Source organism: Apus apus, chromosome 1, assembly GCF_020740795.1.
Source record: "Apus apus isolate bApuApu2 chromosome 1, bApuApu2.pri.cur, whole genome shotgun sequence".
Taxonomy (NCBI): domain Eukaryota; kingdom Metazoa; phylum Chordata; class Aves; order Apodiformes; family Apodidae; genus Apus; species Apus apus.
The window spans coordinates 25,408,296-25,552,474 of NC_067282.1; the positions used below are offsets into that span (position 1 = coordinate 25,408,296).

The 144,179-nt window shown below is 39.8% G+C and overlaps 3 protein-coding genes across 18 annotated transcripts; 1 reads left to right on the forward strand and 2 right to left on the reverse strand.

Moving 5' to 3' along the window:
* Positions 1-936: 936 nt before the first annotated feature.
* Positions 937-22,652, reverse strand: ALG5 (ALG5 dolichyl-phosphate beta-glucosyltransferase). Of its 3 annotated transcripts, none has more exons than XM_051639056.1 (10): positions 22,563-22,652; positions 21,456-21,627; positions 20,193-20,239; positions 19,473-19,541; positions 18,324-18,416; positions 16,462-16,575; positions 14,695-14,754; positions 10,944-11,095; positions 3,351-3,436; positions 937-2,157 (listed from the first exon to the last, which is right to left on the reverse strand). In XM_051639056.1, exons 1-10 carry the CDS (start codon positions 22,650-22,652, stop codon positions 2,045-2,047), a joined length of 996 nt encoding a protein of 331 aa, XP_051495016.1. In that variant the 3' UTR covers positions 937-2,044. The 3 variants fall into 3 exon arrangements, with proteins under 3 accessions (XP_051495016.1, XP_051495023.1, XP_051495031.1); XM_051639063.1 differs by lacking the exon at positions 22,563-22,652 and adding an exon at positions 22,212-22,443; XM_051639071.1 differs by lacking the exon at positions 22,563-22,652 and adding an exon at positions 22,190-22,442.
* Positions 22,651-36,830, forward strand: EXOSC8 (exosome component 8). The gene is made up of 11 exons (XM_051639084.1): positions 22,651-22,829; positions 24,618-24,654; positions 25,682-25,745; positions 30,119-30,192; positions 30,718-30,763; positions 31,803-31,908; positions 31,996-32,041; positions 32,290-32,386; positions 33,508-33,628; positions 36,054-36,160; positions 36,617-36,830. The coding sequence occupies exons 1-11, from the start codon at positions 22,651-22,653 to the stop codon at positions 36,730-36,732; spliced, it is 993 nt and encodes a 330-aa protein (XP_051495044.1). The 3' UTR covers positions 36,733-36,830.
* SUPT20H (SPT20 homolog, SAGA complex component) lies at positions 36,757-71,877 on the reverse strand. 14 transcript variants are annotated; one of them, XM_051638948.1, is made up of 24 exons: positions 71,798-71,877; positions 69,986-70,083; positions 68,067-68,102; positions 66,967-67,025; positions 66,816-66,882; positions 61,889-62,018; positions 61,163-61,266; positions 60,531-60,647; positions 60,359-60,412; positions 59,640-59,779; positions 59,376-59,532; positions 59,238-59,294; positions 58,156-58,227; positions 57,083-57,240; positions 53,918-53,950; positions 51,705-51,822; positions 49,618-49,726; positions 49,225-49,386; positions 47,187-47,499; positions 45,957-46,111; positions 43,524-43,579; positions 38,783-38,888; positions 38,124-38,251; positions 36,757-37,283 (listed from the first exon to the last, which is right to left on the reverse strand). In XM_051638948.1, the coding sequence occupies exons 2-24, from the start codon at positions 69,986-69,988 to the stop codon at positions 37,146-37,148; spliced, it is 2,472 nt and encodes an 823-aa protein (XP_051494908.1). In that variant the 5' UTR covers positions 69,989-70,083; positions 71,798-71,877; the 3' UTR covers positions 36,757-37,145. The 14 variants fall into 14 exon arrangements, with proteins under 14 accessions (XP_051494908.1, XP_051494934.1, XP_051494899.1 ...); XM_051638974.1 differs by lacking the exon at positions 71,798-71,877 and adding an exon at positions 71,561-71,665 and having other exon boundaries at positions 36,757-37,280; XM_051638939.1 differs by lacking the exon at positions 71,798-71,877 and adding an exon at positions 71,561-71,665.
* Positions 71,878-144,179: the final 72,302 nt, after the last annotated feature.

The window sequence follows — 144,179 nt, forward strand, 5'->3', positions numbered from 1 at the left end:
AGATGTGTAGTGACCTTTATTCATGGCTCAAATCCACTGAAAGCATAAGAGAATTCCCTGCCAACAAGTTCCAGCATCCAACCCCACAATCTCTTAAGAGAGCAAACCTGGCCTTACCTCTGCATCCCTGAAGTGGAAGATATCAAGTATTTTGTTGGAAGGATATAGGTACAGTTGCTAAAGGAGACTTCTCATTAAGGAGAGTCACTGGAGCATTTATCTGCAATGTTTTGAAAAAACTTTGTAGAAAATGCACAAATTAATTAAAAAAATCTCATATATTTAGTGCTTACAAGCTTTGTTATTCAATTCAAAAGAATAATTTTTTTAAAGAAGATATCACCAGATGCTTACTTACCATGCAGAAAATAATGCATGACCTAAGCCTCATGATATGAAAAAGGTGACCTTTGAAAAAGGGGTAATGGTTTTGGTTTTAAACTGAGTGAGGAAAGATTTAGGTATTAGGAACAAATTCTTCACTATAAGGGTGGTGAGGAGCTGGAATGGGTTGCCCAGGGAGGTTGTTGATGCCCCATCCCTGGAGGTTTTTAAGGCCAGGTTGGACGAGGTTTTGTGCAACCTGGTCTAGTGGTAGGTTTCCCTGCTCATGGCAGGGGGGTTGGAACTTGATGATCTTTAAGGTCCCTTCCAACCTTAATGATCCTATGTTTTCACTTAAAATTTCAAATAAGCTCGACTTCAAGGTAGGACATAAAGAAAATTTTAGGAATCTGCTTTTCAGAACTGGTTGACAGCTTTAATTATAGGCAAAGCTACTGTTATCCAGGTTTAATCAAGTCAAGTCACTTTACCAAAACTGGAAAGCTGGTATTTTATTCTAGCAATGCTATCAAGGAGTCATGTGATTGATTCTGCAGAAGTGATAGAGATGTATGTGGACTAGGCAAGAGAATAAAGCCTGCAAAATCAAACTGAAGAGTTTTTGAGAATTTATTCCAACACTTCAATTTACAGAAAACTGAGGTAACTCTCATAGGAGCAAAACTCGATTCAATATTGCAGAAGGAATAAGAAAAATCACCAGTGAAATCATATATGAAAGTACAATCATACACCGTTCATTCTTTAAAGCTGTTCACATTTGTACACAATTCTGAAATAAAGACTGGCTTGTTTTTTTGGCAATCCACAACTGTTTTGGAAGCACTATTGAAACTTGGGTACTGTAACAGAGTATAACCTTACTAAGAAAGACTCAAGACTCCTCCCTCCCTCTCTGATCCCATTTGGAGCATGAGAACTTCAAACTGGCATTGCTAATGTATACTAGGTCCCATTTTAGTATGATCTGAATTAGATTTCCACACCCTTTTCAGTACAGATTTGGAGATGCCAAGGACTCGTAGCCTTAAGCACGCAGTATTAATTCGTACATATGAACAAAACATATTCATAGAAGACAACATTTTACAAAGATACAAGCTTTCTCTTGGACCTTCTACAGTCTCGAGATGATGTGCAGTTTGATCTCAGAAAAACGGTTTCAGTTTCAGACACAAACATTTGGAATGTCAAGAGTAAAACTCAGTAAAACTCATTAATGTTTCCTGTAACATTGAATCTAAATGTGCATGATTGACCATGATTGACCATTCCAAGTTGCAATATGCCATAAATTTCCAGATACTACAGAAAAAAATGGCTGTGGTCATTCACAGCAAAATACTGCACCTTGTAGAACAGAGTGGCTCTTTCTAATATCTATGAGGAATTCCAAAGGTATGATGAGACAAAAGCAGATATATTTATTTGAGTGAATTTATAAGACATATTAAAGCTACTATTTAATGAAATAAAAACCTGATTACCAGATAAGAAAATCTTTTTTGGAAATGCTCTGTCTTTTTAATACATTGTACAAATTCCCTGCTGATCATCTTATAAAACACATACATGCTGCAAAAAATGAAACATACAAGAGCAATGAAGAATTACCTCAGCTTTCATCACCACTTCACTTGATTGAAACTGTTCTCATGTTCCATTAAGTATAATAATATATTTGGAAAATGTAAATAACCTAATTACATTTTCTTGTTTCAAGCTGCCAGGCACCAGTCATATATCGCAGTCGTATAAAAAGAAGATCCCTGCCCATCTGCAACCAGCTCCAAAAGGGAACTAACTTAGAACCTGTGATTAATGAAGAAGAAAATCAAAAGGACACTGTTAGAAAAAATGAGCACTGGCAAGATGCACATTTAAGTAGTCATGAACCTCTGCGTTCTCAGCACATTCAGTTCCACAACCTAGACCTTAACATTAATAAAAATTTATATTGCAAAAGTTACTGCTTTACAGTAATTACATTATACCATAAGTGGAAGATTCTAGTTTGCAAGCAGCACAGTAATTCCATGTACTTCACAAGATGTATTGTCTTCTCTGTGACAAGACTTTTGTTCAAGTAAACAGGAACCTGAACAACAGTAATTAAGTACATGATTTCTTAGTGACATTGGAGCAGAGGACCATCTTCTGCTGTCTTGCAGCAATAATACGAATGTGCCAGTCTTAAGGCAAGGGAAGGAACCCACACTATGAAACCAAGCCATGTTGGACTGCACACTTCTAGTGAAGTTGGCTTAGGATGCTCTCCACTTGCTTGCACCCTTCATCACCACTGCAGGTCACTAAACTATCCGTTGTTTGGGGGTTGTGTTGAGAAGAAGAGATTCAGATTAAAAAAAGAAAAAAAAAACGAAAGTGAATAAAAGAGGAACTGCATTTGAGAGGAAGAAGTGAGCAGAAGCAAGCACTATCTCTTCAACCAGCTTTGCTATGAAGGAAATATGTATGGAGCTGTACTTTCCAGTAAACCAGGAGCAGAGACCTCCCTAGAGGTCTGAAAGAACAGCACATCTTAAGAAGAGAGGGTGCCCCAGAGGAGGCCTTAATCGGTGGGCTGAGAATTCTGGAAGGCAAGACACAGTGAAATGGAGCTGAATCAATAAACAATGATGGTCAGACTTCCTGCACAGTGTTTTACAATTGCAGTTTTTTAATTAACAGATTACAGCCAGAGGATGTGCCAAAGCAGTGCTCTGTCATAGCAGTATAACTACCTACTTTTGTCACCAGTGGGAGTGTAGGGTTTCTCTGCTTTGTTACCCCTTAGCCTACTGTACCATGTACCTACCTACCTTTACCTACTCTACCCTTCCTGTACCATGCCATGACAGAAGGCTGGCAAGAACATGAAAGTCAAAATTTGTACGGAAAGAAGGCTGTGTGTTATCAAAACTGTGTAGAGCATAGGAAGAACCTTGCATATTTTATTCTGGATTGACACATAAGGAGTTTTAGAATATAAACAATTTCCTTACCTTCAATTTCAGTCCAGTTTACAGCAACTTCTGCTACAGGTATTCTCAACCGTTGAGCTATATAAAGAAGTTCCACATCAAACGCCCTGAAGTAGAAGAGGAAATAGCAAACACAGTCACACATTTCCAGAAGAAAGATGGTGGCATGGTTAATTAATTCCCTAGCCAGGTTTAAGGAGGGTGGTGTTCTGTTAGGAGGTTGATACCAATGCTTTACAGGTCAGACGCACGTGAAAGGGTAATTAATATAACATAGCCAATATATAGATTATAATAATAAAATCATTTAGGCTGGAAAAGACCCTTGAGATCATTGAGTCCAGCAATTAACCTTACACTGCCAAGTCCACCACTAAACCATGTCCATAAGCACCACATCTACATGCATTTTAAATCCCTCAAGGGATAGTGATTCCACCACTTCCCTGGGCAGCCTGTTTCAGTGCCTGACAACCCTTTCAGTGAATAAATTTTTCCTAATATCCAATCTAAACTGGCCCTGGCACAACCTGAGGCCATTTCCTCTTGTTTTATTGCTGTTTACTTGGGAGAAGAGGCCAATACCCACCTCCCTACAACCTCCTTTTTCTTATAAATTCACCAAATAAATATATCTCCTTTGAAATATGGACTTTGGTATGACACATACATGTCGGTTCCCACTGAAGCACAGATCACAGCACCCTGCCATGCTGGTGAAAATCATTACCAAACATGCATCAGCCTGAACTTGAAACGTATATCTTACAAGAGAGCTACTGCTGACACTCTGGACAGCATTCAAACATATAAAGGTAGCATAAACCGAAGTTAAGGGTAATTGTTTCAAGCTAGAGAAGGGTAGATTTAGGTTGGACATTAGGAAAAAGTTTTTAATATCAGGGTGGTGGATCACTGGAACAGGTTGCCTAGAGAAGTGGTGGAGGCCCCATCCCTGGAGACATTCGAGGCCAGGCTTGATGGGGGGGGGGGTGCTCTGAGCAATCAGTTCTAGTGTGAGATGTCTCTGCTTATTGTAGGGAGGTTGGACTAGATGACCTTTAGAGGTCTCTTCCAACCCAAGACATTCTATGATTCCATGAGACCACAGTTACAGTGCACAGAGAATTTAGAACAACTTTTAAAATCTGATTTTGTTTAGGACACGGGCCTTTTAAATTCACAGAAAAAGTTACAGGAATAAATGCTGGGTTTTTTTATTACCTCTGTGAACTGAATCTGCTCCAAGCAGCCTTGTCATTCCACTGTTTTCTTTAAATAAGGGTTGAAAATTGTTTTATTAATTATGCCATGGCCTCTTCTACTGATGTATTATTTATTTTTTTGCTGACATTTTACAGTTGTAAGCCAAACACCCCATGTATTCACCTTTGAATGTTTATGAGTCATGTGTATTAAGACTAAAACTAATTTTGTAATACTTACTACTTAACTGACTAAAAATCCTAAGGAGACACAGAATAATTGTCCGATGAATAATACTGTATGAGCTGCTCTAAAAATATTGCTACATGAAGTATTAGCCTAGTGAACTAATAGTTACTTGCAACAATTCCTACAACCAATTACTGGAATTTAAGTATATACATCACAGCAAATAGCAGGGAATGATTCACACCATGTACTTCATTGGATCCTGCTGCAGAGTGAAAGTAGGCACCTCTCGGGAGGAGGGACATGCAGCTCAGGACACCTAAGTTTGGCTCCAGCCTTCAGGTTTGAGTCTAAGTACCCAAACTTAGACACCCAAAAATACATGATGCAAACACCTTCCCCATCTATTTCTAACTGTGCCTCCACAATGTGTTAATTTACACAAACATGAAGTGTAAAATACAGAAAAACTTGTCCATGTGGTTGTTTTTAAGCTAAGAAGCACTTTTGGCTAAATTGCAAATTAAAATGAGGTTGGCTACAATTCAGTTGAACACTAAGTTGGTAGGTGTTTAACTAAATCAATCCTTTTAAACTGAACCCTTAAATTGCTTTAGCATATTAAGTGTTTCAAATATCAAAATTAGGCCTTCAGTGATACGGTTTTAACTGGAATTTAGAACTTTTCTACACTCCAGGTATGTTATTCCAGCAAACTCTTAGTGGGCAGAGAAAACTTTCAATGGCCAAAGAGGTCTAAGAATGAAATAGGATGTCAAGAGGGTTAGACTGCCAGTACTGCTCTAGCTGTACTGAGGCTTTTGAAAGTCCACGTATCTCTGTCAGGAGCAGGATTTTTTACAAGACAAAACAGACAGAGTTATAATAGCAAAATATTTTTGTGTTGATTAGATGTTCATAAACAATTCCACTCGTCATGCACAAAACCAGGAAAAAACAATTCATTCTACTGCCTGTGTTGGTCTATAATGCCAAAGAAGTGGAAAAAAAAAAATCTCTGTAGCAATATGAATGCTTATTTTTCTGTAATTTTAATGTAGAGACTGGAGAACAAACTGATTTTTTACATTGAGCTTTCAGGTTTTAAATGTGAAACAGCATGGCTTGTTCAATACAGGAGGCAATTTTTATAGGCAAAAGTAGTATCAACAATATGATCTAACCAGTGATCTGCTGAGTTGCATAATATTATTATAAATTGCCACTTTACAAAATATGCCAATCAGACCAGGACTAGAATGATGTTTTGAATTTCCACTCATTTTATCAATATTCCAGGTAGAACAGGCTAGTTCTGCTAGGTAAGGAAAGACATTTGTTGGCTGGAAGAAAATTTACTGTATGGTTTTTTTTGTAGTCAGAAGAAATCAATGATCAAATTTAGAATAGGAAATTCTGCCAGTGAGACTTTCATTTTCCAGTTTTCCTCCTGTACATTAAAATATAACATAATCAGTTACATTTCTCAGGTGAAGACTGTAGAACTAAAGCTGCTTCTGGAGTCTCAAAGCAAGTAATTTCAACTGTCTCTATTATGTTTTTAAAATATCCTTTTTAATTTTCTTTTAATTTTAAAAATGTGCTCCATCCATTTCTGAAAAATAACTTAATGGTGTAATCAGATTCAGAACCTAAAATGCAAAGCATATGCTCTCTGTTCAAAAGGTTGCTCTCATTTCAAACTAATGTAAAAACTTTGCTATTTAGAAAGTAAATTTCTAGAACATTTGGTTTGTATTGGTATATACAGAGCCAGGTCCCCAAAGGACAGTTAAACAAAAAAGTCAAGGAGAACACTCACAAAAAAAAACCCTAGTGTAGTATGTAAGTATCATTACTAAGTACCAAATATATAAACAGTTTCCAGGATCTGAAAAATTTCAAATGTTTTCTAAACTCTAAGGATAGATGAACAAAACACTCTAGGAGTATCTTGGTCTCTCTTTAAAATGTGTTACATGATCCTTATCACAAAAATGCTAAACCAGTATTTTCCTTGTATTATTTCTGTTTGCTTTTAAGATTTCCTAAATATAAGTATCTATAAGTCAAATTCAGCACAGCAAGAAGAAAGCTGTCGTCTCAGTTTCCTGGTATTTTTAACATTAAAGAGGTGATATTCAAGTCAAAGTCAACTGGAATAGAAAGAGCATGAAGAAAGTGGAAAAAATAAAGGTCTAAGCAATTTGTTTTCCTCCTTAATGAAGCTGATAATTGGTCATTTCCTTATGATTAAACTAATATTGAAACTGTCACAGGTGCTCGTAAGATCAAATGAAGGAAGATTTCAGTGTTCTCTCCTTCTTTTCCATGTCAAAGTTGAAAATCAAACACAAGACTGCATTACTGGTGGTGCTGGTGAAACACTGAAAACACCATATGCATTTATTTTTGGCATCTCTGATAACTACTGGAGTACAGAAACCTAGAAATCCTTCAGCCTGCCCAATGTAGCAGCAGAACAGCAACGGTGTTCACACTGACGTCTCTGTTACCAAAGTGTAAGATGTTCAGCTTCCAAGAAAGAAACTGTGCTCCTAATATCTGCTCTGTAAGTGAGATATGTTACCAGTCTGCTGAGAGACACAGAAATAAAACCTGTACTATTTCCTGAATACATATTCCTCTGTCTTTTGGAGAAGTATGGGCAATACCCAGCACTTCAGGGCAGGCTCCTACTGCTCAGTGCTAATTAAGCACTGGTACTGTCTTGTATGCAAAGACACTACTGGATTCCTTTACCCAAAGAGAAGAGTTCTTGGTGTTTTTTGTCTACAGAAACAACAGGCACAGTCTACACAGCCCAAAAAGCGAGCTGCCTTGGATATGAAATTGCTTCAGTAGTTTTTCTTCTAACCCACTATTTTCAGAATTTACTGAACAGTTTATCCTTTTGAATTAGCTGAGGCACCAGCAACCTGACACTTTTTTTCCCTACATATTACTACAAGTAGAATTTACTCTGCTGAACTTCAGTCACCTACAGTAGAGAGTGCTCCTTCTGTGCAAATATCTAGAGTCCCTTTATAGTCAAGGGCAGGAAACAGGTATTTGTCAGCTGCACTTCACCTTGAGTTTTAGAGGCCTGTATTAGGATTAAATTAATTAAACCTTAAAATTGTTGCTTCTCCTATTGTGTAAGAAGAGAGGCTAGATGACAACTTAGAAGCCCTCTAGATGCAATGAAGGAAATACCATCCATTGTGGGTGTGAATTTATATTCTAAATGAGCTTGATAGTTCAGGGCAGGAAGAGATCGCCAATTTTATAGCTTTTTTTAAAATTAGCATCATGAACAAATGTTATGTAATAATGTTTAGTCTAAATATTTATTATGTCCTCACATAAGAATTCACTTAACACTGTAGTACCTCAAAAAATCTAAGCCTGACAAAACTTGAGCAGATAAGACAGATGAGGCTTCTGCAAAAACAGAGTCACGTTCATTCTCCTCAACAGCTCACCACACACTCCAGATCAGCAGCAGGGCAGCCCTTGACAGACTCAATGACTAGGGTGCTGGCTCTCAGATGGCTTTTATCCTATTAAATGCTGCTTGTTTGTTGAATACTTCCAAGCACTCTCCTCCATTATTGCCAGAATATCTGAGCACTGACCATACTGAACCTAACCGCATTCTTCTTTCAATACCTAACAGAGCTGTGCTTCACTAATGAGATTTTAAGATTCAAAAAGAATCAAGTAATTTTTTCAAATGTCAAATAGCCCAAATGCAGTGATGCAGAGGCAGTAATAAACCCAGATTTCAGAGCCTCTTGTCCAATATCAAGATAGTGGTTTTTCTGCAACTCCTTGCTGACAGTCTCAGTACAAAGGAGTTCTCCTGTGACCCAGTTAAGGACTTCCCATTGTTATAGGTCAGCAGAAATACAATACTGACTACTATTTCCTCCTCTTACATCTTCATAATCATGATATGTACACAACCTCCAGCATATTACATCCAACCCATTTTTATTTCCCTTTTTACACACATGCTATGCACTGGAAAGATATTAAGGGCCAGATTTGTTTAAAATAAGAAGTTTCTATTACTAGGCTATTTCAGTTTCTTATATTATTGCACACAAAGGAATTCAATGTAAGGCTCTATGGGATGAATGTTTGATGTCCCTACACAATTTCTAACTGCAATTATCCCAACTGCCTGTACAACACAAACATTTCACATATGACTACTGTTTCCTTTCATATAACCACATTCCCCACATGCTTATACCTCCCCATCTCCCAGTTTATTTTCAGATCTTACTAACTGGGAAAGGGGTAGTACTCTGTTTTGTGCACTGACATGTTATCTTCAAGTTATGTGGGCTAAATGGCCATCTGTGAGGCTGACAAGTAAATTTTGAGGCTTTATTGTAGCTTTTTCTTCAGCAGAGGCAATAACCTGAGTTTTTCTCCTCTACAGGGTTTTAATTTCCACAAAACTTACCAAAGTCCTTGATCTTGAAACCTCTACTGTTCTGCTAGATTTGGTTTAAATTAGCCAATAAGTATGAAAATGAAGGCAAGGAAGCACACACGCTGCTGAAGGACAGATGTGTTTAAAAACAGACAATTTATTGCCTGTTTTGGCGATTAAAAAAAGAGCCTAATTAAAACAATCCTGCTGCTGTTTCAGGCAAATTTGTGACTTGGAAGTATCTGAAGAGCTGTTTATTGCAAGAATTTGAGTTATTATTTTCTTGACAAAAAAACCAAGCCACACCTCTGGCTCAGCTATCATTTTATTTAGGGCAATAAGGAAACCACTCAGCTAGGAAAGTGACATTTCAAATACTGACTGCTCACAATTCCAGATTCAGTTCCACAGAAGCTCTACATTCTGCACCAGATTTGTGTGCCCGAACACTACCCTTGCAACCCCATTCTGGAGGAGCAATATACCCTAGCTGTCACTGCCAAAGCCCAACATAAAACTAGATGTACTGGAATTGACTAGGACTATAGAATTGTACACATTTTTTGTATATGGGAAAAAACATTGTTCAGTAATTCTGTTCCCTGCAGCAAGCACTAGCCCATGAGAGATTTTCTCAGATGAAGACCACAGTTAGAAAAGATTTGATTATACTTAACTAAGCTATTCTTCTGAGCAACAGTTGTGGTGTAGGAAATTTACAGAAATGACGGTATTTGTGCGGAAAGAGTGTTTCAGTCCCGTAACAGCAGTAGTCTGAGGGTACCATTCTCATAAGGGAACTGTTCTAGCTAAATTATAATGAAAGAGTGCTCTTAAGTAATTCAAAGACTATGCATAATTGTCTGCTTTCTTAATCTAATGAGATCTATCTCTCATGAAATATTCTAGTAAGAAAACAAGCAGAGTAGGCATTTCCTTACACTCTGAGCCTTCAGCAATTACAAACACCTTATCAGATATGGATTTTAGGTAAAATGTTTTGGTTAAGTAGCACCAAGTTGTGAAGTTGTAATGCATAAATATAGACTGCTACAAGTTTTGAATAGGATTAATAACTCTCAACTCTCTGTATCATATTAAGAGCTTCTCTCCAGTTCTTACTATGCTTGCATGGCTCATATCTGTAAAAGCAGAGAGGACTCAGAAATTGGAAGCGGATTACAACACAGTAAAAAATTGTTTGGAATTTCTTTTACAGGTGAAGAGAGAAGAGTTACTGCGATTTTCTTTCTGTTTGCTCCGCTCTTCTACTCAATTACCAGTTGCTCTTGCTCTGACAAGGAAAAACCAAAATGTCTTACTTAGTATTACATAACTCTTTCTATGCCAAACGCCAAAGTAAAATGGACTTGCAAGGAGTAAATTGTTGCCACCTAAAGTCTCAGAAAGGTTAAATTCTTGTTGCAGTTTATGTTGCTTGCTATTTTAAAACCAAAACACAGTAAGCCCATCTGTTCCCATTCTCCTTGTCATCATGAGAAGAAAGAAAAGCATCAAATACCCAACTACTTCCTAAAATGTATCTTAATAATAGAATTGAATTCCTAGCAATTACCTGGATACTTTAGCATAAAAATAAATCTAAATTGCCATGCCTTTAGTACTGTGGTTGGTACTGAGCAGCTAGGGTTTATACACACATATCACATGCTTCATAGTAGTTGCAATACTGAAATCACTTTCTCAAAACCATGTTCAATTAGAAAACAAACAAACAAACAACAAAACACAACAACAACAAAAAAATTTACCAGCGTTCTATATGAAGAGTTGAGAAAGTCCTCAAGGCAGCTTCTCTGGTTAACAGTTTAAATCCGCACTGTGTGTCCCGGATCTCTTTGACGCAGAGAAACCACACGAGGAAGTGGAACCCATACATGAGAAGAGTTCGGAAGTAAGAGCGCTGTGGATAAGAAGGCAAGAAGTTAGATGGTGTCACTGAAGTGCTGAGTGAACTGTTTGAACAGAGCTGGCTTACAGGACTATTAGTCCTCTTCTGTGACAGCTTTCAAGGTTTGTGAACTGCTTCTGTTTTGCACTGGAATGAAACCAGAACTTTTCAATTGTTAAAATAAAACAAAGTTACAGCTGTAAAGACTTTCCAGTAAAGCACATGGTTACAACACTGGCCTAGGATATGAGAAGCCAAGTTCTTTCTTCTGCTTTCTCTAATTCAGAGCAGCTTTTCATTCTGGATAATGCCTTATCAAATGGAGCAGGAATCTGCACCTGGGTTTCAATTCATGAGCGAGACAGACATAGCACCGCCTGCACAATTCTCTGGGAATTCCCCTGGAAAAAGAGTGAAGGAGGAGGGGGACGGCGTGCTACATGGTCTGCTCCACTGGCGCCTACAAGCTACCTACAAGGTAGAGAGGAACCTCGGGGTGCTGGCTGACAGCTGACTTAACATGAGCCAGCAGTGTGCCCAGGTGGCCAAGAAGGACAACAGCATCCTGGCCTGCATCAGGAATAGTGTGGCCAGCAGGAGTAGAGAGGTGATTGTGCCCCTGTACTCAGCACTGGTGAGGCCACACCTCAAGTGATGTGTGCAGTTCTGGGCCCCTCACTACCAGAAGGATATCAAGTCATTGGAGCATGTCTAGGGAAGAGCTATCAACCTGGTGAAAGGTCTGGAGAATAAGCCCCATAAGGAGAGGCTGAGGGAACTGGGATTGTTTAGTTTGAAGAAGAGGAGGCTGAGGGGAGACCTCATTGTGCTCTACAACTACCTGGAAGGAGGTTGTAGGGAGGTGGGAGCTGGCCTCTTCTCTCAAGTGAATAATGACAGGATGATAGGAAATGGCCTGAAGCTGCACCATGGGAGGTTTAGATTGGATATTAGAAAGAATTTTTTTACCAAAAGAGTTGTTGGACAGTGGAACAGGTTGCCCAGGGACGTGGTGGAGTCACCACCCCTGGAAGTATTTAAAAGAAATGTGGATATACTGCTTAGCAACATGATTTAAGCACTGATTGGGTAGATTAGGTTATGGTAGGGGCATTTAGGTTATGGTTGGACTTGATGACCTTCAAGGTCTCTTCCAACTAGGATGATTCTATAATTCTATGAAGCTCTTTCCAGTCCTCTTGCTTTCCTAAAAATTGGTTGAACTGGTCAAGCAAATTCAAAGTTACCAGGACAAACAACCAGGAGAGAATAAGCAAGCAGGACTGATTAGACTGATATTCTTAAGCACACACACTAAAACCTAAACACATTCCATCTGCTACTCTGACACACACAAAAAAGCTCTATATTGTAAAAAGGAACAAAATGGGAGCATCTCTTGTTGTTTGCCACCCACTTCTTCCATTCTAGACTGAATGATATCCAGAGCTTGCACACACCATGTTAAGGCACTTAAGGGAATGCAATTAAGAAAATGCAATTTTTTTGCAGTATATGATGGACCAAGCAAAACCAGGACAAAGTACCAGCTAGTGTGCAAGACCGTATTTTGTTTTGCACTTCCAGCAATCTTACACAGTCACCTCTTTTGTTCTTTTGATTTCACAAATGTATTTTATGTTCCTGTAAGTGTTCTCCCAGCCAGTTACACTTTTGGTCCCAAAAGTTACACTTTTGCTCTTGACATAAAATACATACAGGTAAGTTTGTTTGCAGAATATAGAGGCTGGACTCTGGGTTTGCAGAGGTCCCTCCTTGCCTTTTATCCGAGACAGCTCCTGAACAACTAGAACTCTGATCCTCAAACTGCTTCTGAACTCCCTGCAGGTCTTATGCTCAATTTAGGTGATTGTATCTGAGACTGCAAGCCAAATACCATGCAAAACCTTTGGGAGCCAACAATTTAACTGGTAAGCATCTCTGGGTGATAAGAAATGCCTTCAAAGCTAATAATTTCAAACCTCACTTGAAAAATGAGAAGATGCTCAGCTTATTATGTAATAGCCTTTGGCTTAAGGAAATTAAAATAAATCACTTGTGCCTCTTAGAAAAATGCTCTTTAAGGGTGAAATTCGAGTCTTAGTAATAAATCCCAATTGACTGCTTATCACAGTTTGATTCTGCTGTTTAGATGCAATTACACCCAGAGAGACACCCCAACTTCTCAGACTGTTTTGCATTTTTTATACCTACTGCACTACACAACTGTCTCTTCCCATTGTGCTAAAGGTCCTTCCTTTCCAGTCTAGGGACAGCTGGGTTATGAAATGGGCTACCTATTTCAAACAGAGAAGTCCTACCTAACCAGTTGGTGAATCCCTTATCACAAAGTCAGAAATAAGGAGATAAACAGGAAGCAAAGGATGGACACATCCCAAAAATTGTACTTTTGCATTGAAAGATAAAAGTCCTGTTCCAGTTCCTTTCCCTCATGTAGTAAGACCTTCAAAGACAAAAAGAAACATGAATGCACTGAAAAAATGTTTATATTCAGTACCTGACCATGCAATGAAGCATTTTTTTCTGGGCTCAAATTTATCAGCTACATGGTCTCCATGTAGTACCAGCATCCCCAGGATACACTGGCTTCACAGCCAACAAATAACTACAAAGGGCATATTCTGTGCTACAGGTCTGCAAGTACCATGTCAAAGATTTATCCTAATTTCTGATAATGATGATTGGATTTTTTTTTGTGAGGATGCTAATGCATTTGCAGAAGTAATTGCAAGAATTCTTTCCAGTGAACCACTCCAACACTACCTAATAAACCAGAAGAAATAATCAAAGATCTACCAAGGGCTGAACTTTACCAGTGTAACTTCTTTTAAACTTTTGTAACTATTTCAGTAGTTGAGTACATATTTTAGAATAATTTCAAGTATTAAGACCTCAGTATAAACAAAGCTTACTCTTGAGAACATTCAACATGATGAGTAAATGATGCTGAAAAAATTAGTCCAGCAATGTGTCTGCTGCAATATCAGTTCCATCCACGCCTGTGCTTTGTCAACTACTGTCTGCCAAGACATCAGAAAACCAGATGGAAGATAAGACTGTGAGCCTATACATCACTGTTTATTCCACAAAAGCCACACACAGAACAGCACTGTCTTTGTGTTCAAAATTCAAAAATTTTAATATGGATAATACAGAAAAATTATAGCACTTTCCCACAAATTGAGATTCTCTTTAGTTTGCTGCTAATAATGCCTAACTCATTTCAAACAGGTTTCAAGATCTGCAGATCAAGCTCTTGCACTGGAAGAGAATCAATACAAATGAACTCATCTGTTGCCTTCCAGTCCCACCCCAGTACTAGGTACAAGCCACCAATTCTGTAAGGGGTCAGAAGCTCTATTTGTAGGATGATCTCAATGAGGAAAATTAAACCCGTAATTTGGAACACTAAGTGAAACCAGTTAAAATAAGAGAAATCTAGAACACGTCCGTTGCGTATGATGGAGCATATGCTAAACTTATGACAAGCTTTTCCTATTTTTTAGCTTCCATTTTTTTATAAAAATTGTTTATTTACTTGTAAACTGTGTAAAGCAGAATCAAAAAATGGAGTGAAAAGGGAAACAAACCTTTGCTATTGAGTCCTTCTCCAGATGAGCTCTTGAACCACAGGAAATAGCCATCTGGTTCTGCACAGGAATACAAATTGAAGAGTTATTATTTAGACTAACATATTCTGGATCAGTGGAATTTTCTGTTGAAAACTGTAAAATTACAACTTCAAAACAGCATACTTTTCTATTTCCTGTAGCTGCACTCTTTCTACTGCTAGATTCTAAAGGTAAAAATCAAGTCTTTTCTACAATTAACAGATCATCTAAAATAGAGTACATTTTGCATATGGTGCACACTAAGTGCTGCGAATTATTCAGGTCTGGTTTAGCTTACACTGTTCTTCTGAGGTATGCATACAGTAAATGTGTTAAACATCACAGATGCACATTCACTGTTCCTAGGCACTTAATCTATGTTTTCTCTAAATATTGCACTGTGGGAGGGATAAACAGAATAATGTACTTGTTTCACTGATGTACCTTTAAAAAAAAAAAAAGCCATGATATCCAGCCAAAAATATAATCTCAAATCAAGAGAGCTGTTCAAACCAGAGGAGTTAAAATTATTCTCTACTACCACTCACATGAAACCCCTCAAATGTGCTACACTTGAGACTGCAGACAAGTGACGGACTCAGCAACAGGCTGAGGGAATTGGGGTTGTTCAGCCTGAAGGAGAGAAGACTGTGGGGGGACCTTATAGTGACCTTCCGATACCAAAAAGGGGCCTATGAGAAGGCTGGGGAAGACCTGTTCACTGGGGCATGTAAGGACAGGACAAGGCATAATGGTTTCAAGCTAGAGACGGGTAGATTTAGGTTGGACATTGAGAAAAAGTTTTTAATATCAGGGTGGTGGATGACTGGCACAGGTTGCCTAGAGAGGTGGTTGGGGCCCCATTCCTGGAGAAATTCCAGGTCAGGCTTGATGGGGCTCTGAGCAATCAGTTCTAGTTTGAGATGTCTCTGCTTATTGTAGGCGGGTTGGACTAGATAACCTTTAGAGGTCTCTTCCAACCCAAGACATTCTATGATTCTATGACTTGATCCAGGACTGATGCTGGAGACCCAGCAACTGCTGCTACCTTGGTATCAGAGAGTGTCAAGGGAACACAACAGCTCTGGCACTCGCAGGGGTGCATCCCTCACAGTTCCTGCTGGAGCACATTGCTCTGGCTGGTTGGGAAACTAGCTGAAGTACCTCACTGTTCTGTATTTAAACACTAGGTTAATGAAAAGAAACCTCAGCTCTTTCAAGTCAAGAACCCAAAAAAGAATGACTATGCAGGGAGGAGGCCTTGTTCCACGGGTTTTTGAATTTTTATTTACAATGAAAGTTCTTCCAAATACTGTCATTAAACTAAGAACTCTGAGAAAAGAAAACTTCTATAAAATATGGTGAAATTATGATGCCTCCTTAAAGGCACATAGGATGACATCAGATAAAAAGAAAATACAAAACATTTAATGAAGAAAGAATTGGTTTTTAACTGAGGAGGCAACACCTGGTATTTATACTGAGTAGAACAGCTTCAAAGGAAAAATGGTAAATAAAACATTATTATGTGCTGCATTGAAACAGGGACACTGAATGCAAAGGAGGTAAGTACTCTGTGGAAGCCACCTCCTAACAGCCCCTTCTAGCTGCTTCTAGGCTTACACCTAGGTCTTCATACTTACATCTAGATCTTCAACTGACCTTGAAGAACTCAAGTTCAAGAGAATTACAAAAATCAATCTGTATGTATGTGCATTAAACTAAACCATGAAAATTTATACTCACAGGCCATGGCTGAAGTTTTTTTAGACCGTCTTCTACTTTTTCAATATCTTCAAATTTTGTAGCTCCATCTGCATCTGCCATAAGAATTTTTTTCCCCCGAGAACTAAAGACACCCTGCAATCAAAATAGTCAATACAAATCAACACTTTTGAAATCAGTATTTATCATAAGCTAGCTGCAAGACACTGCAAAAACCTAATGCAGAAACTAGAACAGTGTTATCTCAAAGATCCAACACAACAGGTGAGTCTTAATGTTCCGCTACTAAAACCAGTTTATGAATATGAATTATAAACAAGAAGGATTGTGGACCTGTTGGAGTGTGTGCAGAGGAGGGCATGCAAATTATCAGAAGGCTGCAGGACCCCTCTCATGAAGACAGGCTGAGGGAGTTGGGGTTGATGGGACTCTGAGCAATCAGTTCTAGTTTGACATGTCCCTGCTTATGGTAGTGGGGTTGGACTAGATGACCTGTAGAGGTCTCTTCCAACCCAAGACATTCTATGATTCTATGATTTATATTGTAATAACACCTAGAGACTTCACACACTAAGTAATGTCCCACAGTGACAGACAACATATGAACACAAAAGGTTAACAATCTTGCAAACTAAAAGCTTTACGAACCAAAAAGATGAGAGACAACAAGTTGCTACAGGGGAGCACAAAGAAGCAAGGATTAGCAGCTGCCACTGCACTGGATAGCTTTTCTTTGTCATTTCAGTTATGGAAAGGAGGATGCAGTGCCATTTTTTTCCTAAAAGCAGTTTCCAGAGAATTCGAGAGATAATCTTAAATCAGTTTTGAGAAGTAAGTTTCAAGTCACAGTATCACTGCAAAACGTTTGTGATGCACCAGGTGTCACAGCTTGTTTTGCCATGTTCTTGTTCAGAGATATTTGTCATTTTTTGAAGGGGTCCAGACAGGAAAACAATAGGCAGTAGGTTTGCCAAACATACTGTCATAACCAAGCATGTGTGACTTTGGAAAAACCTGTCAAGGAAGTAGTAGAATACACCTGTATGTTCTGCAGTGCAAAACTGTATCACACAGAGAATAATTCTCCTTCTCATGGAATAACTTAAAAATTGTATCTCTCCACACTTCCTAATTTCTTGTTCTCTCCGTTTGTCAGTTATTCATGTATCATCCAAAAATTAAGTTGATGTATTAAAGATAGAGCTTCAAATACAGATACAGTCATTGCTAACACACAAATGGTACTGCTATATTGCATTAAAGGTGTCATTCAACTTAGGAAAAAAATGTTCCTTCTAAATGTGCAACAGCTATTTTATTTTTAGAGCAGGATGATTTTATCTATGTGCAAATTAATGTGTGAAAGCATAAATTGCACTGGTTCTACTATTGAATGTGAGTGAGAGACGTGGGCTTTAGTAAACACAGACTTTACTGAATGAGAACATTTGTTCATGAACCATTTTTAAAACCACAGCTACGTCCTGGAAAGCAACATTTGCAAATTTAGCTGTATTTTCTCTACAAAAGCTTTACTTTAATCTTTAAAGGTTTTTTTTCTGGTTGGTCGTTCTTTTTAAATGCAAGCCTATTTCTATCTGGAACTAACAAACACATGAAATTCAAGTTTAACTTTTTTTCTTTTCAGTTCTCATATATTGAGAATTCTCTTTATTACTGATCTTCTTGCCAAGTAAATACTGTTTCTAAGATCTACAAGAAGATTATTTTTAAAAGTTTTTGCCTTATAGAACCTGTACTCCATTTTCTGATAATAATTTTGTTAATGTATTGAATTCAAAATGTCAATCAGCACCACTCTATCTTCTGCATATTTGGGCACAGGTAGTTCAGTCAGAGAAGGAGATGAAAGTATCAATTACCATCCTGACTGCTCCTCCTTTCCCTCGATTTTTTACCAAAGAAAGCACTCGCACTTTGTCGCTTCCATATTTCTTGCAGTACTTCATTGCAACCTGATAGACACACAAAAAACCAGCATAAAACAAAAGCAGGAATCAAAGTAGAGGTTTACATTTGCTCACCCTTTTAAAAAAAAAAAAAAAAAATCACAGCACAGAGCAATAACCACTTCAGTTGGCATAAATATATTGCCAGTGTTTGCTGGAGTCTGTTTGGGAAAATAAAAGTCAGTGCACAGTCAACACAAGAAGATTGAAGACGTTAGTCATGTTTAATAAGAACACGAGATTCCCCAAAGCAATTCTAAATGCCATTCACCCAACTGCAAAACACTCAAGACTGATGTAATTTATATCGTACTATTACAGACGTACTATTACAACACCAATAGTTAATCAAAGAAAAATTATTCTCTACTACTGCTACGTATTCTTCACTTCTCTTGATGCTATCTGTAGCTTTTCACAAAGACTCACTGTGTTCTAAAACCTCATTCACATTGCAGGGATGGGCACATTTTGTTCCATGTTACAGAGAAGAGAAAGCATGAGTTCTCTAATTTTTTCTAAAGGTTGTGCCAAGTCCTTATAAGGCCAGAGGCACATGGCCATACTGTGCCATGTTAGAAATGACAACAGAAGGGATGCAAAGCAGTCAAAAAAATACATATGAGCAATACTTAACAGAAAAAGTTTAAGGGAATAAATGAAAAAGCTTCATTTGTTTTAGCAGCTAATTTGAACATCTTCCAAGCAGTGGTAAAAAATCCCACAAGGTGACATTTTAGCTTCCTCAAGTTCTACTATGCAGATATAGAGTATTTCATAAGAAATTAGTTGAAGATTAGAATTTTTAGAATCTCAGCAGCAGGAAAATGGCTGTCACAGCTGCCAGTCATGAATACCAGTATTTACAAAGGAACCACATGTATATATGCATGTGTGCACACGACATCCCCAATGTCTACAGGCTAAAGACATAAAGTATGTGAAAATATTAATTTTAATTGTCAACTACTTCAAACTGTAAAGGCAAAATATTGTTATATTTCAGAAATGCAGTACAAAAATCCATAGCTCCAATTACTTGGTAAGACGTGTTTTTCTTACCTTTGTGGTTTGATCTTTGCTACCATCATCAACTACTATTACTTCGTAAGTGAAGGAAGGATCTCGTTTCTTGAAAACAGAAATAGAAATAATATATTTCAGCCCATTTCTTAAGTAGGTAGTAGGTCTTTCAAACACCAGCATTCTTTTCTCTGTAGCAGTTTTTCACTCATTCATTTTAGCCCAATATAATGTAGTAAATTTTTTAAGATGGCAATTATAATTAAATAATTTTGCCATATTTGATGCCTGTTCCATTACACTGGTTTGTCATAGGTTTCCTCAGCTATCATCTAGAGCTGAAAAATCTATCTAGCTGTACAAGATGAAAGCTTAGAACAACATCACTGTTAAGAAAACTCAAACAAAACAAAACCCACAAACTTTCACAGTGGGCTTTTTACCCAGAGGATAAATCTTAATGAAGAAAAGATGCTTACAAAACTTGTTGGAACAAACCAGGATTTAGTTTAGAAAGATAAATGTGTGGTTAATCCTTAATCTCTGTCTTGCAGAGATATTATGCATACAAAGATTTTTCATCACATAGTAGTAAATTAAATTTTTACTTCATTTAAAATACCTCCCAGCATTAGCTCTAAAAATAACTGATATAAGACAGAAGTGTCACTTCCAAGTGGCTAAGTAATACTGTTTTAATACAGATCAAAATAACACATAATACACAGATAATTAATTTTGAACACAAGATGAAAATACCTGTCTTTTTTCTAGATAATCCAAAGCTTCATCCATCATAAGAGGTACTAGAGAAAAAGTGGAGGTCAGGTTAGTAGATTATAACAGGCAAAGCACCAAAAAGCACCCTGTACAAACTGAACATGACCACAATGCGAAACTGAGCAAATTGCCTCATTCATACAACACTAGATTCAATAAACAAGTTCAACACCTGCAACTCTAAGTCCTGTCCTTTCTGAGTGCAAAAAGGACAAGGAAAAATATCACACATATATATCCCACAGGATAAAAGCATTTATTTTAAAGATCCAACAGTTCATTTTGAAATATGCATTTCTCTACCCAATATTAAATGAAAAACAAAATCGTTCTCGATGACTGACCCTGCAAACCAGCACTGACTTTATCTATTTAAGCAAGCTGACAGAGACATTCCTAATACTAGTCAGTAACATGCCTTCTTTTCCTAAGGCTCCTGGCCATGATGATTCCTTCAGGCAACTAACAGGCACAAATTTTGTAACCAATTTATGTGAAGGTTGGAAAGGCATTTCAGTCTTATGGCTGTCTTTACAGCATACGCGCATTCCCAACTACATCTCGTGTGATTATTCTATCTCCAAAGAGAGACAACTGAATGAAAATCACACGAAACATATTAAGACCTTGCTCACTGAAAACAGGTACATGAGAACCAGGACAGAAGAATGCACTGGACCCGAGAAAGGGCCAGACCTACCTTGTGTCAATCCACTTGATCAACATCTCTCTTAATGGAATCCCAAACAGCTCAGTAATTTTCACTCACCAACACAAGCAATGACACATGCTACCCCATCATTTCCAGGTACAGCTTTACAGCTTGACTATTTCTATCACATCTGAAAGCCTTCATCTTTTAGTATCAGGCACTTGTGTAGATAGATAGATAGATAGATAGATAGATAGATAAATAGAGCTCCAAAATGCCTTTCAAAAGTCTCATTCTACTTCTTGGGCTTCAACATTTACAGGAGCAATGAGCAGCCACTCTGCTCGACTTCGTTACAATAAAGAGGATTCCTACAAGTATCCTATGCTATTTTTAGCAGCAGAAATCAAGTTACACAGTGTCTTAATTTTGAAATTTAATGTACTTGGACTGTTTTCTGGAAACTGTGTCCAAAATCAGATACATAATCAGGGCTGCCAGAATCTACTGCTAACATCAACTGACCTCTGCATCATTAGAGTAACAACAGATAGATTTTCTTCTTTTTCTCAAAATAAGAAAAATCTTACACCGGTCTTCCTCATTGTATGAAGGCACAACAACAGAGAGTTCCTTTGTAGGGGGATCATGTATACTTGGTACAGCTTCTTTCCTTCCTTCAGCATTTACAAAGAATTTCTCCTCTTCGTGTCGGTAAAGGGTTGGCATTTTTATGGCAGTTACATGAGCAATCACACAAATCTGTGATGAAAAAGACATGGAAAAAATCTTTTGACTATTCTGTTAAAGGTTTATCTAGCTGATCTTCCTGCAAGGGGCACCCACATCTTTTCTTTGCAACGAGTTGGGTCAGCAGTGCAGTACTTCACCCACTGACCAAATCACCCAGGACCAAAACCTTCTTATGCCATTTGACGATTCCATTTCACCAACTCTGACCCTGTCTGCGTCACTGGCTTGTTGCTGTTGTTTTCAACGAGTTGTGGCTGTTTTCAAGTAGATGCCTACAAAGCCGTGATCCAAGCCCCCCTGTCCCTTCACCGAGTCACTTCTACCCCAGAAGCTGGCGCTGCCTCCCACCCACTGAAACCCGCGGCATTCCCAGGCAGCCACGTGTAGCTGCGGCTCTGATCACTTTTATGCCCGGCTAAAGCAGTTTGACTTGGGAACGCCGTGTACGTGGTACTGCCGACGGGCAGCAGAATTTCACTTTTCAGCTGTCAAACTTCTTAAGCTCGCACTATCTTTCAGCCTCTCAGGAATACCCAGGAGTGGCAGGCGGCTACCGGGAAAAGCACCTCACCAGGGTATTTTACAAGACGCACTGAAAGGACAAAACACTCCATGGTAACCTCGTCCGCAGACGGCTCACCCCACGCCCTGTGAAAACGTTCCCCCCACCAAGCCCCGCACCGGCACAGCCCCGCACCGGCACAGCCCCGCCAGCTGCTGCACAAACGCAGCCGGGTGGAGCTGCCGCTGCCGCTCAGGACGGGCCAGCTCTGCCGGCCGCGGTGGGCCCCAGGGCCCGCTGCGGGCCGCACAGACCCCCCCCCAGCCGGCCCGCGGCCACCGAGCACCCCTGCCCCCGCAGCAGGGGCGGAGACAGGGCGGCCCCCGCCCCGCCCCCGCCTCGGAGTGCCCCGGGCCCGCGCTGCCCGCGGCGCGGCTCTCACCAGAGCAAGGAGTAGGGCGGCCAGGGCGGCCAGCGCCGCCGCGGCTGCGGGCAAGGCCAGGGGCAGCGGCAGGGCCAGGGGCTCGGGCATGGCCCGCGGCGGGCGGGGCCCTATCGAGCGGCGACAGCGACGCGGAAGCGCGTCCCGCCGCCACGGGCCGCCCCTGCCGGGCGGGGCCCGCAGCGACACGTCCCGTCCGCCAGCGGCGGCTTCCGGGCGCGGGGGGCGGCCCATCCGGCGCGGCAGCGCCATGGCGACGGCTTTCAAGTGAGTGGCGGCCCTGCCGGCCCTGGTCCCCCGCCTGCTGGGCGCGGCGCTGTCCCGGCCGCTCCTCGTCCCCGGGGACGGGTGGGCGCCCCTCCGCCCGCTCCCCCGCTCCCGAGGGCGGAGGCAGCGCCGCTGTGGGGCCCTTGGGGCCTTTCCCGCGTTACCGCCGCGGCCCTGCGCGTTCCCGGCGGCGGCGGGTGTCGGGTCTCCCCGGGGAGGTTCCTGCCGGGCAGCGCCGCGCGGGCCGCCGCACGGCCATGGCGCTGGGCAGCGGGGCCGCCGGGCCGCTTGGGAGCGTCGCGGTGCAGGAAGGATGGGCAGGCGACGGCAGGGCCAGCGGGGGCTGGCAGGGAGCCCCGGCCTGTGCGGAGAGGGCTGGGCGAGCTGGGCTCGTTGGGTCTCAAAAGGCCTGTCTAAACTCGGGGATCGGTGAGGCCTTGAGCCGCTTACTAGGGTGGGCTGTGGAAGACAGAAGAGGAACACCCTGGGTACAGGTTGAAGTAGGATGCTGAATAAATATTGGGCGGGAAAGTCATAGCGAAGGGTGGCCAAGCAGGGAGGCTCTGGCTCCATCCTCGGAGGCGGTGCGGCTGGACGAGGCCTGGAGTGATGTATCTGCTGCGTATGGAGCCGGTTGGGGCGAGGGGTTGGACCCGGCACCCTCCCAACACCTGCCAGCCTGAGCTGTCCCGTGGTTCCTGGGGCGTCAGAAGTAGAGCAGGAGCAGTTAGCACAGTAGGGAATTCCTGCTCCTTTTAGAACTGTAGAATGGTTTGGGCTGGAAGGGACCTTAAAAGGTCATCAAGATCCGGCCCCCCTGCCACATTCAGGGACACCTTTTGCTCGATCAGGTTGCTCAAAGCCCTGTCCAGCATGGCCTTGCAAACTTCCATAACTTCTCTGGTCATCCTGTTCCTGTGTCCTCGCTTCTTCCAGATTTGTGTTTTAAATGTGTGAAAGTAGTTTTAGCAAGTGCTCTTACATGAATTGGAAGACAACAGGCCATGTGTTATGGTTAAAAAGCAGTAGTACAGATGCAACATATGGGAAACAAACCAGGGTTACTTGATGCTTGACATCCTGAGTTGTGATACCTCTATTTGTTAATTTCCATGTGAAAAACTTACCTTTTCCAGCTATCTTTTTTTGTGTGCTTATTTTGACAAAACTAAAAAGCCTGTGTTCAAATATTGGTGATGCTTTTACAAATATTTCTGTGTTCTGTGCATAAAATACTAATGCACAAACACTGTAAGTAGTATATAATTAATAATTAGTATTAATTATTTCTAAACTGAAGCACTACATGAAGCATATTTCTTAATTTATATTTTCTAAAGATTAAAAAAAATCAAACAAACACTTTTAGACTGTCTGTTTTAAACCATTTTGTATGTCTGAATACAGTCCTTGAATTAACAAATATTTCAAACACTAGTGAAATTACTCATTCTGCATTTCTTAATGAAACATTCTACACCATTGTATCAATAAACATTTCTTCTGAATTAAAACTAACAGTCAAGATTGTTGAGGTGAAAGCTAGTAGTTTGTGTTAGGTGTATGTGCAGGCAGGTTTCCTTGTAAGGAAGAAGCATTTTGGAAGTGAATGTAGGAAAACATCTTAGATCAGTTTAGAGTTTGCTCATCTTTCTGAAACCATATTGCTAAGCAGCCTTGCTGGTCATCTTGATTATCCGATTTTTATTGTTGGAAGTTAGTGCTTGCTTATCTTTTTTGCTTCCTCTTACTTGGGAGCTTGCATGTGAACTTCTGTATTTGTTTTAGAACGGTGGAACCATTGGAATATTACAGAAGATTTCTGGTGAGTAAAATACAACATCCATGTATAAAATGCTGATAATACATTTTTTTCTGCTTTTCTTATTCATCTGTAATCTTATTCATCTGAAATAAGGGAAAAATGAAAACCTCATTGGGCAGGAGAAGAATGGTCATACCCTTCAGAACATCTGTCTGTGGCTTGATGCTGCAGCAGGTTGTTTCCCTGTCCAACATGATAATACTTCTCCTGACCTTGAAAGGAGCATCAGTTAAAATTAACCAAGATGCTGATGCAGGTTTGTTTTCTGTACAAAATTATGTCAGACCAGGGTTTACTACAAAGAAACGCTAGAGAATATTGCTGCTAACCATGTGATGGAAAAACACTGACCTTTTTGTATATTAATTTGGTCTACCCATAACTAAGGTAGTATTGACTTAGAAATGGGTCCTTTTTGGTTCTTGTAATTGAGCCGAAAGTCTCCGCTTTTGAGAAGCTTGAAATTGTGATGAATAGTAATTTAGATCTATCATGGTGGTGATTGGTGTAATTTCTAACTGAAGGTTCAGGTATTTTACAGCTTCTGACTGGCAGTATTTGAATGTTGCAGTGTTTTGGGGGAAGTGCTTTGTGTATTGTTTTGTTGTTTTTTTTTTCTTTAGTTCACTCTAATTTTAAGAGCTCCACTACATGGAGAGTAATTGCCTACAGAATATAAACAATAGAGACAGTAGAAACTCTCATTTTAAGGTATCAGTAAGTATTAATTCTTGGATGATACTCTGAATCTAGTCTGTAGCACTTACTCTTGAGACAATCACTCAATTGTTATATTTATTTTCTAAATAAATTATAATAAAAAAGGAGGTTCTTTGTGGGATAGCGATCACAAGCTATGTATCAGTTGATTAAAAGCTCTCTACAGTGTGATCGAGTTTTCCCAGGCACTGTGTATTTCTACTAAAAATAAGAGAATGCTACTTGATATGAACTCATATAGCATAAATATTGGTGTTTTCTTTAATAAAATAAGTTTCCTAATTCACACTTTGTAATTTTTGTTTAGAAAGAGAACTGTCGACCTGATGGAAGGGAGCTGGGTGAATTCCGGGCAACTACTGTCAACATAGGCAAGTGCTTATTTGGAAGAATATTATTAATCACAGAATGGTTTGCGTTGGAAGGGACCTTAAAAATCACCTAATTCCCACCCCTCTGCCTGGGTACAAACATCTCCCACTAGACCAGGTTGCTCAAAGCCCATCCAGCTTGGCCTTGAACACTTCCAGGAAGGAAGTATCCACATCCACAGCTTCCCTGGGCAACCTGTTCCAGTGTTTCACCACCCTCACAGGAGAAGTTTTCTTCCTAATGTTCAAGCTAAATCTCCCTTCTTCAAGTTTTAATCCATTACCTCTTGTCCTCTCACTACACTTGCAGAATATCCCTCCCCGGCTTTCCTGTAGGCCCCTTCAGATACTGGAAAGCTGCTGTGAGGTTTTCCCAGAGCCTCCTCTTCTCCAGGCTGAGCAGTCCCAACTCTTGCATTTTGAAGCAGAAAGAGGAAGGATTTTTATTTATAGTTTCAACAAGCATTCAAGAGAATGCATGGTACAATAATATATTTGAACATTGTTATTCTGGGCTACTCCTGGGCTGATATGCACAGCACAGTTTAAGTGGTCGTGGAAGCTTGTCTCAGGTTTCTAAGATCAACAGCAAATGTTATCGATCCTGAAGACAGTGTGTAGGCATATAGTGAGCATGCCCTGGCATCTTGGACACACTGACTCCAGGCTTCTGCTTTCTTCTAAGCTTCTAAGCTTGATGAGTCTCAGACAGAGGCAAGATATCTCTTACGCAGTGAGCAGCAGCATCTTACCTGCCTTTCTTACACCTAGTAATTTCTAAAAGTAAAATATGGGTTAGCATACCACTGTGGAGCAGTTGCTGATTTTTGCTCAGACTTGACACTGCAGGTCACTTCCATTGTACAACACAGACTTCTATTAGGTCTTGCTGTAAGTCAGCCAGAAGTTGGGCTTACAGTAATCATCTAGGATTTCTGGTTTTAAAAAGTACACCAGGGATCACTGTTGAGTCCAGTCCCATTCAACATCATCATTAATGATCTGGATGATGAGGCAAAGGGTACCCTCAGCAGGTTTGCAGATGACACCAAACTGGGAGAAGCAGCAGATATACCAGAGGGTTTTGCTGCCATCCAGAGGGTCCTCAACAGGCTGGAGAAGGGCTGACAGGAACCTCACAACAAGGAGAAGCACAAAGTCCTGCATCTGGGAAGTGACAACCACAGGCACCAGTAGGTGCTGGGGGCCACTCCACTGGAAGGCAGCTTGACAGAAATGGTCTAGGGAGACCTGGTGGACACAAGATTGAGCATGAGTCAGCAATGTGCCCTTGCTGCAAAGAAGGTTATTGTTATCTTGGGCTGCATTAGGCAAAGTATTGCCTTCTCCTTTATTCAACTCTGGTGAGGCCACACCTGGAGTCCTTTGTCCAGTTCTGGGCTCCTCAGTACAAGAGAGACATGGATGTACTGGAGACAGTCAAACAAAGGGCCACGAAGGTGATGAAGGGGCTGGAGCATCTCTCCTGTGAGGAATGGCTGACAGAGCTGGGACTGTGCAGCCTGGAGAAGAGAAGACTGAGGCAGAATCTGTCAATGTAAATAAACACCTCTAGGGAGGGGGTAAAGAAGACTGAGCCTTACTCTTCATTGGTGCCCAGTGACAGCACCATGGGCAATGAGCACAGACTGAAACACAGGAGGTTGCCTGTGAACATGAGCTATGCTGGATCCTGTCCTCACCAACAAGGAAGGGCTGGTGAGGGATGTTAAGCTCAAGGGCAGCTGAGGTTGTAGCGACCACAAAATGGTGGAGTTCAAGATCCTTAGGGCAGCAAGGAGGGCTCACAGCAAGCTTACCAACCTTGACTTCAGAAGGGCAGATTTCAGCCTCTTCAGGGATCTGCTCAAGTGAGTGTCTTGGTATAATATCCTGGAGGGTAGAGGGGCCCATGAAAGCTGGATGATATTTAAGGATCACCTCCTCTAGGCCCAAGAGCATTGCATCTCAACTAAGAGGAAGTCAAGTAGAAACTCCCAAGAGCCCAGTGTGGATGAGTAAGCAGCTCCTAGAAAAGCTCAAACTGAAGAGGAAAGCATACAGGGGGTGGAAGCTAGGGCAGGTATCCCGGGAGGATTACAGGGAGGTTGTCCAAATAGCTAGGGATCAGGTTAGGAGAGACAAATTCCTGCTAGAATTAAATCTTGCCTGGGATGTTAAGAACAATAAGAAAAGCTTCTTTAGGTATGGTGGGGAGAAAAGGACAACCAAGGAGAGTGTAAGCCCTCTCCTGAAGGAAACGGGAGAGGTGGCAACAGAGGATATTGAGAAGGCTGAGGTCCTCAATGACTTCTTTGCTTCAGTCTTCTCTGGCAGGCGCTCCAGCCTCAACACAAAGGCCACAAAAGGTGAAAGCAGGGACTGGGAGGGTGAATTACCCCCCACCGTAGGTGTAGAGCAGATCCTGACCATCTAAAGAATCTGAAGGTGCATAAATCTGTGGGACCCGATGGGATTCACCCACGGGTCCTGCGGGAGCTGGTGGATGCGATTGCTGCGGCTCTGTCCATCATATTTGAGAGGTCATGGCAGCCTGGTGAGGTTCCTGCTGATTGGAAAAAAGGGAACATAGCCCCTATTTTTAAAAAGGGGGAAAAGGAAGACCCAGGGAAATACAGGCCGGTCAGTCTCACCTCTGTGCCTGGCAAGGTCATGGAACAGATCTTCCTGGAAAGTCTGCTAAGACACATGGAAAATAAAGAGGTGATTGGTGACAGCCAACATGGCTTCACTAAGGGCAAGTCATGCCTGACCAACCTGGTGGCCTTCTACAACAAGGCTACAGAGATGGTGGATGGTGGCAGAGCAACTGATGTCATTTACCTGGATTTGTGCAAGGTGTTTGACACTGTCCCACATGACATCCTGGTCTCCAATCTGACAAGGCATGGATTTGACAGATGGACCACTTGGTGGATAAGAGATTGGCTGGATGGCCACACCCAGAGAGTTGTGGTCAATGGCTCAATGTCCGAATGGAGGCAGGTGATGAGTGGTGTCTCCCTCAGGGGTCAGTATTGGGTCCAGTGCTGTTTAACATCTTTGTTGGAGACATGGACAGTAGGATTGAGTGTAACCTCAGCAAGTCTGCTGAGGATACCAAGCTGTGTGGTGTGGTTGACACCCAAGAGGGAAGGGATGCCATCCAGAGGGACCTTGACAGTCTGGAGAGGTGGGCTAGTGCCAACCTGATGAAGTTCAACAAGGTCAAGTGCAAGGTCCTGCACCTGGGTCAGCACAACCCCAGGCACAAATACAGGCTGGGGAGGGAATGGCTAGAGAGCAGCCCTGAGGAGAAGGACTTGGGGGTGGTAGTTGATGAGAAGCTCAACATGAGCCGCCAGTGTGTGCTGGAGCCCAGAGAGCAACTGCATCCTGGGCTGCATCAAAAAAGTGTGGCCAGCAGGGCCAGGGAGGTGATTCTGCCCCTCTGCTCTGCTCTGCTCTGGTGAGACCCCACCTGTAGTGCTGTGTACAGTTCTGGTGCCCTTAGCACAAGAAAGATCCAGACATGTTGGAGAGGGTCCAGAGAAGGGCCACCAAGATGGTCCAAGGCCTGGAGCACCTCTGCTATGAAGACAGGCTGAGAGAGCTGGGGCTGTTCAGCCTAGAGAGGAGAAGGCTCCGGGGAGACCTTATAGCACCTTCCAGTACTTGAAGGGGGCCTACAGGAAAGCTGGGGAGGGGCTTTTCATCAGAGAAGGTAGTGATAGGACAAGGGGTAATGGTTTTAAACAGAGAGAGGGGAGATGTAGGTTAGATATTAGGAAGAAATTCTTCATTATAAGGGTGGTGAGGAACTGGAATGGGCTGCCCAGGGAGGCTGTTGCTGTCCCATCCCTGGAGGTTTTTAAGGCCAGGTTGGATGAGGTTTTGTGCAACCTGATCTAGTGGTAGGGTTCCCTGCTCATGGCAGAGGGGTTGGAACTTGATGATCTTTAAGGTCCCTTCCAACCTTAATGATTTTATGAGGTAACACTTTTTTTTTGTGAGGGTGACCAAACAGTGAACGGTTGCCCAGAGACACTGTAGAGTCCCCATCCTTGGAAGAGATTCAAAAGCCATCTAGATATGGTTCTGGGCAACTGCTGGCTCTAGTTGGCCCTGCTTGAGCAGGGGGTTTGGAGCAGGTGACCTCCAGGAGTCCCTTCCAGCCTCAAACATTCTCTGTGTTTCTGTGTGATTGACTATTTAATAGAGAGATTATATTCCCATTCATTGAGACTTTGCTTAGCCTGTTCATAGTATGAAATGATGGAAAGTAAATATTTTGTGAAAGTGGATGGGAATGAAGCCTCTTTGAATGGGGAAAAAAAAAAAAAGATTTTATTGAGCAGCACTTCTCTCTTCAGGTTCAATTACAACTGCAGATGGTTCTGCCCTGGTGAAGTTGGGAAATACTACGGTGATTTGTGGAGTTAAAGCGGTATGGCTGGTTTTTATTTTAACTTAGCTGTTGTCTTAACTTAGGCATTTGTGTTTAGGATGAAACCCCTGCAGAGCTACAATACGATGCCAGACACAATTGCAGGCTTTTGCCTGCATTACTTTCAGGTGTGAAAGTTAATATGTGATTTAATTGTCTAATCCTGCCTGTGTAGTCTGAGAACATGTATTTTTATTGTGTATATTGTTTATGGGGAAAGATAAATACAAAAATAAAGTCTTTTTTATTTTTAGATAAAAGCTATATAATTGAAGAATTACTGAATTTTGGTCAATAAGTGCATGGTAATTAGTTTGTTGGACTATTGAGTGCCTTGTAGCCTCAGCTTTGCTGCTGGCCTGCCATGAACTGTAGGAAAGACACAGACAGGGACTGATTTAAAATTGCTCCAGCAAATCTCGTTGTAATGATAACTAGCAAAAAAATTACCAGTTGCATATAGAATTGTTGGGAAATCTTTTTGTACCAAAACTTCAGCCCTTCATTTTGTCTTCTTTTCCTCAGGAACTTGCTGCACCCTCAGTAGATTCTGCTAATAAGGGATATATTGGTAAGCTTTTCAGTATGGATCTTGCTCACATCTTGTATTGCTTCAGCTAAAGGGCTGTAATGATGGGACAGATTGAGTGTATTGTGAAGTCTTCTTGAAATTATGAATTTGGGTAAAATGGTATTATTTTCCTTAAAATCAGTTTCCAAATTGACACATAGGAGGTGGTATTTCAGAATTCCCTCTGCTCTGCTTGTGAGTTTTCTATGTAAAACTACCTTCTTGTTTCTGATTCCAGACCATGCTGAAAACTAACCTGCAGCAGAGGGAAGCATGTATGTTAAGAGGGGGAAGGTAGATTGTCTATAAAACATTGTGGCATGCAAGATTGTGCAAAGACACATTGACTTTTGTCTTGAAATCCCAGTAGGCAAAAAATATAAACCTTAACCTGTTTATTTCTTGGAGAACTGTAGAGTTTCCAGGGGTACCTCGTCACTCCTGTTTGGAGTTTCTTTTGAAATAAAATAATTCTGTGCAACTGAGAGCTTAGACTAAGTCCCATTTTATAAAGCATCTCTAAAGTATGTTGTTTCCAGGGAACTTGATTATGCTTAGGTTTGGTTTGGTTTAGTTTTTTTCACAAATGTTTATGCATATTTTTGCCTCAAGTCTAAAGTCTCAGGTTTTAATGGTTGATGAAAAGCAGACAGCATACCAGTAAAGTAAGGCTGAAAGTCAGGATTAAAATGCTGTTGTTTTGTGATCTACTTAGGAATGCTTAACACTTAAAAAGGAGTTTGTGTGCGTTTATGATATTCATAGCAGGATTACAAACAGAAAATGTTATTTAGGAGTATGTGCTTCTCCACAGAATACATAGTTTCTGGGCACAGAGTGCTACGAGTTCTGTGATGCAGAACACGTATAACTTTATTGTTGAGGGAGAAGTAGGAAGGCCTGATAAAATAAATTCTTGGTCTTGCCTTTAATTTTCAGTATGTAGAATTATATTAAGAATGTGTATTTTTTTATTCCTACTTCTCATATCCTATTGCCTGCTTTCTTAAGTTTATGACTAATGACCCTTGCTACCTAGTTCCAAATGTAGAACTGCCATCCCTCTGTTCAACGAGGTTTCGCTCTGGACCACCTGGTGAAGAGGCTCAAGCAGCAAGCCAGTTCATTGCAGATGTGATTGAAAAGTAAGAATCATCTTAATGCATTTAAAATACAAAAAACTCTGCAAGCCAAATTACTATTTCCTGATTTACATTCTCATTTTATTTTAGTTCACAGATAATAGCGAAAGAAGATCTGTGTATTGCAAATGGCAAGGTAAGTTGTATCTCAAAATGAAGATGGACATACCAGCAAGAGCAGTGTTGAGATGTTAAAGAAGGTATTTGGGATGATAGGTTGTTTTGTTGTTGTTTTTAGTCTTCATAGATTGATTTACATCTGAAGTATAAAAAAATAATATGATAGAAATAAGTATCTTTGTTCGCGTGCTCAGGATTTTCTTAGATATTGCACCATTTTCTTAGCTGCTGTAATATCTCATCTGTGCAAACCTTTTTTCATAGCTTGCTTGGGTGCTATACTGTGATATCATATGTCTGGATTATGATGGAAATGTTTTGGATGCCAGTGCCTTTGCTTTGTTAGCAGCATTAAAAAATGGTAAGTCCTCTCTAGAGTAAGAGACGTGCTCTGATTAGTGGTGATTGGAGAAATAGATTAGTTTTGAGTCATGCTTAATAGTAACTGGTTCACAGTTCTTTAAGTCTGCTTTTTTCCTGACATTTGAATGCTAAATTATGAAAATACAAATACACAGTGGGAATCAGAATCACAGAAAGGTTAGGGTTGGAAGGCACCTTAAAGATCATCTAGATCCAATGCCCTTGCATGGACAGGGACATCTCCCACTGCATCAGGTTGGATGGTATGGATGCTGTAGATATGGTAACACCTGGGGAATAGAATCTTTTTGTATGTGTATTATTGCTCTCTTGTAAGACTAATAGCTTTTCTGCCTTTTGTTCTTCTCTGTCAGAGATCTGAATCTTTCAACAGTGGTTATAAACAACTTTTAATGTCTAGATCAGGGTCTTACCTTGTTAATGTATTTTGTGTAAGCAGAGTAAGTTGTTGGAGGTTTTGCTTATTTATCACAACAGAATATTTCTAGCTTAAACTTTGTAGCTTGAATTTCTAGCTTAATGCATTGTAGCTTGAAAAAATCCTGATTTCATGCATGAAACATATGGATTGGTTATTCACAGGTATGTGGGTTATAAATGCACATAGGAGGCAGTAAAAAGGGAAACTTACAACAAGGCCTTCTTTCCTAACTGAATTTCTTGCCTTTGAATTCCTATAGCTACTTTGCTCTTGATTTCCTCTGTGGGTTTTCAGAGCAAGAGTTATCTGAAGATCAGATTGCACTGATTTTTATATGTCCAGTAGGTTTCTTGGGGAAAAGTACTTTTTGTCAAGTATGACTCTAGAGGTAATTAATCACATGGCATTTTGGAAGCAGACAATGCTTCTTGTGTAGGGAAGAACGTCAGCTTGAGGAAAACGCTTTCTCAAATAGGTAGTTCTAAGCTACATACTTCCTTGAATTCATGACATTTTTTGTCAGAACACCAGTAATGTAGCTGAAACTCTGGTCTGTTTTCAGTGGCTTACCAATATGGTAAAAGAACAGCTTAAATATGTCAGTAGTCTTGGATGTCTCTCGGCCTACTAAAGCCAGCAATGTCTAATATTAGGTCATTGTTTTTTCCTCTCTTCAGTACATTTGCCAACAGTTACTATAAATGAAGAAACTGGTTCATCAGACGTTAATTTCAAACAGAAGAATCCTTTGGTTATCAGAAACCATCCAGTTGCCACATCATTTGCTATATTTGATGAGTAAGTTCAGAACTGTTTTGTTCTAAAAAAAACAACGGTATGTAAAAGAACTGAAAGACAGAGGATGCTACCAGGGGTGTTCTGCTCTTCTCACCCACTTCTGCTAGTGAGGAATTTGCAGTCCCAGGCAGTGCTGTTTCACTTGGTCTTAACTTCACAGCCTGTCTTGTTGTACTGACCCATAGTTCTGTGATACAAATGAGTATGTAGAACAAAACAGTCTGTCCAACTTCCTCCTGTGACTTAAAGCAGAGCTGGCTCCCAACCTGAAAGATATGCTTAGAAGTACGGGACTAGGTATTGATTTACATTTTTGCAGTATCTTTGAGATGGGAGAATGTTACCAATACAATTGATGTATGACTGATATAACTGGATAACTGAAAACATAATTACCCAAGATGAAGTATGACCAGCACTCATAAGTCATTATTCATGTAGGTAAAGAATCTGATTATAACAACTCAGTCACATTTGATCACTTGATTCCTCACCTGAAATTGCTTTCTGGCTCTTCATTATTCCAAGTATGTTAAGTATGTGTTCTGCTTTTAAGAAATGCAGTTAATTATGGTGGTATCCATTTGAAAAGTAGAAAATGACAAATGAGATGATGTTCACTGTGCTGTGAATCTGATCTAAGATTTTGGTCTATTCAGAGACATAAGGGGTGTATGGCACATTAATCTGTATTCACAGAAATTATTAGTAGGCCCTTTCATTCAAATATGAGATGGGGAGGGGGGAGCACTAAACTCAACTGTTGACCAAGTGATTACTGAAATGGATCAAAGCAGAAAGTCATCAGTACCATAGAGTGCTTCTGTTAATTGCTTTAATACCAGTTCTTGTGGGTTTGAAGTTTGACATAGACTGGAAGCGAGACAATTTGCATGAGAGGCAAACAGTTGTCAGTAGCATATGACTGCACACAAATCACACATACTACCAATAGACAAAAAAGTTGCCTTTGGAAGAAGGCTTTGAGTGACAGTCTGTTGGGCTTTGTTCTCTTCACTGAAACAGACTGTTGCATCAAACAAGTCACTTTAGTCTCTGTTTAGTTCCTAACAACTAAACATTGTGGTGAGTGTGCCTGTGTATGCCTGGATTGTGTGCTTTGGCTTTTGTTTTGTTTTAAAATCAGGTTTAATTGCATACCTTGGCTTCCAGAGACATTTTTCTTGTGTGTCAAACCCTTCATAACTAGAACTTGTGGGTTGCTGGATAGTGTGGCCATGGGTGAGGAGTGCAGGTGCAGAGCACTGTGCAGCTCCATAGCTGTGGAGTCAACCTGCACACAGACAGAAGTATGATGCACCAAACTCTTTGTGTGTGCTGGGACCTTGTCATGGAAAGGGCCGATGCTGCACAATGCATGAAGGTAGAATTAATAAAGCAGTAATTTTGAGTAGCATAGCTAAGGACTGATGTTTTCATTACATGATTGCTATTAAATGGCAATCTGAAACTGTTGGTGAAGTTTTACATTACCCAGAAAACCTTCAGTTATGCATATGAGTTCAAATTGAAAAATTCTGTTACTGGTCCATCTATTTTGTGTAGTCAGCTCCTGCAGCCCTGCTGCTGACTTCCCCCCCCACACTGTAAACATCCCTGAGCACAGGGGTGCTCCAGCTGCTGAACTGAGTTTGATTACAGCAGTACTACATTTAACAGTGTAAACTGAGGCTTCATGAAAACGTCAGCTAACCTTACCTGTCATGATACCTGCACTTTGGCCAAATGTTGGCAACTGTAGTGCATTTTTTATTATTATTTTAAAGACACTTAAGGCTGAACAGTGGTTGTTGGGCTTTTTAAGTTTTTCTTTTTGTGGAAAGTTGGCTTCTAGTTTAGATCCCTTTTTTTTTTTTTTTTTTTCCTACTAGCTTGCTCTATTTTCAACTTATTAAATGGTTCAGATATAACAACATGGAATCTCTTTTCATGATCTGCATCACATAATGTACAGCAGCTTATTTTGGCTGCCTTAAGGAACCCAGTAAGTCCACTTTTGAACTCTTCCCAGCCTGACTGGTGCCAGAGCTTTGGTGGGAGTTCTGCCTCATGGTCTCCTACACCTACACTACACCAGTGCCATTTTCTTTGTGTAACTATGAAATAAGTGACTGTATATTTCAAATAGTGGTTTAATGGCATTTTCTTGCAATACATGGATGTCATAAATAGATTAAACTTGGGCAGGAAGCTGTATTTTCAAAAGCTAGTATTGTTACAGACATATGCACTTGTATAGGTGGTGTCTGCCACTTAATTTATTTTTTCTTTATTTTAAATTGTGCATTTTGGTAAGAAAACCTGCCTATAAATATTTTCTAAGACTACAGTAAAATTAATGTTTATGTTGCAATGTTAGTGGTGCAATATACACTAAGGTGTCTGCATGTTTGTCTTTCACAAGCACATTACTCATTGTTGATCCAACTGCCGAAGAAGAAGATTTAGCAACTGGAACAGTAACTGTTGTAACTGATGATGAAGGCAGACTATGTTCTGTCCATAAACCAGGTACTTCCAAGTTTATTGCACAGGAACCTATGGAGATTGTAATCTTTTCTTGATGTTGCATAGCTGCTTTTCTCTGTGACATTCACGTGCTTTAAGATAAGAGCCTGTACTGCTTGTGTATTTATGAAATGACTTGCTCTTGAAATTAATTTTGAAAAAGGTGGCATGACTGAAGTTGTAGGTCCCTATGATCATTGTCTCCAGTTGATATAGTCTATTCTAAGTTAGAAAAAAAAGTCACAGCTTGACCTACATAAAGCAAAGGACAGATTCTGGGCCTGTCTCCTTTATACCTCTAGTTTGTTTCTGTTTTCTTTGCCTGAGGCTAGTACAGGCCAGGTGAAAGTCACTGGTCATGAGAATTACTGTTTTATGTAATAGTCTCATTTGGAAGACACTTAAACATACTTAACTGAAGTGTAAGTAGGAAGTCAAAATGTTCCCTTTGATTTGTAGGTGGAAGTCCTCTTACAGGGGCCAAGCTTCAGGACTGTATCGCCAGAGCAATTACAAGGCACAAAGAAGTAAAGAAGCTGATAGACAAAGTAATAAAAAGTATAAAGCCCAACTGAACAAACAAGAGATCTTTTCAAAAATGGATTTATAAAAATTGTATTTGTTACAGCGTTCACAAACCTTTTATACTAAATAAACAAATACCAATACTACATTTACAAAGTCCATTTTTTTCTAAAATGTTTTTCACCCTTATACTATGTACAGTGCTGCTGAGTGGTAAAAAATAAAAGATAAAGTTCTGTTAAAAAAGTGACTTAAGGGAACCAGACCCTAGCTGCTTTAATAGATGAAATCTAGATTCTGGAGGGCTGGCTTCCAAAAACAGTTCATATATTTCAGTGTCAAGTCAATTTCGTTTTCCCACCGGTCATGTAAAACACTGATTTGAAGCTTTCTCCTTTTAAATCTGAAAAAAAATCCCCTTTGAATCAGTTTTTTAGTTGGGTAGCTGGGGGGAAAACAAGTCTCAGGATTTTGGAGGGGCTGGTGTGCCTCTTTTCCTTTTACTTTTTGAGTGGCTGCCTGAACGCTGTTGATGATGCAGGTGAGCTGCTTGTGCTGCTGCTGCTGCCATAGCCATTTGATGCTGCAAGAATCGCAACTGCTGCCGTGAAGAAGGGGGAGAGAAAGCTTGTTAGTGTTGATGATAAAGTTCTGTTTCATATCAGGAAGAACGAGGGGAAGGCGAAGGAAAAAAAAGAAAAGAAAAAAATAAATGCAGAAGCACCAGGTCGACAAAAGGAATACACCATGTACTGGGGCACTGAGTTACAGTCAAGCAGCACCAGTGGCACAGAAGCCTGCTGAGGGCATGTCTGACATTGTACACGTGTATTTGGGACATCTTTGGTTCTTTGCCCTTTCTCTCCATTGCAGTAACTGCAGTAACTCAGCAACTTCAGTGAATGTTTGGGTTATGGGGTACATTTTGAACAATACCTTTTCAGTGTGTGCACTTGTGTGTATTTTCCTTATGTATCAGAGAGGAGACTGTGTGCTAAAAGCATCTGAATGACAGAAAGCTAAAGGAATGCTTTGCCAGAGCTGTTGCTGCCATGTACTAACTGTAGCAGTGCTATATTTGAACTTACAGATGCTTACATTTACGCTGTTTTGAAATCTACTGGCACCTGGCAGAGCTTACTTAGTTATGTGCCACAAGCACTCCTTGAATGTTAGCAAATCAGGAAGGTGGATGGCTTAAATGAGTAAAAATAAATTCAGTGCTCCAAGCTGAGAAAACCACAGATTCCAAATGTTTCATGATATAGTTTGCCAAAATTAAAGGCTTTTTTTTTATTATTTGTGAGACCGTAAAGATGTTATTTTAAAAAAACCAAAAAGTCAAAGGGGCAAGATTTTTGGTTTTGGAGCTGAGAATTCTACTTTTAAATTTTTAAATTTTTATTTTTTAAACACAGTCAGAGTGAAGTTGCTGGATTACTTGTATCTGTTGCTGCTGCTGCTGCAAGGCTTGTTGCTGTTGCTGTTGTAAGGCAGAAGAGAGCTGGAGTCTCTGCTGAGGAAGGCTTTGCCCAGGTCTGTTCACAGCAGAGCCAAGCTGAGACAACACTAAGAGAGGAGAAGGGGAAAGCAGGCAGGTCAAAGAGGTCAGGTTGAGTTTGTCAGGGTTGGGGAAGGAAGGCAAAGGAACAGAGTAACAGAAAAGGGGGATCGACAGAATTAGTTTCAAATTGGAAACAGTGCAGAGTAAAGTCTACATGATATACATACTTTGTTAGTTAGAACATAATTAGATTATGAAGTGCTTGTGGAGACACAAAGAGGTTTCTCATACTAGATGTTTAGCACACAGTTAAAGAAACATTCCTTAATGAAGTTTGGCATGGAAATTCCCTGTATTTTCTTTTTGCATCGAGTGTAACTCATTTTCATGTGGTTGTACCAATTTACTACACTTAACTGCCAAGCAAAGCAGAAAAAGTGCATGCTTTGAAAGTCCAGGATTTCTTGTGTAATTCATGTGCTGATAACAGCAAATTATTCTGATCTAACATAAAGATTCTTCAAGACCAAACTTCATTTCAGCGTGAATTTAACAAGGTACACTTCACTACAAAAGGAGACTCAGCAAGCACATACCTGTTGCTTGAGGTTGCATAAAATTCCCTACTCCAGTCAGGTTAATTACAGCAGCTTGCTGGGCAGATAATGCCTGATCTTGATTGGATGGACCTTGGTCAGACCCCTAGCAAAAATGAAAAGCTTGATCCTTATTACCAAACTTTGGTATCAATGAATAAGTAAATAAAGCCAGTGTGAAGGCAAACTTCTTAAGTGCCATTTAAAAACATTTAATTCTGTATCTTCCAGTGCATGTAGACACAGGCTATAAGGGAGTCACTGGTAAGGAGAACAATGTTGATGGTGCATGCCCCAGAACAGCTCTGTTTTGGCAGAAAGGGTATTATGCTTGTTACCCAGCAGGAGTCCTATGTTGTTGTCAACTTCCCTGCAGTCACCAGTGTCTACATCTTATGGTTGTTATCTTAGGACATTTCCTGTCCCCCTCCCAACCCCAAAGTCTTCAGATGACACGTGAAACCATCCATGTGCAAAGGTCCTAATCAATCCAAATGTGAAAAGTCCAAAGCTTACATTCACATGTTCATATTGTGCCACACACTTCTCAACTGCATAAAAAATACAAACCCTCCTTTAAAAATTTTATTTTCAGAACAGAGTAGATCTCACATTAGTAACTCAAATGGAATTAGTGGAGTCTGAAGTCAGAGAGTACTGAATTTATTACCTTTTCTAGAACTTAAATTATGCATTGATTCATAAAGTGGGGAGTAAATAAAATAAAATATAAGTAATATAGTAAAATAAAAGTAAATATAGTAAAAAAAAAAAGTAAATAAAAATAAAAGTATTATATATGCAATTCAAGCACGCTGCATGGCTTATCAGTCAGGGAAAAAAAAAAACCCTTTTGAGCTGGTGCCACTTCCAGAAGTTGTAGTGCTTCTTTAGAATAACCATATGGAATAGTGCCACCAAGATCCAAGTAACTTGACCAAAAGAGCACACATTAGGATGACATCATGATCTTGCTGAAGACAGACTCACAAAGTCATAGAACCAACATGTGGGGATAAACCCTAAGTATGAGATGAGCACATATATATTCTGCTGGCAGCACATAAAATGGTTGGTCTTTTTTTGGGGGGGATAGTTTTTTCCCACTAAGCACTTGGTTTACAACACTGCAAACACATACATTCTTGTCCTCAGTGAAAGGTAAGGAATTGGGTATTCAGAATAGCTCCTTTTAGCTAATGACCTTAGTCTTACTCTGTAACGTGTGGTAAGAGAGAAGTTCCTTAGGGCAAGTTAGGCAAGGCAGAGAGATTTACTTCCTCCAGAAGAACCTTTTGCCCCAACAAAGACTAGGCTTAAATCAGCCATTTTGTAAATGCCCTTAAAGTTCAATGTCTAGAAAATAAAACCCAATAGAACAAGTTTGCTTGCTGATTTTTTTTTTCAGTAATTCAACTAGGAACTGACATTTGGATTCTGAGAATAAATCTGAAAGTCTCCCATTAAACTGTCCTACATTCCAGAACAAGGCCTGTGACACAGGAGATTGTACACCATAAAAACATTCTCCAGTAGCACAAGCAAAAATTATTATGACAAACTGAGTATCCAGCAGAGACTATTTGGTAAACAGAAGCCTTGCATGTCTGGGAAGATAAAGAACACAAAAGCTGGGCAGCTAGTTTTCTGACATTGCTGCGTCAGTGCTTGTTAAGATTTTTAGGCATAGGAAAAACAAACCACTCAAAATCTGTCATTTTGAGGACAGGCAGATTGGTATATAAAGACTTTAGACTTCTTCAGTGATTAAAGCCTTGAACACAATTCCAGGCAGCAGAAGAGCAAGTGTCTTAAGACTACAACTTTAAAGAAAACTGATACTTTTTTTGGTGCAAGGTGAACAATTCTGTTGAACTACAGGAATGATAATCATATGCCAGGTCTCAGCAGTCTAAGTAGGAAGTTTCTGTTACTCTCGTAATCCTCATGTGATTTATCTGCTAGTTATGATAACCGGGACAACACTAAGCTGATGTTACACCACTCGGTCAGTGGGCTGGCTCTCTTCGTGCTAGAGTAAGACAATGCTTAGCCAGTTGTTTTGTTACAGCTCTTCTCTACAGGATGTAAATAAAGAAGTATCACCCAGCTCCAGCCACAGCAGCCAAGCCACTGCAGTCTTTGCAGTTTGAGAAGGTTTGGAGGAAGACTTTCCCCCAGCTCCACTTCAGATCTATTGTGTAAAAGGCTCATCTGCTTGTGGAGATGGGGAGAACAGGAGGAACTGTTTCATCCATGCACCCAGACTGAGGGCTGTTAGCACACACCTGTTCTCCCTGTTGCTGAGGACTACAGGTTGTAGGCTGCTGGGACTGTTGCTGTGGAGAAAACTGTAATAGCTTCTGCTGCTGTTGTTGCTGGAGTGGGTTAAAAATAAGTGAACCACCTTGAAGCTGTTGAAGATTGAAAACACAAGGCATAATTCAATTGAACTGCTGAGTTTCCTGCTGTCCTAGGATGAACATCATATTGGTAATGACTCACTCCTTGGAAGTTTGCTTTTGGTTTAGTTTGTTTTTTAAAATCCTTTAAAATTAGTCAGTTTACAATTGCTGTTTGTGAAAAAGCCTTATGCTCAGAAAACAAATCTGCATTAAATTATAGTGAGATATTTCCACAGGAAAAATACATTTTTATTATTCTAATTAAAATAGTAGAGATTGTACTGATACTGGGAATGTAAAGGCTGGTCTTCAAAAGAACTGTTTAATATTTCCAACTTTCAGAATATTCTGAATTTTAATAGATGCTTCCAGTCAACAAGCTGCTAGGTCCAACGCAAAAAAATGTTAAAGTGAAATTGTCTTGACTCCTCAACTTTATCCCAGCTTTAACTGCACCAATTTCAGCCAAATTATTCTTGGCTTATACAAGTGGCAGAGGCAGCTTGAAAGGATGTATTTCAGCATGAAATCATACAAACAGAAGCACTGAATTTTATAGAAGAGCTCCACTCTAGCATTAACTGTCTCCTGTGCCTGCTCTTTTCCATGTTTCTGGAGTGTGTACAGCAGTGTGAGAAGGAAGTAGCAGAGCTACAGCTCATCTTTTACTGGTATTAACTCTTTGAAGCATGTGCAACATTTTTAGTATCTGTTTTGACATCTGTTTTACATATTGTTGAGGACATAGAGAGTGGAATTGAGTGCAAGTTTGCTGACGACACCAAGCTGTCTGGTGCAGTCAACACACTGGAGGGCAGGGAAGCCACTCAGAGGGACTGTGACAGGCTTGAGAGGTGGGCCCATGCCAGCCTCATCAAGTTCAGTAAGGCCATGTGCAAGGTCCTGCACATGGGTCAGGGCAATCCTAAGTACAATTACAGGCTGGGTAGAAAATGGATTGAGAAGAGCCCTGACAAAAAGGATTTGGGCGTGCTGGTTGATGAGAAGCTCAACAGGAGGCAGCAATGTGCACTCGTAGCCCAGAAAACCAAATGTGTCCTGGGCTGCATCAAAAGCATGACCAACAGGTCAAGGGAGGTGATTTTGCCTCTCTACTCCACTTTTGTGAGACCCCACCTGGAGTACTGTGTCCGGGTCTGGAGCCCTCAACACAGCAAGGACACAGAACTCCTGGAGTGAGTCCTGTGGAGGGCCACTAAGTTGTTAAGAGGGCTGGAGCACTTCTCCTATGAAGACAGGCTGAAAGAGTTAGGGTTGTTTAGCCTGGAGAAGAGAAGGCTCTGGAGAGATCTTACAGCAGCCTTCCAGTACCTGAAGAGGGCCTACAGGAAAGCTGGGGAGAGAATTTTTACAAGGGCATGTAGTGACAGGACAAGGTAGAATGGTTTAAAACTGGAAGAGGGTAGATTTAGGTTGGATATTAGGAAGAAATTCTTTAGTGTGAGGGTGGTGAAACACTAGCAGAAGTTGCCCAGGGAACCTGCGGATGCCCCATCCCTGGAAGTGTTTGAGGTCAGGCTGGATGGGGCTCTGAGCAACCTGGCGTAGTGGGAGATGTCCCTGCCCATGCAGAGGGGTTGGAACTAGATGATCTTTAAGGTCCCTTCCAACCCAAACCATTCTATGATTCCACGACCACTGAAGCCACACTTCTGGCCTTGTAACTTCAGCTGACTTCAAGATCCAGGAACTACACTTGGTTCTACAAACAATTCCTCTTCTACTTTTAACTGGAGCCCTGACATAACATGCACCTTTGCTCATGTTTGTAGTTGTATGTATCCTTAGTGGAAAGAAGACATTGATAGGCCTTTTAAACTCCCTATCTTAAATGAACTTCTACTTCCATTACCAGGAGCTCTGTAAAGCTACTACTGGACCTACCTGTGCATGTTCAGCTCAGCTTTTTGGTCTTATGTATGTAACCCCTGAGTGATTCTAATGTACTGATTTGTATTTTTAAAATAATAACTTCAGTTTAAAGAATGATTTGCAATAAAAGCTTAGACAAATCCTATAAATAGAAGATTGCATTTTCAGACTAATCTCTTGAATTCAAATGTCAGCATTTTTAGATTGTTACTGAGAACAAGCTGCTGTGTTGTGAGTTAAGAACGTAATTTCTACCTGGATTCTTTATGGAAGTAGCTTCTTTTCTCTTCTTCTAAGTGTTTTAAACAAGCAATTACAATTTGCAGTAAATGGTTTTATAAACTGGCTTCAAAGATCTGTGGGGGGCAATGCAGTAAGCAGCACTAAACATGTCGCTAAAGAAAAGTATTATCATTATTATTGTGTCCAAGAATATTATTTACCTGCAGAAGATTTAAGGGCCGAAGATTTGATGCATTTTTCAAACCAAAGGTGCTGCCTGTTAAAGAAAACATCTTTTTATTAGTAGGAAATCTTTACTTAACTATATATGTGTATTGCAATCGATGCATCTTTCCACTGGGATATTTTCTAAACTTTTGGAAGCTGGAAAACTGGCAAATTTCAATTTTGTACTTAATAGAATGCTGCATTTTCCCCTAATCTTGACAAGTTCACAGTTATAGTTAAAGAGAGCTGACTAATAGGGAAGAAAACTTATAGCTGCTGAACACCATACCCCATGACCTAGAACCTGCTAATGCACTTACACAAAGGTGAATGTGGAGAATACCACAGCAGTTACTCTTCAGTTATTCTTCTGGCTATAAAAAGTGTTACTGTTTGTACAGTAAATCCAGAAATGTCCAAGGGCTAAATGAAGTAACAGGCTGTCAGTTTCTCAATCATTACCAGAAAACAGTCCCACCCATAATCTTAGCAACTGCTCACAGCAGCTCAAGTGCTTCTGGCAAGATCTAACTGACTTGCAGAGCTTTTGGCATTACTCTACATGGCACTCTCCAAAGCTATACTAATATAAAGATGTATATGTAGTATGCTATGAGTTAGATATAGAACCAAAACAAAACTCCAGTAGAACAGCAACTGTCAGACAGAATCCCCCAGAGGTCTGCCTGGCTCCACTCACTACTCCCATCAGTTACGTGGGCAACAGAGTAGCATGTAAAATCTGTGACACCAAACTGGTAAAGTTTGATTGTGCTTGAAAGGACAGATTTAGAATTAGAAGTGATCCTAAGGAACTGAAGAAAGGGTCCAAAAATCGATAACATTGAATTAAAAAAAGACAAATGAACAAGTACAAAATTTTAACTAGCTTTGTGTCTACACAGCAAGGAAGGACGTGCGAAGTTACAGCAAGTCACAAACATCAAAATCATCCAAATCACAAACTATAGAACACACAAAAGAAAATAACCTCTTCACACAGTTTACATTTATAAAACTCACTGTCACAAGATGCCGTAGATGCCAAAAATATAAATGGGTTCAAAAACCAATTAGATAAATCCACAGACTAGAAGTCTAGCACAGGATATTAAGCACAGATCCACGTGGATAGTCTTCAGCTGAGAAAGTCTCAAAGCTGTAGAATGCCAGAAGAGGTACAGTTGTATACAACAGATGTTTCACTTCACACTTTTGCCTCATCTGAAACTCTCTCCTAAGTATCCTCTAATGGCAACTGTCAGAGACAGAATATAAATCGGATGGATTTTTGGCCTAAACAAATAAAGCCATTCTTATGTTAATGTAATGCTGTTGTGAAAAATACAAATAAAAAATAGGCAGACCTCATTTGGGGAAATGTTAACGGGAATGTTGTGAAAGAGATGAGATGCATTTATTCTGCTGTGCTCCATTGTGGTAAATCAGCCAAGCTCAGGCTTGTGTCCAGTTTTGGTTATCACATTTTAAGAAGGATGTAAGCAAATTGGACAGTCTAGAAGAGAGTGACAGGATTATGAAAGATTTGAAAAAAACGACCTATCAGAAAGAGAAGACAAATGTGGGACATGACAGCATGTTTGATACTTAGAAGGCAAAGAGAAAGGGTGAACAACTATTTTTCATGTCTGCAAGGAACAGGAGAAAAAAAAATTAATAGCAATTAAGAAGATGCAATGCAATTAGAAGGAAACATTTTGTATGGTTAATGAACCACTCTAAACAGCTTATCAAGGGAGACTGGAATCTTCTTTGGTGAAGGTATTTAAAATCAGTTTAGATAAGCATTGGTTCAGTATGTTTAGACAGATTGGACTCTGCCTCAGAGTAAGGGATGGGAATCTTGAAGTTTCTTCTATACTTCTGATTCCATAATCATACATTAGGGTTTTTTTGGTATTTGTTATTTTTTCTGAAAAAATAAACAAAGAATTTAAGTGCTGTGAACATTGAGGCATAGAGATTTACAGTCATATTTGAAGGTGAGAAGGAACTAATTAATTGTCTTACTAGACTGAAGCAGTACCAGTAATACAATAAAATGACCCACACGTTTAAAAAGCAACACCTCTTTCTAAGTTCAGTCATGCTTTTTTTTTTTTTTTTCTTTCCCTGGCAGTCCCTATTAGCAACACTGCATCTGAATTTGGAGTTTCACTCAAACTTCCAACTAAGCATGCCAAACAATCCACATTTAGAGAATGTTTCCCTGATCTAGCTCCCCAAAATAAATTTCAAACCATCACAAACATAGCATACTCTTTCAATGCAAAAATATGTTCCTGAGCTCCAGCCATCAAATACACAACCTATTCATACAATGGCCACTTTTGTCCACTGTTCTCACGGTATGTTTTCACACTGTCCCTATCAGCAGGGTGGCTTTTCAACTTGTTCACACTAACCTGCTTGAGAGGCAGACTGCATTGCAGCGGGCAGCGCCCCTGATACCAGACCTCCTGATGGTAAAATGCCACTCAGATTTATACCTGCAGGGGCTATGGCACCAGCGTTGCACCCCAGCATTGGGTTTGAACCACTCATCAGTGTCTGTGCTCCACTGTAGAAGAGGAAAGACAACAAATCAAACCCAAGTGGTACACGCAAATCTGAGTAACTAAATTTTTGCCCTCTGTCTTATGACAAGTAAATAAATTCTTTGTTATAAATGGGATTATGGATAAAGCATCAAGGCAGCTTAAAAAATCGTTATGCCTAGGGCATAACAAATACATAACAAATATATTCATGTTCTTGGCATATGCCATTTTTTTTCTTTGGTATAATCTACAGAAAGAAAACACAACCTACAAGTGGTTCTTTTATTTCAGAAATGCTGAAAGATCAACTAACTTGAAAATGGTTGTGCTTTCACAAAAAAACAGGTTTGTGTTTTCTTTTTGCACTATAAAAAGATGTCTCTAATCAACTGTGATCAACTATTCAACACCTTGGATTAGTAATGCAAGTGTCTGATACTGGCATTGAAGCACACTGTGTGTCTTACTGCTCATATATTGTTACAGAATTTAATTTAGTCTAAAAAGCAGTGCATGTTACACCGTACAATCTATTACTGACAGCAGTATTTTTTTTAACCACAAAATGAGTTTCAAGGATCAAAGAATGTTTAACCTCAATGTTTCATTACAGTGTTAGAGAGCAGATTTGCTGTTTTCTTGTATTTTACATACAGCCTTTCAATCACAGGCACTTTAATATCAAATCTATTTCCATTTTTCATTTAGAGTGGTCTGCGTATGATATTATATCAGAGATGAGGTGGAATAAGTTTTCAAACTTACAGAGCAAAACCTGAGAAACCACTTAAATTGAGGTTAAGCCATAGGATATTCTACTATATGCATCCAAAACACTGAAAACACAATTTTCTTAAGAGACCTTTTCAATATTCTGATAGTGGGTGCCTTAGAGATGAGAAATACAAGAAGTTTCTAGTGGCCTTTCACTTCATAATTACAAAGTAAATGATGTTTTTGTATTGCAGATCCTGAAAAATATCTATCCTGAATGATGCTGCAAAGCCCTGTACCATTCCCACCTTCCCCACCCTACTGCCCCAACAACCAACCCACCCAGGGCAAATTAAGAAACCATCATAACAAAAAACTTACCACACAGAGCCCACTACATTGATGAAGTTAAGTCCTGCAGGGTTTGCCATGACCTGGGTGGTGGTTGTTCCTGTAGTAATGGATGTTACCATGGTGGAAAGAGGAATGGTCATTACAGGCAGTGCCTGGCTCAGAGACATTTGCTGCTGAGCAAACGGGGTTAACAAAGTGGGCTGAGGGGTGAAGCCTGAATCTTGGGGAGTAGGGGTGGCAGAGGGGGTAATAGGAGTTGAGCTCTGAGCATCAGGAGGGTGTGGGGTCGATGAAGGGGTGTTGGTTGGAGTAGGAGTAGATGGTTTAGGAGTTCCAGACCCTGCTCATTGAGAAAAATAAAAAGTGCCAGTTTGTTATAAAAGGCCAGTCCTTTTTGTATAATAAGGTTAATGGAATCTTATTTAGCAGTGACAATTTGTTCCATTTTTAGACTGCAAGTGTTAATTTCTACATGACACGAGTGTTGCAGCACGCACTCATTGTTAAGGATGCAGTATAATCACACAGAAATCCTATTCTCCTTCCTTAATTTCTTAAAACTGTACACTATTTTGTATTCTCCATTAAGTTCTTCCATAATTTATCACACATTAAGTCATAACTCCATTCAGAAATACTTATATAAAAACAAAATTATTTCTTACTGACTGTTTTAACCTAATGAATGTTTTTGTCCTAAAATGTTATCCATAGAGTCTATATGCACTCCCTGCACAACAGCATCGTGTTAAAAACATATGGAAAATAACAGATTCAAAGAACATACACTATTTTAATACTCATGGGGTTGCTATACATTTCATTAGATAGCTAAGCTCCCATTTGCCAATTTCTGATCAAATAAAAATCTTTAAGAATGAGAGGATAATACTGCATCTTCAAAAGTGTAATTCTTTCTGCTTAAATGTACCATGTATATTTGTTGTGGATCCAGTAAGCACAGTTTATCAACAAAAAAAACCCAACAAAACAAAAAACCCAAAACGATTGAGTGTGGGAGTTTTTTTGTTTTTGGGGTTTTGTTTTGTTTTGTTTTTTAGCTTTCATGTCCTGCAGAAAGAAATAAAAATGAACGTCCTGTTGCTGGGACCAGACCTTCAAAGTAACAACCGGGAGCAGCAGATTAACACATTAACAGCCCTAACATAAAAACAAAGTAAATTTATTTCATAAGTTTTCTTTTTTTCTTTGTGCAAAACAAGAAGGCAAAAAATTTAAACCTTTTGAGCTATCCAGATTTTAATCTATTTAATGCAAAAATAATATTATAATACTGTGCAGGATACTGGAATGCAGTATACAATTACTCATAAAAACCTGAAAAACTGCAGCTACCAATTCTTTTTGTATAAATCTGTTCATGAAATGCCTCAAGACGCATGTTTATGATCTATAGCTATGATTAAAATGATCTTGTCAGTGTAAATGAAAATACTTAACCTAGGATGTAACGTACTGAAATTTACATTTTAACACCTGAGAATACGGTGCTAGCAGCAGCAGCATCACCACCACACTTGCAATCAGCAATGATTTGTAAAACAGTGCAGGAGTGTTTTAAAAAATCATCTTATCGTTTATTGTATCACCACCTTGGGACTGATCAGATTATATACATACATAGAGATACAACTGCACCAGCTCCTATAACATTTAAAAAAAACCAGATGCTTAAATTATGTAAAGGCAGACTGATCTAACATACTGTTTTTACACTGGAGGAAAAAAAAAAATCTACACTTTGGAATTTTATCTCATCACATCATCTACCAGCCTTTCATAAATGCGATCATACTAATTGCATAAAATGTATTAAAAACGTATACACAAAGGGTGCATACATATATACAGAAAAAACAAACACAGTTACAATAAACATAAAATACATACAGTGAACAAGAGACCTGCCTAAAGCTGCACAACTTATACAATTTAGGGTACACTGTACACTTAAGGTTCATCATTCCACAGGTTAAGAAGTTTATCTCAGGAAGCATTTATGCAAAAGCCTAAGATTTAATGGAGAATTTAGGTCGTGACTCACTTTGTGAAGAGCTCGCAGGAGACATGGCAGCTGAAGAGAGCATGCTAACTTGATTAAGATCCATAGATTGTTTCCGAGAAAGACCAGGAGGCTTAGAAGGAGGAGGAGGTGGAGTTGGGGATTTTAGATGGCCACTTGACTGTTGTGGACTAAAAATATTACCTGAAAAAGCATAATTAAAGTACATTATTGTTCTCTGAGTAGATGTTAGCTGTGATATTTGCTAGGATACAACTCTGTGAACACTATCACCAGAAATTAACAAAATTACGCTCTTTTCACAGATAAGACACCACATTTTTTTTATTATTAAATCTTTACTAAAAGGATATAATGGTATTTTACAATAAACAGAACACAGAAAATGAGATGCCCAAGTCAACAAATAATTACCTGAAGAGCTACTTCCTGAACTTGAAGGTAATTTGATGGGAGGAGGTCGGTGTTTTACACCTTTCCCCAATACAGAAGACTGAACAGAGCCTGATATACTTTCTGGCTGCTAGGAGGAAAGAGAAATTAACACTACACCACAGCAATCATGTGAGCTTCCACATATTTCACAGAAAAGACAATGGAATTACTTTTCTCAAAACCATTACAAAATTCCTTTCAAACATTTCAGATTTACATCTATTTTAAAAATATAACCTTTGACTGACTCTCAAGTTAAAATGCTTACCATCAAGAAGTAGCTTGAAAGTGTCAGTAAAATTTAAACCAAGCAAAAAAAATTCAGGAGCTTCACTTTTCTCTACAATTCTGAAATCCTTCTTAGTATTTTTTGGAAATTCAAGAGTGACAGATGCATTTTAAATAAAAGGACAATTTGGTCTTACTGGAAAAATTATAAATTTAATTTATTCACCATCTGTATATATCTGCCATTTCCAAAATGGATTTTGGAGAACTCAGATTTCCTGATCCTGTGAATAGGAATTTAAATACATGCAAGAAAATCCGGAATGTGCAGAATTCAATACACATTTTCCTACTGACTTCAGAGGGATCAGAACTTCATATTTTTGAAGGAAAGGTGCTCCCTTTTTGCTTGTTTTTATAGCCTACTTATTGGGTTGTCTTTAAAGTTAACTTGAGTTAATCAAGTAGTTCTCAGTCACTCACAACTGACCCTAAATGCGTATTTGCAACAACTGACACTGTCAAAAGACTCCACAGTGAAACATGTTTACAGTTACAGTCTATATATTTTTACCTATAAAGCAGGTGACGGATAAATGAAAGCAAACATACAGTTCAAAACCTACTGAAACTAGAAAATGAGGCTCTCAATATACTGCATGGAATATTTCTGTGCTGGAGACTAAATTACATGTGAATGAGCTAACAACTGTGCAGAATCAACTTTTTTGATAGCTTCCTCAACATGTTTCTAATTGCTTGCTTATAAGAAAGAATTTTTTGAGGAAAATTCTGAGGATTATCTTTTTCTTCTACTATTAAAAACTGCTTTCTTCATTCTGAAAATAAAGACTAATGATCCATTCAAGAGGAATAGATCACTAAGCAGAGTAAATCAACTAGCTTTGCCAGCTTTCAGTGCAGACTTGGACAGCTGAACAAGCTGACTTCCAGAAGCATCCTCTCACCCTAAGTTATTCTATAATTTTAATACATATACACACATACAGGTGTCTGCATATGTCTGTGTGCATATACACACATACAGATACACTCATACTCCTTTCTGCAACTGCTGGTCTCTGCTGCTTCTGGCTGCCATCAAGAAATACCTTTCAGAGCAACGTTACTGAAGTTTGAAAGTAGGTACTTAGGGGAAGGATGTAGCAAAGGAAATAGCCCAACAGACACAAAATTCATTTACTAGCAGGAGCCTAAATACAGCTCACCACTTGAGTACTGAATCTGACAAAGAGAGCAAGATGCAGCAAGTAAAGCATGGCAACGCCAACGGGCATGAACATTTGGGAATGGAGGAAATTCTACTGGATGTGTGCATACAAACATATGCACTTGAAAGGGTTTGCTGTTGGTTTTTGTTTTTTAAGTTTTCATCTTCAAACTAAAGATAAAATATTTTTAATAATTTCTAAAGGTAAAAGAAAAGTAGTTCAGCTACTACATCTCTTTCTGTGTTTACTGACCTGTTCAACAAAATGCATAGCTGCATTTTACTATAGTGTGAAGGGTTCATCTGAACAGGGGAAAATGATACAACAAAACCTTGGAGCTAACTATAGCATACATGGCTTAAAGAAAAAAAAAACAACAACACATGCCTAAAAGACACAACATTTGAACACAGTGAGAACAGAAGAGCTCTCCTCTAGCTTTTCAAATATACTTAGTCTGAATAATTAGCACAAAAAAAAGCATTAAAAATTTATTCAGAATGAAATTTTTAGGTTATTTTACTTTTAAATGTGGATAGCAAAAATTATACTAATAATTCAATAATCAAATGCAAATAAAAGAAAGGTATAGATTGATAAACTCACTTCCATTTCCTTCCCTGGAGAAAGATGACTAAGATTGACTGATCCACCTGAATTATGAAACATTTTCACAGGACATTTAGCTTCATTTTGTACTAACTCCTGATACTGGTTCACCACTCTGAAACAAACAGTAAGGGCATAAAAAGATTAACAACTTTGAACTTCCAAAGTAGATACATATATATAAACACATAATGGTATATATTTTACCTAGTCATATATTACTTGTTTTATAGCTAAGTATATATTGGGTAAGTATGTATCTATATAAAATAGATATGTACATATATAAAATGTATCTGTATCTCTATATAACTTTCTACTTTGTGGTCCTGGGCTCTTTACTTCAATTTTTAATTTTTTTAACTTTCTTTTGATAACTTTTTATTTCGCTAATGCAAAATATAGTCTGTTTAAGAAACAAGTTTAAGAAAAACTCTTTTGGAGAAATATGCAAAGCTAGATTAACAGTTGCCTTCCCCAAAGCAACTGCAACTCTTTGGTATGTCAGTCAATGGGGATCCCATCCCCTTCACATGGGTACAGAATATTTTATAAAGCTGTGTCCTCTGCTTATGCTCCCTGTGGAACAGGCAGTCCTCCTTTAACTTGAGGTCTATGTCAGATGAGGACTCTGAAAGCAAGGCTGTACTAAGAGGTCCATACTGTCACCCAGGTACCACATCAAAAGTGATCACTTTGAGCACCAGGATAGCCAGGTCTTACTCTATGAGACTAACAAGCAGTGACATACCCAGGAACTTAAAGCATCCACAACATCAGGCAAACAAGTTTAAAATACTGTTCCACCAAATCAAATACTACATCTCTACTAATTTGAGATAATTAAGTTGAGGGAATACTGTTTCACAAACATGAGCAGAATATACAAAGTGACTTGAAAATCAAGCTGAAGACCTGTTGTTGCTTAATAGTCTGGTATACTGAAACCCAGTGAAAAACTGCTGGAATGTTTCTATTAGCTTATACCTAAATGCAATGTAGTACACTTCATTTTGGCATACCACTGATCCAATATGCTGCTACATAACTAATGCAGACACAAGCAAGGGCCCCAAGACACAGGGCAGAGAAAAGCGTGCAGTGTAATTTTTTCAGCAATTAGGTTTTAGACTGCCTTAAAATTACAGTTGAATTGGAGTAATAAAATGCCATGTACTCAAAACGGTGGTCCTACCCTTCCTCCTCCTCTACTGCTTCTTCTAGTCCTTGCCCCCAAAACCCAGCTGCTTATTCTGACTGAAGGGTTTGTGCAATCCTGTGGCAAATATTATCAGGAACACAATCCCAGTTAAATCTGAACTCTTGTAGTATTGTTGTTTTAGTTTTCAGCCAACCAATCCCCCAATTCGGCTGACAGCATAACATCAGAAGTCTCTAACAGCACAAACAAGAGAATTTAAGCAAAGAGGTTTTTAAATCAAAACTACCTATTAAACCAAAGAACATTATTGATTTTTGACCAACTCAAGCACTCTTCTCCCCTGCCAACCATGTAAGAAGAGAGTGGGGGCTGAAAGAGCTCTGGGATGTACAGCACCTTGAGCTCTTCTATAAAGACAAAACCACAACTGGCTTTGACAGAGACAAAAGGCTCTGTGCTCATATGCTCAAGCAGGTATCTAACATGATGCACACTGACAAACACTTGAAGAAATACTTATTTTGCTGCCTCAGTTATCCTAGAATTGTACTCATAATCATTCTACAACTAACATATACTGTAAAACTGCCTTGTTACTTGCTTCTCTAAGAAAGTCTCTGAAGCAAGCAATGCACGACACACAAAAATAAGTTGTATACATACAAGTCCTAGATTACACGTAAGAGTTCAAATTGACAGCTTCCATGATCGCTAATTTACCATACAAAATGTTTAGATGAAATACCTCTTAAGTGCTCTCAGAACAGTATTATTACCTGTGTAATCAAGAATAAATGCGCCAGTAACTAACAATATGCTTGAAAATTAGGTAGTGGAACAAGCTGTATTCACATATTTGCTTTCCTTTATTCCTCTTTGCTTATTAAATACAGAAATAGCCCACTACACTACACTTCTTGCTATGACTATTTTCCTCAGCTGATATGCATCTCTTTCCATAACCACATTAGCAGTCCTAATGGCTAAAAGGAACAAAATTAATTATTTTAAATCAAGCCAAATGGTTGCAAACACTCTATTAATTTACCTTTCAGCATCAGTCTTCGAGCCAATAAGGAACCTGAAATGTAAAATATATAATACGTTTTTAGTCATGGATTGGACTAAAATAACGTTTTTGTAATCACAAAACTTTGAACAAAAGTCAGTGCTGCTGTTTTTTCAGACCTGCTGAAAATAAAAGACACTGCATCCATTTAATGGACTGAGTACTCGAAATAAAAACTTGGCTTCATACCTATATATAAAATATACACACATGGTCTAATATGGTCTCCTTTAAGAGTAAATTCCCTGCAAAGCAAAAAGCAGAATACAGAAGCTTTGTATTTGATACTTTCAAAAAATGGAAGTAGCTGCTACAGAATTACAACTGTAAAAAGTCTAAGGGAAAAGTTACCTACAAATCAACACATAAATCAATGCTCACACTGAAACATAAACATAAGCGCCCTGTGGGAATGTCAAGAACAGCCCCACCTGTAATATTTTAACAAATAAAATTTAGTTTCCATTGTTTGATTTCACTTATACAAATTCTGACTCCTCACTATTTTCAAAAACTCCTAAATAAGCATTTATCTTTTGCCTAATACTTATGTCTTGCAAACTTGCTACTTCAGTGATTTTTTTTAAACACTACAAACCTTTTCTGTTTCTCTATCTCAAAAAAACATTGCTTTCCTTTCAGCAGAACAAAAATGTCTTCTGCACCTGTTACGTCATATGATGCAGTTTTCTAATGAGGAAGTATCCAAGTTTTTATGAAATTCAACTGGTAGCATCTTAAAAACAATGGACTAGAGCAGTGATTTAAAAAAAAAAACCCAGGACTCAGCCCAGCCTTGTTACTGTAATGTAGCAGTGCAGTTCAAGGAAGATCAGTACTAAACCACAGAATCACAGAATGTTTGGGGTTGGAAGTGACTTCCAAAGATCATCGAGTTCAACACCCCTGCCAGAGCAGGACCAAAAAAACTAGGGCAGATTACTCAGAAAGGCATCCAGTCAGGTCTTGAAAGTCTCCAGAGAAGGAGACCTATCACAGGGCACATGTGAAAAGATGTTGTCCCTGCCTTCTTGATGCCCAGACCTCATGGATTTATAGACATTACTTAGATCCCCTCTCAGTCTTCTCCTCTCTAGACTGAAAAGCCCCAGGTGTCTTAAGGCAGGTGTTCCAATCTCTAAATTATCCTTGTAGCCTCCGTTGGACTCTCTCAAGCAGATCCCAGTCCCTCTTGAACTGGGGAGCCCAGAACTGGACACAATACTCCAAGTGAGGTCTCACCAGGGCTGAGTGGAGGGGGAGGAGAACCTCCCTCAATCTGCTGGACACACTCCTAATGCACCCCACGATATCATTTGCCTTCTTGGCCACAAGGGCACATTGTTGTCCCTTGGATAACTTGTTGTCTACCAGGACTCCAAGGTCCTTCTCCAGAGAGCTGCTCTCCAGCAGGTCACCTCCTAGCCTGTACTGGTGCAATTTTTTGTTCCTTCCCAGGTGCAGGACTCTGTACTTGCTCTAGTTGCATTTCATCAGGTTCCTCTTTGCCCAGCTCTCCAGCCTGTCCAACTCTGGCTGGACAGCCTTCAGGTGAATCAGCCAATCCTCCCAGCTTTGTGTCATCAGCAAACTTGCTGAGAAGACACTCTGTCCTGACATCAAGGTCATTGATAAAGATGTCAAACACGACTGGACCCAGCACTAATCCCTGAGGGACTCCACTAGTTAGAGGTCTGCAGCTGGACTCTGCACCATTGACCACCACTCTTTGAGCTCTATTGTGCAGCCAGTTCTTAATCCACCTCACTATCCATACTTTTATCCCACATATCCTGAGCTTACTATGGTTTTGACAGTTTTTGCTGGTTTTGACTGGGATAGAGATAAGTTTCTTCACAGTAGCTAGTATGGGGCTGCATTTTGCATTTGTGATAAAAACAGTGTTAATAATAAAAAGAGATGGTTTTGTTATTGCTGAGCAGTGCTTACACAGTGTCAAGGTCTTTTCTGCTTCTCATCCCACCCCACCACTGCGTAGGCTGTGGGTACACAAGTTGGGAGGGGACACTACCAGGACAGCTGACCTCAACTGACCAAATGGATATTCCATATCATATAACAACATGCTCAGCAATAAAAGCTGGAGGAAGAACAAGGAAAGGAGGAGGGGGAAAACAAGACATTCAGAATTATGGCATTTGTCTTTCCCAGTAACTGTTAATGTGATGGAGCCCTGTTTTCAGGGAGATGGTTGAGCACCTGCCTGCCAATGGGAAGTACTGAATGAATTCCTTGTTTTGCTTCAATTTTGTGCACAGCTTTTGGTTTATTTATGACACTGTCTTCATATCAATCCATGAGTTTTCTCACTTTTACCCTTCTGATTCTTTCCTTCATCCCACTGGGAGAAAGTGAGTGAGCAGCTGTGTGGTGCTTAGCTGCCAGCTGGGGTTAAACCAGAAGATTTTAATAAAAAATAAGAATTAGATACTAGACAATAAAAATAACTTTCATGAACAGAACCGAAGTTTGCTCAGGCTCACTGCTCCAATGAGCTCCTTGCTCACTGAAATTTATAGGGTTTATTCTGCTGCAAAAGTTCCTTCCTAAAAAGAATTGAGTACACACAACAAAAAAAGCAAAGAATAGAGAACCTTTGCAGAACCACAGTCAACAACAGCAGATTCCAAGTAATTAAAAATAACTCAAAATGATGGAGCTCCTTAGGAGCTCATGTTTTTCTTTGTAATTTATTTAGCCTAAATTTCTTTGCGTAGGATAAACAAAATAAAATCTCGTTTTCACAGTATCATGCACATTTTAACAACAATCAAAATTATGAGTAACACTGAAAAAGTCTGCTCACAAAATCTCATGGCATCGCTACAATTGCTTTTGGGTTTTTGTGCTTTTTAAAAAAAAACAAAACAACAAACACAATGTATCTTTAATGTAAAAAAATGCATATTTAACATAGAAGTACATTTAAGATAGGATGGTTGTTTGGTCACATTTTGGTTTGGGTTTTTTGTTAAGCACATTTTCGGTTCATTAGCTGAATTTTTCAAACAAAACTCTCAAAACAGATTTCTAGTTTTAAAGTATTCTCATAACTGAAAATAAGTAGTTCATCTTCCTTCATCTAGCAGATCACAACACAATTTAAAAGAGCATGTAACTTACTGTGATGGAGTAACTAGGTTGTCACTGTCCTCATCACCTTTGAGTGTCTGAATTTTACCATAGTACAAGGGATTGCCAAGGGACTGAAAAATAGTCAGTTTTGTTTTTTGAAGTTGATTACCAACTTCACATTCAAACACATAATCATCTTTTATTTCCTAAAAAGAGAGAAGAAGAAAACCAAATTAGTTTTAAACAAGTAGTAACACAAATAGCTAGTAAAATATGCCAGTTCTGTACATCACAGTAAGAAACACAGCAAGAAACACTGTAAGAAGGGGTGCATTAACTAAAATGAAAGTAATTTAAGAAGTTATCTAAAGAGTTGTATCTTAAAAATACAAAAATATTGCAAACCCTGAACAATCATGCTGGATATGGAAAGGCAGATTGGGTAACATCAAAAGTTTAATGTAATTATGACAATGCAAAAACCCATTTCACGTAAAACACTGGAGATGAAGATTAAGTTAATGGGAAAGCATTACTTTTTGCTAATATGAAACTACAAAGACATGGTAGATGCTCTTAATAAAGATTAATTCTTGGTAACTTTGGAGGCAAGTTTATGGATTTACTTATGGCCAATTATAATAAATTACTACTACTTATCAAATAATGTAATTTGTGCCAAAAACCTTAAGGTTCAGCTTAAACATTGCAGAAAAAGGTATTTCATATAACTTAAGCTCTTTCCAAATATTTTAACAAAAGCTCTGCTCCATCAATCTTTGAGTAGTTGAATAAAGAAAGCAATTTGTTGAGCAGGGTACTGCTGCCTGTAAATTATTATGCTTTCTTTACTACACAGCAATGGCACGTTACTTGGGAGACTGAAGTTGCTTTTCCTGGTACTGCTGGAAAAACTGAGGAAATTACAAGACTGACCACATGGCATACTGCACTGTATGGAACTACAGGTATCTAAGGCAATCTTTTGTGTCTAAATAACACATAGGGGATTCATTAAATTGGGGAAGGAACATTATTCTCACATTACTTTGATTTTATTCAAATAAGACACATTTTTAACTAGAGACAGAGAAGTTTGGTCAAAGGTCTAAACTACTCACATGTGCCGGCCAGACAGTTGGTTGAGAGTCATCAGGCTTGATAGACTTTTCCACTTTGGCGTATTTTTCCACCTTAAAGAAAATGAAGGTATCAGGAAAGAAAGAACAATAGTCATATTGGGCCAGAGTTTTAAAGTCAACCTAGCACAGTTTCTTGTTTTTAACAGTGGCTGATGTGTTAATCTTCAAAAGTGAGTGCAAGAAACAGACAAGGATAGCTTGATACTTTGTATGGCTTCCCCCCTTTGTGCTATGCATTCAGAAAAGGTGAGTTGGAGAACGTTCTGAACTTCACATTTATTCTATTACACCACATTTCTTATGTTAAAATTGTGAAACACAGCTTAAGACTACAGATTGAAATCACTGCCTGCAATGTGGAAGGGTTAAGAAATTTCACACCAGTAGCTCCTAAAGACTCCTATTGGGTCAGGTATAACACCTTTGAAGTGCAAAGGGGGAGGAGGTTTATACAAACTTGCACCATCATTTCATGTGTAACATGCACTCTTTTCAGCACTATCAAGTGTCAAGCTACCATCTTGTATGGTCTACTCAGTTCCTTATGTATCCTAGCAGTATGTGGTTTGGCAGTGCCAGAAACAGGGAAGGTACATGTCCCTGAGAGAAGAATGCACACTGAGAAATCAGAAGAATGCCCAACTAGAATTCTCATATAAAAAACTATAAACTATTGAAAATATTATGTCCCACAGTATCATAACATGTCAAAACTGAGGAACCTCTAGCAAGCTGAGAGGTGACTAATTTTAACATAATTTCCTTTTTCTATTTTTTCTGTTACCAGACAACTTCAAATAAACATGCTCACTGAACGCACTGATGAACAATACTAAAGGTCTGTTTGTACTATTTATCTCATCCAAATTATCATGTTACAATTGCAATGTACTCCAAAGTGGTTTAGTTGTGTTTATAGCTTACATTATAGAAAAACAATTTAAATTATTCAGGTCACTCCCACTTTTTAAAAGTCATTCTTTGATACTGGATACTCTATAATCACTTCTCCATACAATAGAATGTGCAATACAATTGCTAATGGTAACAACTGGACTTACATCCACTTCAGAAGGTGCAGTCAAGTAGCAAGGGTTCTGTTTCCACATATCTACACACTGAAGGATGAAAAAGGAGTATTAAAAATTAAATGTTTTAAATAGTTGGAAGTATACCCATCTATGTCTCAGAACACTTACATTCCCAGCTTTAGAAATTTTTAGGTCATACTGCTGGGCTCCTTTCCTCTCCTTTCTCTTCTGTAAGTAGTCAAGTAGTCTGAGCTGAGGTGGAGTTGAATAGTGAGCTACTTCCTGCTGTCTGTTCAGAGACGACCTCGAGTACCTTTTGAAACACCTATTGGAAAATGGCAGATAAGCTTGTGAAACTATCAAAGTCAAATTCCCCACTGCAACAAAACAATTTAAGCATTTTGTATACAGTGAATTCACACTGAAAGCTACCGTTTCATGGGGCGAGTATTCATCTTCTGCTTGTTGTACAGGAGTCTGTTCGTCGTACAGGTCACGGCTATTGAAGGATCAAGACACAAGGGCTCTGCTGTAGCCAAAATAAGTTGGCTCTCAAGTAGGAGTTTGTCCTCCTGTAATACACGCAGCTATTAATAAATGTAAAAAGATGAAGACTTTTACACTAATTAAGTTGATAAATATCTATGCATATGTGCACATTATCTTAAAGAAAACTGAAAAAAAATTGTGTGTGGATAGTCAACAAAAGACAATATTCAACAGCTAAGTATCACTAACCATTAGTATGAGTTAGAGCTTTGGCTGGAGTTTCATAGGAAAAGAAATCCTTCTGAAAAGTAGGGCGCATGTTCTGCTTTTTGTTTGTTTTAAGCACAGTAACTAGTGGCAATGAAGTCCATTTTCTGCCAGTGACTTATACTGATGGACTGGCAATCAGTGCCATAAAGATGATCTACCTGGGACTTCAGGTGGTAACTTGAAATGGATTTGAGCATGACTGTGGCTCTGAAATTCACATGAGCACGCTGAGTACACCGTGCTATTCAGCATGTAACTAACTATAACACTACAACTGTAGTTACGTAGGACTCTACTGCAACAGGATAAATCACTAAATTTTTTTAATATTTTAAAAAAGTATTATGTAGTTACCACATAACTGTTAAGTTTTAAAATAACTGCTAACCCACCTGTGTCCATTTGTGGTTGTCACTTGTTATAGAGTGCACATCACAAATTAAAGTCTGAGGAAGAAGACATAGTGGTAATCAGCTTTCAACTAAATAATGTATGTACAGTAATAGCTCTTATCCAGTCTAGGAAGTACTGCAACACTGAGCAATGACTTAAAACAATTTTTACCTGCATTGTAGGACGCAAAAGGATGTGCTTGCTTTGGTATGTTGGAGATTTCATGTTACCAGACTGCCTGTAGTCACGTATTTCTGCTATGACACATCCACAATGAAAAATATTAACCTAGTTGAAACAAAGGCAACAACTTGTAAATAAACAAGTATTTAACAATCTGCCTCTGCCCCTGCCTCCAAAAGAAGTTTTTTGTGTATCACATAATAAAACTAATAAAACTAATCACTAATTTTTTCAGACCAGTGGTCTGACATACCTAGCTATACCTAAAAAAAATACAAGCTTCAAATGTAGTGTTTTCACATATTAGCAATTTAGTTTTACGAAATTCCTATGTCAAATATTTAATAATGATAAAGAACACAAGATACTTTGCTACAGCACTGAGCTGAAGTTGTTTGGCAGCCTTAAATATAGCAATATTTCTTCTACCCCTTTCCCCAAGAATTCTTTTTTCCCATATACCAATAAAATATTTGAGACATTAAATAATACAGTTACAAATGCACAACTATATTATATCTTGCAATCAGAGTCCCCTATATGAAGCACTGAAAAACAAACACCAAAGTCTATTGTAAGGTGCAAAATATAAGTTCTTTTTGAAAACAAAACTTTCAAACCTGAGATTTTTCTAAAAGGTCAACCAAAATAGGTGGTAGCTCCTCTGCATCCAGATATTCAAGCAGCTCTCCTTCCTCATAAGGTAGCCGAATGGTCTCAGAATCTGAATTTAAATGAAACATATTGCTTTTCTTTTGCCTTTTAAGTTGAAATTTTAACAATGTGAAATCTAAAACAAGCCTGCCAAAGCTATCCAAATAGGCCTTTTTTTTTTAATATAAGAGTATTAATTTTTTACATTCATTTCTGTTCCCAGAGCTCGACTTTGCTCTTATTTTGCCAAAAGGCAATATGCCTTTATAGCTCAATGGGACAAAGTGGTTGCTCCCAGCTGATACACTGCATGCTCTTATTCTAAGTCACAGTACCAGCGGCATGAAGATGCAGCCCAACTGGATCACAGATCCTGTTTAGTCAGACCTGGATTTAGGAAGCAATGAAAACAATTTGACAGCAGGAACCTGAAGCAAGAGAAACTCAGGAAGCTTCAGGAGGAAATAAAAGAACGGAAGGCTATTAAAAAGACTCTTATCTACTAATTTACGTTGCATCATTAGAGACCATATCTGATCATTTCACAGCTTTAAGTAAATTTTTAGCTCAAGAACAGTTGTTTTTCTTTTTCACAAGGGATTATTTTAGAAGTGAAATAGTTAAATGTAAGCAACAACACATTCTAAGTATTCATAGAGCATTCTGAGTATTTTAAATAAATAAAGTATTACCTGAACCATTTTTTCCCCTGAGCATAAGTGAATAACCCTCATTTCCCGGATAGAGGTTCACTACCAGACATGACAACGTCTCCTGCATAACCAGCTTCTCAAGTAAATTCACATTTCGCCTCAGCTTCTGCTTTAAAAGTAAACATTGCTTATAAACATAATACTATCAAGTATTTAGTAACAATAAAAAGTTGCTAGAATACGAGTACTATTTAGATTAATGTTGAAGTATATAGCTAAACAAGCCCAGCTAAATTTAACTGGACTGCTGTCAGCAGGGTATATTAATTATTTCTATTTACTTATATTTAAAAAAAACCCTTCATTAAATAAAAAGAACCAACCTCAAAGTGTAAGTCCTCAGACAACACAGTTAAGAATGATCCTATGCTACAACGTTGCTTGATAACACCAAGAAAATAGTTAGTACATTCAAATATTTCTAACAGAAGCAGATATTCCTTTCCAGGATTAAAACATGGAATTACAGCATTTGGAAGCTTTCTTAATTACACTGCCTTGTCTGAATTTGCTGAAATCTGATCCAGCAGCTTCAGAGACTATTCAGTTTTTTTAATTGTAAGAATGATCTTTTCCACATATAACAGATTTTTAAAATTAATTAGTATGTTTCAAAGACCCCATGCACATCCTACACATTTAAACATTTTAAAAGCCCCCTGAGAACTTAAAATAATTAATTCTAAACCTCAGGCAATTTTACACCTTCTATTTGGAGGGTAGATTTCATAGCCTGAATACCAGGTCTGGGTGGAGCCAGAACTAGACACGGCACATGCACTGCCTCCATTTTCAGACATGGTGCTGAGTAAGGGATGTCACCATTGGGCTTTCACTTAGACACACTAGGAAGTAACCTGGAGTACAGGAATTGCCACTGGAGAGCAAATATCACACTCAACTACACTGACATCATTTCTCTTAAGAACTGAGGTATTATCATCTTTTGATGGAAAAGTTATTTTTCAGTGTTGGACAGGTTAATACTTTAATATTTAGTTATGTGATGGTATCAAAGGAATATGAGAATTCTGTAAGAATTGATTTTAAGAAAGATCATCAGGTTATGTAAAATAATTTAAGAAGTTTATTTATACTAAAGATATATTTAAAAATAAAAATGCAATCAAAAAAGTAAAGTAATTCCATTCCTCTATCAGAGGACTGCTTCTAGAAGTTGTTACTTAGTGATATTAACATATCTTATTTAACTTTATTATTTTCATGAGCTGAAGAAAAAGAATCAGTCAATTAAGGGCATTATGCCAACCAAAATGGAGGCACTGAATAATTTATACTAACTAGTAACCACTCACAGAATTTCTAAATAAACAATTAAACATTTTTTCCCCAGAAATTTGTCAATACATGTAAGACATAGCCATGAGATTTATTTTTATGGAAGGCTTCTGCTGCTTAAACACCTCATAAATAAATGTAATTCAATAGTATATATAATTAAACTGAGTTAATCACATCACTGTAATTTAAATTTATGCAGTGAATTATGTGTTAAGTTTAATTTTTTAATTTTTACAACTTGGCCAGTTGTGGCTTGGTTGTTTTTCTTTTTTTTGCTTGTTTCATTCCTCGGGGGAATGAAATAATTCCTTGGGGGGTTAGAATGTTGAAGGGGGGAAAACAGGTAAAGAAAGAGGAGAGGACTATAGCACAGGCTTAAAAACACTTTTGACAATGCATTCATATGACCTGAATTTCTTAAAACATCTTCTAAGCACATTTTAAAATATAAAGCCTCTCTAAGACATTGGAGTAAATTAGAACTTCAAGAAACATTTCAACAAGAATGAACATTTTTGATGACTATAACAATCAGTTTTCTCCTCTGAGCTGGCTATGAGATACTAACTTGGAGCTGATATTAACCATTGGCTCAGGATTTGCAAAGATTTTAAAGATGAAGGAGTGGCCTGAGCTCCACTACATTTCGTAAGCATTCATTGCAGTATATTGCAACAGTTCAAGCAACCAGTCCAGTTATAATGCTCTGTTACATCGGCTAAACTTCAACCCCCTCTGACTTCTCCCACAGAAAAGCAGCACTTCTCCCTCCTGAACACACACCTCAATGACTGCATGATGGCTGGGAAGCACTGAGAAAGCACACGTACTTCCTTTAGCTCCCAGTGACTTCTGATGACTACTACTGAATATAGAATACTGAATACTCCAGCCCAACAAGACTAAAGTAGCAATTTTATGGTTCTTCCTCTTCCCCACATAAGTCTAAGCCAAATGCCTCTTAAGCCAGCAAAGGCCTTCTGCTGATTATACCCAGCTAGAGGACCAAAACCAGACCTGCTGCTCAAGGACAAAATCAAAACAACAGGTGTGATACAAGGCAGGAAGGCTGGGCAAGAAGTTATGCATTGCCCCTACTAGTTACTGCCCTAACTTGGGGCTCATGGATGCCAGTTGGCTCTGGACAGTGACACCGACTGGACAGGAGGGTCACTGGGGTATAAAAGGCAGAGAGTTCAGCAGGTGAAACAAGAGCGGCCTGCTTGGACGCTTCTTGCGTGGGACACCCCCCTGCTGCTCCTCGGACGTGCCCTGATATGGAGCCTGGTGCCGGGACTCTGCCTGCCCGGGGATCAAGCCTGAGCCGTAACGCTGAGCGTGCTGGGGCTCTGAGCCCTGCGGGCCGGCTCCCTCCCGCAGCCCTCGGGGTTGGGTCACCCCCGTTTTGCTGCCGGTTGCCGAGGAAACCAAACCACTGCTGCCGCTGCCGAGCCGCGAGGGGCTGCGCCCTGAAACCACGGGCTTTGGGACCTGCTGTAGCTGCCAGCCCAGGAGAGGAGCCGCTGCTGCCTGTTGGGAGGGGCTCCCGCTATCACCTCTGCCTCTGCCATGGAGAGCCTGTTCCAGTGCTCAACCACCCTCTGGGTAAAAAACCTAAACCTCCCCTGATTCAGCCTCTTGTCATTTCCCTGAGTCCTGTCATTGGTCACAAGGGTGAAGAGATCAGTACTTGCCCCATCTCTTCCCCTTGTGAGGAAGCCACAGACTGCAATGAGGTCACCCCTCAGCCTCCTCTTCTCCAACCTGAATAAACCAAGTGACCTTAGCTGCTCCTCGTAAGTCATCCCTTCCAGGCCCTTCACCATCATCATAGATTTTTTTCATAAGAAATACCTAATACTAACTGGAAATAAGTTTTTGCAGATCAATTAATTAGTCCTTTGTGAATTACTGTGGAAAATCTGGTCTTCCCTATCAACACCAAGAACAAGGATATAAATTACCAAGTAGATAGAAGCAGAATAGAAAACAGAACATGGGAGAGATGCAATATTACAAATGTGAAGATAAAGGGATAAAGTTAAGACTGAATAACATTGTGTCAATTTAAAAATTGCTTCTGAGTAGACAATGGAATTAGAACTTGCACCATCAAAATGCTACAATATTGAAATAGAAGCTTTTGACAGTTCTGTACATTAAAACCTTTAAGCTATGTTCAAGTCATTGGCCGAACTCTAGTCAGAACACTAGTTCCACCTTAATTGTTCAAATTAAAGAGTCTAGTAAGCAGTCCTGCAGTCATGGATGAAGTTTCACAATAGCATTATTTTCTAACCTTTGCACCTTGATCTTTGAGCTTCTCATTTTCAGTAATTACAATCCATAACATAATACACATCTTAGTTCAGTGAATAAGGCCTCTAAATACAAACTTTTCTATCATAGTAAGCTTCCAAATCTTCAATAAAAAAGTATTTATTTTTTTACTCAAATCTGGATCAGCAATAGTCCAGTTCATCTACTGTGATGCTACAACCCTCTTCGCTATTTTTATTATAGTTGGGTAAGTTTGCAGAGTCCCTTCTAATTCATCAACAACTATCACATTGAAATCATACTTATTTTCCAGATTCCAGTCTAACAAGCCTGATCTTCTCCCTGCTGCTCAGTATCTTGTTGCTTATTCACTACTGATGTTTTAATTTTTTCAAGTCTACAATTTGCTTAACACCTGACTCACATTTACGATTTGAATCAACATCATGGGGCAAAGGAAACCAACTACATCAGAATCACCAAAAAGAATTACAAGTAACTATTATCTCATTCCCATTTGTCTTCTCATAGATTTTTACTACCTTAGGAAGCTGCCATACAGCAGATTCCACACTTGTTCTCATTCCATTTGATAGTCATGGATTGCAAAGTAGCTGGTGCCTTTTGCAACTATTGTTGCTAAAGCCTCTTGGAGATTCTTTGTTAACATTGTAACAAAATTGCACAAAATGACTTAGCAGTTCATAGGTTATCTAAGAAATAAATCTGATTTTGCAACAAAGCACAGATTCTGAAAAAATCTCCATGTTTGTTAGCATGGCAATCATGCTAAGCTATCGATTCTGAAACAGTGATAACTGACAATAATGCATGTGGCACTGACATCAGCCCTGAACTTTACCACAACTGACTGCAGTGACACAGGACAAAGTCAGAATGAACAGGTCACTCAAGCCAGTCTCAGCCTCATTATTCATATTCTGTCACTCTACTATTTTAATAGTACTGTTACCTAATAAACTTGTATACACCTCTACTTTCTAGACCCTTCTCTTGAAATGCTCTCTTTACATACATAGAAAAGCATCTCAAGAGCACAATCTTTACAAACCTCTGCCAGCAGCTGATTACCTTTAAAAATAGATTCAGGGTCACCAGGTTGCCACTGGCCCTCCCATTACTTTTTTTATTTCAAAAAGAACTAAAATGATGCTATTGAATTACATAGTCCATAAAATTAATGTTATGAATTTCTCCTATAGTGTTAGCCTTAGATAACTACTACTTAACTGGAATTAAAAAGTATTTTCTGAACACACATGTTCAGACAGCAAAGAAAACATTCTTGGCAATTTCCACTTACCTTTATCTCAGGCTCTTTTTCACATTCTTCTATATATAAATCATAGAGTTTTTGAAATACAGATTTTCTGAAATTAAAAAAGCTTACAATGTAACCAAAATTAAATTTAAAAAAATTATATTTAAAAGCTAAATACAGAAACCTTTCCTACCTTCCACTGGGTAAGTATTTTCTTTTGGGAGGTCTCTGACGGGCGCTTTCAATGATATACTGGAAGAGAAAAAGTAAGCAAAAAAAACACGTATTTTACAAAGCATTTAATTATAGCTACCTTTCAACTTTAGATCATTACCAGACAGCGATCTACGGATACAGAGGGAAATCAACAATTATGGTACATGACTGCTTCAAAAGTGTACTAAAGATCATCTGGTCTATGTTGCAGTAATCAAAAGGGATGCATCTCAACTTTGCTGTGAAACACAGCATTTCATAGCTATGGCACGAGTTGCATGCAAAGTTCTGATTTTACATTCTTGTTTTGTAATTACAGTAGTAAATTACACTAATGTAATAGTTAACACTACTGTACTTAGTTGACTACTGTAATAAGTAGTTAATGCTACTGAAGTTAACATGGTAAAATACTGAAGTATTCTGTAGAGCTGTGTATTACAAATACAATTCATGGACATTAAATATTTGAATCATAAAGAAGAATAAAGATATCATTCTACATTAAATGTACCTTATATTCTCACAAGGTTTTTCCAGATGTCTATTGTTTGTCTCAAGTTTTTGATTAACAACTTACTTCAAAATGTCAATTAAGAAACTTTCTCCCACAGAAAAATCTATTGCCCATAATATGCTTCAAGGTGAACATTATGTCAGATGTCAGCATGAAAGAACATGTACATGAAGGCACTTGCCTCTGCATTCTAACGGGGCTACCCTTAAAAACACAACGGGATTTTGCCATGTTTCTGCCAGTGGCCTCTGGATCACCACTGTACAGTTCTGCTTACTTCACAGCAGATTTACTAGTTTAAAAAGTAAAAACTTAAATCCTGCACATTCTATTACCATTTCATCTGATGATGTTCTCAGTACAATGGGTAAGAAACAAACATGAAACATAGCGATTTTTTACAAAATGAGTGGTGCATGTATGGGTGATTATTTATACAGACATACACAGACATAAACATGCTCTTCCACTGCTTTTAAGAAGAAATGTAAAAATAGAATAGCTATTTTTTAACAGTGAAACCAATACATTAAGTGCAAACAAAAACAGCTACTACTTACCTCTGCACGATCCAATGCCAGTTCTAAAGCTTGTTGCTGCAACAATTACAAAGGGTTTTTTAGGAAGTACATAAACTGTTTAAATGTCCTTATACATAAAACCCACTCTCTTACTACTGCTATGATTTTATAGTCAGAAGATGGGTTCAAACATTCTTTGGCACATACTAAACTTAGCAGCTAACACCTCATGTAACTGCATCAACAGTAATTAATGTCACTACCAAGTGTCTACATTTGCAAGGTTTTGTGTATATGACGAAGTCTTACTTCAATGAAAGTCAACTAGAATTAAAAGTAGAGACAGAAATTACACCTAATAAAAATAATAACAAATATTAACCAAAACAATTAGAGATGACAAGCAGTAAATCCAAGCTATGCTACTGAAAAAAACAGAAGTGCTTTGGAGAATTTTCTGTTCTTCATTCAAGTGTAGAAACACTCATAATAGGTCCTCCTTTCCACGTACGTATTTGTGTTGTTCCCTCAGTTTAAATGATCCCTCTCACCTGTTCATAATACCTTTAATCAAGGAACAGAAGGCATACGAACTACATCCAACATATGGAAGTACTAGTTATAATACATTAGAATAAAATTCAGAGGAAAGCATACTACAGTAACAACAAAGAAATATACAGAAAAAAACTTGGGCTTTTTACCATTCACCTACAGTGTCTCCAACACAAAGTTTCTTACCTGTTCTTGTGTTCTGGTTTGAGCCAGGATGAAGCCAATTTTCCTTTTACTGATTTTTTTTTCCTTCAGTGAGCTTTCTTTTAACTAACACCAGAGTGTTCCAACTAAGACTGATAACAGCTGGAATGTTCTTCTAACTGCTGGGTCTTCAAGGTCACATCCCTGCCCTGCCGGCTCAGACACTACGGGGAGATCTATGACCCCCCCCATAGGAGGCTGAGTTAGACAGACAGCAAAGTTGGCCAGAGATGTTCCATTCCATATATCTATGTAAGCTCAGAGGAAGGTCAGAGATCACAGAAGACAACTTCCTTCCTGCTTCTCCTTCCCTTCTCTTCCATCCACGGCCGGAGTCCAGGGAGGACTCCGTCCATCCAGCACCATCAACCCCCAGGCTCGAGCTCTCCTGACCCTCATCACTCTCTGCTTTCTCCAGGAGCTCCAGAATTTCTCAGGACTGTTCCCAGCTCAGGAGAGAGCTGTGGGAGTTGCTGGAGGTGGGGGGAAGCAAGAGGCTTTTGCACACACCTTAACATACTTGTAAATAATTGCATATATTTTCTTATATCATTAGTGTTTAACTAAAGCTGTGTAGTTTAGTTTTCAATCCAGCCAAGTCTCTCTCTTTTTCTCTCTCTCCTTCCCTACCTGGGTGGGAGGGGGACGGGATCGAGAGCATTGTTGTCGGAACCGAGTCAAACGGTGACATCTTGAAAAAAATGCACTTCACATGTTATTACTCATTAAAACCTGCCATTGCAGAACATTAAAACTTTAAAATGTTTAGGTGTTTATATGGAAATGTCAAATAGTCATGCTTGCTATATAGGTCTACTGCACGATTCCTGACAATCAATTCACTGACTGCTTGACAACAAGTAAAAATCCACAGCAATATTGTCACCTGTGAACAGAATGATACTATGTGGAAGTGGGATTCATACTTAACTGTCTAACACCAGTCATGACTGAAAACATACCTCTAGCTTTACATGAGAATTCTTATGATGCACTGGACAGTGAGTAAGTGTTTAGAAGTATTTACAAGCAACAAAGGAAGACATCTCTGACAAAATAAATGTCAGATGTCTGGAGTCACAAGCAATACAATATTTTTAAGAAAATGAGAAACAGAAACAGCGTCCTCCTCACTGGCCAGATGACTAGCATACTAGAGTGAAAAGATCTGAAAATATATTAACTGAATCATAACTTACCATTGTAGTTGAAGCCAGGTGACCAAATGGCAAAAGAAGCACTTAAGAAGTTTGGTGCAGTATGCAAAGCATCATATTTTATGGTCACACTTGGGGTACTGAAAAAAAAAAAATCAAGAGGAAAAAATAACACTAAGAAATGAAATAAGCATTTTATTTAAATACAACCCTTTCAGTAGTTAATTGTACTTGAATTTCATTTCCATAGTATTCTCTCCTGCAAAAGCAGAAACAAAAAAGTTTCATTTAGTGTAAGTGCAGAGGTTGCTATTCTAATCACTACTAGTACTTGGCTCGCTCATTTCACATTAGTCATATTAAATAGTAAAGTAACAATAAGCATATATTTGAAATTATATAGCCAACTCCTCTTTATTGCAGCAGTCTGCCTAGACACCACAAACACATCCACAAATGCACAGAAGACTAGACAAACAGCCAGAACATTTAGTATACTCTATAGTTTGCTTTGCTTTTATGAAGGTAGTATTCTGCAGACAACAATTCCACTAGCAGTGCCTTCCAGCACTATTTTGAGATGTTAGTTTAATACTGACTCACAGTAGGTTGTCAGCTACATAGTGAATATAAATTTAGAATCATCATCATCAAGGCTGGAGAAGAGCTTCAAGATCATCAAGTCCAACCATCCACCCTAAGACCCCTGACAAATGAACCATCTCCTGAAACACCATGTCCACCTGTTTTATTGAACACCTCGAGGGACAGTGCCTCCATCACCTCCCTGGGCAGGCTGTTCCAATGTCTTGCAAATTTGCAAAGCACTAGCATGTTCCTTACATGTCCTTGCCCTCAGATACTATGGCCCTACAACAATTAATTTTTAAACTCAGCTATATAATTGCATGAAAAAAAACCAACAAGCCTAGCTCAAAATCCCCACGCTTTAAATTATGTTCTTAGTTTCATTTCTAGTGAGGTGATGTGAAAATTCAAGTAAATTTCGCTTTCCCATCTGAACACTACAGTGTCTTACTATACTTAAAACGTTCACTTATAAGAAACTCCACCACACATAATTGTAATTTGTGGAAGTACTTATGTTGCAGCTATATTCCTTATCAGCCATGGCTTTGGCAAACACCCTCCCGGATCTCAGGTGACACATGCCTGCTATTTCACACCGCCCTAAACCTTACTCAGCTGTTTCAGCATAGAAACAATTTCAGTAGGAAAAAAAACCAACCCACAGATAATGAGTCAGAGCTCCCCACAAGCTGCTGGCTTCTGACAGACGGCGAGGTGATGGGCCAAAAGGAGCCTGCACAGGATCGCCCAGGGGAGCGCCCACCCGCGCCATCCGACGGGCCAGCTGCCCTCCGAACGGCCTCTCCGCCCTCGCCCGACTCAGGCTGAGCCGGGTCTTAGAAGCGAGCGATCGAGAGAGCACCCACGGCGAGTGAGGCGCAGGTGCAAGCCCGGCAAGGGGCACGGAGCCGGATCCGTTTAGGCCCTGCTGCAGCCGCCCCGCCGAGCAGCGCCAGCCGCGCGGCCGGGCCAATCGCACCTCCGCGAGCGGCGGGGCTGCCGCCCTCTCCGCGGACATGGGCCTACCTGAGAGGGCGGAGAGCGACCGGACGGAGCCCCCGACCGCAGCCGCCAGCCGGAAAGGGCCGGGCCGGGCCAAGCCGGAAGGCCGCACGGCGGCCGGGCCGAAGGGCGCAGGCCAAGCCCCCAGCTCCTGCGGCCCACCCGGCCCAGCCCGCCAGGACGCAGGGGGGCGCCGCCGCCCGACCAACCGCCCCCTCCTCGGCACGGGCGGGGGAGACCCGTGACGCCGAGCGCCGTTACCTGCCGGCCTCCCGCGGGGCCCTGCCCCCCGCACCGCGGCCTCCGCCGCCCGCTCATCCGCCCCCGCCTCAGCCCACCGCGGCGCCCCCCGCCGCTTCCGCCCCGCAGCTGCCAATCGCTCCCGGAAGGGGCGGGGCTAGTCGCCACGGCGACGGGGTTGAGGGCGGGAAGCGACTCGCGCCGTCGCCATAGAGACGGGAGGGCGGGGTGCGCGGGGCGGGGCTCGCGCGGGCAGCGGCCGTTGGGCGCGGGGGGGCCCCCTGGGGGCGCCCGCACCGCTCTGGTGTCCGCGACGCGTTCCTCGTGGGGGTCCCGCACCGCTCCCGCACCGCTCCCTCGCAGCGCAGCCGGGATGCTGGAGGCCACGGGGGCCAGTGGTCCGTAGGCGCCCTCAGAGCTTCTCAGTAGACGCAGTAAGAACTTCTCCTGGTGTCAGTGTTCTTCAGGTGTGGGGATAAACAAGATGGACGTCTAATTTCAGCATGCGAAAAGCACATTTAGTGGTTTGTCAGGAGCCTGCGTTGTTCCTGAACACCAGAGGAGAGATCACCAGGTTCCCATCCGGGTCCAGGAGCAGGTGGTTGTTCTTCCTGGACTCATCCTGGCACCTAATAGGTGCATGGTTCAGTGATTCTACTACTGCCATTGATCCAGCTTCGAAGGTAGCCTGCCTTTAAGCAGGCAGCTGGACTACCTTTCCACCTACATTTTTCAATAGTTCTGTGCTGTATGCCATCTGCTTCATATTACCCAGTAGCTATAAAAGTTACCAGAACTTTTGTAATTGTTATTAGGAAAGTTTCGGTCACTTTTTTTCTGTGACCTGAAGAACCCTGGGGCTGTGGGAGTGCTAAATTGTTAGGCTTTTTTAAAAAAAAGGTTTGCTGATGTTTTGTTTATTTTTTTGTTGGGATTTTTGTAAATTTCTGCTTGTCTGTAACTTTCGCTATTTTAATACTGTTAGAGTTGAACATGGCAAAATACAGGCATAGTCTCATGTCAGCTTAATCTTCTGCCTAGAGCAATACTGTGAGCATTAGCTTGCCACCAGTGGGGATATGAATAAAGTTCCTGTGTTTTTGAGGTCTGTTATATTTTAGTTGGGATAATCAGGCAGCCTCCTGCCCAGCCACATAACCATCCCCTTTGAGGGACCCCGACACTAACATGTTCTTCTTGGTGACTACAATGCCAGCCTTTAGCTGACTGAACATTCTGTCACTGCTCAGTGCCCATCTGAGCAAGTCTTTGGTGGGCTTGTGCGGTGCTACCTTTGAGAGCAGCTCTGTGCCAATGTGTCCCATGGGGACTCACAGTGGAGAAATGGTGATCTGGATAGTTGCAGGAGAGCTACACTTTTTGTAAGACCTCCTGTCCAAAGGCTTAGTTAATATAGTCAACGATACATTTTTCTTTCCCTTCTTATAAAAAAGGTTATCATGTGAAAAAGATTCTTGCTGTACTCTCACCTACTCACTGTCAAAGCGCAATTTGCTTTATTGCATAAAGGGCTCTGCAGCAAAGACCTATCACTTAGATTGACTTTAGCTGAATCTGGAAAAATAATCTGGTTTTGTTGATTTCTCATATTTAAACAGACTTCCTCTTAAAGTCCATCCCTTTCAGTTGTGGTGTGCTGCGTTGGGTCTGCAAAATTGTTTTTGTTCTGTTCATACAATAAAAAGGCAAACCAGAAATGGCAGATCAAAGTGGTGTGATCAGACTGTGTTTTTGGGGTTTTTTTAAGCTTTAAACATTTCTTTGTAGGTAAGAAGTCAGTCTCAATGTTAATCTATCAAAATTAGATTGTTCTGTAACAATAATTTCATAACACTTATCTATCTATAAACAGATTAGTCTGATTAGTGTGTTTAACAGATTCATGGGCACAGAGTACCAGAGGTCTGTAGCCAGTACAAAATTGCAAAGCTGTTTTTAATTTTCCTGTGCAGTTTCAAAGTGAAATAGCATGCAGGAATATGAATCTGAGTCAGATTTGTGTGCACAGGCTGAGACAGTGATTCAAGTATGGTCCCTCTCAGTTGAGTGTAGATGAAAAAAAATAAATAAGAGCATGCAATGAGTAGGAAGTTCTTTGTTAGACAGATTGTGGGCATGTGAATGAAACTTAGGGCAAAGGGCCATGAACTCCTGAATTCTAACTCAGTTATGTCATTGACTTTCTGTGTGGGCAGTTATAAACCCTGTGGCTAACATTTCCTACCCTGAGTATGTACATCCATTTTTAGGATTTAAATGATTTGCAGACATGCTGAAGCCTCACAGCTTCTCTGTTTTTTTCTTTTTAAAGTTGATTCACCTTGTGAAGTACAACCTTTGCAGGCAGATATTTCTTAATTGACTGTTTAAATACATTTTTACATGTGGTAAAAAGAGATAAACAACCTTCTTACTCAATTGATGTTCAATTTGTTGTCTGAACATTTATTTCATGAAAGCACACACAGAAAGTTACAGAGAAACCCCTTCATTTATTTTTAGGCAGTAAAGAAAAAGCCTAGAAGTTAATTCAGCTCACTCTAAAGCAGCTGTCTTGGGTCAGCTTCACTTGCTTGAAGATAAGTATCTGATCCTTTTTATGATGCCCCAGGAGTATCTTGTACACTTTTTCGGGACTGGCAAATATGACACAGAGCTTGAGGGAGATCTGTATTCTTCAGCTGGAGAGGTTACCTAGTGGAGTCTAATATTACACCCCTGTCTTTAGTCAGCCTGTGCCTTATCAGCCAAGTCACTCTCTTGGACTTCCTGGCTGCGCTGATGAGCTCTGACTGTGGGAGCATTAACACCTGTAGAAACCTAAAATTAAGTGTCTCCATCTTAAATGGAGACTTTCTGTAAGAGCTCTCATGCCTCAGTTTCAGTATGCTCAGCCAGAGACACCTTAAAAACAGCCATTTTCAGAATGTCCTGGCTTACACTCAGTGATTTAGGCATCTTCATTGAGTTTCTGGTTTGATGGCTAAATAAGTTGATTTATCATTTCAAATTATTTATGATTTTCTCAGAAAAATATGAACTACTCAGTTCCAGCCACATGGGTTATTTTCTCTTCTGATGGTAGTTGCAGTGAGGCTACCTAAAGGTGGATGACTTTGCCAACATTGTGGGACATTATGGAGCCTTAGAAGGATGAACAGGGCATTCACACTTGCAGATATACTGGACACCTGGAGGAAACCTCTGTTCCATAGACCATTTCAACCTCTTCAACGTCTCTGTCCTGCTCTATCCTGAACTTACTTTCATCCCTTAACACTTTACTTCCTAGTTCTACATAAAAGACTGTCTCACTCTTAGCTGCGTCTCACAGACATGTAGGTGCAGGATTGGCAACCTGGCCCGGAATGCCTAATTTCCATCCTTCTTCATTGCTTCCCACTTGCTTGAACTTCACAGCTTCCACTGGGCACAGCACAAGCTGCTCAATGGGAGATGAAGTGGGTAAAGACTTGTTGGGATATCTGTACACAAAAATGTGGAAACTGGAGACAGAATTTAGGAGTTAACATCCTCCTCAGGATAGCAGGTATTTGAAAGAGACAGCTCTCATTCATTCCCATCACTTTATGGTCTGTCTTTGGCCTTCTGGATGAAGACAGCTAAATTTAATGTTATGTCTTGGATACTATCTGCAGTCTTCATATGGAAGCCTCCCGTATTTCATTGCAGCAATCTTTTCAGAACTCTGGATTTAATTTTCACTGTGGGACAAAAATAACAGGAAGTCTTAATACCCTTAATCTTTGAAGTCTCAAGCATGTCATGGAAGTATTAAGTTTTCACTAAATGTAATAGGGGTTTATAAGTCTTTGCAGCAATCAGGTATTCTTAGATTTAGAAAAATGGTAATGTACTTACCCTTAGCCTGACTTAGAAGTTTTTTCTTAATCCATTGATAGATAACTCTTGGAAAAAAGGTAAGTTAAGCAAAAAAAAAAAAAAGATAAGTAAAAAAACCTGTGCAGATGGCTAAGAGACTAATTGTGGTGTTTGCTTAACACAGAGCTCCCAACAGGAATGAGAATTAATCCGCTTAGTGTCATAAACACCCCATCAATCAGATGGATGTTGGCATAAGATGAACACAGGGCTGGTGTTGGCCTGTAATTAATTTTCATTTGTTTAACAAAATAGCTAGTCCTTGGATGATTGTATAGCTTTTCGGGAACGTCTACTTTTTCCAGCTTTAAATGAAATAATATACGAAACCAAATTAGCATGTTGTCCTGCCTGCGATGACTGTTTCATTCAGACCACTAGAGGTCAGGGCTGTACTGCTAACGTAGACGGTTAAAAATAGCTAGGGAGAAGTCCTTTAAGATGTTGAGAGTGAAAATTTTGTCGGAGGCTTCTAAATTTTAGAGATTTAAAAGATGCTATATGTATTATTCAGTTAATATTAAATAATCAATTGGATTTAATACTGGTGAAGTAGGCCCGTTTGGAAGATCCATGGTTATTGTAAAACCATTTAGTTTTAGTCTGATTTAGTAATTACAAAAAATTAACTAATAATTTTTAAAAATCCATATATTTCTAAAATTGTATTTAATCACTGTTGAAAATTTTTTTCAGCTTTATGATTGCGTTTTATAAACTCATTATTTGTCTACTTTAAGAAAATCAGAGACAGGTACAAGGCACATTTCTTAGTTCTGTAGAACAAGGGTTACTTCCAGTCATGTAATCTTCTCAGCTGCATTTTGAAGGAATGGATTGCAATAGTAATGGTTGTAATCTAAATGATGGGCAAGGTCTTCGACATAACATTTCATTGCTTGACACCCAGTCCAGGAACTTTTGCTCTTTACTTGCTGGTCATAAGAACTTTTCCCTCTTGTTATGAATGAATAAAACATAGGATGTGATCAGTACTTTGTTAATGCTAGTTTATTCTGCTCTTTACTACTGTCCTTTTTGTAAAATAGGCAGCCATAAGGCTCATGGCAAATCTATACAAATGGTTAATTACTCTGACTGCGTAACTGTGAGTGAGCATCTGTACATATCAAAGCCAAGGGAAGGCAGACAGAGGAGCTTGTTCTGCTTCTGGTGTAAGAAAAGAGTATTTCTTTTTCCTGCTATATTGACTATAAACCTAAGATAGCTATCTCCACCATGTGACAAGGAAACCTGAACAGATGAGAAATTGACATGTATCCTGAGACTGGTAGTGACACTCATTCCTTTGAGTTTGGCTATGAGATCACTGTCGTAAGTATCTAAAACATAAAACTTCAGACACACAGGATTAATTTGTCAGATTGATATCTGCTTGTATGATGTATATGTGCCTGCAAGCTGGGGTGGGTGACAGCAGCACTAGCTCCTTGCTGGGCATGTAGTATCACGGGAGGGATGACACCTGCATCTGGAGTAGGTGCGCTCTATGGTATGTGTGCTAGAGCTGCTGCAGGGGAGGGCTGGTAATGCAGACTGGCGGCTTTAGAGGGCCATGCAGTTGGGTCCTGCTCCTGTCTTTTCTGGGCCATGTAGTGGGATCATGCTTGTGGCTTTGCTGCCATTCCAGCAGCCCAGGAACCATTTTTCTGGACCAGTAGTCAGCAAATTTTAGATCAGGGGGGCATCTGACGTGTGGGGCTTTAGAGTAGTGAAGCTGCAAAAACACAAACTGAAGGGACCATGTTAGAGCCAGAAGATTGCGTCTTAAATTGAGTATGAGAGGTTTAACAGGTCTGCTAGTATTTAATATTTTTCATAGGGTAAACTTTGGGTGCAAACAGTCAGCCAGTTCCTCTTCCAATGGGTGGTCCATCCATCAAAACCATAATGTTCTAGTTTTGAGACCATAATGTTGTGCAGGACAGTGTTGAACGCTTTGCATAGGTCCAGGTAGATGACGTCTGTTCCTCTGCCTTTGTCCACCGAGGCCGTGATGCCATCGTAAAAGGCCACCAAATTAGTCAGGCAGGACTTGCCCTTAGTGAAGCCGTGTTGGCTGTCACCAATCACCCCTTGGTTATCTGCTTGCCTTAGCAGAGCCTCCAGGAGGATGTGCTCCACAGTCTTGCCATGTACAGAGGTGAGACTGACTGGCCTGTAGTTCCCTGTGTCTTCTTATTTTCCCTTTTTGAAAATGGGGGTTATGTTTCCCCTTTTCCAGTCAGCAGAAACTTCTCCAGACTGCCTTATATACTATACTTACACTACGTATGTAATATATATATGGTGTATATCCACATATATATATATGCCTTATACTATACTTATATATGGATATAAGTAACAAAAACTCAAAGCTTTGGAAATACAAGCATCCAGAGGCAGCACATTACAAGAAAGACTGCTCAATAGCTGTACATGTGAGAGCATCTCTGAGCCTAAAGTCATCCACTGAGTGGGGTAGATGAGGGTGTGTGTGGCCTATAGGAAATGCTAGAGGGGTGTGTGGGTAACTTGAATTTTCTGAGTACATTCTGTGTCCATGTCTGTGCTTTACTAGCATCTGGTACAAGGTCACTCTGTTTTGGAAGGTGGTGAATTTACAAGCCTGGATGCACACCATGGTATGCTAACTTGCTGGAGGGCCAGAGTGAGTGCTTTGGCATATTCTTTTTACTAGTGGAAACATGCTGTGATGTCCACACTAAGCAGAGCCAAGTATCTATGGTTGTTTCATGAATGCCAACATGAAGATTGGGAAATCATATATGCTACATTGTTGAAAATGTTGAAAACAGCAATGTTGTTAACTGTAACTTTTCCCAACATTGTCTGCAGCAGAATTACTGCCCAGAAATTCCTTTTCAAGTAGAGCCCTTGTACACAAAACTGAGATCAGACCTTTCTCTCAAAAGGCAATCTGAGATTAGATCCACATTTTATCAGTCCTTTCTCTGGAGTTTTTTCTCACTTTCTTCCATGGTCTTTTCTCCTATTTGGTTTGAAGAGCATTTTCTTATCCGTGGATGTCACGATCCAGTATTCGGATATGTGGCAATTTTTTACTATCTTGCCAGGACAAAGTGAAGATAACATTGGGAGCACAAAGAGGCACCGGGGCTGGCGTGCGGTCTTATGAGAGATGGGGCAGAAACCCCTTGCTTTCTAACACTCCTCACCACAGTGGGAGGCTGGTGAGGCTGGATTCTGCCTTCCCTCTCCTGGCATAAGCTGCATGGCAGCTGCACCCTTTGTTGCCCGGCAGGACCTGAGAAGAAGTTTAAAGGTGATCCCAAATGGTGAAATTAACACGCAAATGAGGTCAGATGTCACGCGCACAACAAACTTTTATTAGAGTAACACAACAAAGTCCCTAGAGCGGATAGGACAGGGAGGAAAATAGAGAAGAAAGGAGAAAGTAGAGATACAGAGGACAGCAAGCGAGAGAATAGTTACCACCAGAGTCCAGTGACGTCGTCGGTGGGGAAGTGGTTCCAGGTGGGGAAGTGCTTCACTGCACCCACAGTGTCCCAGATTTTTACACAGTTCTTGCCCACTGCACCCCCACTTTCTCCCTGAATAAGTGAGAAAGTTCTTCTATCTTCTCCATGCTCCTCCAAGATAGGAGGGGGGTAGGTGTGGTGCCAGGGCTATGCCCTGCAGATAGTCTTTGTTTGGCTAATTACTAAGATCAGCCATTGCAAAAGAGGAGGTTGAGACAACTGGCACCATAGGCTTAGTTTATTGCAGTGGAGGTTTGGTCCTAGGAAGTGGCTTGAGACTGGCACTCTTTGTCTTGTCCTGCTAAGTCGGTGGTTTTCATGAGATATCAGGGCCCTGTTATCACCGGATATTCTGTTCCCAGTGCCAGCTGTAGAACTCCTTTGTCTCCAAGCTTAGCATGTCCCACACTAAACTCCCCAGTTCTCAAGTACACATTGCAGGAGGAGAAGCAAAATGGTTGGGTGGGTTGCTGAGACATCAATGAATGTTGTTTAACTTTCAGATGCCACAAGACAGGCAACAGATATCCTGAGTGCCTAAGTCCATCACTTATCTCTTGGATTGTTCCAGACAAGCACTATGCATCCTGAATGCCACATCACCCCATGGCTCGACAATCCAATGCTACTTCCTGCGTGGCTCAACGTTGTGTTTTTTCCTAGGTGGTGGTTTTGAAAGACAGATGAGGAAAATAGGAAATTTTAGCACCCTTATTGCCTGCCTAGGTGGCAGTTTGTTTGACAGCTGCAGGCCAGCACACGTGCAGAAACAGGAGAAGGATAGAAAAGTAGGAAGAGAGCATCACCTAAAACCAACAATAACAAACAACTATATAAAAATTCCAAGAACAATTACAAAGATAACAACCACCCTCAACCCAAAGTCCCCAAAAGTCCAAGTAGTTTTTTCTCTGCTACCACTCTCCTCGGGTCAATGACGTCTCCACATCTATCCAGCATTCTGGTATAAGTCCCAAGGAAAACTTAGTCCTTTGGCCAACTCCAACCGGTGTTTTCCATCCATGGTGGTAGCAGAAAGGAACTGTAAAACTCAACAATTATCAACAATTATCAATTACAACAACTAACAATCAACAATTTCTTAACATTATTTTTACAAAACTGGGAGATCGCAGGCCAGGACCAAGGTCTATGGCTGGGAAGGGTCAGAGGTGGAAGGCAGGGGGTTGGTAGAGGGGGTAGGTTCAGTATTTTCAGGGGATGAGCGTGACCATCTACACAAAGCACTACATACTTCACGCAAGCAATTGCAAGGCCAAACCAAATAAAAAGCAAAACCGACAAAAATAATAACGATGACAGCAAACATGATAAAGTAAGCATGTATGGCACCTTCCATGATTACATTCTGTTTTTGCAAGGCGCCTAGGATGTCCTTTTTCAATGCCTTCACATCACTTCTTAAAATCTCTAAGTTGCTCATGCTGGGTCTGTTGCGCCGAAGTCTGCGATGCTGCCCGTCCGAGGTGCTGGGGTGCGGCGCACCGGCTCTGCCTGCGCTGGTCCAGCCCGAGCTGGTCTGGCCACGCGGAAGGAAAAAGGGTGTCCACGCCCTCGTCCCACCAAGGCGCCTGCGCAGCTCAATTGTTTGTTTGTTTTCTGCCTCGTAGACAGTTATAGTTTTTAAACTAGCTATGCAAAAACAAACTATAAAACACATGGTAGGGAATCTGTAAAATAGTGTTTGCTCACAGAATCCTTGCCACTGATGGTTTTGGTTGGTAAACTGCACGAATGTGTTTAACACCTTCTGGGGATAAAGTGGTTACAAACTGTGTCTTGGCTACTACATGTTGGCTAAGTTGGATAGAACATGGAAAGGCAAAACCATTAATGTTGCTAAACCACATAAAACAAAAAAGAGGATACGTTTGATGGTTGGGCCACCCCGTCAGGGGGTGGGGTCCCCAACAATACTGATTTAAGTACCTTAAATGGGCCTCTAAGTACCAGTAGTTGTTGCCGAATTGTTCTTTCGGCTTCACGCAGTGCTGTGCTTACCACAAACAAACCCTTCTCCCAAGGGGTATACCTCTTCTCAGCATCTTTAAAGCTGCGAGAGTAAAAACCAATCGGCCGAACTGGCCCGTGTCGCTTTTTGCCACAAGTGCACAGACATGCCGCTTGATGCAAAGCCCCACTCAGTGTGAACTGGGTCAGAAGGGTGAATTGGGCCCAGGGCTTGGTGTGCCGTAGCTTCAAAAATTAACAATTTTAGAGCTTCATCATGTACTTCAGTCCATTGCCACTGTGCCCCCTTCCGCAGTAAATCATATAGGGACTTGCTATGATAGAAACATCGGGGATGTGCTTTCGCCAAAACAGCAGTAACCCCAAAACATGTTGTAGCTCCTTTTTCGATTCTGGTTTTGTGACCTGTTCCAGAGTAGTCAGGGTTTCTGGGGGAATACAAGTTTTACCTCCTCTCCACCGGATTTACTTCCTGAGAGGGCAGCTGTACTTTTTCTGGCGGAATTTGCAAACCTGTATTTTCCAAGTTAGAGATTATGCGCTCCTGGGTGGTTTGCACCGCTTCCACTTAATTCCCAGCAATTAGCACATCATCAATATATTGATATACTTTCACCCCGCCCTCTCTGGGAATCTGCTCGAGTTCCTGTGCTAGAGCATGATGTGCTGAAGTGGGAGAGTGTTTGTACCCTTGGGGAAGGCGTGTGAAGGTATATTGTTTTTCATCCCATATAAAAGCAAACTGATCTCTATCTTGTACCTGCAATGGGACCATGAAAAACATATCTTTGACATCGATAGTAGCCATGATAGGGTGTGCCTGCTCTTGTATCAGAGCAATGAGTTCAGCAATGTTTGGCACGGCAGCAGTTAAAGGAGCGGTGTTGGCACTTAACCTGCGATAGTCTATTGTGAGCCTCCGTTTCTCGTTTGGTTTCTTTACTGGCCAGGCCGGGGAGTTAAAAGGGGAATGGCTGGGGACGGCCACCCCTTTTTGCTTTAGATCTTCGATCACCGGAGGGATTCCTGCTCTGGCCCGCAGGGGCAATGCATATGGCTTAACGTTAGTTATTTTGGCGCGGTTTGTAACAGGCGAACCTGCATGTTAGAGATACCAAACGCCCACTGTTTCCGCTGGTCCACTCTTCCCTCATACTGTCTTAAGCGGCAAACACACGTTATTCTGAACATCCTAAAGCTGGGAGGGAGTTTCCCTGGGAAAGCAGGAATGGTATCTTTAATCACCCAAGCAAGGGATGGACTTATATGCCCACCACCTGCATGTTTGTTAATTGCACTAACTATGGGATGACCCCTAATGACAGAAAGAGGGACATTTCATTCTTTACAAAGAGATTGATCCACTGCATATGCTCTGAACATGCCTCATTAACTGGGATCTTCAGGTAACAGTAACTGGAGTTTATGCATGGAATAGATGCTGAGCTTCTCAGAGCTGTCAGGTCTACATTTCTTCTGAGAATTCCCAGGTGCAGCATTCACTTGAACTCTGGTATCTGAAGCTTGACCAGCTGCACATTTTCTGTCCCTCTGGGTTGAAGAGATAGCAAATGGTGATTTTGCTGGGCTAACCTTTCAATTAACACCAGCAGCTGGGACTCATCCACAGGGAGACTCAGGCACTTTATGGAAATCTGGATGAAGTGATTTAATAATAATTTAATAATAATTTTAACAGTACTAAAATTAATAACTGATCAATGAAATAGCTGACCCTTAATATTTTTTTCTCAAGCCCAGAAAGAATGCTATAACATTTCTTTTTGCTTCCATCAAAGTTTAAAAAAATTCAACATGCCACTGGTTTAAGTCAATTTAACATGTTATTCAGTATAAATAATTTTATTTTTATGAAGAAGTACTCCTGAAAAGAGGTCAGATTAAATGTTGCTAAACTGACAAAGCATGAAAAAAATCACCTGGTGAGAAGGCCAAGTATCCTTTTGATGTAACTTTGTCTTATATATCATGTCATAATTTTGTTTGAGAATATATGTTTCTTTCCAGGTATTGGGAATCTCTGCTTTTCAGCTTTGTAAGCCTCAAATGTGTGTATTAAGAAGAACATTGACTCAAAGCAATTTTATTTTTGTTGCTTTCCAGATAGAACAGAGTCACTGCATCTTATTTTTGTATAGAGAATCCAGAAAGCTTTCCTATGGGATTTTACTTCCTTTTAATTTTGGCTTTTATTTTTCTTTCTTTCATGTATTATTATTGTTATACAGTATGCTTTAAATTATAAATAAATCTAAAACCTTGGATTGATACTGAAATCAAGACTATTTGGCCTTTTCTTACATGAATGAAGCCAATTTGTTCCATTATGGTCATGAAAAGTTGGTTTGTAATTTCTGTTTATGTGCTAAAATAAATTTCTTATCACTTCTCACACATAGTACTCCTCATGATTCGAAGGACTTTTTCCTGTGGAGTCCATTTTAGTCCTGGCAGTGTCTGTAGCCAGGTAGGCTAACTGAAGGCCCAAGGCCTGTGGCCCTAAAAGGAGCCTGGTGTGTCTTTCACCTGGGTTCCTCCACAATCTGAGATGTCTTTTCTTTTGTCTCCCTTTTGTTTTGCCAAAAATGGTAATTACTCTGTCCAGGGCAAACTGCTGCCTGGGAATAGCACATGTTTTTGACTTTGCAGATCATACATGTTTGCATATTCTCAACTCAATTGTATTTTTAATTATTGTCTAAGCCTTTGATATGTCATAAAGCATATTCTATATTTTATGCTTCTGGTGCATTGTATTAATACTATCATATTTTATATGGAAAATAAAAAGTGTGTCATGGCTTCTGGTGTGTGTAAGGGCTAGAAATGGATGTTTCTTTCTTGGAACTTGTCACTCTACAGCTATGGGAAAGTGGACTTGATACCTGAGGATATCCTGTCCATTCCTATGTTTCTGTACATTTGCAATCTCTATGTAACTCCAGACAGGGTATGTTATTTCTATTTTAAAATCTTACACACATTTGCATATATCATTCAAGTATTTGTAGCTTCAAAAACCCAAGATGGGAGTCATGTCCAGGCTATAGATACCAAAGCTTCTGTGTCTCTGTAGACATTTCCACATACATGTGAGGTTTCTCAGATTGTGATACAGTAATGAGAGATCAATAGAGGGAATAGGGTGAGATTCAGCTGCCTGAATCCAGTGCAAGCATCTTAGAGGATTATTCAGCTGATCACTTGTAGGTGTCTCTTTTAAGATCATAGAATCATAGAATGGCTAGGGTTGGAAGAGACCTTAAAGGTCATCTAGTTCCAACCGCCCTGAAAGGGCAGGGACACCTCCTGCTAGATCAGGTTGCTCAGGGTCCTTGAAGACCTCCAGGGAGGGGGCATCCACAACCTCCGTGGGCAACCTGATTCAGCATCTCACCACCCTCACAGGAAAGAACTTTTTCCTAATGTCCAACCTGAATCTCCCCTCTTTAAGCTTAAAACCATTGTTCTCTCAATATGCACCTGTGTAAAAAGCTCTACCCCAGCTTTCTTGTAGGCCCCCTTCAGATACTGGAAAGTTGCTAGCAGGTCATCATGGAGCCTCCTCTTCTCTAGGCTGAACAACCCCAACGTTCTCAGCCTGTCATCATAGGGGAGGTTCTCCAGCCCTTTGATCATCTTTGTGGCTCTCCTCTGGACACACTCGAGGTGTCATTCTTATGTTGGGGACTCCAGAATTGGACACAGTACTCCAGGTGGGGTCTCACCAGAGCAGAGTAGAGGGGGAGATGAGCAGGATCACTCTAAGCTCAATTGACTATATGGGCTAGGGGAAGCTTCCCAGGCTTCAGCTACTGTTCCACACTTTCCTTGCAAGTCCTGTGACATAGCTGCTAACTCTGTGCAGATGTTTTGGCCTTTCTTTAGGCCACTGACCGGCTAGTCCTGCTAAGGGAGTATCAAAATGTAGCCTTCAAAATCTGATACTTGTTTCAGCCTTTGTCCTTCATTGTCCCTCTAATTTCTGTCAATCTAGCTCAGACTTCTCTGTCATGCCCAAAGAGCTGGGCACTGGTCCAGCATGGATTTTTTAAACTTTAATTTATGTAATGTAAACAATCCTGTTTTATATTAGTGATACTACTCAGACAGTTAAGCAAACTGATAAAGTTTTTAGTTAGAATTTTGAATCAGAGATTGTATAACTGTATGTTCTCCTTTACAAAATGCCTTATTAATAGTATATTTTTCCCAGTATAACTCTGTGCTGTATTTCAGTTTTTTGAAGTGCTTCTTAATTGCATTTTTGGGATCTTTCTGAATTAGTGTCATCAGTGTCATTGTTATTTAATTACAGGTTTTACCACCAATGCAATTTATCTAATGATGTAAGTTATAAATACTGGATGTCCCTTCTCTTGACTCCATAACCTCATCTTCTAAGCAACTCCAGAATTATTCTGATGTAGATGGCAACTATCCAGTTCTGCAGATGCTATGAACAGGCTTAATTATAAAACCTTACTCTTCTCCTCGGCAAAGAATACTCTGAATTGCTAGACAAAAAAATCAGTTTTTGAAGTTGGTCCAGCTGTAGTCTAGAGAAGTCTCTGGCACTGCTTTTTGCTATTTCTGTCTGAAAGTGGTGCCTTCAACAAACTCTATATAATTTCAGACAGCTAATTCTTTCAAATGCACTGTTCACTATATAATATATGAAAATTAAACAACATTTAATGACAGTAAGTAAGTGAGAATGCAGCATGAGGAACAAATAAAAAAGCCTCAGCTGGAGTTTATCCAGGTACTACGGTAGCCTCCCTGGACTTCAGAGATTTACAATGGATTAACCTGTATCAGATAACACTCAAATATATCTCTCAGTGCTATATCACTCACAGTCCAAGGTGTTATAGGAAGACTCCCAAAAGTGCAATGAGGAAGACTAAAGAGACACCAGTCTTAGAGAAAAAGCTATCTTGTGCCTGAGTCACAAAAAGTAAAGGTTTACTTTTAGCTGTGGGACAGATTTTACATGCAATAAACCAATAATCTTCCAATGCTTTCCTGTCCTACTTCGGAAATTAATTAGGTTTATTTGCAGGAGCGTGCAGGACCCCTAAATTGTTATTGAAACAGGAATGTTTCTCTTAGTAAATATTTGCAAAAGGGAAGTTAGTTTTATTCATTATATGTATGACTGCAGCCCTAGAATCATAGAATCATAGAATCCTAGGGGTTGGAAGGGACCTCGAAAGATCATCTAATCCAACCCCCCTGCCAGAGCAGGGAATACATCACACAGGAAGGGGTCAAGGCAGGTTTTGAATGTCTCCAGTGAAGGAGACTCCACAACCTCTCTGGGCAGCCTGTTCCAGTGCTCTGTTACTCTCACAGTAAAAAAAATTTTTCTGATATTCACCTTAAACCTCCTATGCTCCAATTTGTATCCATTACTCCTTGTCCTATCCCTGGTCATCACTGAAAAAAGCTTAACTCCATCTTCTTGACACTCACCCTTTACGTATTTGTAAACATTGATGAGGTCACCCCTCAGTCTCCTTTTCTCCAAGCTAAAGAGACCCAGCTCCCTCAGCCTTTCCTCATAAGGGAGATGTTCCACTCCCTTAATCATCTTTGTGGCTCTGCGCTGGACTCTTTCAAGCACTTCCCTGTCCTTCTTGAACTGAGGGGCCCAGAACTGGACACAGTACTCCAGATGTGGCCTCACCAATGCACAATAGAGGGGGAGGAGAACCTCTCTTGACCTACTAATCACACTCCTTCTAATACATCCCAGGATGCCACTGGCCTTCTTGGCCACAAGGGCACATTGCTGGCTCATGGTCATCCTCCTGTCCACCAGGGCCCCCAGGTCCCTCTCTCCTACACTGCTCTTCAATAGGTCAGCCCCCAACCTGTACTGGTACATGGCATTTTTCTTCCCCAAATGCAAAACTCTACACTTGCCCTTGTTGAACTTCATCAGGTTTTGCCCCACCCAAGTCTCCAGAGAGCCCCCTGTTTCTGTCATGGCTGTGCTGTGTCACTAGAAAAATAATTTTCTGGTGGCCAATAAATGGTCAACAAATGGCTGCTCAGTCCGAGAACGTATGAATATTTGTAGAAGTGGTAAGGACTCACAGCTGGATGGAAGTAATGGGAGATGTCCTCTGAAGCATCACGTGATGCTTAATACACTCAGGAGACAGGTACGATTTCAGTTACCATAAGTAACCATGAAAAATTACCCAGAACCATACAGCATGTTGAGTAGCCTACAATGAATAATGCATGAGAGTGAACACAGAGTTAAAACTTTAAACCTTTGGTCATTGGCACCTTGGTGGTCTGTGTGTGGACTGAGTGACAAAGGATTTGCTAGAAAATGGTTACATGATCTAGTAATCAGAAATTGTGTTGTGGCTGAGGTCACTGCCACGCTGACTGTAGGTTTTATCTCAGTGTTGCTCCTGCAACATGGTGGTTCTGCCTGAGGAAAGTCTGTTTTCCAGATGTCAGCAAGCCAGCGTCACACAGGCGCCAGGTTTCTCTTGTTTTTCCAATGCACTTTTTCACACATGTTATTCCATCAAAGTTTTTTGAAAGTCACTTACAATATTGTTTGGTGAATATTATGTGTTTAATTTCCTTACGCTTTCATTAATTTGGTACTTTATTAATTTTACCAGTATTAATTATTGCAGTCAGGAAAAGTTGCCTATGTGACTATCTGAGAAAAAGTTCTTTAGCTAACATTAATACTTTTTTTTTCCTATTTGGGGCTCCTTGGGCTAATTTTCCCCTCTGCCCCTTTTGACCTGTGTCATGTTTTGTTTGTCACATATGTTGTCTGCCTAGTCCTGACTTAGCTAGTCCTATGTAACAGGAGTGTTGCATAGAGAAGAGCTTTTTTTATTACCTTAAGTTATTTTATTATTACAGCTGAGTGCTACTGAAATTACTTCACTGAAATACAAAGTAAAAGCAAGACTACTGCAACAGATGAAGGGCACATAAAGCGCATCATTAAATTAAATGGACCAGTATATTTTACATCTCAATTTTGTTGCTTCAGAGTTGTTCTAATTATGCAAAGAAAAAGCAGTTTAAAATGTACCCAGTAAGGAATAATTGTTTCATATTTCTTGTAGTTATTTTAGAAAAAAACCCCACAATTTCCAAACAGTCCCTCTTTAAGAATAGAAACGACTTCTGTAACCAGGGAGAAAGTTAGCCAAGCACTTGAATGGAAAGCTCAAAATTGCATGAAAGAATGGGAGAGGTTTCAATAAAAAAACCAGATTATATTGTTCCCTCATTATATGTCTGATTTCCTGCAGATAGATTTTCCTTTCCTGTCGTCCCCCCATCCCCTCCCCAAAATAGCACAGTGCAAATAGCATGTGGTTGGCTTAGGAGGTATAGTAAATATAATTTGGACAGTAAATGATAAAACCACATAGCTTGGAATATAGTCTAGCTAGGGTTTGCAACTCTAATTATCCTGCAAACCCAGCAAGAACTGGACTAAAAGGTTTAGGGTTCTTTTTTTCACCACTGCTTTTTCCTTTGCTGCTTTTTGTCTTGGAATGAAATAGAATAACATTTAAGATTTCTGCTATTTCCTTTGGTTGTTTTGTTTTGTTTTCCCCCCTTCTAATCCTCTCTGCATTTTAGAACCTCTTCACTGGAAAAATGAGAAAATGGCAAAAAAAGAAAATAAAGAAAGAGAAAATAGGTCCATATGTGGAGGGAAATATCTAAACTTTACTAACTCATTTGTATTGAGTGATGAAAGGAGGAAAAGGATTTTCTAGTAATGAATTTTCATGCTTATTGAATACCTTTTGGTGGAGAGGTTGAGCAAGATAATGACTTTGCACAATTTCTCATCACACGAAAAGAGCATTTCTAATTAGTCAAACAAATTATTTGGTAATAGTTTTAAACTGAAAGAGGGTAGATATAGGTTAGACACCAGGAAGAAATTCTTCACCATGACGATAGTAAGGTGCTGGAATAGGTTGCCTAGGGAGGTTGTGGAAGCCCCCTCCCTGGAAGTGTTTAAGGCCAGGTTGGATGAGGTTTGTGCAGCCTGGCCTAGTGTGAGGTGTCCCTGTTACAGCAGGGAGGTTGGATCCTGATAATCTTTAAGGTCTCTTTCTACCTTAACCATTCTATGATTCTATGATTCTATGACTCTGTGACTCTATGGCTCTATGAAATGAGGTCTGCATAACCGTTAGAAATGGTCTAGATACAAACTCTGGCTGAGCATGTTCCTGGACTGATGATTGTGGGCAATTAACTAAATATTATTAAAATAAGAGCCCTCTATACTTACATTTTCCGCTCTTTTCCTTAAATCAAGTGCTACTGGCCACTGCTGGAATTAAAGGAACCTGTTTTTGTAGCTGCTTACATTCTTGGATTCCCACAAAATCCTAATTTTTAGAGTATTTTATATGTTAATATCTACTTTAACATTATACTTTTCAAATCCATGCTGATTGCCTTATGAATGAAACATCATTCTTCATTTTAGATTTCGAGTTTGAGAGTAGTTTGAGAGTAGGATGTTTCAGAGCCCACTATTGGGCATCTCTCTCAGAGGGATGTGTAGCAGTCAATACTGTCAATAAAACCTCTGTATTTCTGACTCACATTCATCTGTGTCTTGCATGTTTCCTGTTGAGTCACTGTATGGCTTTTTCACTGACTTGTTTTAGTCTTTTCATGTTTGAATGGGAAATTATTTTGGATGCAGGCCATACTTTTCTTTATGCCTATGTATTATGTATGATGGAGGAACGTGACGTGGGAAACTGGCAAAAAACAGCCACTGGATGATCACAATAAAGTATTTTTTTAACTCAAACAAGCCATAAAAATAAAGGTAAAATTGTAAACTATTCTTCTTGCCATTGACAAAGCATTTGTTGTTGTAGCAGCTGGAAGCGAGTGGCCGTGGAAGTAAATCTGCAGGTTGTCAGTTGGACAGAGGAGATCCCCATTTACAGGGAACAAACTGAGCTGTTAAGTCTGTACTTGTAACTCGCCAAGTTATCTCCAAGACTGCCTGCAACAGTTCTGCCAACTAAAAACCCGGATGATGAGCTAGGTATTGTTGAGATGAAGAACTTTATATAGAAAATATGGATTGTACTCAGAAAAAAAAGTGTCTTTTCATGGTTTTCCTCTGCTTCCACCTACTTCACATGTGCACATCTAAAGTGGTCTGCTGGCATAATTCAGCTAAATTAAATGGAGAAATGAAATCAGTCCATATAAACTTATAAAGACAGATATTTTTATTTTCATGCAATGAAGTGTACTTGGCCTCTTGTTGTGAGGGAAATGTTACAGGGTTACAGGCATCATTCCCTTTTCCTTCTACTTCTAGGCTTTCCACTTCAGTACTTGAGTTCTTTTTCTTCTTTTTTCCATTCTGGCAGAAGCTTTAGCAAATGAAAGGGCTTTGTATTCTTAGCAAAGCGTTTGAAAATTTGGGCTTGTATCAATATGTGGTAGTCTCTGTCCTGTGGTCTACCTGCAGGCATGTTTCTGTTTGCAGTGTTTCTGCAGATTATCTAGGTAGCTGTTAACTGAGTCTATCACGTCCTAGCATGCTAAGGGCTTTAAATTAATGTTACTACTTTGGCTTTGAGGCAGAAGCAAACAGAAAGATAGGAAGCTGCCTGCATGAGGTGGTGGATCAATGCTTAAGTTTGCTGTTAAGCTGACTCTAGCCACTTGAATGGCCTGTTGATGCAGTAGCCACACATGACTGTAGGTTCAATGACTCAAAGCATTATAACATAAAGGCAGAGGGTGAAGGATGTGTCACCATGTCACAGATTTCCTGTACATAGCTGAGTTCCTCTGATGAGCCACAGAAGCAAAATACATTCCTTGTTGCTCTATAGATTTTGTAGTAGTAAAGAATATGAAGGAGTTGTGAGTTTTCTGCTGTCTTTCTTATGGGAAATTACAGTCCCTGATTGAGGTAGAGACTGGTGTGGCCACAGGGTACTGGAAGTAATTATTTTTATGTATCACCGTCAGACATCTTTTTCCTAGTTTATATTCAAAGCAGCTTGTTTCCATCTGTTATTTTGTCCAGGAACTGAGACACAAGGAAAACAGATGAACCTGTATCAGTTAAGCAAGAGACATATGTTAGAATATAATTTTGATGTTCTGACCCTTTGGCATCTCACAGACAATCAGCCTCAGATTCTTGTGTGAAGGGAAGAGCACACACTGAGCCTGCTGGGCCTGCCTGTGGAAACTGTGGTGAGCTGGAGTTTCTGCTAGGCATGCATTTCTGGGTCTGAGAGGTTTTAGAGAAATGTGATACCACCCCTAGGACTGATATGCAGGACAGTGGAGCTAATGCTTTCTAAGCATTATGGATTGCTTGACAGTGCTGTGTATGGCTTACGGTGCAACAGAGTTAAAAAAAAAGTCTCAAGAAACTACTCTTCTCAACCTAGTAAAATGTGGTTCTTTTCTCTAATTGCTTAAATAAAGGAATTTGATATTCCTGTTTATCTCCTCTTTACATTTAGAGGAAAACCCTTAAGAGACAGACCTGCTCACCTTTAATATAGGTAGTGGGATAATTTACTTTTTAATCTGATTTAATATATAATTATGAAAAGATGTTCTCACACTGGGCTGCTATGACCTCAGGAGGAATGATGAAGGTAAGAAAAGATGTGACTTTCATTCCATGGCCTTCCATTTTCCCTATCTTAGATGTCCATATCAAGATAGGATCATCCTTTGAAGATTCTTGTCTTTCCCCAGTGACTGTTGAAGCTGCCGTGCTGTTCAGTTCAGATTTATGCATTTTTGAGTAGCCAGAAGACAATGAGATAAATCTCTGCTCAATGGTATGAAACAATCGTCTCTAAAAGGGTTCAAGTGATTAATCTCATCTTGGAGTATTTATCAAAGACAGAGCAGACAAACCATTCCATCTGCTTTTTAACCATAATGATAATGTTTCTGTATAGAGGTCTAAAGTTAGGTGAGATGGATACCATGTATAGCCTCTCTTTCTGATGTTCATATTTGTTACAAAAGCCATATTAAATAAGGAAAGCTAAAGTAATCTGGTGACACCAAAGTCCATAGTGTCTTACAGAGGTTGAGAACATGGCCAAATACTGTAATGAATCAATTATTTCAGTATTCAAAACAGTACTGCATAGCTCTTGCAGCTTTTTTTACTTGTGCAACTGCAGATGTTTAGATTTCTGGCAGGTAACTGTTAACAATTCTTACAGGATTGTTTTAAGCTCATTTTTTGCCTGCTGTTTGAACAGGAATGAACTTTGGATAAAAAGTTTTAGAAACCTGGAGATGCTTAATAGTTTTCTATGTCCCCTGCATTAGACTTACTCTATAATAATTTGCATATGTGCAGCTGGTACTTCTCTAGGATTCTGCACATACAACAGTCAGTGGGTCATTGCTTGGAGCAGTAGGATGGCAGGGTGTTGCTGTGTAACACTGAAAGCAAAGACTGAGAACCATCCTGAATATTCACAGTCTGTTTCTCCTTTGAGTCATAGCCCCAGAGGTTCCAACATCAGCTACATCGTTTTAATCCGGTCTGGGGAACTATGCAGCTGTTTTTTATGACTGATTGCTAGTAATTCTTTTACAGTATTCAATTTTTTTGTACAAGGATGATTCAGTTATGGAAGAAGCTTAACAATATTAATTGGCACCATCATCCGTTTTCTGTGTCTACTAGAATGAAGTAATTGACATATGGAAACATTTATACAATTGTGTGAGTCAACCTAGAGTGAAAGCAGCAGACAGATGTCTAATGAGTTAAATATTAAAATATTTAATATAAATGTAATTGTAAATGATTTAACAATTATATTATTGAACAGATTAAAAATTACCATATTAAAAATAACTGGATTCTCATATCATTCCTTCTGGGAGAATTTTTGTGAATCACATTATTATCACAAAGACAGCGCTTTTCTCTTTACTATGATTCTTGATAATTAGCATATTATTTGTTGTTATCATGCTATGCAAGGATGTATTTTTCTGTGTCTAAATGGAACTTTTAGGTACTTTCTGAAGATTAATCATCCACATTCACTTTTATTTGTATATACCACTAGATAGATGCCGGTAGCAGAGTTTTGATGCATACTTTCAATAAGTTTAAAATATTAACAATTGACCTAAAGGTGTCTGATCAAAGTAACAAATACAAAATTCTACCTTTATTTTGTACATATATTTTCATCACTGGGAACTGTGTGCAGATACACAAGGCTTGATTTTGAACGACTGAAGGTTGTAGGGCTTTGCTACTGTCTGGGGAACAGCTGACTTGATCAGATTTAGTATGAAATGCATTTGATTACAGCAGAAGAGATTAATATCTGCCTAGCAGACAGTCTCAAGCTGTTTTTTAAAACTTCTTCTACAGCCAGTGGAGAGAAGTAGCCTGAGGTCATGGTCAGAGGCCCACTTTAAGCTACCATGCCTTTGGCCTGCTGCTGAAGGAGGTGTCCCCTTATGCCTCATTTGTCCCATTACTCCCTCTGTGTCCCTTTCAGCAGCTGCTGGAATGAGTACGGTCAGGGTCCAGAAAACTACCTGTCTCCATGGAGAGATGAAGGAGCATGGGGGATGTGGAAACATCCCTTTTGGTGGAAGTTCAGATTTCTGTTGCATAAAAGTGCCCATTTGAACCACAATTAACAATGAGTGGAATGAACTGAATTGCGTGTAGCAGGAACCGAGACAACTGATTTACTTAGTTACCTAGGGAAATAGAGTTAAGTAAGATGAATCCTGATCTTAGTGTGCTAAAGGCTGATGGTCAACAAAAAAGAAAGTTTCAAGTATCTACATGACAGGCAATGTGATAGTGTGATGTGATAAATTTCCTCTGCATTTCATTCTTTACAGCTATTTGATGAAATATGAAATAACAGAAGATTAAATGTTACATATGAGCATGTACTTCCAAATTTTTATAAAATTGCTTATTTTCACAGAAGCACAGAATGGCTGAGGTTGGAAGGGACCTCTGGAAGTCTTCTGGTCTAACTCTTCTAGTTAAGCAGGGCCACCTAGAGCCAGTTGCTCATGACTGTGCCCAGATGGGTTTTGAATATCTCTGAGGATGGGAGCTTCACAACCTCCCTGGGCAAGCCATGCCAGTGCTCAGTTACCCTCACAATAAAAATAAGTGTTTTCTGATGTTCAGAGGGAACTAACTTCTGTGTTTCAATTTGTGCCCATTGTGTCATGTCCAATGAAAAGGGCCTGGCTTTGTCCTCTTTAAACCCTGCCTTCAGATGTTTATACACATGGACAGGATCCCTCTGAGCCTTTTAATCTGAAAGCTGAATAGTCCTGGCTCTCCTAGCCTCTCTTGATAAGAGAGATGTTCCAGTCCCTTCATCATCCTTGTGGCCCTTTGTTGGACTCTGCAGTATGTCCATGTCTCTGTTGTACTGAGGAACCCAGAACTGGACACAACACTCCAAGTGTGGCCTCATCAGTGTAAAATAGAGAAAAAGAATCACCTCCCTCAACCTGCTGGAAATAATTTGTCTAATACAGCTCGAGATAACATTGGCCTTCTCTGCAGCAAGGGCACATTGCTAGTTCATGTTCAACTTGGTGTCCTCCAGGTCACACAGTTCATTTTCTGCCAGGCAACTTTTCACCTGTGTGGCGTCCAGCATATACTTGTGTCTGGGATTGCTCTCCCCCTGATATTTTGTACTCCGATCAGAACTTTGTACTTCTTGTTGAATAAAAAAAATAAAATTAACATGTTTTCAACATTAAAAAAGGTAATCCTAAACTATTGTAACCACAATGATATTCCTTCCTGAGACACAAGACTTTCTGTACACAATCGAGTTTTCTCCTACTACTCTTGTTTAGTTTATTAGATTTCTGAGGAAAAAGCAGCGTAAGATTGAGCTGAAGAGTTAGTTCCGGTGATGTGTGGTTCACACAGGTAGGCATCTTGGTCCCACACAGCCATTCACTCACTCCTCCCCAAGTGAGATTGCAGAAAGAATGGAAAGGGTAAAAGCAAGAAAACTCATGGGTTGAGATAAAGACAGTTTAATAGGTAAAGCAAAAGCTGTGCATGCAAGCAAAACAAAATGAGGAATTTATTCAGTACTTTCCATCAGCAATCAGGTGTCCAGCCATCCTCAGGAAAACAGGGCTCCACCACATTTAACAGTTACTTGGGAAGACAAACTCCAAATGGCCTTCCTTCCTTCTTTCCTCAGCTTTAAAAGCTGAGCATGACATCATATAGTATGGAATATCCCTTTGGTCAGTTGGGGTCAGCTGTCTTGGCTGTGTCCACTCCCAACTTCTTGTGCACCCTCAGCCTGCTGACCTGGTGGGGTAGTGTGAGAAGCAGAAAAGGCCTTGACGCTGTGCAAGAATTGCTCAGCAGTAGTTAAAACACCCTGATGTTACCAACATTGTTTTCATCACAAAGCCAAAACACAGCTCCATAGAAGCTACTATGAATAAAATTAAGTCTATCCAGCCAAAATCAGTACAAGTATACAGTAATTTGAAACAATGCACATTGCTTCCCCATATTATTTATAATTCAAGCCAGAGAAGAACTTAAGATTGCTATCAACCAATTTATGAGGAGACCATATGCTCTAGGAGGATTCTCTGCTACAAACCTGAGATGTTACTCTAAAAATCTGGGTTTAATATTCAATCTCTAATCATTGTGAGTCTGCAGGAAAACCACTTTCCCTCCCAGGTCTTGCCAGCCTATTCAGCTTTGAGCCTCAGTTCCTGATGAATGGAGAGGAAAGTGAGATGGCTAATGAGATTGCCTTCCTTCCTCCCCCCCCCCTCACGTGAGGACAGCTGAACTTGCTATCTATCAGCTGATGCACTGGCATAATAGAAGTGTCATAACTTGAAGTAATGTGTCACTAATTTTTATCTGCCTTAAATACCACAGTCTTCACTGGAGCAGTAGAGAAAATGATTTGTATGTGGTTTAGCATAGTTTTTTTCCCTCCACGGGAGACGAGGTTGACTTCTTTGATGGAAATTTCATCAACAAACCTGTTTTGCAATGTCTTCATTCAGGAATCAGAGCATTTAAATCCTAATTTAACTCTTGAGAGCAGGGGTTTGAACTCATAGTGCATTTTAGCATGTCATCTACCGTAAGAGGCCCTTCTTGTTGCCTGGGACTTCCAATCACTATGATAATACAAATCATAACAAGCTAGTGAACATCTGCATGCTATTATGAAAAGACAATATGTAGCTGGGTAGTTAAGAGATTTCATTAGCCTATTTTCAGAACAAGCAGAAGTGCAGGGTTTGGGAGTGTCCCTGCTCTGCAAAGTTGACTCATATGTGAACACTTTCACTGTCAAAAACTGAGCTGGGTTTATGCCCTAACAGCAGGATACCTTCCAAATGCTCATCTTCCAGTTGTGGACACAGTGGAATGGGTGTGTGGAATTGGATATGGCCCATTGTAGTCAGACACCCTGTTTTGGTCATACCCAGAAGACCCATTGGGAGGTGCTAACACACTTCAGTGGGAAAAGTTAAAGAGTGAGAGAAACAGCTGCGTGTATGTGTACCATGCAGTGGGAGCTACATACCAAGCATAGGCATTGGTATGAACAGGAGCTTTAATTTCTGTACTTGCTTTTCCAGTTTGCTTTCCTCAGGTGAGCAAAGGCTGTATATATCCTGTGATATGCTTTTTCTGACAGTCTACCAGTCTGTGCTTCTGTTTGAAGGATTTTTGTTTATTGTCCTAACAGAGAAGAAAATGTTAATTTCATATAAATGTAAAGGAAATTTGCAGCAAGTAATTGTTCTAAAATTCTGAGTAATACCTGGTTAAATATGTTGCAATTAAGAAAAAAATCTGGCTCAGAAATATGTATTTTAACTTTACTATGACAGACAAATATGAAGATCACAAAATATTTTCCAGTAGGGAATAGTATGGTTTCATGTCTTTTTAGAGCTTTCCAAATTAATGTGAATCATCATTAGAATGTATTTATTTTCTCGCATGGTTTCTTTTGTGTTCTAGTATCTTGAAAGTAATCCCAGCACACATCTGTATTCTTAAAATATTTATCTGCCTAGGTAAATTCTAAGGGAAAGAAACAAAGGAAACATAATAATTGCCTATAATTTTCAAATGTTTTTGTGGGGTTTTTTTACTGCTAAAAAGCTTTGTTTACTTGTGGTAGTAAGGCACTAGTCTAAATGTGTGACTAATACAGGCAACAGAGAAAGCAGTGAGCTGGGGAAGGAAGGTGGGAGTGAAGTACTTACATGAGAATTGGTCATTGTTAGTTGGATGTCAAAATCAATCCAGATTCCAGTTCTCGTGAACTCAAAAATCACATTTTCCAGTAAAACATGAAGTTCTGACTGAGAAGTTTTATTCCTAATTATGAAGTTATTGTCTGTCTCCTTTGGTATTACATAAACTACCTTGGGGCTTAGCCAGTCAATAGCAGTGAATCCAAAAGCAGTTAACCTTTTACTAAGGCATCTGGGCTACTAGTCTGCTTAAGACATTTAAAATGCTATTAGAACAGTCCAGTATAAAGCCTTAGAAGGTATACAGAGGGAATTTGTAATAATAAAACTTGATACACTTCACTTAAAATAAAACTTTGGGTTTTTATTAACGAACTCATGCAAGTACAATGTTAACATTTTATTATGTGAGGAAATGAAATAAGGGGAAACAAAGAGCCTAAAGAAATCTTTAAATTAATAGCCACTTTTCAGCTGCCTTGAAAATGAAGGCATGTATGTAAGTCCTTGTATATTGATTTAAGTATCTTGTCTTGAGATCAAAGAAAGTCAGAAGCAGAAGCCTTGATGTCCTGTCCCTCATTTCAGGCATAGGAATTTCTCTCCTTTATCCCTACTATCTTCTGTGTACTTCTACATAAAATTTTAGCTTTGTTATAAAGGATCTATTTCTCAGGTTTTTTTACTCTGCCATATGCATTGTGTGTTCATGTGAAGGAAAGAGCCTGTATTGCTGTATTCACCCCATGTCACTGTGACATCTATTTCCAACTCTGTGTAGTCTATCTCATTTAAACATAACATTCTTTCTGGGTAATTATTTCATAGTTTATCTCTTCAATCCAGAGAAGTTACTATACATAAATTCTGCCAATAGTCAGTTTTACAAAACCAAATTTAAGCAAAATTCCAGTCATTTCAGATGTCCAGGAGCTGTATATTATCCAGTAAGTCTAACCTGAAAAAAACATAGTCTGTATCTTCTTAAATTATAACTTGTTCAGAACTAAGGCAAGAATTAATGGAGAAAGTTCTCAGTTTCCACAGGCGTAAAGAATTCCTAAAGTGAGAAGCAGAATAAAAAGCAGAAAAATAATAAAAGTTAAATAAAAATGCTAAAAATATTAGCAAACCTGATGTCTATCTACAGCTATTGGCTTAAAATGATAGCAAGTGGTGCCAGGGACAAATATAAAACAAGTTCATTGCTTGCATATGAATCTTTAAAGACCATGTGTTAAGTTAATGTGCTGCCGATAACTTATCACATTTTCTGTCTAGACATCCAAGCTAATCTGAATATTTTCATGTGATGTTTTCCCTCTGTTTTGTTTGTTTGTTTGTTTTTTGTTTGTTTTATTTTGTTTTGTTTGTTTTTTAACAGAAACTTGCTGTCAGAAAAGACCGACTCTTCTTCCCCTCCTTAACTTTTCATGATGTTCTGTGGATTATGGAGCTTTGGGCATTGAGGTGCTATATTTCAATTTGAGAGTAGTCCTTTTTTCCTTGCATATGAACTGCATATATTCAGACTGATTCTTGAAGGGCTTAGAATATTTAGGTCTTGTTTTGCATCTGCAATATTCCATCTGGATTATAGATGGGTTACCAGAAATAAAAGACAGTCCTCCTGGACTTACATTGGGTTTTTATACTATGGTGGAACTATACACTTGGATAAAGTTCCATATCAGGAATTTATGATGATTTAGCTACTCTGGAAAGAGGTTTTCCTCTAACTTTGTATAAAAACTCCTTCAAAATCTCTTGTGTTAGTAAGGTTACCATGCTAAAAGCTTACTGGGATTTGTCTAAAAATGCTACGGAAGCATATACAAGTTCTAGCCATCCGACAACCCTTATAACAACTCTTGTTCTTCAGTAGATTTATAGAGTAGCTGGCAAATTCTATTTACATGTATCTTCTGAGTAGTGAAAGAGGTCTGCAGCTTCAACCTTTGAGAGTACACTTGTGGTGTTCCCTGTGAATCGGTTATCTTTTCCCTTTCAACATTTGCATGCCTGACAGGTAGCAATGGTCATGAGCTTGCTTACTCTGCAAGGGAAGGTGAGCCTGGAGCGAATGGCAGAGACCCTCAGACAAGATCTCAATCCCATGGTACCCAAACAAGAGGAGCAGAGCAGGTCTGGCGTGTAACCAGGGCAGCCAATGGCCTCAACTGACACACAGGTCTGTGAACGTAGCACAAGGCCAGGCACAGGCATCCCTGCAATGCAGCTCACGCAGGGACCGCGGGATGAGATCGAGCCCAGAATCAGCTTCCAAGCTGGGGGAAGGCCCCTAGTGAGTCTTTTCCTGGCTCTTTTTCAAATGGCTCTTTCCCAGCAGCTGCTCCCAAGGTTACAGCTGGTCTTGAGCATCAAGAGCCAAAGCTAGAGGAGGTAAGAGGCTGCAGAACTGGCTGGTGTACTCAGTAGGTTGAATGTGAGAAAAAACAAATCAGGGATGAATGGAAGGCCACTGAAAGAATCACAGTGGCTGTTTTTATGTGTCTGAAGATATATAGCCTCAGATGGTCAATTTAGTCTGTCGTTTAAAAATAGCCATAGTTTCTTCTGTCATGTTAAGGTAGGTCATCCTATCAACTGTCACATGTAAAAGTACAGAGAAGAATGAATGAAATTGCACTCATTCAAAGATAGAACTCCTAATATTGAAAAGATGTAACTATAGGAATTTGAAAGCAATCTGTAGACTGTTAAAGAGAACATTAATAATGAGTTATTATTAGCAACTTCTCACAATTTCATTAATGAGTTAGGTTTTTTATTTTTAAGAGGTAGTTGCTAACAAGCTGGATATAAGATAAAGAAAAGGAAACACCTTTTACCTAATACACAACTAAATAATGAAACTCTTGTGGCAGTGGAAGCCTAAGGCAGAAGTAATCAAAAACAGTTCAACTACTTGGTGGAGGATAAGCCCACAGGTGAGAGGTAAACTTTATGTTGAGATGTGACTTCTGGTTGAAGGAGACCCTAAACGATTGATTGACAGTGACTGGAAAGATGTGCCAGTGAAAAGCATCTCTGCACCAGACATATATGTTACATAGTGTAATAATGTTAAGATAGTTGAATGTTAAGGCAGTTACTCATGACTTCATTAGATTTTATATTCATTACTGTAATGTAACTTAGCTGGGCCTGAGTCTTAGATCTTATGAGGTGCCAACATCTTCAGACAAACTCTGGCTTCCTGTGGGGCTTTTAATCAGTTTCAAGAGCTCATCAAAATATTCAATGCCTAAGGCCAGGGATATCTAAAAGTTGCCCTAAATCACTATTTTGATGATTTTTTTTCCCTGTACAATGCAATACTCATGAAGTTTTCCTGGCACAGTCTGAGGATTTGGAAAGAAGTCACTGAGGAACTAAGGATCATTACAAAGTTCAGCATATTTTGTTCTTTCAAACAGGTTTTTTTCTAAGATAAATACATGTCACTTCGTATTTTAAAGCATACAGTGTGAAAAAACCCAACCCCCTCAGAAAATTCAAATGTCAAACCAAATAAAACCTGAATTGCAATGGGACAAAGCTGTCCTGTTTTGGGCTTTTTGCTCTTTTCTGCTCCTGGAGAACTGATAAGAAAAATACAGAATAGTGCATAGTTTTATGCTTCCCTTTCTGTCCAAATGGAAGTAGCTCAGATTATACTGCAATTATCACATCAGAGAACAAATATATAACAGGATGGATGTCGCAGTTTATGCCAAAATAAGTCATATTACACCATGTTCAGTCAGTGAAACAGAGCAATAACTTTCATCCTTTCTAAGCAAGAGTAAGTAGAGAGACTTGGAAGTCCACTGTAGACCCAAGACGCAAATGCAGTAGTTCTTTATGCCATTTAACTTTTATTTATAATATCTCATGAGCTGTCTTTATATGCTTACAATGTTGCTCATGAATATATACCTCAAGATAGTAAGAATGGTCTTTATGTTATCTAGCCAGATAGTGAAGCAAAATGACTTGATATGATTTCAGATAACTTTAACCTAAGGATATAGTCTATTGCTGGAACATGAAAAGAAAACCATCAGTCTGCATCATATCAGTTACTTCTGAGGATATAGTTTCCTTAGATTTGACTCCTTCTAGCACTAAATGCCTGGTGTCTCTTGGAGAGAGAACTAAAGCCTGGAGAAGCTCACGAACTATCTGCAGAATTCTTAAGGTCCTTCTACCCTCACAATTTCTAGCCATGCTACATGAAGCTGAATTAATGCAGCTTGGCTAACACTTGCACAGTTGTTTGCCTTTGTGATAGGAAAAAAAAACCTTACATAAGTTTGGTATGCAGACAGTGTGCTTGGCTCAATAGGCAGGAACCATGTGATGCTATTTTACAATAATTTTCACAGAGGATAGTCCAATTTTTAGAAGAGTAAATTATCCACAAGGCAGTAGGCGATAAGGTGAAAAATGAGCTCAGGTTGACAGTTTTCAAGGGAAAGAGTTTATGCTAGAACACAATAGCAGTAGCTCTGTACCTTCTTCATTGCCATCTCTCAAATGAAGTCCTGTGATCCTTACAGTGACTTTTGCCATGTATGTTCCTATGATGGAGATCTCACCTCAAAACAGTGAACAAAACTCTAAATTAATTAAAAGTGTTGTAAAGAGGTGTGAGTCTACCACAGATGTAAGATGTCTTTTGTCCCTGTTTGAATCTTCTCCAGCTCCCATGCTGCTCTCTTGGCAACTCACAGTCTCCGAACAGCTGTGTGCCATCATAGTGTCTCACCTGCTCCCTCCACACTAAAAAGAAATAATGAGTCTTTGAAATGGATGGAAAATGTTCAGTTGTCTCTAGCATTCAGCCTGTGCTCACAGCCATAATATAAAACTCAGTGTGGGAAAGCAAATAGGAGCTTATGTGTGGCCTGATGTGGGGATGTGAGATGTGGGCATTCACATCACATCTCTTCACTGCTTAATGGGACTAATGTAATAAAGTAAGTGATTTTAGCTTCCAGATGCTTTGTTATGAATATGCTGAGGCTGGGGGCCCAATTTTGAATTGGGTCTAACATCAACCATTCTTGCCATGAGGTATTTGGACTTGGATTTAACCTTATGCTTTATATTGATAGCTAGATCACATTCCATTGATACTGTTTACTCCTTGGCTTTAATTTTCTCATCTTTAAGCAGTCAATAAAAATTTCAAGGTTGTGTGTCAATGAGATGTCATTTTGAGAGACTGATTTTACCTGGAAAATTCTGCTGCTTACTTCTCTGCATATATTTCAAGTAGAAAACATTTCTAATAAAGAATTTGCATTAATAAGATAAAGCAAACACTATGTATTTTTTAATTTTTTAAACTCCTATTTTATGTTGGAAAAAGTTGAGACACAGTTAATTAAACTAAAATAAACATCACCCTGCTCTAAATATCTGTAGTGCAACCTCAAGTTGGGATTAAATAATTTCAAATTTTGATTAAAAATATATCTGTTTTATGAAGGCATTATATACTCCCCAAGGCATAAATGATCAATAGTAATGGTGGATTAGAAGGAGTCACGCTCTCACAGTGTGGAAGAAGAGTAGATGCTTGGCTCAGGCAAGAGATGCTTTACATGTAGCTTGTATTTAAGGTTGGCGTTAATGCTTAGTCATTTGACTGGAACTTAGTACATATGATGCTGGCTGCTTTGCTCTTTGTGTAAAGCTGGATAGAAAGAACTGGTGTGCCTTAACTTTGCTAGTTACAGAGTCACTGAAAGAATAGAAATGAGTGGACTGTTTCAGTTGGAAGTGACCTAAAATGATCACATAGTCTAACTGCCTGACCATTTCAGGGCTCACCAAAAGTTAAAGCATGTCATTAAGGGCATTGTCTACGTGACTCTTAAATACTGACAGGCCTGGGGCATCAACTGCCTGTCTAGGAAGACTGTTCCAGTGTTTGACCACTTTCTTGCTAAAGAAATGCTTCCTGATGTCCAGTCTAAATCTGGTGCAGATTTGAACCATTCCCATGTGTCCTATCACTGCATCCCAGGGAGAAGAACTCAGCACCTCTCTCTCCACTTCCCCTCCTCAGGAAGCTGTGGAGGGCAATGAAGTTGCCTCTCAGCCTCCTTTTCTCCAAACTAGACAAGTCCAAAGTCCTCAGCTGCTCCTCACAGGACATGCCTTCCAGGACCTTCACCAGCTTTGTTGACCTTCTTTGGACTGATTCAAATAGTTTCACACCTATCTTAAAATATGAGGACCAGAACTGCACACAGCACTCACAGTGGGGCAGCACCAACAGTGAATACATTGGTATAATCACCTCTTTTGACTACCTGGTTATGCTGTGTTTGATTCCCCCCCAGGATGTTTGTTTGCCCTCCCAGCTGCCAGGGCACACAGCTGACTTGTACTGAGCCTGCTGCTGACCAGCTCCCCTGGATCCCTTTCCTCAGAGCTGCTCTCTGCCACTCTTCTCCCAGTTTATACTTGTGCATGGCATTACATGGTCCAAGGTGCCAGGATACAACATACGGGCTTGTTAAATGTCATCCCATTAATCACTGCCCAGTGCTCCAATATGTAGATCCCTCTGCAAGGCCTCAAGAGAGTGAACAGCACCTCATAGTTTGGTATCGTCAGCAAACTTGCTAATGGTGCATTCAGATGCATTTTGCCTCTTGATCTCCATTAGGAGATTCCTGTTCAGCTAAGCTGGTCTTTTGCCCTGCTTGCTGGATTTATGACAGGAATTGCCTGTTCCTGGGCTCCTAACAGGTGGTTCTTAAAGACTTGACTCACACTTGTGGACTTCTAAGCCCTCAAAAGCAGAATTCCAGGGTACTCTGCAAAATAGCTCCCTGAATAGCTTAAAACTTGCTCTCCTGAAGTTCAGAGTAGGAATTCAGCTGTCCTTCTTTCTCATTACACTGAAAATTTTAAACTCTATCATTTCATGCTCACTGTGGCCAAGGTAGCCACCACCTACCATCACATCCCCCACAGGTCCTTCTCTATGTCACCCTCAGGCAATGTCATGACAACCCTTGGCTTACCTACTGCAATCCTGGGGGTATTCCCTTCCCCCATTGATTCTAGTTTTAAAGCTCTGTTAATCAGTCTCACCACCTTACACCCAAAGACATCACCAGAACAGGTGGATTCCATCAGGCCCCAGCACACCTTTTGTCTCAATGGCACTTCCATGGTTTAAAAACCTAAAGTTTTGGTGGAGATGGACCTACTGCATAGAAAAAAAATAATGAATTGTATGTGTTGCACATCAGGCCCACATTCATGATAATAAAGTATGGGAGAAAAAATTTACTGATGAGTTTGAGGTACATTTGGTGAAGGAGCCAAGAATACACTATGAAGGTCAACTCAGGCTAGAGGAAATAAACACTAGAACTGCCTTCTCCACTTGCTGTCCCTTTTGCATTTTCACTAGTCTTCAATGGAAAAAGAAGTGTGGCATTTCAGCTTCCTCCATCTACAATATGACTCTGAGAGACTTAGCTGAGGTGTCTAGTAATATGTCAGAGGCCTAATCCATTCTGCTTGGGCTTCAGCTGCCTTTCCTTAGAAGCCATCCATAGCTGCTTGTCATACCCGCCAGCCTTGTGTCTTGAATACTTTAAGTAATTGCAAATGATACTAGGTGCCAGGGTTCAGACAACTGAATCAGCTTGGCTTGCTTTTTTTCTGCATCTCATGAATCTGATTTGGTAACTTTGACCTGGACGGCATCAGCTCTCCACAGAGTCCTGGCCTCTCAGTCAGGCATCTTCAGCATCTGGTGGAGGTTGCATGGTGCCTGTCCAGATCAGGCACATGAGTTTCCTCTTCAAGGAAAACAGGGCACATGGGAGGGTGAGGAATGTAGGGGCACACCCACCCAGATGAAAAGCTGGAATATGAACATCTGGATCTGAGAACTGGGATATGTACCTATCTGTGGGGACTGGGCATGGTCTAGACTCTGTCTAGACATGATCTAACAAAAAGTACTAGGTTTTTGGCTAGGGAAACTTGAAATCTGCCCAGGTGGAGCAGGAGAGATGCTGAGTCAATAGCCCTCATGCAGCTGCCTCAGGATAAGTTAATAACGGAAAATTCTCCAGCATGGTAGTTTTCACAACTCTGATGGTGATCTGGCAGCCATTGCTGCTGCTGTGGGTAGGTGGCTTTGAACTGGATTTGTGAACATGAAATGAACTTTCATTATTAATCACAGAACATATAATTGCTGAATTTGGGATGAAAACTATAGTTCTGACAATTTTATAGAAAAAATGGTGGTTTATACATCTAGCAGAAGAACATGTTCATACATATGTAAGAACTTTTCTATTCATAAAAACATTTTTCAAACCAAAAATAAACTGATCCTTCCCATACTCCCCAAACTACCAGTTCTGGGTTACATTCAAGCTTCAGACCATGTAACTCAATTTCTTTACAAACAATTGCTGCCTCTGAAAAAGAGACAACTGTTTCAGTTCAACTTACCACACAGAAGTGAACCACTGCAATAAACCTCATAATTCAAAACTGAGCTGAAACCTTATAATGGAGCAATATACACTTCATACTTTTGGTTTTCCTTTTGTGAATCTTCAGAGAAGTTTGAGCTAAAGAACACAGGAAGCAATTTAATAATGACTATTCCTCAATAATTATTTTGTATTGCTATTTTTCCTTAATTGCCTAAGGTCCAATTTTAGGATCTATCTTCCATTGTCTTAGTCATCATGCAAACACACAAGAAGGATAATTGCTGGCACAAAGAGCCTGTGTATTAATTAAGCAGTTAACTTTTCCAAATCAGATGTACTTGGTTTGGAACCTTGCAGTGGCCTGGCACTGATTTCTAAGGGCATAATGCATTTAAGAAATGCAGGAGGAACAAAATCAAACTGGTAGTGATTCTCTTCATCTTTCCAGTCCATTCCAGACTCTTTAATATAATGAAGCTGAATGTTCTGGTTTTGCTTTAAAAAGATTCCTGAACAATACTCCATGAGTATTGTTACATTTTCACATGTATGTTTTGTCGCAGTCAAGTCACAGGAGTTCAACAAGTAAAGTGCCATTTGTTCCATCTCTTCATGTTGTTCATGTCTTCATGCTTCATGTTGGCTTACCCAATCAGACAGTGTTTTGCTTCCATGCAGGCTGCAGGGACACCCATGTGAATGCTACTGAATTTGAGTTGCTTTTAGTTTGATCATGGTGAAGGTGTTATTTCATTTTCTTTTGCCCTCTATTCTTTGAAGAGATGCTGTATTCTTTCATGACAAGGGCTGAATTTATTAGGATACAGGCAGTTATCAGAAGTCACACACTGTCTTCATCAGTTCTCATTATAACACTCATTTTAGATATGTAGAGGGAAAATGCAACTTCTCTTAGGGGAATATTTAATTATGCTTTTCCTCCTTACAGAAACCTCTTCCAGTCCCAGGAGTGAATTTTCTCTCTGAGGCAGACTGTGGTGCAAAATTCCTGCAGACTTGCTGCAGCAAACATGGTGTAAAATATTTCTTTTTGCTGCAGTTCGTAACTGCTCAGATGCTTTGGAAAGGTTACACATGAAAAGCATTAGAAAATCCAAGCTCTGAGTGTCAGTTGAGTCTTGGACGGCACTGAAATGGATTCTTCCTGTTCTTTCTAGGGGATAGAAGGGTTTTTGGCTGGCTGATAAATTTTTCTTTATGAAATCTCACCTGTTCTCATAGCTTCTAATCCAAGAACCAAAGAAAGCAGTTGGAAAAAGTTACTGTGGTTTTGTCAGGCTTCAGACTGGGCCTTTTGCCCTCAGCTGGGAATAGCTAAACATGGTGTTGTTAATGGGGTTCAGTGCTATAGTACATGCAAAAAAGGGTTGTGGAGATGAAATCTAATCCCAAATCTGGATCCAAACACCCCGTGCCACATAATTTTGTGCAAGGGATAAAGCAAATGACCCCCTTTGGAGGAGGGAGAGATAGTAGTGCTTTCCAACTCCAAAGAGGTGCTCTGAGGATGAACAGGTGTATGGCTGTGAGCTATGTCTATCTGTGAGCAGGGCTGTGAGCATCACTGGTAACACCTGGGAGGGCTGGGGTAGAGGAGGGTACTCTATAATCCCATGGGCAACTGGGGATCAGCTGCAGCCCTGATTAATTAACCCTGTGTGTGCACACTCGAAAACCAGATTTTTTCCTCCCACATTTTTCCAAAAGTAGGTAATTTCAATGAGCTCAGGTGATTGTCTAAACAGCTAATATTTATAATTTTACTAGTTGCAACTCTTACAGAAGATTTGTGCTTGGGACAGCTTTGCAAGACTATCTGTATTGTAGTGAATATAATTATCTGTTTGCTTTGTTAATATGTAAACATTTATCATAGCTTTTTTTTCTCTCTCTCTCTTTTTTTTTTTTTTTTTTAATTCCTCTTATTCTCAATCAACACTCTTAAATGCACTCCTCCATATGTAGGTTTAGTGGTTTTTTGTTTGTTTGGCATAATTTTAAAATGCTATATAATAGTGAAAGGTATATTCTGACAATCTCTGCTTTTAATGATTATGCTTCAAAATTGCTGGTGTGAAAACACAATCTAACACACCCAGCCCAAATCCCAAAGTATTTTACCCGGTATCTTAAGCGTTTGTTTGCTGAGACAACTTGTTTTTTTCCCTTGACTGTTCTCATGCAAGGAGTAAATCAACACAAGGTGGTGCTAAATAGCACACCATGAATCTTTCTGCTGTATACGTCCGTGAAGGGAGCTTTTAGAAAAGGCAAACAGTATATAATCTCCACAACAAAATAGATTTTAAAATTGATTTATTTATTTATCTAGTGGCTGGAAGACTTTCCCTCATAACGTCTACCCAGCATGGCTATCAAAGATGTCTCATCTGAGAAGCGTTTCTTTGGATTAATGCAATAACTTTATGCTAGGATTTCCTTACAGGAAACTGTAGCCATTGTCTAATTACTTCTTTCTAAGTGTATACTGAAATTTTTCACCTCTGTTCCACAGCTTTTTGGAGTCTGTGAGTTGTTTCTGAGAAAATCTGTACGGCAGGCTCTAGAACAATTCTCTGCTGCCAACTATCCATGGGACAACTCTTCGCTGCGAGCGCTCTGCTGGGACATGTCTCTGCTGAGACATCACTCTGCTGGGACATCTTTGCTCTGGGATATCTCTCCACAGATCAGCAGATTACACAGGGCTGTGCTGGTGTCTCAGTGTAGATATGTCCCAATGTAGAGATGTCCCAGCAGATAGATGTTCCGGTGGAGAGTTGGTGGTGGATAGTTGTCCCTTCCCAGTACAGCATGTGTGCTGTGGGCTCAAATTACATGTTCTATAGTACCTTTGGATGAATTGCTAGGGAGAAGTTGAAAATGCAAAGTGGGTGAAGACTAATCAGAGATGGTGAGACTTGAATGTCCAACCAAGTTCAGGACTGGAAGCTCCAGAGAGAATGGGTGCCTCTTCACCCTCTTAACCTCTTCTCTGAAAGTGCTTCTGGGATGCAAAATGAAAGGGACTGACATCTTAATTTTATTTATTTATTTATTTATTTATTTTTAATGGAAAGACAAAACTAGTCCATCTAAAAAAGCCCCGTGCTTTTGCTACAAAACACAAAGTAGATCAGCTGGATTCAACTAGACAGAGAACTGTAGTTGCTGACTCTTGTGTCTCTCAATGAACCTTACCGCACAGACATCTGGCAGCATTTTGACATTATATTTGCAACTCAGAGAATTTCTTTGGCATTTTCTGCCCTTTAAAAGCTTGTTTTATGGATAGAAGACATCTCTAGGAAAGCCTGGAGTGTTATTTCCTTTTGCAAAACAATGGAAGGTCGGCATGGGTCCTATTCCTTTCCCAACGTGCAAATCCCAGGCTTGGAGAGAGCTTCCTAGGGTACCTTAGAGAAATGGTCATTCTTCTACATAGGCAGCTGAATTTATGAGCCTATCTGTTCACTAATGACCAATGGACTAATGTGTGAGAGGCAATTAGCTCTATTATCTTTTATATATTTATTAGTTAATATACACATTAATACATAGCAATATACTAATCTTGCCAAAACTGCAGGTTTTGAAATCCAAGCTGAGTATCTCTCTAGTTCTTATTATGTAATTTTCCACCAGTGACACCAGATCTCTGAAACACATTTGTAACTGTAGTAACCGGTTTTCCCTTGGAAACAAAGTGTAGATCCATATTTGTTCTTTCTGCACTCCTCTGACACTCAGTTTCACTAGGAAACTTTTATTTGACTAAGTTTAATGCTTTATCTATTGACTCTACCAGGCTTACCAATGTTGTTCTTTTAAATTAACATGCTAACTCATGTTCTGGAACTTATTATACAGACTTTTTCATCAGCTGATGAGCCTGGACAACCCATCAGGATCTGAAACATCGAAATTCATGGAGAAGTTCTTACTTTAGGTGATTGTTCTATGAGTTGTTGGAACAAAATTTGGCAAACATCAAGAGATTAAGCATGTTTATGTAGTGGGAACATAGAATTAGTTTTGGATAAGAATCTGGACTTCAGCATACAATTCAACAACCGTCTGTCTGAAGTGAGAAAGACTTTCATCCTCTGGATAGGTTATCCCCTGTGTTTCTACTGGGTAGGTGGATCAGCAGTCTGTTCCGTTATGGCAATCCCTTTATTTTAATGTTTTAAGCATCAAGTGCAAAACAGACCTGGAAGCACAAGGTGGCATTTCCAAGGGTGAGCTCTTATACTCTCCACCCATGTTTTCAGTTTCAGCTAGTAATCTGAATAGCAGCCCAGACAGCCAAGGCTGGCTTTTCCACTACCAAAGAATCTGATTATAAAATGAAGTGATTTATTAAGTTTTTAACATGAAACGCATGAATTCATATGCTCTTATTTTTTCTTGCAGTCCATCCAGTTTTTCAGACTTGGCTCTGTGGGTTCTGCACCTTTGCAAATCGTGGGCTGGTGACTTTTCCTTGTCCTTTATCCCTCAGCTCTGTTTATCTGTTACCCATTTTGACCATGGGCAATGAATTGTTTTCTTCTTTACCCAAGTCTTAGGTAGGCAAGAAGACCAACTTCAAGTGCGTTCAGCCCAAAATATTTGACGTGGTGTGGATAGTAGGTACATCTCTATTCAGGAGGGCAAGAGAGAATTCCTGAAGGAGCAACAGAGTTCCCATGGTTAGGGTGTGTGTTTCTAGAGTATTTTCATAATGCAGCTTTGCAGAGTTACTGAATTGGCACTGAAAGCAATTAAGAAAAAAATTTAAAATATATACAAACCCTCCCACATTAACAGCCTTTATAGTTAAGGACCCCTCAGCTCTTATGGGAGACTCAATAGAGAAAAAGCAGACAGGTGAGGTAGAAATCACAGTATTTGCTGATCTCATTGCTCCTGTGAATACGTTTGCAATTCTAATTGCGTGTGCCAGTAGGAGGGAGAAATTTGTCTTGCTGAACACCACAGCAGGGTGGAAAACTTCAGAAGTGCTTTATATAGATTGAGAATGATTTTACTTTGTTCCTTAATCTGATTCTTCAAAATAACTAGTGAGAGGTTTTGCTCAATGTTGTAACTATTTGCATTCATCATATCAAAGTTGCTAGTGTCTTTCTTCTGCTTTATTTCTTGTAACTATAAGCCTGCATGCAAAGGTGTGAAGTTCTGGCATCTACATACCAAGTGAATGGAGTGCTGAAAGGGGAGACATTTCTTGTAATAACACTGCTTTCGATGAATTCTATAAATCACTTGGTCACTATGCTCATTTTCCTTTGGCCTTCTGGTGTTGTCCCTCCTGCCATCTGGAACATTGCTATGAAGCACAGTTTGTTTCTGGGAAAGTCTTGTTGGCACTTCCAGCTGGAGTTCCTCTGGAGGATATGGCCATGTCGCTATACATGTACAGCGAGGCCTAATGCTTCCCTTGCTGGAAAACTCTGTACTCTTTGGGGTTGTAGGAGCTTAAGTTACAAGTGACTGCATCTTTCAGGCTTCTAGTCTCTTATTCCTCTAGGAAATAAATACTTAGCATTTTGATTATTTGCTTAATAATAGCATTGTCTTACTTATTGGTTGTTCTCATATTTTCAAAAAAAGAAAGAGAAAAAATACATACTGTGGAAACTAGAGATCTCAGTGATATAGAAACATTGCTTTCCATCCAACACCATGATGCTGAACAACTGAAATTAGAAGCTCCCTAAGGTATTATTGACCTTCAAGCTGTGATACAGAAAGCACAATATGACTAAATATGAAACGTAAAACCAGGCTACAATATTTGGTTCAATCCCAATTTGGATCACTTCCACTAATAAAGGTGCTAACAGCTGAGACTTGGGCTCTCTCTGGGGTAAAGGGGTGGGTCGTTATTAATGAAAGCTTAGTTTTCCACAACTGTCAGGCTGCAAATGTTTTGGGCCCATTTCCTTGACATGGACATGGCCCTTTGCAGATGACTGTATTCTAGCAGACTGCCACTATGCAGTGTGCTCTGGTGTCCATTGGATCTTGGGAAGCTGCTCTGAGGGGCTGCACAGCTCAGTTCTGTCCATTCTGGGCAGGGCTGCAGACACTGATCTGCCTAGTGCTTCCCTCTCAGTCCTCAGGGGGAAATGGGCTAAGCTCTTGCAGACTGAGTTCATAACAACTGGTGCAGCTCTGTGTTGTGGATGCCTTACATGAGTCTCCAGGGTCAGCTTCCAGCCGGAAAATCCCTTGGAGGCATGACGTCTTCAGGAGCCACAGGGGATGGCGAGGTGCAGCATAAGTAATGGTATGTAACGTATGTGCAAGGGGCCTTTGGAAAATGCCTGATAACACCAGAGATAAGAGCAGAAACTCATTTATTTGCGAGCTAAGAAGAATTTCTCATTTAATTCAGTATCCTGTCCTAGGCAGAGCCAGCATGTGAGAAGACAGATAGCTAGGGCAAAACCTTAATTTCAGAAGGTTCTTCCTCCTTCCAGCTGTTTCATAAGTTTGTGAGCTAAGGTATGAGTAATATATATCTTTAAAATTTACCTTTTCAAAAAGATCCTTGGATGTTCTCAGATATATATATATATATATATATATATATATATGAATGCCCAATTCTACTCTTATTGCTGGCCAGTTCTTGAGTATGTGTCATAGCAATGACCTACACAGCTTAATGATATGTTATGTAAAAGGCACTTTTGTAAAATGTATTGCTTTTCAGTTTCACTACTTGTGCCTGTCCTGCTTGTGTAGAAGAGTTCTTTGCATTAGACTTCTTACAAAACTTACCTCTTATAAGGATTAAATTTCACACAAAGGTCCTGTTTATTGTTCTACAAACATGCAATGTGGGAGCACTGACCTTACATAACAAATGGTATGTGGTCTACAGAAATGTGCATTTTGTATTTCTGTTACAGCTACAAAGAGAAGAAAGAGAATACAAAGTGCACCAATAGACCCTTTTAACTAATGGATACTCTATTGATTTGCAAAGATCTTTGCTTCTATTTCCATTCTGTTTGCTTTTGTATTTGTTTACCTGAATTACTTAGGCAAAGAGAAGTTGTTTTAATTTTTTAATATAGACAAAGCTCTTCCAGGCTTTGAGCCTGTCAGAGTTTTTTAAAATAGTTGAGGAGCTGACACTCCTTTACTGTAACTACTGGGCATTGCTCCTGTGCTTAGGCTCTCAGTACTGTTGGTCTTGCCTCCCTCCTCTTGGGCTCCATAGTGAGTTTGTTTCTGTTAGCACAACCAGGAAAACTCACAAGAAGTGTCACAAAAGTACCTGCTCAATTTAACAAGAGGATGTTTCCTCTTTCTTATCACAGGAGTGGCTTTTCTCTGTTTTCTCACACAAAATGTTTTCCTCATTCTTTGAGGAAGATTTTCTCAAGAGTCCCTTGAAACAACCCTTCTTCTGCCTGGGAGGAGCCATCTTCACAGGAGCTCTCAGTAGTTAGTAAAGTGGCTGGTAAACAGAGGAGCCTGCTCAAGTTTCCAGAACTCAACAAAAAGGTTCTTAATTGACTGCAGCAGATTCTGGAGGTGTTTTGCATAGACTGACAGGCTTTTCAGAATGGTAGAAAAATCCATTAAGTTTTTTCAGGAGCTTGTTGAGCTTGTTAAAACTTTCTATTAAGACTATTTTAATCAGTAGCACAGTGCTATCAGAAAGTGAAGATTTCTCTGAGATGAGGACACAAAAGGGATCACAAATCTAAACACCAGATTGGAGTAATACAGTATGCTGTATGGATAGAGTTTCTAGCAGATTAAATGCCTTGGAAAGTTGGGAAAGAGCTTCTAAAATTTTATGTGCTATTTTGAACTTGTATCTTTAATATATTCTAAAATTAATATTCTTCAGTGAAACTCTTCTGATTCAGACCAGCTGGAGATGTGGTCCACCATATGTTGTTGGGGAAAAACAGGAATTCGTTTGAGGGAATCTGGCAAAAGTTTTCAAGTTATTCTTGTTGGAAGTGTAAGTGAATGTCTGTGCCTGAAGAATGTGAGCAAGCTACCTTCATCCATGACACGTATACATTTAATGCTTGAGGTACACCACGTACAGACCCAAAACATTGTGAAAGATTTCTGTTGAACCTAAAGGTAATCAGCAGTTTTTTCTCCTTACAATTCCTCTGAAGCATTTTGAACTGTACTTTGTCTGTAGAAGAGCAATTGGCTAAAGGATATGAATACTGTGAAAAAAAGGGGGGAAAGTCACATCAATAGTGTCAAAACTCAGAAGTAGCAGTTGAATGAGTGTTAAATTAGTTCACTGAGTTTAAGCTAAAGCCCTGGCAGTGTTTTCTGCTGACAGTTAGAGAGACTGGAAATATGGTGCATTTCCACCTCATACTTCACTAATGGGAACCATAATTATTTCATGTCACACCATAGTATAAGCCATGTGATTTCAAATAATTCTAATACTTACATTGTGTCTTCATGAAATATATTGCCGATTATTTCTTCTATCAGCATTACACTATATAGGAGTAATAATACTTGCTCCAATACTGTGAAAATACAGTCAGGTCCCAGTATGTAGTGGGCTATTTCTTTTCCATCCTCTAACAGCCTTCTTTCCATGCCTCAGGAGCTCTACCTTTGCAATTTTTCTTTAATACCCTTCCAGCTCTTCCAATTAGCATCTATTCCCATCACTATATCCTCCCAAATTCTTCCCCTTTGTGGTATGCTCTTCAATGCTGAATGCCACTACTGCATCTCAGCCATTCAGTGAGCTGCTTTAACAGGTGAAAAGATGGAGGAGTTGCAAGCAAAGGGATTGTTTTTTGCTATAATCTGTGTAGAGGCCTGCAATAGATGTTGACTCAGCCAGGGCCAAAGAACATCCTTTCTGCATTACACAAACCCACACTTTTAGTGCGCCATGGCAAACTTGAAACTGCAGTATGAAAACCCAAGAGGCATAAAAATGGCTTCAATTGATCACAGGAACACAACAGTCAAAGTAATTTCCCTTGCAAAAGCAAAGAAATAAGTATAAATTACAGAATTTATAAGCAATTTAATTTAAGTTGTGAATGAATGAGTTGCCCAAGAATTGTTATATGTCAAAATAAATAATTTTTAGAGAAACAAAATGCTTTATTTATAAATCCTTGTTACTTTGCTCACTTAAAATAATAATGCTAACACTCCTGCTAGCAGTTCAAGAATTCTTTAAATAATTTAACTCTGCTGCATGAAATGAAATGCTGTTTATAATTCATTCTTGTGGCTGCCTGCTATAGACATCCTTGGCTAAATTCTGTAGAGTTGAAGGTGGTGGATACTGGCCTAAGGCCATGGAGCCTTAGTTAACATAGCAAAGAAGAAATGCAAGAGTTATAGTAAGTCCTGAAGATCTTGCAGAAAAAGGAAAGAAGTGTAGAGAAAAGCTGCCTTAGCCACTAGAAAAACTCAGTAAGCCTAATGTGAAATTAATGTGTGGATTGACCTGACTAACAATGGGAAAGGGAGCTATGTGTATCTGGTCACACACACAGTCATGAGTATGCCAGTGTCGTTGAAAGTATTGTGAGGAACAGTTTGAGTTACTGAGTTGAAACTGATTGTGTAAGTCCTGGCACAGCTCAACTGCTCAGCCACTAAAATGCCAGGGAAAGATCTCCTTATTCTCCGTAATTGCACATCTATTATTGGTAATTCAAGACTAATTGATAATAGAGGGCCCTCATACTTACTGTCTGTCCCTGCTATTTTCAGGAATGTCCCTCACTCCTGTTAAACTTCAGCTCTTTTCAAAATCACTACCAGCTCTTTTCTTCCACCACAGGAAGAAACACAGTTCCACCACCTATATCCCCTGGAATTACTGAAAACAGGCTGTCTCTGAAAACATCTGGCTGTGTTTTAGCATGCTGTTTATCAAACTTGCATACTATTAGGCAAATGCAGGACTATGACTGAGACAAAAGAAAAAAGAAAAGAAAAAAAAAAGGAGAAATAAGCATGCACATAGAACAAAAAAGAAAAAAATGAATGGAATGTCATCACATTTCCTTCAAAAGTCATTATGAACAAGTAAGTTTGTTTTTATATGCATGAGCTTGTCCTCAGTATAGGTTTGATCTAGGGAAAGAAATGAGGCAGAACAGACAACATAGGCCCTCTTTCACCTCTGCTAGTCTGATGATCTCAGCTTCAGTAATTCACTAACTCCTGATTTTTACAGACATCTGAGCAGATGTAGGCTCTAGGGGTTTTCTTAAAGTTCAAACAGCAATGTTTTGAAACTATCTCTGCGATACATTATATCCTAAAGGAAAGAACAATTTCAAGGTCCCTAGGGGTTTGGTGGTCAGTTCTCTTTTATTCTGGATGAACTCTGGTGTGGGCAGGCAAAAAAGGAAAGCGTCAGTACTTGATCCTACTCTTATTTAAAGAAGTGATTTCCAAGGGATCTAAATTTCTTTTCATGCTCTATTGTAAACTAATTAAAGAATAATCCTCCTCCATTTTTGGCTCTGCCTGTGATTATGGACACAATTTACTCATATTACAAACGCTGCTGTCACGTGTTCACTGTCTTCAATTAACTGTACATTGCATTAACTAGGTACATCATGTCTCCAGGTTGCTGTGGAGCTGTCAGACAACGTGAGATACATACAGTGGTCAGACTTTCTATTATTTTTATCATGAGTTCACTAGTTCTTCACTAGTTGCTCTGAACTTCTCTTGAAAGTAGTTGAAGGTAAAGTCATAGATTGATTTAGGCCATTTTTGAGGTGACTTAGCTTTTAATTGTCTTTTCATCTTTACATGGCAGATTTCATTACATGAATGTATGCTGAATGCACAAATTATAAAGTAGTTAGGAGCTAAAGGTCTATCCAGCATTCACGTCCATTTTTTTATTGTTTGTTTTTTTTCTTTTTTTCTTTTTTTCCTTTTTTTTCTTTCCTGTCAGCTATACTCACGTCCATTATGTTAAAGAATATTGCTGCTCCCTATAAAAACATGTCAGTCTTGTAAAGTGTGCTCTTTGCAGCTTCCCTTCACTGTCACCAAACCTAGAGCTAAGAGTTAAGTTCTACTTTTCTCCACCGTGTTTCCAGTTAGGGTATAAGCAGCACACATCACTGCTGGAGACTATAAGCAGAGACGTACATAGCATAGTTCACACCCACACTCATCTGTTGGAAGACCTTGCAGCTCTTATTGGGGGAATGTATCCAAGTTTCTTATCAGCACAAGGAGAGCTAGAGGGAGAACAGGAAGAGAAGCATCTGTTTCTCTCCTGTTATGGGAGAGCTTGGGAGAGCTTAGTAGTACTTCCAAATGTTTAAGGTTGCTGTATTACAGTGAATGGATCAGGCATGCCACATTTTTTGCTGCTTATGGGAGAAGAAGACAGGCTTGAATAAGTCCTCTGGGAAAATGGGTTCCAGCTGAAGAGTGTAAAGAATTACCTAGAGAAAAGTGTTAACTTTCTTCTGAGGACTCAGGCACTTGTTATCCCAATTAATATGTCATCAGACTGCTAGCTCTACTACTGCCCTAGTAATGTTCAAAATGAAAATTAATTGTTTTCCTGGGTCATGGATCCATTTACTGATCATGGTCAAAGGCCTGTTAGCATAGGCCTCCTCAGCTTTATTCAAACAGTATCTCTATCTTTGCTGTTTCCTTGAATCCCAGAAGGTTGAAAATGCAAATATGGACAAATATCCAAAATAATTATGTGAGGCATATGCAATAAGAAATAAACTGCAGAACTTGAGAACTAAATACCAGGTAACTAACCAGTACAAAAAATAATAGTCAAGACTGGGATCATACATACTCTAATAAGAAATCAATCATCTTTTATGGTTTCAAAACATTTATAAAAAGTAATTAACAGCTGTAGATATTATCCATAGAAATCTTTAGCAATTAGAGTGGCTGCAAAAATTAACTGTCAGAGGATTATGGCTCCGTACATTCTTAGATGTTGGTTTTATATCCATCTATTGGAGGTTGAAGAGAATGAAGTTTTTATCTAAAGTTGTATAATGACATTTACATAAAATCAGGGCAACAAAGATGATTGGGACATTGGAGCATCTCCCTTATGAGAAAAGGCTGAGAGAGCTGAGACTTTAGCCTGGAGAAGAGAAAGCTAAGGGGAGATCTTAATGCCTACAAGTATCTAAAGGGTGGGTGCGAGGAGGATGAAGCCAGACTCTTTTCAGTAGTTCCCAGTGACAGGACGAGGGGCAACAGGTACAAGCTGGAACACAGGAAGTTCCATTTAAATATGAGGAAAATCTTCTTTACTGTGAGAGTGACAGAGCACTGGAACAGGATGTCCAGGGAGGTTGTGACAGAGTTTCCAACTCTGACAGTTCTGTGATTCTGTGATCTATTTTATTACTATTTTTATAACAGAAATCCCTTAATGTTTCAGCAAAATGGGGGTTTCATGGCAGTGTTGCCTAGCACTATGGTGTGCAGCTGGCCAGTTGGAGGCAAAATCTGGGCTATTTTATGACACATCATTACACATTAACTTGGAGCTTTTGTTATCCTTGGTACCTGAACAAATATGCTCACTTGAATAGATTAAAATGCTACAGCAGATTCTACAAGGTCTTGGTTGGAACACATTTATATGAATGTGGGAGAGATCATCAGCATCATCCTCAGATGAGAAGATCATATTGTGTGATATGGAGCTCAAATATTTGGGAAAAAAACTAACAATGAGATGAAGATTTGTATGAAGTTTTAGGCAGCTCCATCATACAGGTCTATTGTCACTACTGCTGTGAGCAACTGATTTTGAACATGACGTTACCAAGGAAAGGATGGGCTAATTCACCGTGATTAATGGTTAATTTAGGCTATGATTTTGTAATGATTTTATAATCACAGAACACTGAGGAGAGATATTTTGACTCCTAGTAAGTTAGCAAAGTGTGCAGCTCTGTGACACAAGGCATGTCCTGTTTTGGCTCCTTATGTGAGCTTTTGACAGCATTTGTATTCACATTTATTTTCTTCACAAGATTTAGGGTCCTGTAACGTTGTTCCCTTTTCGGTCAAGTACTCAGAGAAAATGTCACTGGTTGTGTTTCTTTATAAGAATTTCCAGAAAACATCACAGTATCATAGTATCACTCTAGTTGGAAAAGACCTTCAAGATCATCAAGTCCAACCACTACCCTAACTCTACCACATCCACCACTAAACCCTGTCCCCTGACACCACATCTATCTTTTTAGATGTCTCCAGAGGTGGTGGCTCAACCACCTCCTCAGACAGCCTGGATCACCAAGTCCAACTCCCACTCCAGAACAGGACAACCCCAAAGTCCACACCATGTCCCTGAGGGCGTTGTCCAAATGTTTCTTGAACATTGTCAGGCATAAAACATACATTTTATTTTAAACTTGAAGTACTCCTCAAACACCTCTGTATTTTGCCTTGCTCCATTGCATTCTTATAGTCTGGAGATGTGTTTATATATACATGTGTATATATATATATATATATATACATAAACAAGCAACCTAGCTTTTTGAAACAAGAATTTTGCCAGCTTCATTGTACGATATACTGGCTTTAATTTATAATAAGCTGAAGAATAGGACTTTTTTTGATGTTAATTTATTAGATGTATTTGTTTCCACTTTGCATTTTTGTATGGTGAGAATGTTAATGCTTTCATTTGCATTTGATCAAAAGACCAGTCACATCACTCTCCTATCTTATACACCACCTCAGATCGTCGTCTGGGCAACACTGCTCTCAAGCAATTGTTTCCAACATACAGAATGTGGACAATGAGCCTAACATTATTTATTTGGCCCTTATTACTGTAGATTTTTTATTTCTTTAAGATGATATGAGATCAAAGTGTCATGTGTCCTCTGAGAGCAACAGAAAACCTTATTCATGTTTTATATATAGTACTTACTGGGAAGATTGGTCATATTTTCCAGGGAAACTTTTAAAATACTCAGATACAATCTAAAGAACAGGTACATCTTAAAGGGTATTCTGACTGCACAAGATCACAGATTTTTATGTGTACCTCCTAGTACCATTTCAATTTATCAAACATGGAAACACTTAATATCAATAACAACATAAAAAATAAAATATCCAAACACTTATTGCTTCAGTGGAAAACATGGTCTTTTGAAACCTATTTTAAACCTTTACAGACTATGCTATATGATAGATTTTATATATTTATTTCCTACAGTGATCATGGGAGAATACATACTCTGTGGCCTCTTTTGCTTGGCCATGATTTCTGAAGGAATCAGCTCATTTAACTCTTCTTTCAGTGCTTGCTTTTCCTCTTTTCATTACCTGGGCTTGCTGGGTTATTCTGCTCTATGTTGTATTCTGCTCTATGTTGTATTCTGCTGGGAACTTGTGTACCTTGAAAAGGTCTCAAGCTCTTGCTTAAGTATGTTGGCTTCATTCCTAGTACTCCCTCTAGACAACAACAAAAGCAAAATATAGTATTAGACATTGTATTTATTCTGATTTGCTATTTGCTCTCTCGTATTATTCCCATATTCCTTTACTCAGGCAAAACGGATACTTTAGGTCCGCAGTTTTGCGTACATACCTTTTGCTTTTCTCTTTCTTAGTCTGCTAAGTTTCCTGGTTCTCTTGTCTCACTGACTGATGAACATATACCCAGGTCAAAATGGTGCTTATATTGGTTGTTGTTCCTCAGCTGTAATTATTTTTTTTTGCTCTAGGAAAGATTTTCTTCCCTTTTATTGAGCTTCTACTGTCATCTGCTTTGTTTCATCGTGATGGCATCTGCAAATTTTTGCAAGCAGTATAATCTCTTGTGATTCCGCCTTCTGTTTCTGCAGTGGTTGAGCCATTCCTGGTTTGTGCTATTTGCCACAGCATGTAAATCTATTTTTTTCTGGACTCTGATTTTGAGCACTGTGTGCTGTTCTGTCTCAAGTCCCTTTCCTTTTAGTATGCTGGATTGTTTGTCATGTACCCAGTAGTCCAGCATAAAACACCTCCCATAAATGCTGCGGAAGACTGGGTGTCTCCCTGAGCTTGACATATCTAATTTGCTGCCTGGTTTGCAGGTGAAGAGCTTCCTTTCCCAATTATTATTTACACAGCTGCCAAGTGTCCATGCTAGTCAGTGAGACATTTATGTAGAATTGATTTCTATTCAGAGAATTTGTTTTCTTGGTTTTACCTCCAGAGCCATAGGCCATTTTCAAATCCCACAGAGCCTGGCAGAGGTTGTCTACGCTTAGGTCTGTCTTTGACCCCATAACACAGGAGCATCCAAGTCCCACAGTGGCACATATCAAATGTCTTTAGCAGGAGCTCCTGACAGGCACTGTTTCCCCAGAGATGTCAGGGAACCAGTGAAACAACATGTCCCTGGTTGTTGTACTCTTTAAGAAGTTTTTCCATTGTCCGATTCAGGCATTTTTTACTATTTCAGGTGTTTGCTTGCTGTAGGCAAGCAGAAGTCTCTGTAGCCTTACTGTAGGAGGTCTTTTTGCAACAGACTGATGAAGCTTGACTCTTGTTCCTTCCTGACCTCCCTTTGACTTTTTCAGCTATGATGAATGAGTCAGAGTCCACAGGTGGTGACCCAGGATCAGGCTTTTCTTGCATTGCTGCCAGAGAATGTTTCCAAAAGGAGAACCAAGTACACCATCCTTTAGGAGTTTCCTTCTTGCTCTCCTTTTCATTCCTTTATTTATATTCAGTACGACAACATTAACGACTGCTGTATGTCAGAACTTGCCTGGTCACTTGCCAGCTTTCAGGCAACAGATTGTGATAAACTATAGAGAAATAAGCCTCTTTGAAAGCCAGAATGAATTGGTCCTGTGTTGTTCATTACATGCTTTTTAGTGGGTCCAGGAGATCAGTGCTCTAAAACATGTGTACCCAGAAATGAAATAATGATTGTATGCTGTTGGCTACTATAAAGTCCTCAGAGCTTTCCCTCAACTGATGGAAGTGAAATGTTACCAAAACAGAGGAGAAAAAAAAATTATTTCTTTAGGTCCTGTGTTCACCATCAAAAGAGGAAGGGGACTAAGACTACAAAAAAAGCCTTACAGGTTTTGCAATCATCTTCCTGCCCCTTCTATTAAGAGGCACTTATAAGCTATTGGGATGGGTGGCTATAACACCAGCAAGGAACTATTGACACTCAGTGATTATTTCTTTCTGCACCTGCTACAGCTTCTGGCATGATCATGAGTTGCGCAAAAAAAGGCAGCATTTTGTTGAGCTGCCACAACTTAAACCTCGTCAGCTGATGTGTTTTAGCCTTTAGGCTCCTCTCTTTCCTCTGCAATCACAGTTCATGAGGTAGTTAGATTGAACTTCAGCACTGTTTTCCCTTTTCCTCCGACCCTGTAGGACAGAAAGCCAGAGTGTTGCTGAGCTCATGTTAGGGTTTTCTATATGTGAATGAGGAGAAATGTTTCAGAAAAAATTCTTCTTACATAAGGATTGAAAATGAAAGTTTTTCAAGATGTGACCATAGGAATAACCAAGGCAATCAAAGAAAAAGTGAATTTGGGGATGGTAAGAAATTATAGTTAGTAGGGTATATTCTGCCTAACTTGAGCTCCTGATTTGCCCTTACATTGTAGTGCTAAACAAAGCAGTCATCCTAAAATAAGTGGCTATGTTGAGTTATCTGTTAGTAGAGAGAGGCAGATAATGTTGAAAACCTCTGGAAGAAGATCTCATCCACCTGACACAGGGGCCTAACTTGTGTTGACATAATATCTGCTAGAATGCCTGCAAGGATATCTGCTTACCTCTATGTGCCTTATAGGCTCTGTAGGCTTTTGCTTTATTTGGCTCCTACAATACAGGTGAGCACCAGGTGCCTGCAGTGATACTGATGGGGAGATCATTGCACACCAAGGACTCAGTGATGCATGTGACAGTGAACCTATGTAGGTGCAGGTCTGTGCTGCATGTACAGAGCTGCCTTCAGGCCTGTGCTGTGTGTATTTGTTGGTGCTGGGTAAACTCGGCTGGGAGAAGGTAATGAAGGAGCCTGCAAGGCAGCTCCCTACCAGTGGGGCATTGCCTTTTCCAAAAGTGAGCAACAAGATCCCCTGCAGACACCCTGTCTGTTTGGCAGTAGAAATAATGAATACAGTTTATTCTTGCAAGAAAACCCTGTAATAGGTTGAGTGCCCCAAATGGGGTAAATCCTTCATAGATGGAGTCTGCAGATTACAGCCCATTCAATCCTGCACAGCTCAGGGTTCCTGGCATTTAAAGGGATGTCAGATTATCTACACTACCATCTCTTTCCTTATAGTTAGCTCTAATAGGAAGCATTAAAAATGATTCTTTATGGAATCTGAGTGTCTTTCTTGTCAGGATCACAGTGGACCAACACCTCCTGGTGCAAAACAGTGTTGGATTTAGGACTACCAAATAATCCCTTAGAAATAAAACAATGACAAAGGCACCTTAAAACAATGGACTGTGTCTGAGGAATGAGGATTAATTCAGTTCTGCAGCAGGCCATATAGAGGCCCAGGGGACTTTTCAGGCATGTTCGATTACAGGGTCAAGATTAAATTTAAAAATACTTTTCTTTCACAACAGCAATGTACCTCTCCATTCTCCATTAGAAAAAAGAACAGAGCACATTCAACTTAGAATAATATTGCTTTGATAATAAGTGGTAGAAGTGGTGTTTACCCTTTGATTTTCACTGCTTTCTGTCACCCTAGTAGTTTTACAATGTGCTGTGTTATTTTTCTTTTTCTTACAGAGAATCCGTACTCTGGTCCTACTTTGGGGTCGAAGGCAACCTGTCTAGGAGACGTTTGTTAATGCACCAAGAAGACACTGAACCATTTCCCTTTTTTTCCAGATTGACTCTAGTTAAACTAAAATGGTAAACTTCAATAGTAAACATTTTGTTCTGATTCAGACAACACACTACAACACAGAGTCCTTCACCTATTATAATCAGCTGTGTTAAAAATGTTTAATGAGTGGACTCACTTTTGCTATGAAGTCCAGATAAGGTGGATCATCTCCTGCTCAGGAGCAAACAGTCAAACAGTCTGGGGATTGTTTGCCTGGCTCTTCCTCTCCTTCTTAGTTGCATGACAATACATCTTTAAGTCTTGCACTGGCATCCTCTGCTCACAAAAAGACACTCAACAGTGTGCTGTTATCCTGATTTCCAAAGCATTTTTCCTTAAATTACAAAATTACCAGGAGGGTTAGGGGAGGAAATTCAGCAGCTTGTTTCCACAGCTGTGATTCAAAACCTCACAGGCATTCATAGGGAATAAAGCAGCCGCAGACCAACTCTCTTTTTGTAGCCCGTCTGCTTTCTATCACCTCATTAGTTTTATTGTTTTTGCAGTCAGAGATCAGCTGTATTCCCCTCTCGTTTGTACACCCATGAAGGAAAAGACTTTGTGAATTTTCCCAATAGTATGAGATTTCATCTTTTGTGAGGCAATGAAGTTGTGTAACTCCCTTGAAAGCCTCAGTTTACTGCTTATTTTACTTCTCCTGTTTCCTCTTTTTCAGGCTTGTTTCTCTGCAGATAGCTTCTAAATATTTTTAATCAATTTGATCACATGGAATTGATGTTCATTTTATGTAAAGTATCACCAGTTGGAACATTGCTGCTCTATAATGGTGGGTTGTGTTGTGTTTAAACTTGGGAAATGGACCTGAACAAATGTGCTCTTATCTGTAAATAGTCCTTAGGGCTATGTTTATCTTAAGCCCATGATTAATCCCACTGACGTTGTGCATGTGCACAAATGCTTTATTAGATCTAGCTCCTTGTTGCAAAAGTACAATTATTTTGAAATTGAGGCAAAAGATTGCTAGTGAAAAATTGTGCAGTAGTCTTAATATCTACCATTCCCTAAAGGATGTGAATAGGCTTCTCATTTTTGGCCAAGTATTTCCAATAAAATATTAGGTAAATTATTAAATTTTTGGAAGCTGGATATCGAGTTTAAAGTATTGGTGATGAGTGGGAGTGAAATCTTACTTAGTTCTTCCAGATTTGTCATGCTATGAGCAATCTTCTCTTTCACAGTTTTCTTTTGACCTATTATTATTAGCACTGTGGAAATAGCATATTGTGTCTGTGCACTTGGAAAGTTTTATGACATCTGCATATTGCTGGTTGCTAAGTGTTCGTGTGTGGAAAATCACAAATAAAGGGACTGCATTTGCCATGCAATAAGAAGAAAAGACAATGATTGTGAAAAAATGTATTTTAATATTTACAAATGTTGGGGAAAGTAGAGAGGATCGTATATGAGGTATCTCTTACCTATCTTGAAGCATGTGAACCCACTGTTTCTTACCCCTGCTGCACATTTTGCCCCGTAACAACTCACAAGATGGATGGGAACCACAAATGTGGTTTTCTGGGAATGGTGTTCATGCCTTCTTGTTTTCAGGTGTGAAATGTAGAAAGCGGGCGATGTCTCAACATGCTGTGGGAAAGCAGCAGGGAGCTGGAGGTGTGTGGGGCAGGGTTATCCTCCTGACTAAGCACCGCAGATATTTCAAGGTCAAGTTGTGCAACCACAGAGAGTTGCACAGAAGATTAACAGCATCAGGGGTCAGCCAGGAAAGACCTGTCGGACCGGAGTTCTTTCTGATCCTGGACTTTGTTCTGGGATGAGTAGGGAAGTAAAGATGAGGTAGTGTTAGGTGCTGGGTCATTGCAGTAATAAGCTGCTGGGTGCTGCTGGGTGCCAGTGTAAAACAACATTTGAAAACGCTGCTGAGGAATGGAACCTTCAGATTATGGCTGAATCAAATCCCAGCTGCATGAATAGATAGAGCCTTCCTGAGTATCTTGAAGAAATACAGACAGCTAATAGTTGTGTTATATGAAATGTTCTCTACTTTTCACACATAAGTGATTTGTACCATTTCTGAATAAAATGTGGTATAAAACAATTTTAAGTAAGGTGACAATAAACAAGATCCACTAGGTTTCTGAGTAAAAAAATACAAGTATTTTAAAGGAAAAAAGAAGATAGAAAAAAAAACCAAAACAGGGGAAAATTATTCAAGTCATTGTTTATTCCAAATGCCTATGCTTTTCTATCTTTTCATGCCTTATTTTGTGATCCTTAATATTACAGGAAGTTGTCTTGGTAATTGGTTTGATTATTAATTCCGAGAAAAAATTGCATTCCATATTCCAACATAGAAGGGGTATTTTTGTTTCTTTGTTTTTGTGTGTTTTTGTTTTGTGTTTGTTTTTTCCCCCTCATTCTTATATTTAGTAATACCACATATTATTTAAGCCTAACTTGAAACAGATGCTTCAGAAGAGAAAGGAAACAAGTATCTTGAGACTTGATGTAACAAGCCACAGGGAGCATTTCATTGTTGTACTGCTAGTGCCAGAGGAGAAGCACCAGTTCTTTTATTTGAGGAAAGGCTTTATTATTGAGAAGGACCAGAAATGCACTTCAGCACATTAATTTTGGAGAGAAAATGCTTTGAGAAATGCTAATTAAAGAGATTTTTAATCCTGGCCTCTGGACTGGGGGGAGATTGTTTGAGTTTCTATCAATAGAGTCAATGTCATATTGTGCAAAATTTTAACTTCTAGGGTATGAATGGGAAGACAATGGACAGGTTAATCAAAATGGGCTGTTGAAATTTGTACTTGTTTTTTAATGCTACAGATGAAGTGGCTGAAGAAGACAATATTGATCTTCATGATCATTAATGGGTTTGGTCTATATGAAATGGATGAATAAGCTAAGGCAGGTCTGTAAATAAAGTGTCTAATTTCAAAAGAGCAAAGCTTGTTTACCTAAGGAACCACTTAGTGGAGTCACCTAGACTCTGAACTAGACCGATATGTCAGGGATTTGCATGTGAAGAAGTACTAGTACTATTATTCGTATTGAAAATAGCACAAAGCTGTACCTAAAGGAAGAGGAAAAAGTTTTTTAGAACATGCTACAGCCTTCATGGATAAATAAATGTCTCTTAAAAATTATTAGGAGACATGCTACAAAGAATTGGAAAATGGATGATTCAGAAAGGAAAGCTGTATCTGTTTGCATGTATTTTTAAAGCAAAATTAGATTTGCAGTGAACTGTTTTACTGATGTCAGAGTAGAAATATTCTGTGTGTGGTCCCAAAACTACATGAATACTTTGCTTCAGATTCCCTGTGCTGGGTGAGGTGAATTTCTCTGAGTTCATTGAATTCATTCAATTCAGTGGCCCATATAAAGGCTTTTTCAGATTCTCCAGGCTATGGAGGACATCTATAGGGGACTGGCAGATACAACCCAGGTCCTTCTGTAAAGGGAACTGGAAACCAGTGGGATACTCTTTCACTTTTCAAGTGGCCTTAGATATCCAGGTGTGGGCAGAGCCCCAGCTGTGCTGTACCCCTGATGGAAGCAGAGATGTCTTCCTCACATACAGACACTCACACTTTGGTGTTTCAGTGCTACTCTGGAAATTGCCAAGAGAGAGCACTTGCAGGGGCAAATGAGCTGTCACAGCGAAAAAGTATTGAAGAGCTGTTTTGAAGCTCATCACGCTCAAGGGACAGACTCCAGCAAATGGATCTCTGCAGGATTGCTTTGTGGGTAATTTTCCTAGAGAAGAGTGACAGATTATGTCATAACCCTAGTTTTGAAACTGTAAACATAGTAAAAAGAATGTGCTAGCTAAACCAAAATTCTGAGCAAAGCTCCCATGTGCCAATTTGTTGCTTTTGAAGAACCATTGTTTAGACTTTAGTACTCCAGCAGATCTGCTGAGGTTGTGTGCAGAGCATAAATGGAGGATAAGATGGGTGCAGTTTCTGCCCTTAAAGAACTTTTCAGCTGCAGAGCTGCCTCCTGTGTCAGGCAAGGTGATGCCACCAGCCCTCCCATATATCTGCACCTAAACTGTGTGAGTGCTGCAGCTCACTTGCTCTGTAGGTCAGCTGTTGCTAGATGCCCTAGAGACACTGTATGTGTATGGTATGGCCAAGTCCTGCCTGACTTTTGTGAGGATCCCTGGGGAGAGGTAGCCTGGAGGCTGGGGCTTCCCCAGATCTGCATGGGGAGCTGGCTGTGGGGTGGGTTAATGTTTTTGCTGCTGACACATTGCTCTTTACTACTGCCTGAGGCTGTCTGCACCCCTGCCCCACCCCTTGGCCTTCCCCATCCTCGAGGGACCAGACAATTTTGGGAAGCAGTAATGGGTGCTTGCCATTGCAAAGAGCAACTGGTGTGGCTCACAGCTCGTTCTCTCGGCAGGCTGAGAACAGCTCAGTGTATAATCCAGGGCTGTAAGACATAGGGCTGATTCTAACAAAGGCCTTTAGAAATAAAACTGCCTTGATACCATTCTTAAATTTCTTATTCTTAGAAGTATTAAAGGCTGCTTTCACAAGAAAGACATTGAACAGTCAAAAGCACTTTGAAAAGGCTTTCAACTTCGCTTTCACAGAGAAAAAAAAAAAGTGTCTGTTTGGGAAGTTAGTAGAAACTATGTCTTGAACACTTCATACTTCACCATTCTTTGTGGCAACACATTTCTAGCTCTTGTGTTGATACCCCAGATGTCAACCCCATGGTAGGTTCTTGCTCTTTCCCTCCTGCCTGTTGTCCTTGTCAGGGGGCTCCTGATTTCACTTTGATTCCACCATCAGAGTAGGTATCTCATAACCAGAAGTCCTGGGCTGAGCTCATGAAGTGATTTTGATCCTGATATAACTTATGAAGACAACAAATACTGTTTGGTAGGTCTTTTTGTTTAACTGTCTTCAGAAGTTTCAGTTTGGGGAGAGTGTTGTTATTTATTTGCACAAGGCAAGGGCTCCTCTGTCAATTACTTATGTTTTATATCTCCTTTTGACATATAAAACATGACCTTTTTTATTGGAAATTATTTAATTGGCAGTTGTCTCCTGACAACATTTCTGAGGATAACATGGATTCTTGCTTATTCTGGGTTTTGATACTTCTCTGTTGTCAAGTGGTGGTTGGGACTAGTCCCAGCCAAACAAGTAACTTTTTCCTTTTATTGCTGTTTTTTTACAGGTTTAGTATTGATCCATGCCCTAATTTCTATATTATGGAAGTTGTGAGTGGAGTGTAAACTCCTTCTTTCATACTGTCTGCATCTTTCTCAAGGAAAAAATAATAATAAAAAAAAAATCTTTTGAGTGTGTTGCTTCATGCTGGTTCTTTTTCATGGTTTTTCTTGTCCTATTGGCTTGAACTATGCAAAAAAATATTTGTACCTGCAGGAGTGCCTGGCCATAAATCATGAGGCAGCATAAGCTGTATCTGTTGGCTCACAGACTGAGGCCTGAATAATGACTGATTCATGGTTATGACATGGAGTAGGTCAGGTCTTTCCTAACGAAGCTTAAACTGCCTATTACTGGCAATACTAAATTTTTAAAAGATCTTGGATACCTTAAATGTGGCCCTTTGATGTAGCTTTTTAAAGACCAGCATGTAACAAGTGTCAACATCTTTAAAAATTCTCGTGAGAGTAGGATCTTAAAATTTGGCATGTGTAGGCTACATAATAAAGTGAAAAAGAAGTGCTAATTCCTTGTTCTAGTGGTGTGAATATTCTTGTTCATGTGAGAGCTTTCTTCACCTACTGATATTAGTTGCTGAGGCCCAATGACAAACCCAACCCGTAAGACATGGTCTGAGCTTGCCTAGTTCTGACATGTCTTACATGTTAATTTCCGTCACGATCATGTGTCTTTGCTCATCCCAGTGCCCGAGCATTGTCAGATCAGTCTTGCAAAGTGCAGCCTGACCTGGTCTCATCTTCATGGGCTTCAGACCTGTGTTTTCCACCTCCCATAACTGTACTCAAGCTGGCAGGGTCTGGGCTCTTCTTGGTGACTAGAGGTAAATAGCTGAGCATGGGTTTGTGGGTGAGTTGCTCCCCCAGCTCCAAGTGGGAACAGTGCTGCAAAAAACAATTGTGATTCCTTGGTGCAGAAAGGAAATGGAGACAATACAGGGAAGGACTGCAGTATATTGTTTGGAGCACTGAATTAGGAGAGAAGTTTAAATTTTTTTGCCCCTTCTCTCAGGCTTTTAAGAACATTTTATCTTATAATAGCTTCATGTAAAATGCATTTTAGAGGGAGGGGTGAAGGGAGTATAGCTCAAGACTCTCTCTTTTCCTCCTTGCCCAGTAAAGTGGGAGACTACAAAGTCTTGCTCTATCTCATGAACAGGTAAGTTTCATAGTAAGTATTAATTTCTATCATTTTACAAGGAAGGAAAAGTATAAATCTTTTCTCTGTAACACTTCCCAACTCAGCTGTTAATGTAACTACAAATGTTTCAGAAGGACATTGTGTAGTGTATTTCTGGAATTGATTTCTCACTTTCTGCATAAAATATAAAAAAATTCTTTGGAAGTGCTTACAAATATGAACCTTATAGATAACTAGACAAAATTAGATTGCAGATGAATTTAGCTCTAAGCCACTGTGTGGCAGAGGGAATAGCCTAAATACTTGGGCTGGATTGCACTACAGTCTTCTTACGAGAATTACTTATTTTTCCTGGATTTACCAACATTTCACTTGCCAACATCCATCTCTAACAGGATTCCTCATGGTGAGACATAAACTCAGTCCTTATGCTAAAGACTTGATTTCAGATACTCTACACCATGCAGTAGAGTATGGTGCAGAGACGCTGAAGCTCACAGTGCTGGGGCTAACTCCCCATCTAGAAGCAGATCAACTGGGTCAGCATGATGTTGCAGCAAAGATGATAGTTGTTGGTGAAAGCCCTCACTAGCTCATGTACAAAACCATTTCAGTGCTGTGGGTTCTGGGCTATGATCTCCATCATGTCCTAATGTTTCATGAATATTTCTACTCTTTCAGTGCTAGTTTCAACATCATCATGCTCTCTTGTACAATGTGAAAATGCCTACAGAGACGAGACTCTCCAAAGAGACTACAGACACCACAGGTCTATTTGAGTTGGTGGGCAGTAAGGGAACAGAGGTGATGCTCTACTGCTACCCACGTGGGTAGTACTGTAGGCTGATCCACCAAAGGGAAAATACCATCTACATTAAGATATAACAACAAGCAAATTCTTGCAAACCATTTCTATGTTGGGATGTAGTCTCTGGTACAGTGAGTGATTTAATTTTGCAACATTCAATTTTTCTGTGCCTAACATGCACAGAACACAGAACTTCAACACTCGGCACATATTGCTCAACGCTCCACATTAGAAAATGCCATCCATAGCTGTTTCCTCATTAGTCTCCTTGTGCTCTGCCTACAGACTGCAGAGTTAGCATTCAGCAGGCGTTTCTTGATGGCCAGACACAGAGACTCCAAAAAACAATTAATATTTGGGTCAGATTCTAATCTCTGTTCTTCTGATGTGAGCTTGGACTAACTCCCTGGGTTTCAGTGGTTGATCCAGACTCACACTTTCAGTGACAGAAAGTTTCTTGGGCTGGATTTCTGGCTGAAGCAAATGGGTGTGCCTTCCTTGGACATGAGGTGCTATGGAGTATACACTAGACCAAGGGATGGCCATATGACTTTACTGAAACTATACTTTTTTTACACTATCGTGTCTGAAAAAAATGGAAGTAGTGTGCTTGTTTTTATTATTCTTTGCTTGGAGTAAATCTCTTCTGTTACAGCCACTGGAAAGCTTTTAGTTCAGTGTCTGAGCTGTGGCGGGCTGAGTAACTGAGGAAACATGGAGCTCCAGATATGGTGCAAGATCCACCTGAGAAACCAGGAAAGGAATCTCTTCTGAGATCTGTGCTACTTTGATCAACCTCAGATATGCCTGGGGTACAGCTATCATGCCACTACCCCAGATTGCAATAAAAGAGGGTGTGGGATTGTATTTTTTCCACCTGGAAATGTCGCCTGTTCTTATGAACGAAGAGTGTTTTCCCAGTGTACAGCATTGCATATCAAGAGAAAAAAAACAATACTGTACTTCACATTGCTGAAAGTGTTGCTGTCATCTTTACAGATACAAAAGAGAATGTACTGTACATATTTCTCTATCTGTAACATATATTACCCCAAGAAAAGAGAGCCTTGCATTTGGAGGGCTTTTTGCTGGCTCTGTTTGACTTTGGGCAAGTCAATTAAAGCTTGATTTTCAAATAGTAACTTGATGCTTCTAATGGTTACTAAGATCATCAGGTACAAGTAGTTTGGAGACCCCTGCTATCCATTAAGTAATTTCCTGACTAATCGTGGTCATGAAGGGATGATTCATTTGCATCAGTTAACACCTGCTGCCAAAAGGTGTGCAATAGCATTAATGGAGAAGAACAAACTGTAGGAACAGCAGACTAGTAAAAGTGAAACCCACCTTGCATTATTCTATTTTTGAGATATATTTCATGACTGCTTTCAAAACATCTATAAATTATGTCTCTGTATCACTAAGGACTTTGCTGTACATTTAAGAAGCAAAGGTCAGTAAGAGAAACGGTGTCTCCAGTCTGAGCAGCTGAATGTTTATCCTCAAATCATTACCCATGAAGTCATTAACCATTTGAACCATTCATTAGGTTTTCTTAGACTCCAGCACCACAGCTCCACTGATACACTCAGAAAATCTGTATCAGTCCTTGAACTACTGGCCTTCATTTTGGCAGCTCACTCTGGTCATATCAGACATCACTCTGGTTAACTTAATGGATTTCACTGATATGAAGCTCATATGAAACTAAATTCTGCCAGCTGTTTCTATAAGATGGAAGACTCACTTGGTAACCTGCTTCCTTTAGTACTGATCAGCTTCAGAAAGTGCTTGCCTGTGTCCTTCCCAGGCCAGCCATTGCTGCCTCCAGTCTGCAGTTCTCTGACTTCAGCTGTGCTGGTGTGGATGTGCTCAGGCATATCCTGTAAAATAGATGCACAAGTGGCTTTATTGGCACAGAAGAGGGGCAGTGGACTGGGATGGAGGGGTGAGAGTAAGAGGTGTACGCTCCTCAAGGCAGCAGTATCTGTGATGAATTTACAGTCATGCATTCAGTGATGCATTCAGCAGTGTTTTCTGTGGGACATGAGAGACATTTGGTGTAACACTGGAAGGGCATTTACTACCTCCCTAAATGAATAGAAGAGAAAATCAAGGAAAGAAATAAAATTTTGCCATACAGTTGCTATTCAGGTGTGTTTAAGTGGGTATCAACTCGTCAGCTTCATGGGGCGATACGTGTTAATTTGGTTTTCATCTTCTTTACTGCAACAGCGACTTCTTCCAATCTTTTATAATTTACTTCTTGAAATCCTGTTGTTTTGAAATAAGCATTTTAGGAATCCCCCCAGAAAAAACATGATGAAAGAAGCAAAATTATTTTGGATAATGGTCTGTTCAGGAGCAAAATGAGGAGCAGCTCAATGCAAGACAAAGACTCTTGCTTTTATGAAAAACACACTTGTTTTTTCAGATACAGTACAAATCCATCAATGTGGTTTTCACAGCTGCATGTGAAAGATGGATTTTTCTGACATTTATACACCAGATTAAATTGTTCTCTAGGGCCATTCTCATAATAGCTGGAGTAAATTCACTGATAATTGACCTACATGAATAAGAAAAAAACTAGGGTGATTCTGAGCAGTTCTGCAGCATTCTGCTCTGCTGCTACAACCTGCTGAAGTCAGGGGTTCATTTGGCAGGGTTCAGTTGTGAGGACTGATAACTTCCATCTCATCATCACCACATTAATTCATTTCACTGGGAGTAGTGGTACATAGAAGCCAAGCTAAATAACAAGAATCAGGGGATTAAAAAGAAAATTGAGATTAGGAATGGAGAAATAATTTTTAAATGCTGTAGACTGATCAATCCTGTTTCCCTGCAACACAGTCTCAACTGATTATTTAAATGGACATCAGGGATCTATTAGCCCCTTTTTAAGTTATTCTGGTTTCTCTCCAGGCTCAGTCTGAGAAGACAAAGAGAGCAAAACAACTTCTCCCCTGTCTCAAGAGGCAGCATACCAGTAGTTTTTTTCTTCCTTATTTTTCTATGCAGAATACATCCTGTGTATGCTAGATGTTTAATAACTTAATAGGAAACTGTAAAGGTAAGTCTTGCTTCAGGAGAATGAAGGGACCTTGAAGATCATAAAGTTCTACCATAACCTAAGTGCCCCTACCATAACCTAATCTACCCAATCAGTGCTTAAATCGTGTTGCAAAGCAGTGTATCTACATTTATTTTAAACACTTCCAGGGATGGTGACTCCACCACATCCCTGTTCCACTGTCCAACAACTCTTTTGGTAAAGAAATTCTTTCTAATATCCAGTCTAAACCTCCCCTGGCTCAGCTTCAGGCCATTTCCTGTCATCCTGTCATTATTCACTTGAGGGAAGAGGCCAACTCACACCTCCCTAGGACCTCCTTTCAGGTAGTTGAAGAGATCAATGAGGTCTCCCTTCAGCCTCCTCTTCTTCAAACTAAACAATCCCAGTTCCTTCAGCTTCTCCTCATAGGGCTTATTCTCCAGAACTTTCACCAGCCTTGTTGCTCTCCTCTGGACACACTCCAGCAACTTGACATCCTTCTGGTAGTGAGGGGCCGAGAACTGCACACTCAAGGTGTGGCTTTTTTTTTTTTTTTTGGCACCACAATATAAAAAGGGCATCAAGCTATTGGAAAGTGTCCAAAGGAGAGCCACGGCGATGGTGAAGGGTCTGGATGGGATGACTTATGAGGAGCAGCTGGGGTCACTTGGATTATTCAGCTTGGAGAAGAGGAGGCTGAGGGGTGACCTCATTGCGGTCTATGACTTCCTCACAAGGGGAAGAGATGGGACAGGTACTGATCTCTTCACTCCTGTGACCAATGACAGGACTCGGGGAAATGGCAGGAGGCTGAATCAGGGGAGGTTTAGGTTGGATATCAGGAAAAGGTTTTTCATTCAGAGGGTGGTTGAGCACTGGAACAAGCTCCCTGTGGAAGTGGTCACAGCACCAAACCTGCGTGAGTTCAAGAAGTGTTTGGATGATGCTCTCAGGCACGTGGTGTGATTCTTGGGGTGCCCTACAGAAGGACAGGAGTTGGACTCTATGATCCTGATGGGTCCCTTCCAACTCAAAATATTCTATGATTCTATGGCAAAAGCTTATCTACTTCACTAAAAAAGGCTAGATATTTATAAATCATAGCTCCCAGGCAAAACTTAGCTACATATGGAGAAATTCAATGAGCCCAAGGTGAAGAAAGTCTGCAAGCAGACAGTCCAGTGGGAGTATGTAACAATGAGCAGACATCTGCAATGACTGGTGAGGTGGAAGAAAAACCCTTTCATCCATCAGGCTGAGAAGAAGTACCTCAGAAAGATATCCAGAGGTTTGTTTCTTTTTCTTTACTTTTGAAAATACTTTGGAAACAACTACTTAAGGAGCCAGGCCAATTAAGTATTACAGAACTGAGAATTCACTGAAAAATCAAATGGAAGCAGTGCTGCAGGGTGTTTGCCAAGTGAAGAATGGAAATAGTTGAGAAAAGGTCTGACAAGAAGCGGAGGTGCTGGAAGAGACTAGACAGATGTGTCTGGAATCATTGCACAGTGACATCTGACATCGGAGGCTTAAACTGCAGCAGGGTGGGCCAACTGCTGCTGGATGCTGAGAATGAGACATAATGAGGCACTTCATGTCTGGCATGCTCTAGCACTGCTGGAGATTGGGTTTGCACATGAGCTCCTAGGAGGGGTGACCAGGCTGCTGGAGCTGCAGTCATAACAGTTCAGTATCTTTGTTCCACTGTGGGGGGTGAATGCAAACGCATGTAAAGCAATAGGATGGACTGTGGACAACTGCCCAGTCACCAGGAAAAAGAACATTAGAAAGAGATTAAAAAAAGCCATGGGGGGGAAGTTTGTTTCTGACATCTGCAATCTCACTGCATCGTGACCACACTCCTGACAAGTCAAGAGTTACTGTCAGCTGGTATCTGTGGGACCAGCAAAAACAGCAAAGGGAGGTTGGAAGACTGAGTTCTTTATCATGACTATCTATAATATTGTGTCTATATATATAAAGTAAGGAAGTATAGTTTGGTAGTTAGACTGTGTAATCTGTACCTTGACAATCAAACTCAGTTGATTCCCTGGTCTGCCACAGATTTTCTGTGTAAGCTTGTGCAAGACCTTGCAGCCACATCACATATGTAATTCTTTGACCTGGGTTTCCTATATGGTGGTTCCTATATATGTGTTTGTTGACCTTCAGTTCATGGTACCTCAATCAGCACAAGGTCTGTGTTGCAGCCCACCAAATTGGGTTTTCAAAACTTCAAATGGAGATTATGTATTGAAAGTGTGCAATGTGTTTCAGAAAGCAAAATCTGAGGATATTGAAGGACAGGAACAGAATCTGTTGTAATGTTGTCCATATTGCCTTTTGGAAGAGTCCCTGAAGTGAACTATTCCCAGAGCCATGTTCAGACTTTGCTTGGGAGAGAGTGTGCTGGAGCACATCAAGGCAGAGACACAGAGCAAGCTAAAAATACAGTCGTAAGAAATAACCAGTGTTCAGTGCTCATTTAGCAGTGCAGGTATCTCACTGACTCCTGCTGGCTTCCCCATCTGAGCAGTTTCTAATTCCCACATGTAGTATGTGTGGAAGAACCAGCAGATACAGCAGGAACCACATGAACAATGCTGGATTGACGTTTAAATGGCTCTGAAAACTGCAGCATGAAAACTGCGGCTGTAGCATTGAAAAAATCTGAAGTGAAATAAAAGTTCAGAGTAAAGCAGAAACAGGTTAACTAGTGCGTGAGGTAATCTCTGGGAAGAACCAGAATGAAGCAGAATTGGGGGAAAAAGAGTTTTAAAGAGTTTTAAAAAGACCTTATGGTGTTTGGGCTATCTTTGCAGATGTATCTGACTCTTCAGTACTTTAGTGCTGGCAGGAATGTACAAACAGATTTAGAAATGTTTCAGCTGCATTTGAATCTATTATCCACAATTACAGCTTATATTTTCATTTTCTGGTTGAGAATCTGGAAGTTGCTCTGTGTTCCTAAGTGTACTTTCTTTGCATGGAAGTTTTGCAAACTTCAGAAATTTTTTTTGCTTGAATCCCGGAAATCCCAAAAATGGGGGTTCCAATTTTCAAAATCCTCCAGAGAGATTTATTGATGCACAGTGGTACAGCTGGCTGCTGCTTGCCCTGGGATTGCATCCACTGTCTATGCAGTAATATGCCAGGGGAGAGAGAGCAAGCAAGACATACCTGACAGGTCTTGTTGAAATGGGACTGCTTCTGTCAGATCACAATAAACCAGCAAACTCCACTAAAAAATGTTCTCTTGGAAACTTCCCAAGGGGAAACACCCATTAGTGACACCACATCAAAAACATCCAGATCCCACTCAATTATTGGCTGTAAGGTGAGTTTGCTGAAGCATAGAAAACATAAAGTTGTTAAAAGATATTTATGAGACACAGTCCCTGAAAAATACTTGGCAAAGTGAAAGCATATGATTGTAAAAGGCTCCAGTTCTCATAAGATATTCCTCTTTGCCAAAATGTGGTGATGGATGCATGTATTCATGTATCCTTTCCTCCTCCATGTATCTCTGGATAATATGGTTATATTTTGCCAATCAAATCAGTAAGCACTTTTGTAGCAACTCACTGATATAGTTTGTGAGGTCAAGATACTATGAGCATTAGTAATGACCAATCTTTAGAGCATTTCTTTGATGAAGTAGTTATGTTGTACTGACTTGGACATTGTACAAGCTAGAGAAATGCCAGTGTTTCCTTGAGAGAGAAATGCTTCTCATTGTACTGTTGGTAACAGCCATAGCAAAACAGTTTATAAAAATGAAGTGACTGTATGTAACAGATGGCAATGAATTTAAGTGATATATACACAAGCAAAAGGAAGAGCAAGACAGGTACCATCTAAGAAAAGCCAAGACTAAAAGACGGTTGATGAAATGCACATGAGGGGGAGATATTATGGTTAGTGTATGTACCTCACATAGATGCTCCTTATTTTCTTCTCCCTGCCAGGATGTCTTCCCTTTCATCTGGATTCTCCTGGGGACATAAACTCCTAATTTTGGACCTCTGGCTTGCATTCAAGATAACTATTTAAAGTCACCTAAAGTAGTCAGATAGCATCACTCCCAAAGCCTCCATCCTGTCTTCACTTCTGAATAATCCAGGGGTTACACAGAGATAGGACTTGAAAGAAACACTTTTTAGAGGAAATTTGTAAATCTTTTGCATAAAGACAGAAAGAATCCTGTAATTGGAGCCTATTAGTAAACGAGTTCAAAGCTCTCAAAGCCTGTAGCAACTACACCATTGCAAAAGGATTCCAAGAAGGAAGGATACACAGAGATGCTACAAAATTTTTTAATAATCACAGTCCTTACTGAAACTGGCAAGCAAAGTTTTAGAAGTTTATGCTGAATCTTGTGAAGCACAGGGGAAATATATAGTGCTAAGAACAGTTAAGGTCATGGTATTATAATCTGAGAACACAAGCACTACTGGCAGCTATGCTGTGAGAGAGTGCCAGGACAAGTCCCGATTCCTTTATGATGGATGATTTGGAGCCCTCTCACAGCCATGAGTCGTGGTGCTAGGAATTGTGCAAACAGGGCTGACCCAGTATGTGGTGGGTGAGTGGGTCCTGGAGGGAGGGAGGGAGCAGAACACTCAGCCCTGCATGAGAACAGGCAGTGCAGGTGGTGCTCAGGGAGGAGCAACCGCCTTAATCCTGCCTGGTATGAGCCCTCACTGCCATTACTGGAAGATATCTGTTACTCCAAAGCACTGATAATGTGTGTCTGGATCTGTGCCTGCAAATTATTGCATTTATCTTTTCATCACACCTTAGCTGACTAAAACGTTCATGATCATACTGTTGTGGTTGTTATAGTGGAACAAGTATTTATCTCATTCTCTGTTTTTTCCAGAAAATGACTTGTCTATCAAACGAGACACAAAACAAAGGTTATGGGGGTGCTATAGTATGTCTTGTTGCTGCATTTTCTGGTTTTCTGTGATAGCCTACTTTTTTTGTTCTGGAGGTGGTCAGAGCTAATTTTCTTCATTTTTATTTTTATTTTAAATATTAGTCATAGTTAAATCACTGTGTGAGGTCATTTGGCTTCACACACAGTATGAAAATAGCTGTATATTGCAACTCTTATGCTGTTCCTCCTTCAGCTCCTACCAGAATTTGACCATTGTGTCTGTTGCCACTTTATCCCATCACTTAGTCCAGCAACACCATAAAAGCTTATTAGTGCCAAATCTGATTTCTAATATTGCTAGGGGATGCTTCATGCTGACATGTATGAACACACACGTGCTCTCTCTGATAGAGGTGCATTCTCCATCTGGATACAGAGGTGGAAGTGGGCTCCTTGAGGACAGTGGTGGGGCTAGCTCAGTTTTTCAAATGTTCTTAGGAAGTGAAGGCAAACAATCCAGCTAGCTAACATTGATCCCAATCCAGAAGAAATGAAATTATATGATGAACAAGGTAACCCTTTTACTGTTCACTGGCTGTAGCCTGCACCTAGTTACTACTCCACATGTTTTTGTTTAGCACCACTGTGTCACTGGGAACATGGAGAAAGCTACATGCAGAGAAACATGACCTTGCTTTTGAAAGAACTGGCACATAATGAAATTAAAATCTGTAATTAAAAAAAAGGATATAGAGCAATCCTCTAAGCAGTTTGTGCCTGTGTCTGTCTTCATCTGTATATTTTTTGCTTCAGCAATTGTCCTATAGCAAGAAGCATAATTGGGAGAATCATTACTGCTTCCAAAAACTTTGGTCATATTGACCAAAGCAGAAACAGTGTGTGAATAATTTTTAGCTTCTACCTACCGATATCCCAGGTGTCCTGAGCTGATGCTCAATATTTCTTCCTAGCATTTCACTTTCTTCTGGTGTCCCCAGGCACAAACAATTGGATTAATTTTAGCTCAAGTAAGTTTTGACTGACCAGTGCCAATCCCCCAAATCCTCAATGAGTTCTTGTGATGTAGTGATGGTAGTCACCTTATTTCTTTCCTGTTAGTCTGACCTTCTAGACTTTTGCTTTCAATACCAACTTTTAAAGACATCCTTTATTATGTGTCCTGTTTCTTGTAGTGAAGACTACTGTGTTTCTAGAATTCACCAAGTGATCTTGTGACAAGAGTCAGCAGTACTATGTTGACTATAGTTCTCTTGTCACACTGCTTGTTCTGAACGAGCACGTTCTTGTAACTGGTAATTTTTGTTATTGAATACCCTGCCTTGGTAATCTTAAAGGGATATTTCTGTTAAGAGCCAGGATAATTTGTAATCTAAAAAGCCTTTTAATATTCCATGTTCACAGGACTGGCTTTTTAGCTGTAAGCCTCTAAAAAACTTCTGTCCTATTTATCCCTTCTCTTTTACTTTTATTCCAAGCAGTTATTAAAAAAAAAAAAAAAAAAAGAAAAAGAAAATAAAGGAATAAAGGAATAAACTTCTTAGAAATGAAGTTTTTAATCAGTTCTTTAGGGCTTGCCTCTGTTTCCACACCTCCATCCTCATGGGATGCACTGAGCTCTGACTGATTTTCTCTGCCTGCCACTGCCAAGTGTGCATGAAAGATCTGCTTGGATCTGTAGTTTATTTGTCTGGCTGGCTTTCATATAGTGTTCAACTTGCTCTTTAAACCCCTTCCAGGCATGCACAGTGTTTTCCTGGATCATCAGGCTTGGTGAGGATATCCTTGGAGTTATACAGGCTCTGTAGTAGCCATTAGAAACTCATGGGGCCTTCTGGCACTCTTGGTCTTGTACTTCTGGCATCCCTTAAAATTTTGTTAACAAGCATGACTAGTTTCAAAGAAAAGTTGTCATCAGGATCTGAGAGTACATGCAGAAGTGAGGTAACACAATGTGCTGCTTTTTGCTAGTGGTAACCGGGGAGAGTTGTTGTGGTTATTGGTTTCATTGCGGTTCCTCACAGAAAACAAGGAGTGAGATGCACTCAGGGCACTGTCAAAATTAACGTTCTTGTGGGTTCAAAAGTACACAGGCTCTGGAGTGTCACAGATGACACAGATTAGCTTGGGGGTAAAAGATGAGGTAAACCTGCTGGATGAAGCTGTCTTCATTTTTAAGTCTTGAAACTGTGGTCTCAAAGCCATGGGATGTGGCCTTCAGGTCTGTAAATTCATGCCGAAGAAGTTTATTGACAGCTTGTTTTGTCACAATGATGAAAATAGTAGTCCATCATAAATTGTAAGGGCTGACAGTGAATATGAACTTTGAAACTACCTTTTTATTGGAAACAAGACAAGTTCAGCAAAGTCTAAGTTGTCTATCCTAGACAGTCTCCCTGGCCCTTCCGCGTGTCTGACTGTGTTTGTTCTCTATATGCAAGAAAAAGAGATGGTGGAGACAGCTAACTCTCTGATTTGCTTCTTTTTTTCTCTTGAGCTTAATAATTAAAAAGAGAATAAAATTGCTATGATCAAAGCTGGTGATTTCTGAGAACAAGGAAAAGATGAACTTAAAATTTTTTTGGTTTTTTTTTTTTGGAAAGAAAATGATGATTTCCTGCAAATGTAAGAGTAGTAATATGAGAGCCATGGTTGAGAGCCAGGAGAAAAACAAAACAGAAATCAAACTCTGATGTTAAATATTTGCCACTTCTGTACCAGACTACTAAAGACAAGAAATTGAGAGGAGCAATTCAGCAGCGTGTAGAGTCTGGTTTGCATTAGAGAGCCCCAGGTCATTCCAGGCTGCCATATTGTCTTTACATATTGCACAACTGTTTCTTTATTTTATCTGGAGAAAGACACAGTTCTGAAGAAGGAAATCAAACCTCGTTCCATTTCGGTGCCCTCAATTCACTCAAATGTATCAAAATGAGTATTGATACTGCCCTATAGGATATTTAAAAGTGTTGTATCCCTTAAGAAAAAGAATTTTTGCTGACTTTGGGACTTGAAAGTATCTAGTCTGATCTTCCCAGCAAAGTATTGTCCCAAAAGAGGTTTCCCTTGGATATTAATTCTACCCTAGGGAAAATCTCGCTATGGAGCAGTTGTTATGGTCAAGGTTATGTTTTAGAGGAGCCAGAAAACTTGCAGGATGAGATGTACCAGAAAAATATTTCACATCTTTTCTAAACAGGACAAAATGGCACAAACTTTGTTTTACAATAGCATTTTATATGCAAGTATTTAAAAATATTTTTTTAAAATCAATTGTGATGAGTAGAAAGTGTAAAACTATGCTAAGAAGCTTATTAGAAACATGGAAGAGAAATGGGTGATCTCACTTGATCATCATGAAATGATGGCGTGTATTCTCAGCAAGTTTGATATGAAACTGGGAGGATACACCTGAAAGCTATGCAGCCATTCAGTGAGATCTAGACGGACTGGAAAGCTGGGCAAAGAGGGACCTAATGAGATTAAAAAAGGATAAGTGCAGAGTTCCCCACTTCTAGAGGGACAGGGATATGCTGGAAAGAGTCCAACGGTGAGGTACAAGGATTATTAAAGGACTGGAACATCTGTCTGATGAGGAAAGGCTGAGAGACCTGGGGCTGTTTAGTCTCGAGGAGAGAAGGCTAAGAGGGGACCTTATTAATGGCTATAAATATCAGAAGGGTGGATGTCAGGACTGGGCCGATCTTTTCCTCTTTTCCGTGCTTCCCTGTGACAGGACGAGGGGAAGCAGCACCAAGTTGCAACAGAGGAAGTTCCACCTCAACATGAGGAAAAACTACTGTGAGGGTGATGGAGCACTGGAACAGGCTGCCCAGAGAGGTTGTGGAGTCTCCTTCTCTGGAGACTTTCAAGACCTGTCTGGATGCCTTTCTGAGTGATCTTCCCAGGGTGCTCCTACTGCAGCAGGGGGGGGTGGACTTGATGATCTTCAGAGGTCCCTTCCAGCCCCTATGATTCTATGTTTCTATGATCCATGCTATGTGTTATGCTTTTCATTTGATATGTCTGAGCACAGCTTGAAGGGCCTGAGGGTAGCAATATCTTTAAGCTCAGGAATATTCTCACTGTCTTTAGACTCAGACTGCCTTGTCAAGCAGTAGCTTCTGTCTTGCTCTGAATTACATATAGATAGAGGTGTTCACTCCCATGCCAGATACTGACAGGTCTTCATCAGTTTATTCAAAATAAGCTACCATATCCAATTGCTGAAGCTCAAAGAATGTGGAAGCAGGAGCTGCAGGTTCTGCTGTTTTGGAACTCCTATACTTTTCATTGAAGGCTTTTTTTTTAAACCAAAGAAAATGACAAATGTCAAATTAATGAAAACCCAGAAGACTACCACTTATTTTTTTTTCCTTAAAAAAATGCAGCATTTGCCTAATCTTGTATTCTTTATTGACTTCTTCCTGTGCAGGTTGTAGGTCTGCCCTCAGAACATACGAATAACATGAGTGATTTGATTGCTTCTGGGCACTCTATGCATATTCAGCAACTTCAGCAATTTTATAGCATCTTTTTTCCTTAAGAACATCTGCTGCCTTAGGTAACAGAGGAAGTGCAGGTTTTGCTCTAGGCTGAAGAGATGAAAATATGACAACCCTGTGTTTAATAACTGTGGCCTGGTTTTCCTTCCATGTCTTCATGTTCATCTCTCAAGAAATATGCAAACAGAAATAGGAACATAAAACTTAGCTCTGAACTTTGAGTCAACAAACCCAAGTTTTTTAATTGTATCTTTTTCTTCTCCAACATAGGGACCTGAAATGACAAAGAGAACTAACTAGTTATTGAAATGTTAGAAATAGCTAGTAAGCAAACATTTCTTGTTATTCATGGTGACTGTTTTAATTAATTATTTTTTATAATTATTATATTTATATATTTATTTTATAATTCTTTATTACCTCAATAACAAGGATGCTATTGGCATGCTTGAGAATAATAATTCTTTGGACCCCAGGCAATACCCTCCCTCCTTTTGCAGTTCTTGCTTGAATGTGTTACAAGTGTGTGTTTAAGCACCTGAATCTGGGTGCTGCGTAGCTTGGTCTCTGTGTGTGTTAGTGGTGATCCAGGGGGAAACTGTG

Bases quoted from the DNA above. Each gene is read 5' to 3' on its own strand.
- SUPT20H (XM_051638948.1), bottom strand. The intron at 67,026-68,066 runs GTAAGTAGTAGC...TTTCTCTTCCAG, and splicing joins TGGCATTGGATCGTGCAGAG to TATATCATTGAAAGCGCCCG. The intron at 62,019-66,815 runs GTAAGTGGAAAT...TTACTTTTAAAG, and splicing joins AAAAAGAGCCTGAGATAAAG to CAGAAGCTGAGGCGAAATGT.
- EXOSC8 (XM_051639084.1), top strand. From the start codon at position 22,651: ATGGCCCGCGGCGGGCGGGGCCCTATCGAGCGGCGACAGCGACGCGGA. The intron at 25,746-30,118 runs GCAAGTGCTTAT...TTCTCTCTTCAG, and splicing joins GGCAACTACTGTCAACATAG to GTTCAATTACAACTGCAGAT. The intron at 30,764-31,802 runs GTAAGCTTTTCA...CTTGCTACCTAG, and splicing joins TGCTAATAAGGGATATATTG to TTCCAAATGTAGAACTGCCA.
- ALG5 (XM_051639056.1), bottom strand. From the start codon at position 22,652: ATGCCCGAGCCCCTGGCCCTGCCGCTGCCCCTGGCCTTGCCCGCAGCC. The intron at 16,576-18,323 runs GTAATTGATACT...TTTTGATTGCAG, and splicing joins AAGGAGGAGCAGTCAGGATG to GGTGTCTTTAGTTCTCGGGG. The intron at 14,755-16,461 runs GTGAGTATAAAT...ATTCCTGTGCAG, and splicing joins AAAAACTTCAGCCATGGCCT to AACCAGATGGCTATTTCCTG.